Here is a 141,840-nt window from a genome sequence, read left to right as displayed (position 1 = left end):
AATTCTTCCTGAGCCTCCCCTCCGTGGAACTGGTTTTACAAGTGTCAATAAATATCCAAGCAGACTTGCCGAAAGGGTATCTTATGTACGTGAATGGGGACAGGTCTGTGTCAATGGATTCTGGAGTCAAGGTATTCATCATTTCAAAAGGAAGTCTCAGACAGGAAAGGCAATTATCAGGTACTGCCAGGCGTCTTGATGGATGGACTTGTAAATGCGTTGGAGAAACATGACAGTCTGAGCATTATCTATTGCACATGCCACAAGCACAACCCATTTTGTGGTATATCTGGGACATTTTTGGGGCCGGTCCTTCTGTCAAGGGGCAAGTGGATAATTTCTGAGGTTTTAAAAGATTTCACACACTTTTGTTCTGGGCACCTCCTTGCAAGGGGGCAAGGAGACTCTGTTGCAACAGATCAATAGACTCCATTTGTATCTCTGACTGACAGCGGACCTCAAGGGACACAAAGTCCCTTGATAGGGACTTGGGCTGTAAAAACCAACACCCCCCCCCCCGCCCCGTGTGTGTGTGTGTGTGTTGTGTGAACTGTGACCACAGCTGTGGCCTCAGAAATGGCTGAGGTGTGCAGCAGAGGTGAGAGTCCCCACAGGCCGTAGTTGCCATTCCTTGGCCTAGCTCCCCAGATACACATGTGGTAAGTGGGTCAGGATGTCTGTGCATTTAGGCTTACACAAGCACCCACCCACATGTGCAAACAAATGAGGATCTTGCAGAAAAGGAAGAGTAGCCACTGTTTGCTTTGCAAAAGAGTAAGCTGGTAATAATATATGGGCCAATCCCAGAGGGTGGCAACACTCTGGTTTGGAAGGAGCAATATATGAATCAGGCAGATAATAAACAAAGGTTGCTTGCCAAGATTTGGCGGGGTTTCACCGTTGACAGAGATTCTGATGTTAAACTAAGAGGCATAAACTGACTCACTGCCAACCCTAAGAATAGACATGGTGTGTGTGTGTGTGTGTGTGTGTGTGTGTGTGTGTGTGTGTGTATAAATGTTTGATGTTTTATTGTGTTTTAATATTCTGTTGGGAGCCGCCCAGAGTGGCTGGGGAAACCCAGTCAGATGGGCGACATATACCAAAAAAGGCTTCCAAAAAAAGAGAGAGGTTATGATTTGGTGAATATATTGGTGGTAAAACCATTCAACGTTAAACCAGATCCACACACTATCGCGATGCCCTGCTCTTCCTCGATAGAAGGAAGCCGCCTTGATATGAGGCAGACCATTGGTTCAGCATAGATGCTGTTTCAGGCCATGCCAATATCTGAGTGGTGAGAAACTCCAAGGCTTCCAGTACTTACACAGGGCTCGATTTCCTTGGAATGAAGACCAACGGAGATGGTGGTGTCTTTAGGAGATACGGTTTTATTTACACATAAATATAACCAGAGCGTAGGATGGAGGGGCTCACAACATTAACACCCACAAAAGATCTTGATTTTTCAGCAACCTCTTGATCCCCCTCCTGGGCTTCAGCCTCAGAGTCCGAACAGCTCCCTGTCACAGGCTCCTCCTGCTCACTAAACCCTGTTGCCCCTTCAGCATCCCAATCTCCTTCCTCCAGCCTCTCCTCTGTGTCCCATCATGAATCCCTGGCTCTGAGCCTTCCTCCTCTGGGGTTTCCTTGGCTGGTGCCCCCCCACCCCACTTCATCCAGCCAGTCCCTGACACTGTCAGGGTTGAGCCAGATGAGGAGGAGAGGTGGCAAGCCCCCCCTGGCGAGGCTGCACCCACGGAAGAACCTGGGGAAATGGAGGAGTTCATACCTGGAGAAGACTGGTGGCGGCACTCCTCGGAAGAGGAAGAGTCAGATGGAGAGGGGGAAAGACCAGAAAAGGAGGATGAAGAAGTTGAGCCAGAATCAGGCCCTTGTGAGGAGAGAAACAGGCAGGGCCCCTCCCCCCCTCCCTTCTCAGCTGTAGAGCGTAGAGCTGAGAGATGCAGGGAACAATTGGAGGCAGCTGCAACTCGTAAGAGATGTGGTTACAGGCCGGCTACTTAAGAAAGGCTGGCTGCTTCCTTCGCTAGCACCTGCAACTGCTGTGCTGAGTGCGTGGTTCTTAAGATTTAGTATCAGGAATATAACATAGTCCTGGACACAGCAGAGTTAACCGCAGGTTTTCTGGAAGCTTCTGGCTGTTGAGCATTAACTGGACAACACAATGCAGGAACTCAACAACTCACTTGGATAACTATATACAGTATTTATTGAAGCAACTAGTATCCATAAGTCACTATGTACAGACTTTACAAATAAAAGAAACAAAACATAAAACATCTCCTCTCTGTCTCTCTCTCTCAACCTTCAGTACACCACTAACAACCAACCACCAGCTCTCACACAGAGCTCATTCTTTAGGAACTCATTGACCAATCACAGATCGTTGCTAAGGGTCTGAAGAGAGAGCAGATATTGGCTTTCTGCCAACTGGTAATTGCTACAGAGGTGATAAGCTGACTTTCTGCACGTAGGCACTTTGAAATCTCTAACAGTGGTTGCTCTGGCTTGTTCTGTTCCTGTGTTCCTGACTCCTGGCTTGTTCCTGACCCTTGGCTTGTTCCTGGCTCCTGGCTTGTTCCTGACTGACTTGGCTGGTTCCTGACCTGGACTGTTCCTGACTTTGGCTTCTCCTCACCCCGTGCTGATACCTGACTTCAGCTGGCTTCTGACTCAGACTGTTTGACCTCGGCTTATCTGACTCTCTCCTGCACTTCAGCACGCCAACTTGTTGGCGCCCTAACAGACACATGGAAACATGAAGCAATTCTGTTGATGCGTTAATACACCGGTTTGCTGCTCGCTGCTTTTCACCGTTCTCACCTGTCGATTGGAAAAGAAGCTCCTTGGTCATTTCTTTTAATCGTTTATTTGTTAAATTAAGGGAAGCCCTCGTTTCTTCCAAACGTGGGCTGCAACAAATAATTACATTCAGTCACATTTAAATACATAAAAGCATACAATGTACAATCGGTCCAAATAACCTGGAGCAGAAACAATGTCAAAAGTTGCAAATGTATGGTAGAACAAAAAGGTCTTCCGTGATTTTTTTCAAAAATTAAGAGAGGGTTTTAATTTGATGAACTTCAGTGAGCATCGAACCACTCGGAGGACATGTCTGGCCCAGTTCTTTGAGGACAGCAATGGGGAACGGGGGAACGGGGCTGGCAGAAGAAGAGCAGAAGTTATAACTTCCTTCTCAAAAGGTATATTGTTAGGGCAGGAGGGAGGAACCCTTTTGAGTCCGAAGTCTGCCTTCCTTTTGTAGGCAACCTTTCTAGGGCCATACGCCAGTGGTGGCTGAGGCCCGAGGCAAATGTGGACCGAGCAACTAGTGTAAATTTTACCTTGGTACAGTAGTCTAGTTTCTACACACAACCACAAACAACCCATCCTCCATCTTGGAAAGAGTTCAAGGAGACATTCCAGCTAGGCAAAGACACTCAGGGTGCTAAGCAGAGCCGGAATGGGGAGGATTTGGAGGGCCAGAGAGGCCTCAAGGCCCCCCAGGCCTAAAGCTCCCCATCCCAGCATGGAAAGACCTGACCACTTAGAGGTTTTATTACAATCTAGCAGTACAGGGATTTTGTGAAATAAATAAAATCATTATGTCATTTGTCTCTGGCAGCTGTGCTTGAAATCCATTCACGGCACATACGGTAAATGCATCCAGCACACAGTTCAGGAATGTTCTGTTGGACCATCGGCTGCGGCAGTCTATACTAAAAGGCCATCTCTGCTCTTGGCTGGCACCATCACAGGAATGCCTCCATATTGCCCAGGGTGGCCTCGCCTGCCTTTCTCGGACGTGGTAGAGCAGCTTCCTCCATTATTTGGGTCAGCAGCTGATGGTGAAGATGTCGCCTGGGGCGAGGAAGGCACAGAAGGAGCGTAGTGAACCCTGGCCTTGGTCGTGACGGTGGTCGAGCAGCCGCCACGGGGCGCCTCGCTTTTCATGCCGCTGCAATCCACGGGCTGCGCCTCTTGTGCCGGGGAGACCATCTCGGTGCCTTCCTGCTCCCTGGGAGGGTCGTACTTGCGGCGCTGCATGAAGCTGATATTGTGGGGCATGAAATCCAGGAAGGATCGTATGCTGCTGTTTCGGCTTCCGCCTCTGGCCCTTGGGGGCGCCGTGTCAACCCTGCGAGGGGAAAGAGTTCTCCGTTTCACTATTGTAAGGTTCCCTGACGACTATTTAATTTCTTTATATATTTATCATTTCTAACAACAACAATAATTGCAGTTCAGGCCAGCTTACAAAGGAAACAAATGATTTTTTAAAAAAATAAAAAATAAATAAGTTGAAACATAATACAGTCATACCTTGGTTTTCGAACAGCTTAGTTCCCGAACGTTTTGGCTCCCGAACGCTGCAAACCCGGAAATTGACTTTCCGGTTTGCGAACTATTTTTGGAAGCAGAACGTTCGACGGGGCTTCCGCAGCTCCTGATCGGCTGCAGGAGCTTCCTACAGCCAATCAGAAGCCGCACTTTGGTTTCCGAAAATTTTGGAAGTCGAACGGACTTCCGGAACGGACGCTGTTCGACTTCCAAGGTAGGACTGTACAATAAACTGTGATGCGAGCATTAAAGCATTACGAGTCAGCATGGATGGACTACAGGAAAGTACAGTAGAGTGGTACCTCTGGTTAAGTACTTAATTCGTTCTGGAGGTCAGTTCTTAACCTGAAGCACCACTTCATTTATTTATTTATTTATTTATTTATTTATTTATTTATTTATACCCCGCCCACCTGGCTGGGTTTCGCCAGCCACTCTGGGCGGCTTCCAAAAGAATGTTAAAATACAATAATCTTTAGCTAATGGGGCCTCCCGCTGCCGCGGCGCCGCCAGAACACAATTTCTGTTCTTATCCTGAAGCAAAGTTCTTAACCTGAAGCGTTATTTCTGGGTTAGCGGAGTATGTAACCTGAAGCATATGTAACCTGAAGCGTATGTAACCCGAGGTACCACTGTATAGCACTTTCTAATGGTCCATTTCCCTGGCTAATTTTGGGTGCCTGTTCTAATGGGAAGGGCCACCTGTAGCTTCTGAGTCCCCTTTTTGGTTGGAAAATCTGCCTTCCAACCCTCCCCATTTTCCAGAGCAGGGGCAGGGATCTAAACAGTGAAATACTGTTTAAAGCACTTCCCCCACCCTCATGTGTTTCTCTGGCCCATCATGTTAACAACAGTATAGCCCGGGCAATCGACTAATCCTGCGCACAGTGCACAGTTACCTATTTTTAACTGTTGGGGCTGCATGTGGAAGTCAACTGCGCATGATTGAGCACAATATTCGGCTTCTGTCTAGAGTTGCGGTTCCCAATCGGTAGTCCGTGGACCCCAGGGGGGTCTTCATAACCCACTCTAGGGGGTCCGTGGCACCATTCATATAACAAACACTACCATGGAGATATCAAAAATTTCCACAGGTGGCTTGGCTTTTGAAAAAGTGGGAGTCAGCAGCACTTAGCTAATCGGGAATCAGGAGTCTGGAGCAACTGTCCTGGACGCTTAGATGAAGTCACCAGAGCCCCAAAGTTCTGAGAATGAACCCCCAAACTCAAGTCCCAGTGCCAAAGGTTGAGATTTGTGTCTACATGCACACCCCACTCTCTCCTTCATCTAGGCAAACCAGAAGAATTGTCAGAATTTAAGGACACCTTCCAAACAGGCATAAGCACTCAAAGAGGATGCCAAGCAGGGCTGTTGAAAGAGGATGTGGCTGGGTAAGGGAGCTTGGCCTTGGGAGAGTCTTGAGGGCCAGAAAGAGAGGCCTGGAGGGCCACATTTGGGCCCTGGACCTAAGGTTTCCTCCATGGAATGAGGACCCCCTTTCAATGTTCTGTAGCGGGAAGCGGCTTAATGACGGGAGTCTTACGAAGCAGGCCTCCCACCCCCACAAACCCCTTCCTCTCATATGTTCCTCCTGCTTCTAGTCACCTGATCTGGCTGGCCTCTTCCTTGTAACGCCTCTTCCTGCAGCAGCAGATCAGCCCCACGATGAGACACACGAGGAGGGTCAGAAAGAGGATTGAGCCAAGGACTACTCCCACGATGATGCTCACTCGGCTGGACTCTGCAAGGGAGGAGAAGACAATGGAGAACATTGAGCTGAGATGGAATGGCTAGGAGGTGCTAAGCTTGATGGCTTTTGATTGACAGGGTGTCATCTACCCTGATTACATTTCCCAAATTTGTCTCCGATTTCAAAAATTTTAAAAAAAGGCAGGGGGATATGGAGAATGAGTCCAGAAGCCAAGATGGAGGATACTTCCTTATGCTAAGATTTAATTCCACTGGAGTTGTCTGCAAGACCTGAAACTTCTGAAGATGATTATTTCTGAAGACCAGTTTCTGGAAACCGCAGGGGAGTAGAATTTACTGGTCCTGCTTGCAAGCTTTCCATGCATATAACTTGTGGGCTTTCTGTGCATAAAACTTGCTTTTCGGACTCTGCCAGACAAGCATGAGATTTGGTATTTGGACAAAATGAAAAATGCTACTCTCTTACCCTTTGAGAAGGAGATCTCCACAACACACCTGGCCGATCCGACTTTGTTGGCCACACTGCACTGGTAAACACCAGCGTGGTCATTGGAAAGGTTCGGAATGATCAGGTCACCGGGATTTGGGCCTTGAGAGAGAGAAAATCCAGGAAAAACCAGTTACTATAAGCTCACATAGATCTGGGATACGCTCCTCCACGATGACCTCAAGATGAGCCAGGCAAGCTTTGCACAAGACCAAATACAGTCGTACCTCAGTTTTCAAACAGCTTAGTTCCCGAATGTTTTGATTCCTGAACGCTGCAAACCCAGAAGTGGCTGTTCCGGTTTGCGAACTATTCTTGGAAGCTGAACGTCTGACGCAGCTTACACGGCTTCTGATTGGCTGCTGGAGCCTCATTCACAATGTTGACCTGCCGCCCCAGAGCAGCAAGCAAAATGCATCCCAGCATCTCTCTCCATTAGTTCCTGGTTCTTACCTTTAACGGTGGTAGCGGAGAGCCAGTTCGCAAAAGGGCGATCTGTGACTTTGGCCCACTGGTACATGAGTGGGGAAGTGCCAGAGTTTGAGGAGCAGCTCAAGGTGACTTTCTGGCCCACGGCTACCTTGCCTACAACTGAGCATTGTGGGTTGGATGGTCTCGCTGATGGAAAGGAGAGAAAACATCCTCAGTTAGTAAGTCTGAAGAAAAGGAGGTGGGGAGGGGAGGAATGAAGAGTGTTGGATGGCTCCCAGAGACTCTGGCACTGCCAGTACGTTAGCCATAGGAGCCAAGGCCCACCAACATGTGGGATGTAACACAACCAGTCAAGTATAACCCTGTTTGCCCACACAGGGAGATGTTACTCCAGCCAGGAGGACTTCCTATCACTCCTGGTCTGGAGCATCCTCCCCCTGCATGTGACCAGGTAAGATGGGCGTGACCCTGTGAGACCCTGTAAAAGGGCCAGTCACGCAGCCATCTTTCTCTTTTGACTCTTTGATGTCTTGGTGTATTTTGCTGTCTGCTGGCTCTCAGCCAGCAGCACATGAGCTCACTCCCCAAATGGGATGAACTCAACCTCTCTTCTGCAACTCCAAGCTAAAGCCTGCCTTCAGGGAACCTGCTGTGAACTGAATGTAAGTAAACTTCTTATCAATACTTTTAAAGAAGACTGTTGTGTATTTATTCTTTTTAAGAGGAGTTACCACGATCAAAACCAATCTGGGCAAGCCAGATTGGATTGCTTAAGTAAAGAGATTCAAACAAATCTACCAGCTAGCTTCCTGCTATATACTGGGGAATGTACTCTGCTACTGACTCACTAGTGTGAGCAAGGAAATATAATATTTAATCAATATATCCTCTCCTACTATCCACAACATTCCCACAAAACATACAAAAAGGGGGAGCATCTATTCCAACATCCTGCAGCCCCAGCCATATGACTCTACAAAGCAAGGAAAGTCCCTCAAAACCAGAGCAGTCCCGGATCTCCTGCTTTGCCATGGGGCCACAGTCCTTTTTTCTGCATCAGCAGGACTCACCTAGCACCATGACGGTCACCTTGCGGGTGGCCACTGTGGTTTTCTTCACCTTGCATTCGTAAGTTGCCGAGTCGGAAATCTGAACATCCTGCAGGTTGATGGAAGCATCGTACTGGCTGGGGTCTTGGATTGCAAAGGTCACCCGCTGCTGCAGGCCAGAGCAGCAGTCGTGGCCGGAGCCCCCGATCACCATGTTCTGTTGCAGGCCAGAGTTGCCAAAATGTCGTGAGTCGTGGGCTGCGGAACCCCCTCTCGTCTGCAGGTAATGGTAGCCGGGGTGGATTACCTGGTGATTGTTGTAGCTCAGGATCTGGTGGGCAGGAACCAGAGAACAACACCGCTGAATCAACAGAGGAAGATTTCCAAATTGCTTATGTGGTCACAGATCTTGCATCAGATCATTCACAGGCAAAACAACACCGTCCTCCTCATTCACAAAACTGTATTTGCTTTCCCCTTGGCATTCCACAGATTATTTTGCCTGAGGAGGTGGGAAAGCGATGCCGCCTCTCATGTTGGGCTGTAACAATTTCGCCAATTGCATAGAGGTAAACTCAGTGGGGTTACAGATGGGCGAACCTATCAATTTCATTTTCTCTCCATTTCTCATTTTGATCCATAGCTGTCAACTTTTCCCTTTTTCTAAGGGAAATTTCCTTATTGCGAATAGGATTCCTCTCAAGAAAAGGGGAAAGTTGACAGCTATGTTTTGATCTATTGTTTACTTCATAAAATTTATATACCTCTTGATTGCAAAAACAGTTTACAAAGGGGGGGAGGAATAAAATGATCAGTAATTCCAATCTTAAATTCAGTTTTCCACATTTCTGCATTGATTTGCATTTTTTAAAAAAAAGTCTTCATGGAAATTCGTTAGCTCTTTCACGAAGATTTCGCAATATTTACACAGGTGTTTTTTTGCAATTTCTATTCATATAATGCATTTTTTGGGCATGTTATTCCCATCATTGTATACATTTTCAGGCACGCTTCACCTGAGTATACGTGCATGTTTGTACACGTGTGTTTGGGCTGGAGAACAGCACTGCAAAATTCAGAGAAGTGTGAATTTCCAAAGGAAGGCTGTGCTTCGGTTCACGTATGGCTCCAGAAAGTATTACCTTTAAACGTGAACTGAATCAAATTCCTCTCCCTTCCCTGGTGCTGTGCTTAGGTAATTTTAGATTCTAGACACTGGGGTCTTACGGGGACTGCCCCTCTATTGAAGTAATAAACATTGCCATCTATTCAAATGATGTCATGAGGTAACTTATTTAGATAGATATTGGTTTCACTTCTCTTTCTTCAAAATATGGCAAGCTGCCAAACCCCGCTGCTCATTCTGCTGTGCTGAGTGGAGCCCAGGACATCTGCCCCAAAGTCCTACCTGATGGCACCCCTACTATTTTAAATAGACTAGTGCAGGAAGCTCAGGTCTGGGAGCCTAACATGACCTTCAAGGCCTCTGTTTGGCCCTCATAATTCTCCCCAGACCACCCCCCTCCCTGGTACTGCTCCCCCCCCTCCTCGAGTGTTTTTGGCTGGCTTGAATGTCTCCTTGACCTCCGATCAAACTGGTCTATTGTGCAAAAGAAAAATGTGCATTTGTTGCCCCATCCACCTTGGACTCTGGCCCCATGGCCCTCAGAAGTTTACCCAGGATGCAAAGCAAATAATGTTCCCCGGCCCCCGTTCTAGTGGTCTCTTGAGTTTCCTGTTTGATAGGGAACAAAGAGGTCGGGCTCCACCACGGTTGTGACAGGTCCCTGTAAGTTGGGTTCATCCTGGTTCAGTTCACTTCCGGCACCACACAAGAGGCCAGATGTTTTGAAACCAGCAGCTGAGCTCGGCCCACGTACTCACCACGTTGTCCAGGTTTGTGGGGTCAGAGTTCATCTGTGTCCATTCGATGTCCAGGTCGCTTGGGCCGTGGTCTTGCGGTTCCAACTCGTAGGGGCAGCCGAGCTTGATCGACTCGCCTTCTGCCAGGTAGACCACCTCCCGGCCCTTGGCATTGATCTTCACGGCAGGCAAAAGAGCTGGTGGACAAAAGAAAAGAGGTATATATAGCAGCCTGAGTGTCCGGAACTGGCTGCAACTGGTAGTTAAACTCACCCCACAAAGGAAGCCTTTATATAAGGCACCCAAGGGTGGAAAACGATTCAGGCAAAGCCTTTGACCCCACTCTTTAATCCCTGTAGCCCAATGGAGAAGTTCTGTCATCGGGGCAGGGGCATAGGAAGGGGGGGCATAGGGGGCGGACCGCCCCAGGTTCCACAATGGAGGGGGGTGACAAATTATCAAGGAACAATTACTGCCCTACTAAAATGCCTGCTCCAAAGGTCTTATCTTACTATACTAGGGATTCTATAGCTATATATGAAATTTCATGCATATCGGTTAATATCTTGACCCTCCTCCACCAAAATAGCTGTTTTCCTACGTCGTGAAGGCTGAAATTTCAGTTCAGTGGAGCACTTACTGTTCCCAACCCTAACCCTGTGGAAAGCCATCTAATTAGACTTTAATTTGATTTTGAGATGTTTTTAGGAGGTAATTTAATTATTGTTTGATTTTTATACCAATGTTATGTATCTGATGTTAGCCACCCTGAGCCCGACTTCGGCCGGGGAGGGCGGGATATAAATAAAAGCTTTTGATTATTATTGCTTGTTATTATTCCTTTGTAAGAAAATATGAAATAACGTAAAACCATTTTTGCAGGGGGGGGGGAATCAATGGGTGGGGGACAAGAAATTTTCCGCACCGGGTACCACCTGACCTTCCTACGCCTCTGCATCAGGGCCAACAGATGACCCATTGGTGGTCCACACATTCCATGGAAAAGTCATAAATATGCACACACTTAGAATCATGGAATTGTAGAATTGGAAGGGACCCCCGGGGGTCATCTAGTCCAACCCCCTGCAATGCACGAATGATTACTAATAGTCATAATTACTGTTGCTAAATATGTTTTTATTTGGTTTCTGTCTTGCCCTTTCTCCTGAAGGAGCCCAAAGTGGCAAATACATATTAAAAGAAGAATTCTAAAAGCAGTTAAAAGAATTATTTCTACCAGTGATCTCAGGGTTGCCAGGAACAGTGTCTTTCAGCCATCAAAGTGAACAGGAATGCTGTTAAAGTCTACCAAAAAGTGTGAGAGAGAGACACGCCTGACCGGGAAGGACATTCCATAAATAGGGAGCTGCCACTGAAAAGGCCCTGTCATAGGTGAATGGAACTGGGCACCACCAACAAGGCACCACCTGCTAATTGTAAGGTTCAGGGTGGCTGATGGTGCTGCTAACAACAACAACAACAACAACAACAACAACAACAACAACAACAACAACATACCGTAAAAACCACCAACCACTGATACAGGATTTAAGGATTGTATGTAATCCAGACAAATTCAAAGCACATACAGTGATATTTTGAAGGAAGGTGACAGCTGAAGCCCTGCATTTTATATTAGAATCATAGAATTGTAGATTTGGAAAGGGTACCCAAGAGTCATCTAGTCCAACTGCCTGCAATCTAGGAATCTTTTACGCAATGTGGGGATTGAGATCAAGAGTCTCATGCCCTATATTTTTTGTTTGCTTGTTTTCAAATAATCATTTGCACAGCGAAAAGCAGTAGATATAAGGGAGAAGGATCCTGGTCTAACTTTCTCCCTGACATGCTACAATCCTAAATTCTGGGATTCCCATCCCCATGAACAAGCTTCAAAACTCTTGACACTCCACCTGCCTCCCGCAGTCTCACTTCAGTTTTACTGCATTTTCACTTCTGTCCATGTCCCCCCTGGAAGATAACTGAAACTGGGAATTGGGGGGGGGGGGGCTATATGGAAGAAACAGGTTTTCACAAAACGTTCCTCTCCCTATTATTATTATTTTAGCTCAGTCCAAATCCTATTACACTCATCGCTTCTTATATTCACTATGTGCGCCTGTCTCTCTCTCTCTCTCTCTCTCACACACACACACACACACACACACACACACACACACACACGTTTGCAACAATAAGGACTAGAAACTTGGTGTGTGTGTTTTTAAAGCTATGCTTTGTGGCAGAACCGGGACAGTTTACACCAGGGGTCCCCAAACTAAGGCCCGGGGGCCGGATGCGGCCCAATCGCCTTCTAAATGCGGCCCGTGGACGGTCCAGGAATCAGCGTGTTTTTACATGAGTAGAATGTCTCCTTTTATTTAAAACGCATCTCTGGGTTATTTGTGGGGCATAGGAATTTGTTCATATTTTTTTTTTCAAAATACAGTCTGGCCCCCCACAAGGTCTGAGGGACAGTGGACCGGCCCACTGATGAAAAAGTTTGCTGACCCCTGGTTTACAGCATTACTTCCAGCCTCAGAAAATAAAATTTATGAGGGCTTCCAGACTGTCACTTTCTTGCAGGAGAGATTCAATCCCACAGCAGCAAATTCAGGCTGTTCAATGAAAGTTGCTTTGGTGCCCTTGGGCAACAAAAAAAACAAAAAACAAAACCCCAGCTTCCCTCACAAAAAGCAGACTTTTTATAATATGAAACAAATTAGAAGGAATGCTCAATAAATGCTCAACGTCGCCTGACCTCACAAATAAACGGTTTGCCTGGATGCAACCTGTGTGTGCTTGAATGCCAGCAGCCATGGAAGAAGAAGAAGAAGAAGAAGAAGAAGAAGAAGAAGAAGAAGAAGAAGAAGAAGAAGAAGAAGAAGAAGAAGAAGAAGAAGAAGAAGAAGAAGAAGAATCCACCATTACCCTCTGGCACTACCCAAAGGCTCTTACCTGGCATTAGACACAAAAGGAAGATCCGCAGGGCCCAAGTCCCAGCCATGATTCTGCGTTGTATTCCGGAGCAGCAAATATTTCTCAAGGGCTGGGTAGGTCTCAGGCAAGGTTTTGAGTGGAAGTCCTGGGGAGCTGAGGGTTTTTGATGTCCATGGCCTGGCCCCTCCCCTCCAGGTGCGAATGCCTTTGGGGTGAATTGAAGGCACACTGTGCAACTCCCAAAAGATGAGTGCTGCCTCTCCCCACCCGGTTTCCCTTCCAGAGGTGCTCTTACTCAGTCTTTAAATGACAACTGTGCATCCTTTCTCCTGAAGTGCCAGCAGAGCCTTATTCATACCAGTGAAATCATGTCTTGGGGGCTATTTGTCTTGGCATTTGGAAGGACAGCAATGGATGGTGACGTCCAGATAAGGGATTTGGGGGGGGGGACCTCCAAGGGACCCGTTTATTGAGCAGGCATCCAGATTTGCTTGCACAAAGTTTACATAATGGCGATACAATGGCTGGACTTTATGGCACACTTGTTCCAATTTATTATATTTTGTTTCGTTTGCAACCTGCTGCCCTTCCTCCCATAAGAGCCCAGGGAGAAAAACATCAGAATGTTAAAACAACAGTGTTTTAAATGAAATTAAAAAGTATTTAAAACAGCAATTCTAAAACATTTGGAACATCTAGAAACATACTGTATAAAAGCAATCACACGCCTTCACAGTTACTAATTTCAAAGTTGCCAGGGCCGGTAAAAGGTAAAGGACCCCTGGACAGTTACGTCCAGTCAAAGGCAACTATGGGGTTGCAGCGCTCATCTCGCTTTCATGTCGAGGGAGCTGCGTTTGTCCACACACAGCCTTCCGGGTCACGCGGCCAGCATGACTAAACTGCTTCTGGCGCAACGGGACACCGTGACGGAAACCAGAGCACACGGAAATGCCGTTTAACTTCCCGCCGCAGCAGTACCTATTTACCTACTTGCATTGGTGTGCTTTCGAACTGCTAGGTTGGGAGGAGCTGGGACAGAAGAACAGGAGCTCATCCTGTCGCCAGCAAATGCCTGGGTAAACAAGGAATGCATTTATGTTTCTGCTGAAAGTCAATAATAATGAGGGAGACAGGCGCACCCCATCAGGGACCATTTTCCACAAATGGGGAGCCACCACCAAGAAGGTCTCCTCCTGGGTCAATGCCAACTGGACCACAGCCAGAATCAGCAGCACCAAAGGGGTCTTCTTTGCTGGTTGTAGGGCCCAAGAGGGTTGATTAGGGGCGAGTCACTAATTTGTCTGCAGAGTGGCTATACAGCCATAACAATTCATCCTGATTTGCTTCTGGGGTGTTTATACGACTTCTCACTCATCATTCATTCACCCCATGCTTGCCAATGTGTTTCCCTGTCACTTTCCTAATCAAGCAAGGATACTGACAAGCTGGAACGTGTCTAGAAGAGGGCAACCAAAATGGTCAAAGGAACGGCTTAGGGAGCTGGGTATGTTTAGCCTGGAGAAGAGAAGGTTAAGGGGTGATATGATAGCCATGTTCAAATATATAAAAGGATGTCATATAGAGGAGGGAGAAAGGTTGTTTTCTGCTGCTCCAGAGAAGCAGACATGGGGCAATGGATTCAAACTACAAGAAGATTCCACCTAAACATTAGGAAGAACTTCCTGACAGTGAGAGCTGTTCGGCATTTGGAATTTGCTACTAAGGAGTGTGGTGGAGTCTCCTTCTTTGGAGGTCTTTAAGCAAAGGCTTGACAGCCATCTGTCAGGAATGCTTTGATGGTGTTTCCTGCTTGGCAGGGGGTTGGACTGGATGGCCCTTGTGGTCTCTTCCAACTCTATGATTCTATGTGTCATCTAGTTCGACTCTGATGTTTACATTGGGGCTGGGAAGCCCAGACCTGGGGGTGAATGTGGCCCTCCAGTCTTTGCCATCAGGCCCTGGAAACTCCCTCCAGGCCTGCTCTAGTACTCTCCTGGAGTGTTTGTGCCTGGCTGGAATGTGCCCTTAAATGCCTCTTGCTTGCCTTCATGGAGCACAGAGCAGAAAGTGTGTAGAAGCTTCTGGTTGGCCGCCATGAGAGGAGGATGTTTGGCTAGGTGGGTCACTGGCTCTGAATACCAGTTGCTGTAAATTGCAAATGGTGGGATACGCTGTGGCAGTCCATTTCTATTTGCAGGCTTCCCAAGGGCATCTGGTTGTCTGAAGATAAATTCAGACAAGGCTGCCCACTGCTGCAAGCCACAATGTTTTCTCTCCTATCGGCAGCAATAAGCCTCTGAATATTGTGTTGTTGTTGTTCAGTCGTTCAGTTGTGTCCGACTCTTCGTGACCCCATGGACCAGAGCACGCCAGGCACGCCTATATTTCACTGCCTCTTGCAGTTTGGCCAAACTCATGCTAGTCGCTTCGAGAACACTGTCCAACCATCTCATCTTCTGTCGTCCCCTTCTCCTTGTGCCCTCCATCTTTCCCAACATCAGGATCTTTTCTAGGGAGTCTTCTCTTCTCATGAGGTGGCCAAAATACTGTAGCCTCAACTTCAGGATCTGTCCTTCTAGTGAGCACGCAGGGCTGATTTTTTTAAGGATGGATAAGTTTTAATATTGAATATTGTAACAAACAAACAAACAATTTATTTATTTATTTATACCGTGCCCATCTGGCTGGGTTTCCCCAGACACTCTGGGCAGCTCACAACAGAATATTAAGAACACAGTAAAACATCAAACATTAAAAGCTTCCCTAAACAAAGCTGCCTTCAGATGTCTTCTAAAAGTCAGGTAGTTCTTAATTTCCTTGACATCTGGTGGGAGGGCGTTCCACAGGGCGGGCTCCACTACTGAGAAGGCCCTCTGCCTGGTTCCCTGTAACCTCATTTCTCGCAGTGAGGGAACCACCAGAAAGCCCTCGGAGCTGGACCTCAGTGTCCGGGATGAGCAATGCGGGTGGAGATGCTACTTCAGGTATACTTTTGGGAGTCACAAGTGGGGGAGAGCTGCTTTTGCACTCAGGTTCTGTTTGTGGGCTTTCAGAACCCACTGTGGTTGTCCACTGTTTGAACAGGATGGCCTCCCCTAGTTGGGCTCTCCTGATGTCCTTACCTTTTGCCTGCCAGAGAGGATGTGACTCTCTAGTGTCAAGAAAAAGGCAGGAAGTGAATACGAGAGTCAGCAGTATACCTGGCTGTTACTCATCCGTATAAGGCAACTCCCTCAGAGTGTGATTTGGGTTGGGATGTGTGGGAAAAGGGTGGAATATTCCACGTGCCGCTCCAAATCTAGCCATTTCCTTTCTTGCTTTGCATGTGGATGATAGTTCCTGGGTACAATGCTACAGACATAAAACAGGTTCGTTTTGTCATTGAAGTTCCTTTGTCACCGTTTTGTCACTGAAAATGAAAGCTCCTGGGGAACTCTGAGAACTGCAGCTTTTCAAAACAGGATGGTTAAATTTGTCAGTAAGCAACGACAGCTAAAAACAAAGCAAAAACTTTGAATGCTAACTCTGCAGCATTGAGATATCTTTTTTTTCCTTTACAAACTTACTGAATTTTAAAAAAATTCAATTACCAAAGCGTTCTCTTCCAAGACAAATACATATACAGATGTTGAATCTTGCATGCAGTCAACCACACGGCATCAAAACCAAAATGGAAAATCTTTTACATTACAAATTCAGCTCACATTCATATCAATCTAAAGTGTTAAGATATTTTCTCCATGGTGGCTGCTGCAACTGAGATGGAAGGGAATTATTGTACTATTGTTAATAAATGATACAAACAGAGACCATATGGAGTCAAACTCACTTTTCTTTGTTATCCCTTTGGTTTTGTTGAATGTGAGGGGTGAGAGACTGTGTTGGACACCCAGGGATGTAGGGTTGCCACCTGTCCTGTATTAATACCTTATCACCGCAAATTTCAATGTAAAATGCTACGTCCTGTATTGATACTGTTTTGTCCTATATTTCAGGTCCTCTCTCTCTCTCTCTCTCTCTCTCAAGTTAAAGGGACCCCTGACCATTAGGTCCATTCGTGGACGACTCTGAGGTTGCGGCGCTCATCTCGCTTTACTGGCCGAGGGAGCCGGCGTACAGCTTCTGGGTCATGTGGCCAGCATGACTAAGCCGCTTCTGGCGAACCAGAGCAGCGCACGGAAACGCCATTTACCTTCCCGCCGGAGTGGTACCTATTTATCTACTTGCACTTTGATGTGCTTTCGAACTGCTAGGTTGGCAGGAGCTGGGACTGAGCAACGGGAGCTCACCCCATCGCAGGGATTCGAACCACTGACCTTCTGATCAGCAAGCCCTAGGCTCTGTGGTTTAACCCACAGCGCCACCCACCAAGTTAGGGCCATCTTATTAGGCTGCAATAGATTGCAACGGATTGCTTTGAAGTCACTTCAGCACCAGACGAAAAACAAAACAGAATTGTCCCCCAAACCACCCACTCTGCCCTGCTCTGTATTTTGCCAGAACAAAGGTGGCAACCCTACAAATGGGGGGATTTTCCCATCTGCCTTGCCCCTTCCTCCCTTGGGAGGTTCCAGAAGTGAGCTGCTTGCCAGGACAGCGGTCCCTTAATTGGATATTTTGACTTGGATCGATCAGCAAGCTGTGTGTTTAGTTAAAATGTTTACTGTATATACTTGAGTATAAGCCTAGTTTTTCAGCACATTTTTTGTGCTGAAAAAGCTGCCCTCGGCTTATACTCGAGTGAGGCAGGCGATGGGGGGCGGCGAGAAAGAAGCCCTTTCTCTCCGCTCGTGCCACCGCTGTCGCCCGCTCACCCCAGTCAACCATTCCTTAAGAAGCGTACAAGAACGGCGGTTCTTTACTCTCCCCAGGCAGCTTGTTCCATTCCTGAACTGCTCACATAAATGCAAACTTAAGACCCCAGAAGGCAGAAAGCCTATCAGTTAAGGAAGTATTAAAACCCCACAGGTGCTCACTTTTACTGGCTCCTGCTTAAACAGGACAGGATCCCAGCCTTCTCTGTATAACACAAGGGAACATTGCGCTGTGGGTTAAACCACAGAGCACTAGGGCTTGCCGATCAGAAGAATGGCGGTTCGAATCCCTGCGACGGGGTGAGCTCCACAGCGGCAAAGGAGGAAGAGGCTGCTCGTTCCTCCTCCTCCTCCTACACAGCGGCAAAGGTGAACCGGCTTATACTCAAGTCAATAAGCTTTCCCAGGTTTTTGTAGGAAAATTAGGTGCCTCGGCTTATATTCAGGTCGGCTTATACTCGAGTATATACAGTATATACGTCAAACGTGTTATGTATTGAAGTTCTTACTCTGGTCACCAGGGGTGTCGTGTACGTAGTTTTCACTCAGGTCCACGTCACGTTGGCTATTTTTTTGTGTGCGTGTGTTATTCTGCAGCAATACTACATGGTGTATTATGGATTGTATTATTCTGTTCAGCACTTGGTTTTTTTTGGGTGAACTTCTTTTTGAGCATATTTAGCAGCAAAACACTGAGTTTGTAAATAAAATGCCCATCTACCCGGCTCTCTCTAGCTGAAGATCATCCTGCAATTTATTATACAATCCCCTGAAGCCATCAGAGCCTGGATCCTGCTGTCCTTTCCTCCTTATCTGGCCTTCTGTCCTTTCCTCCAGGAGACACCCCTCTCGCTTGTCCTGCTTTGCACCTTCCTTGAGGGTTTCCGGCTGCTTGCAAAGTGGTCTTGAACTCTTGCCCCTTGCCTGTTTGCAAGGAGTTTGTGTTGGGCGTGAATGTGTAAAAACAAGCCTCGTGTACAAAGGCAAATTTTTACATTCTTCAGTCCACTTTTGCCTCTGCACCCCCCCCCTGCCCCTGCCCCGAAAGCTGCCCAGAAGGGAACGTTGCCCTTGAGCTGAAGGAAGTTCCCCACTGCTGCCCTTGAAGTGTTTGCCGTCTCTCCTGGATTTATGGCTGGGTTGGCATCGGCAGTTAAGCCATATTCACAGGAAGGATGACTGTAAAGTATACATTTCCAGAGGTGTGACTGCTATGACGTACAACTCCGCACGAGGCAGCGTCTTCTACATCATAGGGTGAAAGACAGAATTTGAGAGTCTGGAAGTGTCCTGCAGTGGAAAGGTTTAAATCAGGAAATTGCATGACTGTGGAAGGCTTGGCACTCAAATAGTAACTGCTTTCTGGCTCTTCTTTAGACACGACTGAGTCACAAAGCAGGCCTTGAAAAGCCTGCTACTTATTGCTCTGTTATTAAAAATGTTACCCAGTGTCATTTTTTTTGGCAGCAATGAAGATCAGCTTAAATGAAAATGACATCTTTCTGCTAATGAATATTGCTGTGGCTGCAGAAACCAACACAGGAGCTGGAGCAAAGGAATAATTAGGCATGTTTTCAAGACAGAACATGAAAGACATCCAGGTACTAGCTTTCTCCAAAAACTTACTAAGGGCAGCGTATCAGGTAGAGTAGGGCTATTGTATCTTTTCCTCTTCTTGAGTGGGTGGATCCTGACCAAATGTAAGGTTATAAACGGTAAACCAAATCACGGAAAGTAACTTGAGAGAAGAAGAGTGCATTAAAACTGTAGCTAATCAGGTAAAATCTTTCTCTTTTCATTTAGATCATGGCAAAATATACTCATATTCCTTAGAAGCATGAATTTCAGTGAGCAATTACCCAGGGTTAAACCGTAAAACAAACACGGGAAACATTTTTTTTTAGCAAACTGAAGTTTAAGCAAGCAGCCACTAGGGGGAGGTATTATTTGATGGTGGTGCCCTGATTGAGAAATGTCCGTCCCAGGGAGGCCACCTTGCAATATTTCCTGCTAGGTCTTTTCCTTCCAGTTATTTTTTTTAGTGCATTTTGGATCAGAGCCCTTGTTCTCCTTCACTAGCTTCTAAGGTGCTTTTATACAATTCTGTTTTCTACTGGGGTTCTGAACATTTTTCTAAAGCCAGCACTCTGATCCTATGCTTTATTGAATTGTATGTGTGTTTTATTGGTTTTTTGCAAGCTTCCCAGAGCTCAATGGGCAGTTGTGAAATTTAAGTAGCACTGAATGAATATGACTGGAACAAGGAATCTCCTAAACTAGCCTTCCCCAATGTGGTGCTCTCCAAATGCTGGGCCTTTTGGGTTGTTGAATGCGAGGCTGGGGAAGGCAGCCCTAAAACCTCTCACCCTCTTTTCCTACTGTCGCTTTTCAATGGCCCTTCCCCCCCCCCACATTTCCAACTCCCCCAGCCCTCTTTAATATTCCTCCTCCTACTAAATCCAAATACAGTGGTACCTCTGGTTGCAAACGAGATCTGTTCCGGAGGTCTGGCTGCATCCTGAGGAATTCACAACCAGGGGTGCCAGTTCTGCGCATATGCACAGCATGTAGAGTGCTTCTGCGCATGCGGCGAAACCCGGAAAAACACTTCCTGGTTTGCCGTGTTCGCATCCTGAAAGATACGCAACCAGGGGTGTGCGTATCTAGAGGTACTACTGTACAGATTATTACAGTCTAACAGCACATGACAAAACAGAACCAAAACACCATAAAACAAAGCCCAATGTTTGTGGTGTGGTTTTTTTTTTTAAAGGGTTGGCTAAAATAAAATAAAATCTGGGAGCAAGACGAAGTTCTCTTGAAGAAAAGAGAATTTTATATGGTTCCCTACCCATCACCCCACTTGAGACTGATGAGCACTCAGGGAATGTATATAGACAATCTTTGGAAGTCAGTGGCTTGAAGAACCAGGAGATGCACATACAATCCTGTTGTAAGAAAAATCTGCCCTTATTCCCTGATGGGGTACACAAGAGCCCTTGCAAAGTCCTTTGCAGGTTCTCCATTGGTAGGAGTAAAAAACAGAGGCCAACCAGAGAAAATTGAGAAGCAAAGCAGCTAGTAAGCTTGATCTTTATTGAAGCTGTTGGTGTTTTCAGGGGAAAAGACCCAGAACAATGCAGGCATGCTCTTATAAAGACATTTCAAAATCCCTCCTGGAGTCTAGCCCACCCCCAGAAACAGCATCCAATCACAGAAGAGGTTATCCCAAGACCCCCACCACCCCAGATACATCAGAGCTACATCACAAATTGGGGGGGGGGGGCGTCAGAGGAGGTAACTTGTTTTCAGACATGTGGCCTTATTTGCTTGGTACATTACTAACTATTATTATATATACGTGAAAGACCTTAAAATTCTTATAACAATCCCTTTATAACAGGGATAGGGAACAACCCCCAATACCCAACCCCTCGGGCTAACCACAATGAGTGGACATTTCCCCCATGCAATGGAAGCGGTTTGGATTCAAAGCCCTTCATAGAAATGCCCCCCCCCCCAACCAGGCAGAGAATGCTTGGTTTGGTAGAAGCACTCTTGAATCCAAGCCTCCTCCACCCGCTCCCTCATCTGCACTAGGGAAGATCCAGGGCACAGCTAACTAATTAGGCCCATGGGCTGGAGCAGGGGTAGGTAACCTAAGGCCCGGGGGCCAGATGCGGCCCAATTTCCTTCTAAATCCGGCCCATGGACGGTCCGGGAATCAGCATGTTTTTACATGAGTAGAATGTGTGCTTTTATTTAAAATGCATCTCTGGGTTATTTGTGGGGCATAGGAATTCGTTCATTCCCCCCCCCCAATATATATATATATATAGTCCGGCCCCGCACAAGGTCTGAGGGACGGTGGACTGGCCCATGGCTGAAAAAGGTTGCTGACCCCTGGGCTGGAGGCTCCTCACCCTTGAGTTATAAGGGTAAGGTGCCTATCTCAGTCCAACCTCCCCCAAAGCTAATGTAGGAAACCTGTTGCAGCAGCATATGTAAACCAGAATTGAACGTTAAATTAATAAAAATAATCGGGAGGAAATGAGTTTTAAATGTAGATCTTGAAGCCTTCTCTGCAACCTTCCAGCTTTCTCAGATGTTCTTCCATCGTTGGAGTGATATCAGTCAAGTTTAAGCTAGAAAAAAAACACCACAACAAATGACTGTTACCACTCAGGTAGACTGCCAATAATTGCGGTTTTCAGGAAAGAAAAATGTACGTAGAACATGGCAAAGGGGAACGTTAGGTTTGCACATTTAAAGTGGATTGAAGAACTCTGTTGCTCTAGAAAAACATGTGTGTTCTTTTTAATGACTGCAGGTTGGAAAGTGATGGGGAAATGCACTCAAAAGTGTCGCATGAATGAATAAAGGGAAGATATAAAAATGCAGGATGAAACCTCATGGTCCTATAACCACCGCCAAATAAATCAGTACCGGTACATATGCTCAATAAAGACAGGAGAAAGAGGGCACTTCCTGACAACCTGTTCTTTGAAGATTCATCACAATTCATTTTGCAGGGAGGTTTCATGGTGGTGCCTCGAAGCAAGTGGTATCTCACACATCACAGTGATTTTTCCTATCGCTTTCCCCATCGCAAAAGGCCCAATCTTTTTGGGAAGGCAGGCGGTCGTTTTTATTGTTGTCACCATTATTAATTATTTGATTGTTTGTTACCCGCCCATCGGTCTAAGGTCCCAGTGCGGGTCACAACAATTTAAAACAAATTACAGCCACAAGAATATGGCGGGTTATCAAAATATGTATCTCAAGTGTTGGAGGCCAGATTAAACAGCAGCATCTTCAGAAAACAACAAACAATGCACAAATGAAGGGGGCCGCCACAGAAAACGCCCTCCCTCAGGCCGACCACCCCTCCAAACTTCCAAGGTTTAGAAGTTTAAATTCCCTTACGAGTGAATACACTTAGGGAGAGTGAGGCTTGATGGTACCTGATTTCTGTAAGAGCAGGACTGGTCAAAACGAGAGTGTGCACATCTTCAACACACTCATCCGTGAAAGGGTTGCCACTCACGTCCAGATACCTGAGGCTGGTGTTGTTGGCTAGAGCAGAGCAAAGCGCCCTGAAGGACATGTCGGACAAGGCGTTTTCCTGGATTCTGCAGCAGAGGAAGCAAATATGTCAAAAGGTGCTCCAACCTCTTCAGAGCCTCGCACTCATGTATAACATGACCCCTATTTTGGGGGGAATCAAAATAAAGAAAACGAGGGGAGATTGCCCAGAGTTGTTGAGCGTTTTGCCCAGAGCTGTTGTTTGGGGAAGGGGGGTTACCAAAAACTGCTCACCTGCCCGACCAACGGTGAAAATCGTGAGCGGCGCCGAAACCACCAATCGCATGCAGGCTCGCCGCCAGCAACCACCAATTGCCCACCCAATAATTGCCGCAGCAGCTGCCAATCGACTGCACCCACCAATCCCCCGTCCAATTGCCACTGACAATCTCCTGCTTGTGACAGCAACCAATCGCCAGTCCCCCATTTGCACTATCCGTGTATAAGATGGCCTCCAATTTTAAACTTCAAAAAATTGGGGGGGGGGGGGAAATACACAGTCTGATCCCCGCATGGTCACCTTCAGGCTTGATTATTGTAACTCACTCTACGTGGGTCTACCCTCGAGACTGACCCAGAGATTCCAGTGCGTGCAGAATGCCACGGCGAGACTCCTCATGGGGTCCTCGCCATGGGATCACATTCACCCGGTGCTATACCAGCTGCAGTGGCTCCCGGTGGAGTACAGCATCAGGTTTAAGGTGCTGGTTTTAACATTTAAAGCCCTATACGGCCTAGGACCCTCATACCTACAGGACCGCCTCTCCTGGTATGTCCCACGGAGGACCTTACAGTCTTCAAATAACAACATCTTGGAGATCCTGGGCCACAGGGAGGTTAGGCTGGCCTCGACCAGAGCCAGGGCCTTTTCAGTCATGGCCCCGATCTGGTGGAATGCTCTGTCACAAGAGACTAGGGCCCTGCGGGACTTGACATCTTTCCACTGGGCCTGCAAGATGGAGCTGTTCCGCCAGACCTTTGGCCAAGGCACAGTCTGACCCCCTCTCTCCTTCTGTGATCCTCATAGAACTCTAGCCCAATAGTTGCCATTAATTTGTTTTTTTTTTTTTAATAAGATTTTATTATTTTCCAATAAAAGAAAAAGAGAACAAAATACATCATCAACACATAACATAAACATCAATAAAAACACAATCAACATTAAACATAATCAACAATAAACATAATCAACATTCAAAACAATAACAACAATAAAAACATAAAAATAACATATACAAACCTTAACCAATATCTTTCTTTGAATATTTCTTGTTTCTAACTTCTCTGTTTGGGGACTTCCTTTAGTTGCCATTAATTTGATTCTGAATTGATTTTAGAATGTATTTTAATTAATTGACTGTGTGCTTTTATGTACACTGTGCTATTTTTACTTGTTAGCTGCCCTGAGCCTGGCTTTGGCCGGGGAGGGCGGGATACAAATAAAAAATTATTATTATTATTATTATACATGGGAAAATACGGTAAATGCAAGGGTGCTGCCCAAAATGTATAAGGGGGTAGAGAGGGAATTACGGTTGCCCACAGCAGGGCCAGCTCAGTAGCAGCATCCCAACTGTGGAAATGTTTTCTGCCAATCTCAGCTCTAAGCACCGCAGTGGTAAGATAGGAAATAAAAAAACAACAACCCTGCATGCTATTTAAGAGCTGCACTTTTTCTGAATGCTCCTTAAAAGCAGATGGAGACACTGCATTTTACTTTGCACAGCTCCTCCTGATCAGAGCAAAAGGTCGTTTTTCCAGCCACCGCAATGCTGGAGTGGGAAGCGCAGGAAGAGCTGGTATTGTGTCTGCGTGCACACGCAAGTTTTTGCGTGAGAGTGTATGTAGCAGTGTGTACATGTGAAAGCGAGAAAAGGGGGCTTTCTGAATGCATGCCTGATGAATGCCAACAGTGCCCTTTGTTTGTCTATATTGGACAAACAAAGACAAACTTTACGCCAAAGGATAAATGGGCATAAATCTGACATCAGGAACCATAAAACAGAGAAACCAATGGAGAACACTTCAGTCTCCCAGGACATTCTGTACAACAGTGTTTTTCAACCACTGTTCCGCGGCACACTAGTGTGCCGCGAGATGTTGCCTGGTGTTCCGTGGGGGGAAATTGAAAAATTCGAAAGATTTGTGTTTATTTGATTCCTATTCAAGAGAATTACCGTATATACTTGAGTATAAGCCTAGTTTTTCAGCACACTTTTTGTGCTTTAAAAGCTGCCCTCGGCTTATACTCAAGTCAGCCATTCCTTAAGAAGTGTACAAGAACGGTGGTTCTTTACTCTCCCCAGGCAGCTTGTTCCATTCCTGAACTGCTCACATAAATGCAAACTTTAGACCCCAGAAGGCAGAAAGCCTATCAGTTAAGGAAGTATTAAAACCCCACAGGTGCTCACTTTCCCTGGCTCCTGCTTAAACAGGACAGGATCCCAGCCTTCTCTGTATAACACAAGGGAACATTGCACTGTGGGTTAAACCACAGAGCCCTAGGGCTTGCTGATCAGAAGAATGGCGGTTCGAAACCCTGCGACGGGGTGAGCTCCATAGCAGCAAAGGAGGAAGAGGAAGGAGCAGCCCAAAGGGCTGCTTTGGGCTGCTCGTTCCTCCTCTACCACAGTGGCAAAGGTGAACCGGCTTATACTTGAGTCAATAAGCTTTCCCACATTTTTGTAGGGAAATTAGGTGCCTCGGCTTATATTTGGGTCGACTTATACTCGAGTATATACGGTACTTTATATATAGTCAATATAGGCACAGAGTTAATTTTTTTAACATTTTCTAATGGTGGTGTGCCTCGTGATTTTTTTTCATGAAACAAGTGTGCCTTTGCCCAAAAAAGGTTGAAAAACACTGCTGTACAAGATCTTAAAGTAGCTGTCTTGTTGCAAAAGAATTTTAGAAATGCACTTGAACGAGAAGTTGCTGAATTACAACTCATTACCAAACTAAAAAGTATGGAGAGACCTGGTCTGATTGGAGATACTGGATTCATGTCCCGTTATACATACTAAAGCTAATTTTGGTCATCCATCCCTTTAAAAATCCCTTGCCCTTCCCCGTGGAACCAACTGCCATAACAGTTGTCAACAGTTATAAGGTTGAACCAACCTCTGCTTCAGAGTATCTGACGAAGTGTGTATTACACATGAAAGCTCATAGCTTGAAAGGTTTTATTTACTTGATCTTAAAGGTGCCACTGGAATTATTAAAACATATTTTTTCATCTTTCATCTTGTTATTTATTATGTCTGATGAATGTGTGTGCTGTGAATATGCATGTATATTTGGTCTCCATGTAAGGTGTGCATGTGTGCATAATTTGGCCACATCCACTCCTGGTTTGCGGCCCCCAAACTGACCATCAATGCAACGCTTGAGGTGAAAAGGGTTAGCATTGGGATTTAGTTCCACATAGGTGTGTATGGGACTGTAACTTGAGCTAGTGACCGTCACCATATCCTGTAGCAGTAAGTTCCACAGGTTAGTGAAACGCTGCATGCAGAAGTGCTAATCCTTTGTCAGTCCTGAAACACCAACCACCAGTTTCATGGGTTAATGCCAAGTTCTAGCACTATGAGAATGACAAAACTATTTCTCTCATTTGCCTCTTACACACCCATCAACATATTATTTTCCCTGGTTTTTCCCCTTTAAAAAACAGGTGCGTCTTGTGGTCCGGAGCGCCTTATGGACCGAAAAAGACGGTACTCTGATTGATTTTTTAATCCTGTACAGTCTTCTCTATTTTAAAATGTATTTTCCTTTTAAAAATCAACTTGAGACTCAGCTACACAGCTGCAAATAAAACGTTTTAAACGTGTTGCAAAGTGCAATGTCCAAATGTGACACTAGATGGTGAAAGTGAGCTGCGCAAAATTCAATGTATTTTTCAAAACTTTTAAAAAAAAGCATTTCCACAGCATCTTTTTTAAAAAATATGTGTGTCGATTCCACCTTGGTAATTTAGTGGGGCTTTTTATTGTTTGGCTTAGGGGTTAGGAACATCACCTTCAGTACCCGACAGAAAGGCTGCTCATATATTTTCTTAATAAACATTTTAGAAAGGTTGAACCAAAGCCTCTGGTAATGTACAGGTGACCTGCAAATATTTTAAAATACTCTGCATACCTTGAGGTGGTTGCTTTGACACTTACACTAGTTTCTGTATCCTGCTCTGTGGACTGCTGAGCAGCTGCAGTAAGCCAGAGAGGCCCTGATCCCGCAGCTTGTTCTTGGACAGGTCAAGATTTAAAAGAGTCCGATTCTCCAAGAGGGCCAAACTCAGGTCTTTACAGCACTGTCCAGTAAGTGCATTATTTGCCAAGCTGGGAAGAGCAAAGGGAGGAAATTAAGAAGAGAAGGTGGAAAATATGTACACACACACAGAGTTAATATCTCTGAACAGCTCAATTTTCCTTCTTCTTTTTTTAAAGGCTGGACTCCTAAACCCATTTACTAGGGACCAAATACCTCTGGATTCTGCAAGGCTGGATCCTGAGTCCCCTCCTCCCACCCTGGTGACAGGTAGGCAGAAGTGACCTATACCCCCCCATACAGCTGCATCCTTACCTGCCCCTTATGTTATCAGGTGTGGGGCAGGAGGTTGTGGCTTGTGGGAAACAGTTCAGTGCCTGCCCAACGTTGCTGTTCCTTCTTTCTCTCTTTCATGCCTCCAAGAGTACCTGATCGCCTATACATTTGTTTCATGAAAATGTATTAAACAAGCAGTGAAGCATTGAGTGGCGAGTGTCAGGTCTTGATAACAGATAAATAAATGTGAGATTCTGCTGGGCTTTGACAAAGATGGTTGTAATGACGACTGCCAATCTGAACTTTTCCTATGGTTTATTCCTGTAGATCGTGACATCGATCCAGTTGGCATAACTTGCTATAAAGAACTTTCTATAAAATCAAGTCTTGCTGACTAGTGATTCAAATCGTGATTTAAATCAATTTGATTTAAATCAAATCCACCCTAAGAGAAACCGAAGCTTACACATTCACCCACCTCTGTTATCTAACAAAACCGCCCACAACTCGCAACAGAACAGATTGTGAAAGGAATCAGAATTCAAAGGGCACGAGAGCAAAATGTTTCCAATTTAGTTTTGAGTCAGGAACATTTGCTAGAGGGCGCCTTTCCCAAAAATACCTTCTGGCTCTTCCGGGGCAGACCCAGTGAGGATTTGGTAAGGAATAGCCCATTAGCTGCAACAAACATACCTCAGGCTTTCCAGTCGGCAATCTTGATGTTTCAAGATAGAAACAAGCTCTATTGCGGATGGATTGCTCAGATCGTTATTTCGAAGCCTGTGAAAGGAGAAAGAATTTATAGGAATGCAAAAAGCATTTAGTAGTCACTGTAGACCTTGGGTCACATCCTTTATATTGTGGGACTGAAGGAAGGGACTGTCCTCTCACTGATAATTTGGAAGCTGGTTTGGGAGGCTTTTTCATCAAAACTGGGACATGCTGTAGTTGGATGGTTCTCTCCCCCCCCCCCCACTTCCCCTGCCCCCAAGCTAACAGACATCATCTGCCTTGATGGGGAAAGGACAGAGGGGGAGGTAGGCAAGGGCCACATCCACACAATATATTTACATAACTATTAGTCCACTTTAAGAGTCATAGCTTCCCCTAACCACCTTTGACCTTCGCAACTGGCAGACTGTATGAAGCTTCTGTACTGGCAAGGCCTAATATGAACACTTGGAGCCTGCCTGTCTCTGCATCTGCAGCCTCTTCGAAAGGGCAAAAACTTTTGCCGATTTTGATCCTGATATTGTAAGGTTACCAGATTTTCCCCCCCAATGAATCCGGGGACACTTTTCAACTTCCTACTAATTAGATGGATTATGTCAGGGGACTGATTTGTAAATCTGGGGGCTGTCCCTGGAAAACGGGGACATCTGGTAACCTTATGATATTGGCTTCAGTCTCCTGCTCCTGTGCCAGTCCTCGGCTCTAGTCACTGAGCGCAGGGACCTTTGGTTAGGAAGACTCTTTCAGATGCCCAAGGCCTAACCTGGCTCTGTGGCAGATAAAGGTAAAGGGACCCCTGACCATTAGGTCCAGTCGTGTCCGACTCTGGGGTTGCGGCGCTCATCTCGTTTTATTGGCTGGCGTACAGCTTCCGGGTCATGTGGCCGGCGTGACTAAGCCCCTTCTGGTGAACCAGAGCAGCGCACGGAAACGCCGTTTACCTTCCCACCGGAGCGGTACCTATTTATCTACTTGCACTTTGACGTGCTTTTGAACTGCTAGGTTGGCAGGAGCAGGGACCGAGCAACGGGAGCTCACCCCGTTGCGGGGATTCGAACCACCGACTTCCTGATCAGCAAGCCCTAGGCTCTGTGGTTTAAACCACAGCGCCACCCACGTCCCTCTGTGGCAGATACCTGAAATAAATGGGTATTTAAAGTAGTTGGAACCATGGGCCCCAATCCATCTGCAGGTGCTGTTTCAGTTTGGGGGGGGGGGTGTCAGGTTGGGCAGATTTAGCAAGGTTGAAAGACAAAATTCAATGCGGAAGTACAGTTGTACCTCAGAAGCTGAGCAGAATCCATTCTGGAAGTTCGTTCGATGTCCGAAATGTTTGACTTCCAAAACACAGCTTCTGATTGGTTGCAGGAAGCTCCTGCAGCCAATCGGAAGCTGCAGAAGCCCCGTCGGACGTTCGGCTTCCAAAAGAACATTCAAAAACTGAAACTCACTTCCAGTTTTTGATTGTTTGGGAGCTGAAACTTTCGACTCCCAAGGCATTCGGGATCCGAGGCACGTCTGTATTTGTAATTTGACATCAGCCATGAATTGCATTTCAGCTGCTTACCTCAGTTCTCTGACTCTGTGCAGCTCAAGGCTGAGCCTCTGCAGTCCCTCGTTCTGAATGAAGCACGTATCAAGATTTAGGAAGTCAATCTTATCGCAGCAACTCATCGCATAAGCAAGGATGACACAGTCCACAGGCATCAGGTACTGTTCCGAAAAGTCCATGGAGACATCACTCCCCAGTGCCTGACGCACAAGTTGCTTGTTGTGTGCCTCGAAAAGCAAATTGAAGAAATTCAATGTCTTCTTTTCCCCATCAAGATGCCCTTCCATATGGAGGAAATCACTGCAGTCCGTCTTCATGATCCAGTCAAGGACTTGCCTAGTGGTCACTGGTGAGAACTTCCCCAGAATAGACTCCAACGGTGCCCTGGTTGCAAAATGAGACAAGCCAGAGAGGAAGCGAAGAAAAATTTCATACTCCCCACCTTGGTCATTTTGGACTGCTGCCATTATGTCTCCAAAATTGTCCTCCTTGAAGTCTAAGTAATGGACAAGGGCAGCAAAAAACTCTTGGACAGTGAGGTGGACAAAAGAATAGGTGACGACCGGGGGTGAAGTGGCACTTTGTATGTTTTCCACCAGGAAGGTTTTGACGAGGGGAGATGAATCCACATGAAACGCTTCCAATAGCGCCTGATCAAACAGAAGAGTGTGATGCTGGAGGCCGTACTCAGCCAGCCAGCCAAGTTGTATCATCATCTCCCGTGCCCTTTCACGCTCAGGGAGCTCCTTGGTGTGATTGACCATCACGTGCCTGATGTAGCTTACGAAAAGCTGAGTTACCGTTTTGGGAAGGGGATGTGGCTGTCCGGCCTCGGAGGTGAAGCAAGGCTGCAAGGCTGTGCAAGTAATCCAGCAGTAAGAAGGATTGTAACAGAGGGTGTAGAGAACCTGGCTCTCCCTCACATGGGCCAAAGCCTCCTTGGCCACCGCAGCTTCTCCAAAGAAGTTGTGGAAGTACTTTTCTCTTTCCTGGGAGAGGAAGCCCACAATACTGGCCACTCTGTGGAGGACCCCTCTCTCCAAACGGGCAAGGTTGCTTGGGCGGCTGGTCAGGAGGACGGAACATCCCTTCAGAAGCTTCTCTTTCAGCAAGCTGGCCACAATCACCCCGACCGGTTTCGCATCTCCTGGCTGGGCACAAAATTCTGCGTTCCTGCCAAAGTCAAGGTTACTGTTGCTCTCATCCAAACCGTCAAATATGAACAGCAATTTTTGGGGTTCCTGTAGAATTGCGTCAAGTTTAGAGCGTAAATTGGGGTACTCCTGTCGGATCAGGCTTTCTAGGCTGGTCTTCCCCCCCATCGCGTTGAGGTCTCGGAATTTGAAGAAGAAAACGAAAGTGAATTTCTGGTAGTGTTTCCCAGTGGCCCAGTCAAAGACAAACTTCTGAGCTAGGGTGCTCTTGCCAATCCCAGCCACGCCGCTCACCATCACAAAGTGGGGCGTGTGGCCGGATCGATAGCACCAACAGAAAAGCCGGTCCAGGGTGATCCGCTCCAGCTCCACCTGCATCTTGTGGCGGAGGCGATGTTCGTACAGCTCTCCAGCAACAGCCAGTGCCTCGTGTTCTTGAAACGTTTGTCTCCTGAAGTAGACATCAGAGACTATTTTTATATCCACATAGCGGTTGAGGATGGGGAAACTTTGCCCCTCGGGCCGTGTTCTTGGGCCGGTTTCTTTCAGCAACTTGGTCTGTTCACACAGAATACGCCTGTGTTCATCCTGACAAGCTGGACAGAAGAAAAAGATGGCAGGGTTCGCTGAATTAGGCCCAGCCTAGCAGAACAGGAGATCAAATGGGCGAACACTTCCTGGACTGTAGCATCTCCGGCTATTGGTAGACGACCCTTACAAGAAACACTGAGAGCCAGTGAGCTGGTTTGAAAATCGCCATAAACCTTCGTTCTGCTCCCTCAACTTGCTCTTTCACCAAATCCAAGAAACTGTGGTTAATCTTAACTATGGTTTGAAACAGGGCAACTTGAAAAGCGTGGGTTATTATGGAACTGGGCTATTTGCCACAAACACTAGTTACGATTAAACACAGCTCAGGGTACAGGCAAAACGTTAATCGAAAACATAAGCAAAACTGAGATCCTTGGGAGGAGGGGAAGGGAGAAAGAGGCATGAAAGGGCATGGCTTTCGGTAGGTCATTCCTGTCACGATAAGCCATGGTTCATCATTATTGGCCCAGTAAAGCAGAACCGACAGAACATCACATTTAGACCAAGGAGAGCCAGGTTCAAATCCCTACTTATCCATGTAGCTTCCTGGGTGTTTTGTGCTAATTGTGTTGTTGTTGTTGTTTGTTTATACCCCACCCATCTGGCTGGGTTTCCCCAGTCCCTCTGGGCAGCTCCTAACAGAATATTAAAAACATGATAAAACATCAAACATTAAAAACTTCTCTAAACAGGGCTGTCTTCAGATGTCTTCTAAAAGTCAGATGGTTGTTTATTTCCTTGACATCTGACGGGAGGGCGTTCCACAGGACGGGTGCCACTGTCGAGAAGGCCCTCTGCCTGGTTCCCTGTAACCTCACTTCTCGCAGTGAGGGAACTGCCAGAAGGCCCCCGGAGCTGGATGGTGGGGGTGGAGACGCTCCTTCAGGTATACAGGGCAGAGGCAGTTTGGGGTTTTAAAGGTCAGCACCAACACTTTGAATTGTGCTCGGAAAGGTACTGGGAGCCAATGTAGGTCTTTCAGGACCGGAGTTATAGGGTCTTGGCGGCCACTCGCGGTCACCAGTCTAGCTGCCGCATTCTGGATTAGATGTAGTTTCAGGTCACCTTCAAAGGTAGCCCCACATAAAGCACACTGCAGTAGTCCAAGCGGGAGATAACTAGAGCACGCACCACTCTGGTGAGACAGTCGGCAGGCAGGTAGGGTCTCAGCCGGTGTACCAGATGGCGCTGGTAGACATCTGTCCTGTGCTAGACTCTCTTTCTCTCACTTTCTCTCTTGCCATATTTACCACATATTATTACCGTGATGATAAAATGGGATGGAGGGCCACAAGCTTCACCCTGAGTTATGGCAAGCCTTGTTTTAAACTTATTTTACCTATGCAATCTCAAGCCATGATTGCATTGGAAACCTAGTCTCCATTTATTTCATCACCACCTGTGCAAAGCTGCGATTGATCTTGGGAAGGAGGCAGGAGGGCTCTGGGAGGGTTCTAGATTCCTCCCACCTCCTTTCCAAAGCTGGGGAAGCGTTTAGTGGGCTTTGGCAAGGTGGCCAAGCAGCCCCCCCCCCACCTTGCAGGGGGCCCTGGCTTTATGCATTTTTGTATTAACATGTGGCCACCCAAAACTAAACCTTTGTGTAAGAAAAGGGTTTGCTTTATTGAAAACAAGGGCAGAATTAAAGCAAATAAAAATATTTTCTCTCCATATGAATAGAGATCAATTATGGTAAATGAGTATTAAGAGGTAAATAACCTCCCCTTCTATGTGTGGACAGGTTTAAAAGCCAGTTACCATCTCACACGCAGACAGAAAAAGACAAGAGTTGCACATCCCATTTCAATGCTCCCTTATACAGTCGTACCTTGGTTTTCGAACAGCTTACTTCACAAACAACTCGGAACTTGAACGTCGCAGACCCAGAAGAAGGGTTCCGGTTTGCAAACTTTGCCTCGGAAGCTGGATGTCTGGCGCGGATTCCAATTAGCTTCAGGATGTTCCTGCAGCCAATCGGAAGCCGCGCCTTGGTTTCCGAAAGTTCCGGAAGTCGAACGGACTTCGAGAACGCATTCTGTCCGAAAACCAAGGTACGGCAGAGCTGTCAACCTTCCTTTTCTTTTTGCATTGGGAAACGGTGCTGGAATAAGGGAATTTCCCGCAAAAAAAGGGAAAGTTGGCAGCTATGAGCTCCGGCTGTATAAAGTAGGACCACAATGCAGAAAGGAATATTTGCTCTACCCTCAGATCTCAATTGTGTTTTGCGGTGCTGACTCCAAGGTAAGCAAGGCCCACCACTCTGCACAGAACATCCAGGATCAGATGCAGTTTAAGAAAACACTAAGTTGGCACGTCTCACTTCTTTCAGGTTGCAGGGGGAGCTGCTCACTGAGTGCCCCATGCCTGAGGGCCGCCACAATCCCGGAACCAAAATCTGATTCCCTTGCATGGGTTCAATGAAAAACAGTAAGTGTTGGTGAACAATTTTTATTTGCTATCCAGTACCTTTCATTTCCGGGGCAAGGTTGTGTCCGGTTTCATTTAGGAGAATCTCCTTGAGTAGTGCTTGATCTTCAAAAAAAGAGAAAAAGCAAAACAGTTGGAAATGGAATTTGGCATAGTCTAAGCCACCTGGCATGGGACGCGGGTGGCGCTGTGGGTTAAACCACAGGGCCTAGGGCTTGCCGATCAGAAGGTCGGTGGTTTGAATCCCCGTGACGGGGTGAGCTCCCGTTGCTCAGTCCCTGCTCCTGCCAACCTAGCAGTTTGAAAGCACAAAGTGCAAGTAGATAAATAGGTACCACTCTGGCGAGAAGGTAAACGGCGTATCCGTGCACTGCTCTGGTTTGCCAGAAGTGGCTTAGTCATGCTGGCCACATGACCCGGAAGCTGTACGCTGGCTCCCTCGGCCAGTAAAGCAAGATGAGCGCCGCAACCCCAGAGTCATCCGCGACTAGACCTAATGGTCAGGGGTCCCTTTACCTTTACCTAAGCCACCTAGCATATACAATGCTGACTGGACTGACAGTCGAATCTGACGCTGACACTGGTGATGGGACAGCAAGCTGATTTTGGGGACACTGGTCAGGCTGTCTTCCAGAACCTCACTGCTGCTCCCTCCAGCCCCATTCTCTAGCAGCTGCTGCCTGAGGTGGTTGACTCATTCTGCCCGACCGTAAGGCCGGCTGCAATATAAGGAGAACTGGATAAAAACAGAGTCGGCTCCGGACGTCAGCATCTTGTAGGGCGCTGGTAAGGTAGGTTTAGCTCAATTAAAGTGCATTTAAAAACTCTGGCACAACACATCCTCTTTTATATTGATAATAGTAATAAACTGTTTGCAGTTTACTTATTTTTATATCTTATTTAATAAAATTTAGACACTGCTTGATTGTAAAAACGAAACAAAAAACTCAAAGTTGTTTACAAAAAACACACAAACAGTGAAGTGCAAGGGGGTGGGATTCGAACTGCCGACCTTCTGATCGGTAAGCCCTAGGCTCAGTGGTTTAGACCACAGCGCCACCCATGTCGCTAATACTGATAGTAACACCTTAATAAAACCTTAATTAAAAACACAACAAAAAAAGAAAATTCTCACCACTCAGGGACCAGGGGACAATATATTACCTTTTCGGGTGATTTCCCCCACCATCACCTCAAGGTTGGGATGAGACCAGTCGCGCCTTAGAGCGTAGAGACTCTTCCAAAGCCCTATTGCCAAAGCCTTGTTACTGGTAAGGTCAGCAACTAGCTTCTCTGCTGCTGCGGTTGAATCCTGGCGCTTCTCTATTTTTTCATAGATCTAAACGACACACAGAAGACAGAGTTTAGCTAGGTGCTGATGGGGGGGGGGGAATTACAGCAATCTCCTCACTCAGATCAAGGGCCCAGCTAAGCCTGTTCCCCATAGGGCCAAGCTAGATGCTTCAGGGAAGCTTGCAGGCAGCGTATGAAGCTGGCAGCCCTCCTCCTCTGCTGTTCGTTCCTATCGACCGATATTCAGGTATACTGTCACTGAAATGGAGGTTCTATTAAGCTTCCATGGCCGACAGTTCTCCACCTCCATGAATTTGTCTGAACTTTAAAAGAAAAAAAAAAAAAACAGAATGCAACACTAACCCCAGCCTCCAGCCTCCCTCGCTGTTTGCAGAATGTGCCTTTCTCAATACGACTGTCTTCTATGGCCGACTGCCATTTAGAGGCTTCTGGGTAAGTATGACTATTTTGCCCCACAGCTCCCTCCTTAGGCCAGAGCAGAATGGGGGTTGCATTGCTCAAATTCCCCCACAAACACTCCTTACATTTGGGATTGTGTTCTTGAGGATCCACCGTTCCCTTAGAACTGCAGCCTCCGCCATACCTTTTTTTAAGGACCTACAAAGCATTGTTACCTGGGCTTGCTCAGGTGTAATGACCCTCCTGCTCCTCAGTTCCTGAACCACCGGGGCGATGTCGTTTTCGATGACGTAGATCATGTCCGGGTGGAAATACTCTGTGACTCTCCTTAGCTGGCCTTCTGCGAAAGCCTCTAAGTGTTCGCCGAAGCATTGTAGGTCCCCTGCAAAGAGACAGCACAGCAGCCATGAACGCAGCCAGGATTCAGAAGTTGCTTTCGTTGGGTTGGAATCCTCAGAGAAACATTCCTGAAAGCCTAGAAATGGGGTGCTTTGGCCACATAGACGCCAGTACATTTTATATACAGTGGTACCTGTACCTCGGTTCTTGAACATAATCCGTTTCGGAAGACCGTTTGACTTCCGAAACTTCCGAAACCCAAGGGGCAAAGGGCTGGCTGCATGTTAAACTTGAAAAATTGAAAAACACACAGCGGAAGCCGTTTGACTTCTGAGGAGCGTTCAAAAATAGAAGCAATTACTTCTGGGTTTTTGGCGTTTGAAAACTGAAACGTTCGGCTTCTGAGACGCTCAAAAACTGAGGTACCACTGTGTACACACACACACACACACACACACACACACACACACGGTTTTTCCCTCCACCATATCCTAAAATACCAGGGTAGTGAACAACAAGCAAACTTTTCTGCAACTTTTCAAGAGCTTTTTCACCTAAGTGCCCTTTCTTGAACAGATTAATCAGAACACCCGAACTATCTAGTTTCAAATAGTGGAATTGGTACTAGATTTCAACATACAGTCGTACCTCGGGTTACGTCCGCTTCGGGTTATGTTTTTTCGGGTTACGTACTCCCGTAACCCGGAAATGTTTTTCTCCGTGCATGCGCAGAAGCGGTCTGCGCATGCGCAAAGCGCGATATCGCCGTTCGGGTTACATACTTTTCAGGTTACGAACGGCACCCTGGAACCATTTAAGTACGTAACCCGAGGAACCACTGTAATTAAAATACAGTAATGCCTTTCGCAATTCATACGTTGGGTTGCTGAACCATGTATATATATCGGAGGAAAAGCCACAACTCAACGGTACAGCATCTACTTTGCATGCAAAAGGTCTCAGGTCTCTCTAGCAATCTCCAGGTTAGGGCTAGGACTGTCCCCTATCTGCCAGCCAGTGTACTGAGCTACATGGACCCTAGTGGTCCCTTCCAGCTCTACAGGGCTATGGTCTGATTCAGTGTAAGGCAGATTCCTTAATCCCAATTGCAAATCTGCTGCTGATGACAGCAGTCCACCTGTCACTCACTCACAGACACAAGCTTACCTTCGGTTATTACAACACCTCTGCAGTTTGCAGCCATTTTGGATTCCACCTTGCTACGATGCTAAGGACTGAAAGGGAGACAATGAAAAAGAAAAAGAAAATCAGTGCTGGAATAGTACTAATGGGGCTCCTTCTTCCTTTTCACGTTGCAAGCACATGGCACTCAACTTTTCACAGGTGAAAATGGGGGTCATGTTTGTTAACACTCGCAGTTTTTAAAACCAAGAATGACCGGCCAAGCATCTCATTGCATAGCATAGGAGCCAACTCCTGGGGGCCGAGGTCCCTTTGTCTCCCCCACCCCCATAAAATATTTGAGGGGGCTGGGCTGCCAAAAGTGAATGGACATTGACATTTAAATTGTGTGACTGCGCACTGGGCTTACCTGGGGCCCCCAATATTTTATTCAAGTTGGCTTGCCTGCTGCCTAGGCTCTATACTAGTGATTCCCACAGGGTGTGTGGAATGGCGCACTGGTGTGGCAAGAGAGAATGGCAAGTGCGCAGGGAATTTAGGACAATCGAAAAAAAACATTTCATTCTTTCCCACAGCACTTTCTTTGCGGCAAGGAATTTAACAACTCAGCTTTCCTTCATATAATTATATACATTAACCGTGGACGCGGGTGGCACTGTGGTCTAAACCACTGAGCCTAGGGCTTGTCGATCGGCGGGGTGAGCTCCCGTTGCTCGGTCCCTGCTCCTGCCAACCTAGCAGTTCGAAAGCACGTCAAAGTGCAAGTAGATAAATAGGTACCACTCCGGCGGGAAGGTAAACAGCGTTTCTGGTTCGCCAGAAGCGGCTTAGTCATGCTGGTCACATGACCCAGAAAAACTGTCTGCGGAAAAACGCCAGCTCCCTAGGCCAGTAAAGCGAGAGGAGCACTGCAACCCCAGAGTCGTTCGTGACTGGAACAGTGAACTAATGGTCTGGGGTCCCTTTACCTTTCCGTGGAAAATATAACTTCCTCAATTTGCTGATCTTAGAGGCCCTAAATGCGTATACTATTTCTTTTACATTTTACACTTCCCACCCCCATGTGCCTCTCAAAGTATTTATACTCATCGCCAGTGTTTTTTTCCCGCCTTCAGGGGGTACTCAAGGGCATGTAGTACCAGAACCTCTTTTTGTTGTTAAAAAGTGTGGCACTTACCGTAACAACTTCATGGTGAGTGCCGGGACCTATTTTTCTAGAAAAAAACCCCACTGCTCATGTTCCTGTAATTTCTTCTCCTTCTCCTTTCATACACAACTTGAACTTTATACCCCAGCCCCCCAGAACCAATTTCTTTCATCCTGCCTCCCTGGTTCTTTTCCATTCATTTATTCCTCCTACATGAATATTTTCCTCTAATCCTTTTTAATTCCACTTTATGCAGCAGTAGCAATTATTATAGCAATAAATATTATCTCACAGTTTCCTTAATAACTCCCCAGGCCCTTTCCCCTCATAGGAGGGAGACCTTCCTCCCCCGAAATCTTTCTGTGTCCCTGCCATCTTTACTCAGCATGTGAGGAGCTTCTGGAGCCGTGGGGACAGCTGCACCCCCCCCCCAATCAAGTAAATCAGGCTTCCTCAACCTCGGCCCTCCAGATGTTTTGAGACTACAATTCCCATCATCCCTGACCACTGGTCCTGCTAGCTAGGGATCATGGGAGTTGTAGGTCAAAAACACCTGGAGGGCCAAGTTTGAGGAAACCTGAAGTAAATAGATAAAAATACTTAACTAACTGACCAATCACAGATAGCTCAGTTCTGTCCCACCCCAAAATTAATCCTGGGTACACCCGTGTCTGGAACTGTACTGGATCAACCAAAAGGTAATAATAATAATAATAATAATAATAATAATAATAATAATAATAATAATTTATTATTATTTCTATCCTGCCCATCTGGCAGGGTTTTCATAGCCACCCTGAACAGCTTCCAACAGAATGTTAAAAATACTATAAAACATCAGTCATTAAGAACCTCCCTAAATAGGGCTGCCTTCAGATGTCTTCTAAATGTCATATAGTTGTTTGTTTCTTTGACATCTGATGGGAGGGCGTTCCACAGGGCTGACGCCACCACAGAGAAGGCCCTCTGCCTGGTTCCCTGTAACCTCACTTCTCGCAGTGAGGGAACCGCCAGAAGGCCGTCGGCGCTGGACCTCAGTGTCCGGGCTGAACGATGGGGGTGGAGACGTTCCTTCAGGTATATGGCACAGCAAGGGGGCAAGGCAGGCATGCAAGATAGACCTGGGTGCAGTCTGTGGTGCTCAGACCCACCTGGAAGTGAGTTGCAGCCCGCTGTTTGAAAAAAACACTGCCGAAATGGCAAAAATGACCAGGAAGATCAGAGATCAAGAAGATAATAAATTTAATAAAGAATGGGTAAAATCTGTATGTTACTTAAAAGAACACTGTAAACAATTAAAAACTTTGGCAGGATTCTAAGAAACACTTGCAATGTAGTGAGAACTACGGTGAGAACCGAATATTAAGAAAATATGGAGAACATTACAAGATGCAGTTGGAAAAGAATAATGATGGAAACCACGGAGGGGTGGAGGGAAGCCCGGGGATTCAGAGAATCCTATCTGTATATGATTATGATTTATTTGTGATGATAATTGTTAAAGATAAAAATGAATAAAAACATTTAAAAAGTAAAAAGAAAGGGGGAAAAAACACTGCTCTAAGCAGTAACGAAAGCAAGAAAACGGCATCATGGTAACAGTAAAAGATGCTTTAGAAAAAGAGAAAAACAGAGATCTGATGGTGGGCAAGCCGGTTCAAAAACATGACTTCTGAAGCAACAGGTGGAGGTTGCTTTTTTCACATGTGGGACGTTCCACAGAGCATGGACAACAGCAGAAAAGGCCTGTTTTCGGGACCCAGCACTGTGATATTCTGTAGGGTCCAGTGCCATGAGCAAAATATACCCCTAGGTGATCTAAGTCAAGTATGGGTCACCTTTGGCCTGCCAGGCACTGCGGAACTACAACTCCCATCAGCCCCAGCAAGCATAGCCAGCAGTCAGAATTGATGTGAATTGCAGTTCAGTAACACCATGGGTAGGCAAACTAAGGACCGGGGGCCGGATGCAGCCCAATCGCCTTCTCAATCCGGCCCACAGACGGTCCAGGAATCAGCGTGTTTTTACACGAGTAGAATGTGTCCTTTTATTTGAAATGCATCTCTGGGTTATTTGTGGGGCATAGGAATTTGTTCATATTTTTTTTCAAAATACAGTCTGGCCCCCCACAAGGTCTGAGGGACAGTGGACCGCCCCCCTGCTGAAAAAGTTTGCTGACCCCCGAGTAACACTATGCAGGGACAGGCAAGGGTGTAGCGGGGGGGGGCAGTCCCCCCCAAATCAAGCAAAACAATAGAAATACTTAACTAATGGACCAATCACGTAGGTTCTGCCCCCTCTAACAAAGGTCCTGCCCCCCCCCCAAACCAAGTCCTCCTACCCCCCCACAACAAAAATCCTGGCTGCGCTCTTGGGGACAGGCTGTCTCTCAAAGCACCTGGTCCCAGGCTGCTGATAATTGTACATTTTTGTGGGGCGGGAGAGAAGATTGAAGGAGGGACTAACGACGACGACGACAACCCTGGACAATGAACGCTCTGTGTTGGAGGGAGGGAGAATGCACTCTGTGCATGCTCGGTGTTGACCCTCATCTTTTATTTCCTTGCCAGATTCCAAATGTCAGGAAGTCCCCCCAGAGTCCTCAACTGGGACCATTAGCTCACCGGGCGGAGAGCACTCACCTGCCCGATTACAGTGGTGCTCAGCCTTGCTGGTCCTCTGGAAGCTGACTTTGATGGACGGCCAGAGAGAGCCGAGGCAAGTGGGGATCTGTGCATGCTCAGATCACCGCGGCCTGGGTCGCTGCTGCTGCTCCGTCTTCACAGCCGGCAGGGGGGGAAAGACGCCATTTCAGGAGAGAAACTTCTCGTTCTGCTTTCACTTTCAGTAGATCGCTGGGAGGTGGCTTTCAGACAGCAAACGCAGTCAGCTGTCGTGTAGTTCCTGGCTTCACCTTTCCTCTTATTTCATGCTGTAAATAACAGTCCTAGATTTCTTTTGGGGGGGGGGATTTTAATGCTGCAAACCCGTGCAAAAGTGAAGTGGATAATTGCTTCGAAGTAATCGTCACGCGGTAAGCCAGTGGGGAGGATTCCTCAGGCCCTGGGGGCATAATGAGACCCCCCCCCCATAGCTGTCAACCCTCCCTGCTGTTTCCCAATGCTATGATAAGGGAATTTCCCGCAAAAAGTTTGACAGCTATGCCCCCCCCCGTCTCTTTATCTTGCCCTTGCAAAGTTCCCCATTAGCACCCCCTCACTGACCCCACTGCAATATGCACTTGAATCCTTGATAATGCCTCTTTGCTTGTCTGAACGAAGAGGGTGGAAGAGAGTCTTTAGAAGCAAGCTTCCTGTACAGGAATAAACAAATCTGCTTTTGGCCCACCCCTGATATGTGGCCCTTGGGTGTTTGCCCAGAAGGGAATGTGGCCCTCAGACTTAAAATCATGGTGCCGCACCCACAAGTGTTTTGGGCAACTGCCCATTTAAATAACTGGCCAAAGTAGAACATAAAAAATAATCATGGTTTGTTTTTTAAACATGCTGCCAGAGGTGCTTTGATTGCAACCTCTTATGAGGTTGTTGTTGTTTTAACTATTTGTGCTTTTATTTTGTTGTTTTTTTATCTTGTGAACCGCCCAGAGATCTTTTGATGAAGGGCAGCGTATAAATCAAATAAATCCCAACGAAAATAAAAATAAACCTCCTGGATCAGGCGAAAGGCCTGTGGAATCCAACGTCTTTCAGTTGGTTCTTACTGTCAGACTGCAGGCAGGTCTTCTCCCTGGGCAGTTATCTTCCCACAAGGGCTGACATTGATGCCGAAATCCAGCATTGCCTAAGCTCTGCGAGTGCAGCTCTGCGATTGAAGTGCAGTGTGTTTGACATTCGCAGGGAAATCAAAATACTTGTTTACAAAGCTGTTGTACTACCAACCTTACTGTATGCTTGTGAAATGTGTACCACTTATAACCGCCATCTCCAACTCCTCAAAAGATTCCATCAACAGTGTCTCCGGGGGGGAAATTACACATTACTTGGGAAGACAGGCAACCTAATACCAGTGTACTGGAAGAAGCAAAGATCATACCAAGAACAAACTTAGTTGGTCTCTAAGGTACTACTGGAAGGATTTTTTTATTTTTTATTTTGTGTTGAAGCAATGATTCTTTAACATCAACTTTGTTGGACTGGTCATGTTGTGCGGATGCCTGATTATCATCTTCCAAATCAACTATTCTATTCCAAACTTAAAAATGGAAAGTGTAATGCTGGTGATCAACAAAAGGGGTTCAAAGACTCTCTTAAGGCAAATCTTTAAAAATGCAGTATAAACACCGATAATTGGGAAACACTGGCCTGCGAGTGCTCCAATTGGAGAACAGCCTTTACCAAAGGTGTCATGGGCTTTGAAGACGCTCAAACTAAGGACGAAAGGGAGAAATGTGCTAAGAGGAAGACACATTTGGCAAAACCCCACCATGATCAACTCCCGTCCCACTGTGGAAGGACGTGTGGATCCAGAACTGGCCTCCACAGTCACGGACTCACTGTTAAAACCGTGTTCATGGAAGACAATCTTACTCAGATAAGGAAGAAGCAGCCTCTGTCCGTGGAGGTAGAACACAGCCATTTTGGCTAGCAGCCACAGGGAACCTTATCCTTCATGAATTTGCCTAATGCTGTTTCAAAACCATGCAAGCCATGGGCTGACTTTCTTTTGTCTATCCCAAGTCTTCCAACCTTCAGCTCTTGGTATCAGGAGGTAGAGAAAAACCCTTTCTCAGCTACTTTCTCTGCACAACAGAATTACAGATAGCACACCATTTTTAATGCAAGTTTTTATTTGATGTATATACACGGTTCAAGCTATTAAAAATTATACAATATTTACAAAAAAATTAAATAATTATCCAAACCTCCTTCACCTCCATGTTAACACACAGCGTTCATATCAACTCCTAAAGGAGCCAAATTTGACAAAAATAGTAATTATTATTTGCGGCATTCAAAAGGACCCTGAGCCAACTGAACACCACTGATGTTAAAAATAAGAAACGAGAACAGAGGTATAGATTCTTCCCAAAGCAATTCCCTTCTCCCAGGTGACACAATTTGAAAACAGATTTTTCTTTTTCTTAAATGACGTATTGCAGGTTTAATCCAGGTCATACTCAGGCAGATCCATTCAAAGCTATGATGGGCATTGGATAAAACCCAATGAATTTGACATGTAAACAACAACAAAATGGCAATCGCTTTTACAAAATACCATTTCCCTCTCCCCCTCCCCCTATTTATGTAAAGGGGGAATCCAGCAGCTGTAGGATTTTCACTATCACTTTGACTAGCCATCTCATTTGGTTAAGACCCAGAATGCAGAAGTGAAACCTGGGAGGCTGCTTTGTCAAAATGCATGTAATTATCTGTTCCAAAACCCATGAAATGTTGCAGGAGAGGCTGTGAGGAAGGTAAACACCATCTGGCCACTTTCAAATGTGTTTTTTGGAGGTGTGGAAAAAAAAGGCCACGCGGCTCTCGAGAGAGAAAGTGAACACAAAATCAAAAGCTTTTTTTAAAAAAGGGAGGGGAGGGATATAGGTAATAATATGCTGAGCAGCTGCAAACAGGCCACAAAAACTCAAAGCCTCCTTGTAAGTAGGGGAGCTTGTGGTCCTCTGGGTGCTACTGGGCTCCACCTCCCATTGATCAGAGAGATGGGGAGTTGGAGTCCAGCAACATCACAAGTTCTGCATGCCTGTTGGTCTTCAGGGTGTGGAAACAACTCCATTTCAAATCACAGCCACCATGACGGGCTGTGTGCAGTGCCAGGAGCAAGGAAAATCCACTGGCAAGACACAGCAATCACGAGCACACCTCTCCCCCCTCCTTCTTCCCTTTCCGCCAACTTTTCTTCCGTTTACAGCAAGTATTGGGAGAATTTTGGCCTTCCAGATGTTGCTAAGAGTTTCCATCCTCTCAGTCACCACCTGCTTGCAGGGACTGATGGGACACCAGCAACATCCAGATCGGCGTTTTCCAAACTTGGGTTCTCCAGCTGTTTTTGAACTACAGTTCCCATCATCCCCAACCACTGGTCTTTGCTAGCTAGGGATGATGGGCCTTGCAGTCCAAAAACAGCTGGAGACCCAAGTTTGGGAAACACTGATCTTGAGCGAAATGTTCCCCACGCCTGAATTACAGGTGCTGTCACCGATGTGTGGGTCTTTTGGCTTTTTGCTCCTCCAAATTTTCCCTTCCCTGTTGCTTTGGGCAAAAGGGAACAACACATCCACTGCACATCTGAGCGATGGCATTCGCTCACTGAAAAAGCAGGTGGCCGAGCTTGCTTCAAAGTGCTATACAATGGCATATTTGATCTCAGGTTCATTCCTAGGCCTAGGCAAAACCTGCACAACAAATGGAAGGGAGAGCCACCAACTGCACCCCCTGGCAGAATCCAAACTGATGGGGTCAGGCCATCAACCCTGCCTGCCCCCCTAAGAGAAGAGGCTCTAGTATTTATACCCAGGTGAGGAACCTGCAACCCTCCCAAAGTTGGATTACAACTCACATCATCCCTGACCGCCGGCTGTGGCTGATGGGAGTTGGGAGTCCAACAAGACATGGAAGGTTGGCAGGTTCCCCATCTCTGGCTTACATGCAACGCACTTCCAAAGCAGTGTAATATGGGTTCCTTGAAAAGTAAAAGTACCAGGAAGGGTACTGGCAGAAAGGCCACAGCGCAATGTGGGAAATGGGGAAGGAATCTGAAGGTTGAGATTTCAACCCGGCTGTCTTATGCTACCCACAGCAAGCTCTCCCACCCCAAAAAAAACTCTCGCCAGGCATTAAGACAAGGTCACTGGACATTTTCCAAGACGGTGATGGGTACTTGATTCAGGATTTCTTTTCTTTTTTTGCACATGCAGAGTTTCCTGAAACAGAAAGGCTGTTCGAGGGTCCATGTGCAAAACCGCTCTACTACGGATAGTTTTTCCAGTGCTATAATTAAGAGCGTAATATTCTACCTCCTGGGGGATGTATGCATCTTTCTTAACATTAGCCACATACTGCCAATGCACATTCCAAAAGGAATGTTCTCCTCCTACGTTACAAAATTGGTTTCGCAGGGGAGGTGTGGACAGGAAAAAGTCACTTGTCATTGCTTCTTGCCTTCCTCATAGAGGCAGGTGGTTTGCAGAGATGTGCCCACTGTGTCAGATTTAGGACACCTTATTACAAAGCGTGGCACGTGCTAACTTTCTCCTGTCTGCCAATTCTGTAAATCCACCTCAATTTTACTGCTCAGAGAGGACAAAGGGAGAATCGCCCTCAGAAGCCTTTTCCAAAATTTGGAAAGATGAAGCTAACAGGAGCCGTGATCAAAGTCTTTTATTGAAATCAATACTTTAAGCCATCCTTCCCATGCACCCGTTCCCACAACCACCACCTCAAATCTAAACTGATTGGTTTCTTCCTCTTCTGCCGAGTAACAAACGTGAATACTGCATGTCACAATGCCCTAACCCGTCTCAAAGTGGGACAACTCAGACCCCAAAACAACTTGGAAGTTACAAGAAAGTGGCCCAGTTTCTCTAAAAAAAAAAAAAGAAATCTGAGGCGGTCTAGCATCAAATATAGATGTTCCTACAGGTGGTGTCCCAGGAATGAAAACAGAATTAAGCAGGCATCTTGCCAGGGGGTGGGATTTCATATTCCATGAGCTGAACAATGCAGCATTTTTCTGGGAGCATGGGATGTTTCAGTGAGAAGGGGCAGACACCCTTGGCACCACCTCAGGGACAGGACAGTGTTTTCCACCCTGCAGGGGAGCAGGGCCCCCCGAGGGAGCCTGACTTCAGACTGTTTACAGCATGGGGGTCCCAAGTGCAGGGAAAAAGCACACACTGCTGGATCCACCGGCTGGGGAATGTGTCCCAATTTGTTTCTGAAAACTGCCTGTTCTTTTAAAGCAAGGGAGAAAGCATCACACTCAAGAGTCTTGTCCCCACCAACCCCACTGCAAAGCTGGAGATGAGTGCACTGAGATGAGATGCAAAGGCAGGCAAACGCTTCCAGACCCCTAACCCCACTCTCAGAACAGTAACATGGGGGGCCTGCCTTTGGGAAGGGAAGTCCCATCACAGGCTCCGCTCCTCTCCCTGCTGCCTTTCAGACAGCTTGATCGGGTGGACATTATTGTGAAGACGCCAGAAAGGAGGCGCTGTTATTCCTAGAATGAAGCCAGACAGACACAGGCAGGAACGTCACAGGTAGGACTCGATGGCTGACGTTCTACTTAACCAACATGCTTTCAGATGCTCTCAGATGTCCTATGGTGCTTACATTCGTTCTGACTTTCTCAGGATTACACCCACAGCCTGCCACATATGGTGCGTGCTCAGAACTCGGGATTCTGGATTAGGCATTGCAAGGCCCACACAGGATGCAGCCAAGAGTCAACACCTGGTTCCAGCCCTTGAAGCAGCAGTGAGGCAAGACAGGCGGATGGCCACCTTGGAGGGCATCCCATCTCCCTCTGTAACCCTCTCGCAGCGAGACCCCAGGACCTCCTCTCCATCTACTGCTGCTTGGAGGAATCCATTTAAAAGTCAAGTAAGGGAGTACGAAATAGTTTTAAATCGCAAGCCGTATGCCGAGAGAGAGAGGGGAGAGCAAGCGCTACAGACTCGCACCCTCTGCTGCCAAGAATATGTCTCCTCTCAACCTCAGCTCAGAGAGATCCAGCAAAATTAAGCATTGAGGTGACTTGCCGTTTCCCCAGGGTGTTTGTTTGGGAGGGTAAAAAAAGACCTTGCGGTGGGAAGCTGTGGCCTTAAAACAGCTACTGTGAAAAAGCATCTACAAAAATGTCAAGCATATGTTCCATCCAGTTGGCCTCCACCCCCCCCTCCCCAAAATCGAAAAGGCTGCTTTGCTCAGAAATATCCAGCAAAGAACCCACCTAAAAATCCCGTCACAGAATCAGAAATGGAGAACTAAACAAACAAAAACAAACTGCCCGCAGGAGAAGCCACCCTCCAAAACTGTTGATGGGGAAACACTTTCAGCCAGGAGATGGTGTGCAAAAGGGAAGGGGGGCCTTCCTGAGGCTGCTCCCGTGGAGTAAGAGTCCGTCTGGCTGAGACGAGACAGACTTGGGAACTAGAGGCATTGCTGTCCTTCTGTGAGGGGGTCAGAGTAAGACTGGTCTATGTTGTAGGATGGGCAGTCGCTTTGTTTTAAGAGTTAGAAATCAAGGCAGAGTCAAGTTTTGGAGGCGCGTCCCCCTCCCACCCTCTCCGGTCCTGCAGAAAAGTGTGCGCCCCCCCCCTCCCCAGAGGCGGCCGTGTATCACATCAGCGCTCAGTAGCGCAAGTAAAAGGCATCCAGGTCTCCTTTCTCTCACCACATGTTGCTTTTCTTCGTCTTTTTTTCTTTTTTTTGGAAAAGGGAAAGAAATAGCACAGGCTGGGAGGGGGCAGCAGGGACATCAATGGGAGGAGGAAGAAGGAAATTCCAGTTTTTGAAGTCGGCGCCTGCGCAGCTCTGCAGTGTCTGGTTCCTCTGGGGAAGATTGAGCTCCATCCTGCTCCTGGCCAGATGGCTCTGTGTAGCCCTTGGCACTGGCTGCTGCTGCTGGGGACAGATCTGGGGGGTGGGGGGGGGAGGAGAGAAACACCACAATTTTGGGGGTCTGTGCCAGAACTGGCACAAACACACAAGGAGGTAGCGTTCCTCAGCATCAAGTTTCTAGTCCTTTTAGTTCAAAGTGTGGTGTGTGTATCTTATAAAATTTATATACTGCTTGAATGCAAAAAAAACAAACCCTCAAAGCGGTTAACAGAAAAAATTAAGTAAATCAAATACTTGTTGTTTCAACTTAGCTGGAAATTGTTTGAGTAAAATTTGTTTTTGGGGTTGTCTATTTCCACCCTCCTTCTACCTTTGTTGCTGTTTTTGTAGTCTGATTTTATAGTCTTATTCTTATTTATGGCAGGGCTGTAACATTTATTTTTTGTTATGTTCCCTGGGCTCTGTTGGAGGAATAGCAGGATACAAATGTTTTAAATAAGCAAATATTATTCCATTTTAAAATAAAAAACCATTCATTCTACACCCATACTTGCATCTGAAACAGGCTCCCCTGTCCACTGATCAGGGCAATTCTTTCCATCCTTACCCCCCTGGCCAAATCTTTTCTAAGTCACCCTTGGTGCACTTGAACTCAGTAACCACCGCATTCCCCAAGGCTGACCAAGTCTTGACTGTCAAACTGCAGAAAGTGGGGGCTATGTTACTTCTGCGATACCCCCACTAAACATTTCATTAGCATCAGCAGCATGCTAAGGAGAACCAGCAGCCAGTAATCCAAAACCCAGCAGCTTCAAAGAAGTAAAATGTGTTAGAATCATAGAATTGTAGAGTTGGAAGGGACCTTAGGGTCATCTAGTCCAACCCTCTGCAATGCGGAAATCTTTTGCCCAACGTGGGGATCGAACTCATGATTAGGAGTCTAATGCTCTGCTGACTTCAAGTTAATAAAGCTGAGAATCCTGGCATGCTGCCCGCAACTGTATCCCCCTTTCAAAAGCAACATCTCAGCATCAATTGACTCTGGCTACCTGCTTGACCTGCCGCGTCTGTTTCTTCTGCTGGTGAAGAGGTGCTGTCTGCAGACTGGAAAGTGGTGGTGGGTTCACTTGTGCCAGGTACAGGGCTGGGGGTCTCCGAAGGGGGAGCTGAAGCGGCTGGGGCACTTGGTGGCTGTGCAGTTCGGGGCGTCCTGCGAGAGAAGAGAGGTTTAAGAGATTCAGCAGGCAAAATGCAAGAACTGTGTTAAGATCATACACTCATGCACGTGCGCGCACACACACACACACAGGCAATCTGTGACTTACTAGCTGGGCTTGGACATGATACCACTTTCCCATTTCAATTCTCACTTTATAGATGTAGAAAACCAAATGGTGTATCCTTAAAAAAAAATCAACTAGGAACAACAGATTGCCATCAGATGCACGCAACACAGTCTGCACATCAGTGGCTGAAGAAAAGAATCAGAGGAAACTGTCAGCTTACTACCATAAGCCTGTGGGGTAGACCTAGAAAATTTATGCAACAAGAGCTAGAAAGTTTATGCAACAAGAGAAGTGAAAAGTTGAGGCCTGTATAAATAATCTGGTTCATCATAATAATATCGGAATACACATTATACTTCTATTACTAGCAATGTTTATACCCTGCCCTTTTAGTCAAAAAGGCTCTCAGATCGGAAAACAGAAATCGTCCCTGCCTTCAGGCTCACAATCTAAAAGACATGCTGCAAGAGGAAAAAGGAATGGAAGGGAGGGGGGAAAGCAAGCTTAAGCACAAATTCTTCAAAGCATAGCCAGAAGTCAGTGGTGGTTCCACTTCTACTTAAGTTGCACAATCTATTCTGCTATTGCTACTCATGGAGAAGGGGCAACACCCCCAAACCTTGGCTCTCATTTAGTCAGCCTTCTGGCTTTGTAGGAAGCTGAACTCTTGAAGTTAATCCAACACTCTTAAGACTTTCCCTTTCAAGCAGTCTAGCCCATGCAGGGATGGAAGAGAGAGAACATCCGAGTAGGAAATGAAGTTAGGGAGGTTTAGGGGCAGGTGAGTGGAAGCTCTGGCCTTCGAGATCTTGCTGAACTACAACTCCCATCAACTCAGTCCATATAAGCCCATATTTGTTGGGATGATGGGAATTGTAGCTCAGGAACATCTGCAGGGCCAAACTAGGCTTGTTCTAGTTTATGACCACTCACACACCAGGACACACAACCAGCCTGTGGACCTCTAAATACAGTAACTGCTCCAATCCCAAGCAACGCCCGCCTACTTTAAGGAAATGAAGGCATGTCTCGAGGCAGAATCAAGACCTGCTGCAGCAAAACGTTGTTGGGGAGCAGGGAGAGAACCAGGGAGATTACCCGATCGTTGCCAACACAGTGAGATACTGGTTGATCTGCAGCATGGCAGCGTCAAGGAGTGTGTGGATGTTCTGCAGGCACTGGAGACGGGCTTCCAAATGCTGCCGCTCATGGCCTTCCATGGCCCGCAGCTCTTCCTCTGTCAGCCCAGCAAACCCAGATGGTGGTACCGGCATCGGAGGGAAACCTTCAGGAGAAGAAAGAACACTGTGCGTATGAGACAAGACGCAGAGGGAAAGAGAGAGAGAACGGCAGGACAAGGAGCTAGTCCCTAGAGCGCACAGACTGCTAATACCATTCAGATCATCTGTGAAAATGATGATCGGTGTCCAATGTTATGCCCATTCATTTCAATAGGTCTTCTCTGAGTGGGACTAATGTTGGATACAACCAGGGCTTTTCTTTTTCCCCAGCCGGAACTCAATTCCGGCACCATTCCCATTGTAAGAGAACAAGGGAGGTGTTTGTGGCAAGTTCCAGCACCTCTTTTTCTAGAAAAATAGCACTAGACTCAACCCTTATTCATGGCACCACACCCTACACAGGATCACAGGTTAATGACCAGAAAAACACATTTTTTGCCATTGCCCCAGCACCACAGAATCCACTTCCCTCTGCCACAATGGAATCAGAATCAGGACAGACCGAGGTATTTCTTCCTGTTGATAACCCTTCCCTCTGCCATACGTGAAGCGGCTGCCTCCACCAAGTGCACCTTGTGGAGACATTTATTTTTGCCCAGGCTTTCCCTGATCCAAAAGATAGATAATCACGTATGTTTTTATTCAATTTTCATCTTTAAACTGTTTAACATGGTGGTACTGAGATATATCTTTGTTTCCATTAGAGCATACAATTACATAAATATATATAAATAAAAACAAAACGACAAACTGAATATAGTGACAAAATTGTGTCGACATATACCCAAATTATTACGATTACAGTTACAGCTCGGATCCTGTTATTACTAGAGCTTCTGTCCTCATGCTTTTCTACTGGTTTTTATTCTGCATTTCTGTATAGCACTTAACAGGCGTTTTTAATTAAATTTAAATTTAGCAATTACCCAAAATCCCACTGATATAAGCAAAAGGCGAGGCTAATGTTGCGCCACACAGAAGCAGCCACTGGTACGGCCTGCCTCCTCTGCCCAGCCAGGCTGCCATCCACAGAGATGCACACACACGAGGAGGGCCTGCGTTTGGGTTTCTGAGACTCACCAAAGAGAGGTGGGAACGGCATCCCCATCCAAGGCGGAGGGAAGGCGAAACCAGGCACCGTCCCTGCAGGGGCCGCGGTGTCTGATCCGGATGCTGAATCGCCGCTGGGCCTCGAGGCGCCTGCTGGGGAAGACAGCAACGTAAACCTCATGGTTGCCCCACAAAGCTTAAAGAAAGATCACACAAGTCTATTCCTCTTCCTGGGCTGCACTCAGTGGGAGCCAACATCCTTGACTCAGGGACCCCGGAAGCACAGTTCAAGGGATGCTCCCTATAGCAGGGACAAGCAACTTGTGGTCCTTCAGGGGACGCCTCACCCGACGTTTGTGTTCCTGAGGTGGAGGGAGCGGCTGCTGAAGCATTGTCTGCGTTGTTGGGTGGCTGGACGCCAGGCACTGGAGGGAAGGGGGCCATGGGCGGCCACAGCGGGAACATCCCTGGGGGGAAAGGGGCCAGGATGCCTTGGGGAACTGCAGGAAATAATAGTAAAAGAGAGATACAACTCAGAAAGATTAGGCGCCACCATGCAAAAGGAACACCAAGGGTCTTTCAGAACCCCGGTTGTGGGAGCTACAGTGCTGAGCTCCCCACATTACAGCGGCGCCTGTGGGAACCCCAGAGCACCACCTGTTCTCTAGTGTTCCTGAGGGGTCACTAAGTGCCAGGAGTATACTGGGGTTAATTCCTGGGGAACCAGATTGAGATGACTCGCCCAGCAGCTCAGACTTACAGTTTGGCGGCTGAGGGATCAGTGGAGTCTGATGCTGCTGCGGCTGCTGCTGCCCTCCCTCCTGTTGCTCAGGGGGCGTCTGCGACTGAGTGGGGAGGGAGGCTCGGAGGACGTCCATCCGGCACGTGGGACAGGTCTGCTGGCGCTGGAACCAGGACCGCAGGCAGCTGTGGAAAGAGAGAGGCAAGCTGGTTGGAGTGAGTGGCTGGGCCCCAACTACTGGCTTGGCACTCTACCTGCTGAAAGCTCTCCTTTGGGCAGGCCCAAGCTGCACCCTCCAATCAAGAGGCAGTGCGGGAGGGGGAAAGCATAAAAAACACAAAAAGTCCAACAGAGCGATTTTTAAAAAGAGGTCCCAGTTACAAGGCCCATAAGCTGCTTTCTGTGCCCCTGATCAGGGGTGGAGGGTTCACTGCACCAGGCCTGTCTGCTCCATTGCCCTAAGATACAGCACACAATGAATGGAGGATGCAGACATCACCCACTGATTTATTCAGGGTTTGCAAATGCACTCCCCAGAACACCACTGGAAAGCATTCCCCCATCCTCCTCCAGCAGAACGGCAAGGGTCCCCCTCCCCCACAGATGCTATCCGGTGCCCTCAAGGCTCAGCGCCAACAAGGTCAGGCCCTCCTCGCTTGTCTACCTTCTGTGCTCGGGACCCTGGACAGTGACCACCAGTCCTAGGCTTAACAGTACCGGCTGCTCAGTGCTGCATAAAACCCACCTCATACATTCAAGCTTCTTAAGTATCAGCCAGGCTCCTACCTGGTGTGGAATATATGGTTGCAAGGCAGGCGTTTTGCACCCATTACCATCTCCTCCCGGCAGATAATGCACACGTTGTCCATGGCCTGCAGTTCTTCTGGAGTGGCATCAGGGTACCTGGGGAGGAGGAAAAGGATTGCAGAAGGCCATGAACCTTCTTCCCTGTCTTTCGCAAGGTCCAGTTTATGGTGTTTTATTTAAGGCTCCCGCAAAATCTGAAAGCTCTGCCCTCCCCACTCACCTCAGCAACCCAAACTTGGAAAGGATAATCACTTTCTGCAGCCCCCACCCCCTTCCCAGTGAATACTCACAAGGTGTTCATGTTGCGAATAGCTCGGCGGGACATGATTGCATCTGTCACAGCTTTCTTGAACTGCCTAGATGGACATACATGAGAATCAAGTCTACCGCTGATTTGAAAAGTCTTACCAAAACATCTTAAGAAAATACTGGGCAGGACACCCTTGGGTTAACATCTTGCCTAGTTACTGAAAACCTATGTGTCCGACTCCGAATTCTGTCCAAGATAGCTGTTCTGAGTGTTATGTCTCTAAATCCTTTCCCCTGGGCTTCCCTTCTCCTGCTTCATTTGCTGATGCTGCTCCCTCATCCTCCTAGTCCCTATTATTTAAATGTAATTAAGCCGAAACACATGCAGACTGAAATCACTGTGTGTTCTTTCCGTACCTGCTTCCATCTCCATCCCCTTCCTCTTAACTGTTTCCCTGTGTCAGTTTCAGCCACGTGGGGCACAGGTCTGTCAAACCTGCTCAATATAAAATGCCACGTACATAGACTGCGCTATAGAAATCATAACCTAGCAGTAATAAACTACAGGTGGTTTGGGAACACACCAGCAAACAAGTGCTTTTGTTTTAACAGAATTCAGCCTTGCTTTAGCTGTTCCAGGCACATATGATGCCATACTCAAGAGAAACAAGCATCTTCCCCAGCTGATGAGAAAGGCCAGTTTCTTGATATTGGTTTATTCTCTAAATGTTTTTTTTTTAAAAAAATTGTAAAATGGTGCTTTAATAAGCCAGTATGGTGTAGTTAGAGTGTGGGACTAGGACCTGGGAGGTTAGGGATCAAACCATCTTCTTGGTTATGAAGCTCGCTTGAGTGACCTTGGGCCAGTCATTGCCTCCGAGGTCTAACCCCATATGAAATGGGGAGTTGGGGGGGGGGTTTGATGTTTGCTACCTTGAGCTCCTTGTATAAAAGGTGGGATATGAAAGAGGCAAAAAGCACTAGCAGGTGATCTAAGGGCACCACCCTCATTGCTTCCACAGATGCGACAGACAATAAGCATGAATGTTATCTCTCTTCAAACGGCATTGGCCCCAAGACTCTTTGGAAGCTATTTTCAAGCCAGAGGACTTATTTCCTGCACATGTGGATCCCTACAGGCAGACTGACGCATGCATTCACAAGCCCGCGCATACGCTGATGCCAACCGCGTCTCACCTCATAGCCAGGTACATGGGTCGGATGGCAAACAGTGGGAAGGTGTGCACTTTGATCATGATGGTCATGAAGGCCATGTACAAGAGGACCTTGATGAATCCTGCAGAAGAAGAGGCGGAGGAGGAAAGCAGGGGTCAAGACAGCAAGTAAACCTTCACGTTCCCAAGAGGCAAATCCTTCCCCGCAACCAAACCACAGATGCTCTGGTGTCCTCTTCTCACCAGGGAATTGGCTCAGCTGTCACAAATCAAACCCTCCCCCCCCCCAAATATTGGCTTGATTTCTCCATGAGGAGTTGCCACTAGGCCCAGGAGAAGGCAGATCTTTAAAGCCCTAAATGGCCTCAGCCCTAAAGGAGCGTCTCCACTCAGCATTGCTCAGCCCAGACACTGAGGTCCAGTTCTGAGGGCCTTCTGGAAGTTCCCTCACTGTGAGAAGTGAAGCTACAGGGAACAAGATGAGGGCCTTCTTGGTAGTGGCACCCACCCTGTGGAACACCCTCCCATGAGATGTCAAACAGATAACCAATTATACGACCCTCTGTAGACATCTGAAGGTAACCCCAAAGGCAGTTTTTAATGTTTGATATTTTATTGTGTTTTTATATTTTACTGGAAGCCAACCAGAGTGGCTACAGCATACAAATAATAAAATTATTACTACTTTTATGGCTGGAATGTGCAGGGAGGCTGCTTTAAGCCCCACCAAGAACCGCCACGGGCAGAAAAATAATTCCAAGGTAGGAGCCCATTGTCTGCTTTCTTCAGCCAGGAGGCCCCTGTTACCTAGGAAGCCACTTTACAGGGGTCGTTCCCATCCCTGTCTGGGGCCTCCTGCATGAAAAGCGGGTGTTCTGCCACTGACCCCAGGCCTTCCCCCATCACCTGTGAAGAGCTCTGTATAGAGCATGTAGACGGCCTTGTTGTCCCAAGGGTTCTCGCTCTGGAGGTCGATGGAGTGCAGGATGTATTTGATGAAGATGGTGAGCACCATCGTCATGAGGATAGCATACTGTGGGAAAGGAGCAGCAAGAGAAAGGACCAAGTCAACTGACAGAACAAGGCATGGATTGGCAAACATCTCCCTAATCCTGTCGTCACTTCCCAGATAAAACCAAAGCAGCTCATGGATCAGGAGTCCTCTTTCCTGCTCCCACCAGACATCTATGCTTCATAGTTCAATCCGCCCTGGGGGCAGCCATGTCAAGCCAGGAACACCATAACTAGACACCTACAAAGCTGGCAGTGTCAAGGAACTCACATCAAGCCAATAAGTTAAACCAACAAGCAATGGGATTCCAACCTATGACACATACCTCACCCTTCCTGCAGTTCTTTGTCTCTGGCTATGGGGATTAACTGGGATGCATTCATGAAGCAACAGCCTTCCACGAGACTTCGGTGAAGCAATAAAATTGCTAGCAGCTTTGCAAACCTAAGCAGGGTCCAGTGTGGTTTCAAATTGGATGGGGGACCACGTGTTGAGATTCCTGCATTGCAGGGGGTTGGACTAGATGGCCCTTAGGGTCCCTTCCAACTCTACAGTTCTATGATTCTCTCTGAAAGGATGGGCAGCGGCAGGGGTGGCTAATACCTTCCTGTGCTTCCAGCATAATAAAAGACACTCAACGCAGCAGGCAACAGCCAAAATATCAGCATGAAGAGGATCTACAACGCATCCCCTCCAGCAGTGGCTGATGTCCCTTGGGACTGGCAGGGAGCCCAAGAGGAGCTGGAGTCAGAGCTGCTGACAGGCTGGGGCAACTCATTCTAGCTTTGTCCCAATCCTCCTCATCCCCACCTGAGTTCCGCAAGGGCAACCCTGGGACTAAGGAGGAGGAATCCAACAGGCAGGGCCGCTCCCTGGACTGGCTGTAAGCAGGAAAGCAAGCAGGTGGGAGGTGGCTTAGGTTCATGGGCCACCACCCTATGGGAACTAATGGACCAGCCTCCACAGATCCCCCTCAAACTCTGACACAGGTCTATCTGGAAGCCAGCAAAGCTCCTTGCTTTGAATTTTAAATCCCTACTGGTTTAGAAATTACCTCCTTAAAAGCAATCTAAATCACTGTCCGTTTTCTTGTTTTTAATCTAAATTAGGTCTGTCTTTACTACAGCTCTAAAAACACTCTTTCGCTCAGAATGTATACGGTGGCAGCTGGTGTAGGGCAAGTGTGTCCTCCCCCTGAACATACACATCTCCATGACTGTAGATTCTTTCGTCTTCTTAGACTCACAGAATTGTAGAGTTGGAAGGGACCACGAGGGTCACCTAGTCCACGACCCTGAGATGGAATCTCACATGCTCTGCTGACTGAGCTATCCCAGCATAGTTCTTCACACCAGGCTATTGAACAAGAGCTGCTCTATTGACTTGCATGGAGAAAAGGAGTTTCTGAATTGCTGAAACCTATGGCTACATCTCCCCACCCGGTGCTCTGCTTCCCAGGGTCATTCACAGCTGCTGGTCTGCTCTCCTCTTTGCAATCTGTGGTCTGTGTCATCAAAGGCTGTCGGAAACCTCTGCTAGCTACTGTGACTTCCATGCAAAGCGCACTCCATTCACCTCAAAGCCAAAGACCAGCTGGACGGAGGCTCCCCGTGTGAGGATGCTGTGGTAGGCATGGCTGACAAACAGGAAATCCAGAATGCCCAGGAGCAGCATCAGAGCTAAAAAGAGGAAGAGAGATTTGCCATTTCTAGAAGGCCTGTTGCATCAAAAACCCCACAAGGACTAGCAAATGTACTACGGCATAAGCTTTCTGAAATGGTGATATTCAGAAGCCAGTAGGAGAACACTCAACCTGCTAGGACACAGTGATATTGACCTCATGGTGGCCCACCCTTGAAAACAAACTTTGAAGGCAAACTGTGGTGTCAAGCAGCTGAAATGTAGTTTACCAAAAAGTTCGGTTCATCAGACACTGAATGGAGAAATGGTTCCCTGACCCACTGTGGGTGTTGAATTACTCAGCCGTGCTAAGCCCATGCTTGTTTCAGCATCAATTACTTACAAACGGTCACTGTCCTTTATTATTTTATTTTATTTTATTTTATTTTATTTTATTTTATTTTATTTTATTTTATTTTATTTTATTTTATTTTATTTATTTATTTATTTTATTTTATTTTATTTTTTGGCAGGCACCTCAGCTTTAATTGAAGCATCACAGAATGTACTTCTTGCACTTTGCTGCCATTGATCTCCAAAATTTACAAAAGCCTGCCAAAGGGGGATTGCACTTGACAGCATCTTAAGAGAATACCCCAAGGCATTCCCAACAGAATCCCATCACAGCAATAACCAGCTGTGCACCAACGGCTCCAGCACAGGGATGGGGACACCTGTGACCTTCCAGACAGTGTTGGACTACAATTCCCATCATCCCTGGCCCCTGACCATGCTGGCTGTGGCTGGAGAGAGATGTCGGTCCAGCAACATCTGGAAGGCTGCAGGTTCCCCAAGCCCTTCTCCGGCAGCTCAAGCGTTCTCCCTTGGCTCCCTTGTTCTTTACTTATTTGCTTAAGGCCTTTATATATTCCGCTTAATCATTTGCATTTCAGCTTAAGCAGGTTGAGATAATGGGAAGTCCCACAGACAGTAGCCACGTAGGGCTTTGTGTCAGAGCACCCAAGTGATCTATATGCAAATGCCAGTATGAAATAACATTTCCTGCAGTCCCTGCATGCAAATGTCATCTGGAGTTGTCCTCCTTAACCAACCGCCTCCTTTGCAGAGCCCCCAGAAGGAAGTGCTTAAAGCTGTGCTGAATGCCAACCCGCCCTCACCCTCCACACCACAAAGCGTCTGTAGGGGAAGCTCCTTTTACTCAGGCTCACCTTCCGCCATCCTCCCTACTAATTATTCCACTCTTGTGCAAAGCCACAAAAGCCTTACAAGCAGGCCGGCTGCTGCTCTGCCAGAAGAAGTGGTGTGAAGCATTTTTAGCAAAGCCTTCACTGGGGCTAAGTTTTAGCCGAGGCTCAGCTGAGGAAGAGGGCCCATGCCAGCGGCTCAACCCTATTCCCATTAGGCCTAAGGATCTAACAGTTGGAAAATGCTCATCCCGCCAAACTCTTGACAGAGCACATGAATGAGAACAGGAGTTTGCTTAGGCAAGAACTCCTGTTTCAGCTCTGCAAATCAGCTATCGAACCTCCACATCCTGCTGCCACCTTAAGGTACTTCGCCTTAAGAATTTAGATTCTTTCTTTTTAAACATGCCTATTTGACTGCCTGGACCTGTCTAATTTGCATGTTAACTGTTTTGTGTGTTTTTAGTGCAAACTGCCCTGTTTATTGAACATTATAAAAGCATCTAAAAATAAAACCAAATAGATGAATAAAACACCATGGAAGACTTCCCATTTCTGAATGCAAGGCCTGAAATACGGTGTCTAGTTTGTACAAATTTGCCCGTTTGGAAGTCCTGGAGATATCCGCAGCTGGTCAGCCTTAAATCCCTATGCCTGCTTCCCACAGATTCCTGGATCCAGCACAAACTTTTTACCCTTCTCTTGCAGAGCTTGCTATGGCCTCGCTCCCCGCCAGTTATTTCCCTCCTCTTCTATTCCAATATATCGCCACCAGCTTCCCCCTCCAAAGGCCTGTTGCTCCCTGAAACAACCCTGCCCTCTCTTGTTGCCCCTTTCTGCCTGGCATGGCCTCCCAAAATGCCTCAGGGCAATATGCTCCCCACTTTAATGGAAGAAAACCACATCTTTTCCCAGGGCGCTTTTGGAACGCGCCCCACCCAAAAAACAAATCACACACAATGGAAATAATTGCCATATTCCTCTTCTGAAGTAACTGCATATTCATTCCTCCCTCTCTTCCTCAGGAAGCTGGATCATTAACCAATCCTACACCTGCGCTCAGCACAGGTGGGTGGGCAACAACCTTTGCCGCAAGCAAGAAAATGGGCTAGATTTGGGGCAACTGCAGGTATGTCCCTCTTTCATTGAAAAAGGACTTCAAGCAGCGGGGCAGTGGAACAAGAAAGCCTTGAAAGGAAGGCAGATACTTACAGACAATGCGAAAATGGAAGAGCCAGGAAATGTTTGGGCTCCTCTCCATCTAGAGAGACAGGGGAGAAAAGAGCAAGATTAAGTGGTTTTATCATCACCCAAGATAAGCAGCAACTTTTATTGACTGGCCAAACTGATGTATGCCTCTATATTGAACATGTGCTTTGCCGACACATCTTGGGACTCCACCCTGAGCATGGCTGTTCTGCATTCTGGGCAAATGTCCAGAGTTCACAAGGATCCCTGTAGAAAAGAAATGCCTGAAGGTGGAAGCACTTAAAGTAGAAATGGGGAACTTGTGGCCCTCCAGATCTTGTTGGGACTGCACCTGTCATCAACTGCACCTCACATAGCCAACAGTCAGGGATGTTGAGACTAACAGCATCTGGAGGACCAAAGGTTCCCCATCCCTGACTTAAAACTAGTGTTGGAATCTTACAAATTTTCCCCGTTCCAATCCCTGCTCAAGACTGGTTATTAACAAGAGATTCTAGTGCCAAGAATCCAATGCATTTGAATAGCCCTGCTATTAACATAGCTTAGCCTGGGTTGGTGTGTGAGGCTGATGGGAAGGAAAGAGCCACCATTTTGCCCAACTTCAGAAACCTCTGTGCAGAGTTACTTTGACAGGGGCCACACATTTGCAACAGCTGCTCTTCCTTTCACCCTTACTGCGTCACATGCCATGCTAAGCCATGATTCACAAGCTTTGCCAGCCTGGTGACCTCCAGAAGTTTTGGACTACAACTCCCATCAACCCAGCCGGCATACGTCCAAATCACCTGGAAGTCACCAGCTGGACTTAGGCTGACTTATTGTGTGGCATGCACCAGCAGGAACAAGGTACAGCAAGCCTTGAGTCGACGTGCTCCTCTCTTCCCCTCTCCTCGGATGCAGAGATAATGCAAGCCTTTTGGCCTCCACCATTGCCTTGCATGAACTGAGAAGTGGTTCACCAACCCTCTGGTGCGATTGGAAGACAACTAGTGGTAGGTAAACTGATAAGCTTCTCAGAAATCCTAGTCCAGAGGGTGGGGACAAAAGACTTGGGCCTTCTTTGCAGTAGCTCCATTTTTAAAGGAATGCTCTCCCCAAGGAGGCCCACCCGGTGCCCAATTTTGCCACTGTTTTGGCACTAGGCAAATATGTGACACCCCCCCCCTCCTAGGCATTTTGAGCAGCTCCAATGATATGACTGTACTATAAAATTTATTTTTAAATAATGTTTATGTGATTTTATTGTTTTTTTACTTTGATCGAAAAATGCTTTGAGATGTACAAGTGTAATATACCTAAAACTATCGAAGCCCCAGGTGTTCCTAGGAATGCACATCAGCCTTGCTTTTGAGCCACCATACAAGAACTGCCAAACTGGGCTGCTGCTTGAACTGTTCAGGAAACCGTTTTATTTCTCCCACTGCCACCATGCGTCTGAGCGGCAAGAACCGTTTCAGCCCACCCTACCCCTTCCTCCAGGTGGCGCACCATGGGGCCATCATACTCACAAAGTCCACACGGTCCTCAGCCAGCCAGTGGAAGCACTTGAGGAAGAGGAGGAGAGTGAAGAGGGCCACAAAACGGGGGCTGAAGTCATCCCTGAAGACTGTGAAGGCAAGGCAGGTCTCGGTCACTGCATACCATGACCGCTCAAGCAGATGCTGTGTGAGAGAGATTGATTTAAGGAGCTCTCTCTAATCCTGGGCCCATCTGTCCCCCACAAATGCAGCCGTCTCCAGAAGAAGCACCCTCCTTGCTATGCTTCCAAAGTAAGGGTGGGAACCCTCAGGCCCAGAAACATCCCTCCGGGGCCTCTCTTCCAACTGTCCCCAGGTCACACCCACCAGCCTGTTCTATGCCCTCCTCAAGTGTTTTTGCCTCACTGGAAATTGCTCTTGAATTGTGATAACATATCTTGCTTGCCTGGATGCCTAGCCAGCACTGCTGCCATTTTGGGGGTGGTGCATTACGAAATCCCATCACTGCTGCAACTGTGGAATTGAGATTGTGTCTCTCTGATCTTTTATTTTATCTGCTTTTATAAATTGGTTTTTATTTTAGTGTAACCCACCCTGGGATTATAAAATGATGGGCGGGCTAGAAATTCCCTTATAAAAAGGGCTTTTTAACTTTGATCCCTCCTTACACTAGTATGTGGCCCCCAGAAGGCTGCTAATGAGGGAATGCAGCCCTCGGGCTAAGAAATGTTCCCCAACTAGGCTTACTGACAGCGTTGACACCTGCATGTCTGTAGTTAAACAACACAGGTAGAAATCTAGCCAGCTAGCAGGGAAGCCAGGGGCTTGAACAGAGATCTGAAATTCTCCAGTTCCATGTGAACAAAATGGTGTTTCTAGGCCTTCCGGCTACCAAAATGTACAAAGGCACAGGAATTAAAGATCTATCATTCAGAACATTTGATGGCAATGTAACTGAACATCTCGTCTCTCTCTTCGTTATACTCAAAAATCCTCTCTGCTGTGCCACTACAGCCAAAACTTAAAGGAACTCAGGACACAGAATTTAACTCTAGGAAATGATGCCAAAATCCCTGCAAGCTTACAGCACCTTTTAGAGGTGATTGATACAGATCCCCCATTGTGAGCCAAACCTATTTTCTCCTCTGTGATCACAGGATGATGCCGATTGAGCAAAGGGGACTGCAGAGTTTCTGGCTCTTAATTTAAGCATTTCATGTGTGCCCTCCCACAAGGCCCACAACAAGCATGCACCCAACAGGGCTCACCTCCATTTCCGCTGCTCGGAGCTGTCCGAAAAACACTTTGCCCATGAATTTGCCTAACAGGAACACCAGGACAAAAGCTTGAATGTACAGCACCTGACATAGAAAGGAGGAGAGAGAAAATGGCAGAGTGGGAAATCATTTTTAGCAAACATCCCTGTGCAGGCCAGACAAAACTTAAAAGGTGTCATTCATTGCTGCCCACAATCCTCCGCTCAGAAGCTAACAGGATAGACTTGTGTTGCTGAGCTCTGTGGTGGGGAAATATCTTTTGATCTCTTTCTGGTTCCTCAGCATCTCCTCCTAAACTCCCAAACAAAATATTCTTTTATGCAAGTATGTAACAGGAAACCCCAACGAAGAAACCTACAACTGCAGATGGAAGCAGTCCAGGCTCCTGGTCAGCAAAGGACACATGAATTTGTTCTGGGGCACAAGCCCGGGATTCAAAACTGGTTAATTTTACAATGTGATGCAGAAATACTTTGTGAGCTCTATATTTCAGATGCCCTACACCTGGATCTCAGAAAACCTCTATTATATGCAGGTTATTTGGATTCTTCTATTCCTTACACATGTAGGTCTGAATAAGGCTTTACACTGAAGGCTTCCCCTGAAATGCAGACAGCAGCTTTGATGAGACCATTTTTGAGGGAACCCTGTCAGGGGAAGAAGAACACCTGGAATCTGAAGAAGTGTGCATGCACACGAAAGCTCATGCCAAGAACAAACTTAGTTGGTCTCAAAGGTGCTACTGGAAGGAATTTTTTATTTTATTTTGTTTTGACTATGGCAGACCAACACGGCTACCTACCTGTAACTGGAATCAACATGTTACTTTGGTGCAAACTTAACAGTAAAAGGGTTTGAACTGTCATTGTTGCTTTTATACCACAGTTCCATTGCCACAAGCTTAGTCTGCAGATTTTACTCTGCCAAACTCCACTGAGGGCTGGGATGGGGCCAACAGTGCAGTAATTTACAAAACTTTATTGTGAACTCAGTGACCACAGAATACCACCACAGAAAGAAAAAGCAGCCTTTCCTCTTCATTCACAGTTCCTGTACTGGGTGTTGCTTTAGCCTGGGTCATATAACCTCAGTCAGTCTAGGCCAGGGGTGCAGAACCTCTAGCCCGGATCACATTTTCCCTGCCAGGCCTCTCCATTTGGTTCACTAGGCCATTCGCCCAAACCACACTCATCTGCTCTATACCCAATGTCATATGTGACATCAGAAAGCAGGAACAAACTCCCAACATGTCAGCTGATGAGCAAGGAAAGGAGTTCAATCCTGCTCAGTATCTCTTCAATCCCAAACCCCCAAACATACCTGTGAGCAAACTTTGATAGGTGGGTGGGAGCAACCACCTGACTATATTATGACATCAAATGACTGACAGGTGGGTGGGACAAAGCTGGGTCACAGGGGGCAGGGCAGAGGGTAAGAAAGATCTGGCCCACTGAACCAAATGGGTTCCCTGCACCTGACCTAAGCATCCAAGTTGACAATCCTGGACAGCTGGAGTTCCAGAGACTCGGGCAGCAGAGCCCTGAAGTTGAGGAAGGAACTCTTGTGAGGTCATCTGGATCAACACTTTGCTTGATGCCAGAAGTTCACAAACCTACTACATCCTCAATTGTTCTAAGTGCCGTCTAGCCTCTGCTTGAATATGTCCAGTAAAGGAGAATCCCTTGACGTAACTTATTTATTCAGAGAATCTGCTTCTTGCTCTTCTGCCGAAAAGACTCCAAGAGCTGCTTACATACAATCAAAACAAGACAGTCCCTACCCACAAGCTTACAATCTAAAATAAAAAAATAAAAATTACACACAATGGAAAAGGGACAAACTGCATATCAAACTGCTCTCCTCACCACAAAGTTTCTCCTATGTTCAACTGTAATTACTCCCTTATAGCTTAAGCCCCTTCCAGCTAGTCCTGCATTTGCTGAGCAGCAGAGAACAGGACAGCATTCACATGGCGCAAGAACCCTGGGCTGCTGTGCACTGCCTCAACTGCTTTTTGAAATTATTTTCTGGGTTCTGGTGCGCTGCACAGAGGGAGCAGGTTCACATATTATATGAACCAAAGTTTGGTTTCAGAAAGCCACAATGATCATATGCCAGAGGCCCAGGGTTTGAAGAGATGCTGGCTAAGCATCCTTGAATGCTTGGTTATTCCTCCCACCGTACAAACTTCAAATATTTAACTCAGCAATGCTATCTGCTTTCATGTCTTCTCCGCCTTTCTCCTCAGGTTGAACATATCCAATTCATTCCACTTTTCCTCAAAGGACCTTTCCTTTTTCAAATGGAGACCCTTTAAAGCCACAGCCCTGTGGTCAAACCTGATATTATGCCCACCTCCCTGCAGCAATAGGGATAGGCACTCACCGCCATGCTGGGACTGGACTTCGTCAGGTACACCACCGTCGGGTAGAACTGGTGCTTAAGATAATAGGCGTGTGCCACCACTGCAGAGGTCAAGGCCAGGCTGGCAGCCATCATGATGGCTGTTCGGAACATCTCCCCAGCCCAGCACCCAGCAGCCTGTGTAAGAGGAGAAAAACGTGGTTGAAGAGACAAAAGACTGGGCCGTTGTTTGCCTCGGCTTGTGAATAAGACAAAACAGGACAAGCCACCCAATTTGCATTGTAACGGCCTGGCGCATCCATGTTGCTATTCTCAGAAGCCTTATGAGAAATGCCGTTACTGTGCTCAAACCCTCTGCTGACACGTACTACACTATGGCACTGCAAGTAGCCAATCACCCAGGGCTTGCAAGAGCTGCCTCATGACAACTGGACCATAGCTGTCAACTTTCCCCCTTTTTTAAGGGAAATCCCCTTATTCCGAATAGGATTCCTCGCAAGGAAAGGGAGAAGTTGACAGCTACTGGTATGAACTGGACAGAAACACTTTTTTATATACCAAAGAGTCACCAATTAGCAATATGGGCATGGGGTTGGCTAGGTGGCTTATAAATAAAATGCTTCCAAACTTGGAACACATGTGGATGAATGTGCAAGGCTAGAATTAAACTCTTAACTTTGACAGCAGGAAACCCCCACCCTGAAGGTAGCAGGGTTAAGCAAAGGGACGCGAGTTGCGCGTTTTGCTTCTACTACCTATTCAAACCCACTGATACGCAGAGCACAAGAACATCTATATCCTCTCCCCAAGACCAAGTCCTGCACCCCACTGTCTCCTCCAACTTCTATGACTTTAACAAACACTGCCCAGATGGGTGGGGTATAAATAACCCAGCCAGATGGGCGGGGGTATAAATAATAATAATATATTATTATTATTATTATTATTATTCCAAGTCATGAGGGTTGGAAACCTGGTTGTCTGGCGGTTACACATCTCTAACTGTGGCTGTCCCGATAGCTCCATGCGCCCAAAGCTGCTGGAGTGAAGATCAGAAATCTGGGAAAGGATAACCCTAAAGGAGCAGATTGGTTTAGCACATTCAAGAACATGAGCCTTTTGGAATCAAAACCCCTTCCGTATCAGAATGTGCTGCTTCTAAGAAAGAAAGCAGCACATTCTGATACGGAAGGGGTTTTGGTTTTCAGCACATGCACACGCACACGCCACTCCCCAATCTCACAACAACCCTGAGAGTCAAGCTAAGACGTGATTGCTGACTCAGTGAGCTGAGTGAGCTGCATGGCTGTGTGAGAATTTAAACCCCCCGTCTCCCTGCTCTGTGTTAACTCCAGCTATTACACCACTCTGGCTATCTTCTGCCATAAATCTAAAGCACTCCCCCTCACACCCTTTCACAAAGTAATGAAAACCTGTTGCGTTCTTCATTTCCCCCGTCATCTGGCCTGACCAGTTGGAAAACACTCGGCTGAAGAGAGGGAAGGCAAGAGCTATCAGTATAAAGAGTCTTACTAGGGTAGATAGTCTATCAGTATCTTAGGAATTTTTGATTTTTCTCTCAGGAGATACCAATACCTGCCTCTCATTTCACGCACCTGGTAACTGTGTCGAAGACAAAGTTTTGTCACCCTCCAATAGACTGGGGATGAGCAATGGGATAATTTGCTCTACGGGTCATCACAGCAAGAGGCAAAGGTAGCTGAGCTACGGTAACCTGTGTTTACATCACAGAAGCAAGGGGAAGCTTAAAGGTTGGCACCTGCAGATGCAGAGGCAAAAGAGGATACTGTGCTGCAATTTGAAATGAAGACCAAGCCTGGAAGCAGAATTAATAATCTATGTAAGATGGTTCTTGGAAGAAGGAAACTCAACCCATACATATCAACCCCCACTCACTTCAGATTATTTATATATTTGAAGCAGGGCTGGAGGAACCTGTGGCCCTCCAGGTGCTAGACTCACACCCACTTTAACAGATATCAGTAACTGGTTGGTGATTCCTTCTGTAAAGTTGTGCCCCACTGTGCTTAAATATTCTTGGTTTTCTTTTTCTTTTTTTCAAAGGGAACTGTCACAGATGGTTTCAATGTATGCAGTAGACACAAACAATGAGCTCAGACGGTGATCTTTGCTGAGAGAATAGGCAGTTCGATAGGAGAACACAGGCATGGATCAAGGGTTCACCTGGTGAAATACCCTGTTTTCAAGGTGGTTTCGCCAGATGCCTCCACCCAACAAGCAGGGCATGAAGGCAACAGGCCTCCCATGTCTGTCCCCAGCATACAGAACTCAAAGGTATCCTCATTCACTCAGGCAACATCAAGTCATCAAAGTCATGGACAGACACTGCCTGCTCCCTTCTAAGAATTTTCCTAATCACTTAAAAAAGCCAACATTGCCTATTGCAGGCACAGGCAAACTCTGGCCCTCCGGATGTTTGGGACTACAACTCCCATCATCCCTAGCTAACAGGACCAGTGGTCAGGGATGATGGGAATTGTAGTCCCAAACATCTGGAGGGCCGGAGTTTGCCTGCGCCTGGCCTATTGTGACAACAACTACCACAAGCTGATTATATGTAAAGGGTAGGTCTTGACTTTCCACCTGGCCTGGAACTTTTGTCAATCCACTTCACCATATAATCCTCAACAAATTCTAACATGATGAGAGGGACAAAAATGTCTACCTATTTTCTCCACACCTTTCATGATTTTTTTGTCTACTCAGAAATACACCCCATCAAGTTTAATGGGGCTTTTCTCAAATACATGGGCATAGGATTGCAGCCAAAAGCATGAATTAGGAAAACCTTAGCATAAATCGCACTCCTATCACAGAACACCTAGACCAAGATTACTGTCTCAGATGACCACTCTGTTCCTTAGAGTGCAGGTTGTGTGTTTTTTTATTGAAAAAAACCCAAATACTGAATTACCTTACAGAGTTGTTGTAAGGAGTACATAAAGATAATATACACCCTAAAACACTATATAATGATCACCCCAATATGTACTCATCCTGCTGAATCAGACCAGCGCTCAGATCGCTGCCAGACAGGAAGCTACTGTTTTGGAATCCTAACATCAGAATCCTCCTTTGACCAATTTTCCTTTTCCAACTGTGCTGTGAGGCTGATAAGCTGCGGAGGAACTGCCACCTCCACTTGCTGTTTTCACCAGCTGCGCTGCTGCTCCCCACCCACCCTGATGCTTTCAGAACTTGCTGCACTGTAAGGGCTGCTTGCTCTGGGGTTGACAGTATCAACAGGTCTCCCTTTATCTACTTACCATGATGGGAATGATAAGAAGCTGGCAAATCCCAGCTAAGCCCCAGAAGGCCATGGCCCCACCTTGCAAGGCCATTCCACTTACATTGCAGCCACTTCCAGAAAAGTCTAGTTGCCATACTATTTCTAAGAGGCCCACCAAAGCTTATAAACAGTCTGTTTACATTTCAACATTATGGTTATTATTAAGAACTGTACAACATTAAGAATTTGAGCTTGCTTCCTTGCCTCTTTTTTCTCTATTCCTTTTTTGTATTGCCTTTTTTTAGTGCAAGCCTGAGAGCAGGAACTGTGCTGTATCTTTTAAGAAGGCCTTTGGGGTCAGTGCTCATTTATAGTCTGTGCATATGTTAGATAGTTTTCTTTTTCTAGCTGGACTGCACTGGTTCTTCTCATTTGTTTTAGGATGATTATCGGCTGTTTTGAACCTTCTTCAGAATAGATATATGCAGCAAAAATGTTTAAACAGGTAAGCACAGTCCACTTGCTTCTTGTCCACTCGCAGATTCTGCACAAGCTTCTCGTCCTTACTTTCAAAGTCCTCCAAGACCTTACCCACCTAATCTGCCTGGTCTTATATCCCAACAAGCCCCTTTCTATAACTGTCCTTCCACTGGATCCACCAACCTCAACCATCGGAAGGTGTCTTGCTCCCTCAAATGACTTGTTTCTTTCTCCCTTTCTCCCTCTTTCTCTGCATCCCAGAACACCTCCATGCATGGCCACCTCTCTTACTTCCTTCAAACATCACTTCAAAGCCCACCTTTTCAATGAAACCTTTGGAGACTCCTTTGTCACCATACTCTACTGTAACTAAACTGAAATACAAGAAACAGAAACAACTGCAGATTCCACTCCTGCTTGTCCTGCCTCAGTTCCTCTCTCCTTTCTGCTGTTACTGTTTTTATGATTATATTAGTAAAGTACATCAACTGAAAACTTATGTACTGTACATTGGTTCTCAAACGGAATCTGTTCCAGAAGTTTGTTCGACTTCCAAAAATGTTTGAAAACCAAGGCACAGCATCGAATATTCGAGTTCCAAAGAACGTTCACAAACCTCAACACTCACTTCCGGGGGTGCGGTGTTCGGGAGCTAAAACGTTTGAGTCGCAAGGCATTCAACCATCAAGGTACGACTGTACTTTATCAGCTGAGAGACCAAGCTACAAATCAAAATGTCCTTAGTTCAAATTTTACATCTGCCATGAGCTCCTCATTGCTTCTTGCAAAAACACTTTATTTCAGCCACAATGTGTACCCATACTAATACTGGCTTACTTTATAAAGTTGTTGTAAAACTTACAGCTAGAAAATCCTATATTAGTCTTAAGTATTACCACATGCTGTATGTCACCTTGAGAGTATTAAAAAAAGTTTAAATCAAAATACTATTTTTGGTTTATACCTGCATTTATGTACACACAAGGTTTTAAACATTACATAAGCAAATGACAGCAAGGTAAAGTCACACCAATTACTTCTGAAGCAAACTAAGCTGGTGTGAGCCAGATTACAGTTTAGCAGAAACCAAAGGGAAGTTGTCAGCATGCTCAGAAGTACTCCAAGATTTCATTCTGCAAAACAAAAAACTTCATTGGAAAGAAACCAAAACAGCTAAATGTCTGAAGAAGTGTGCATGCACACGAAAGCTCATACCAGGAACAAACTCAGTTGGTCTCTAAGGTGCTACTAGAAAGAATTTTCGATTTTGTTTTGACTATGGCAGACCAACACGGCTACCCACCTGTAGCTAAATGTCTGTTTGGGTAGGAGGCAGTATCTTGGAAGAGGGAAGAGGGCACACCTAGTGGGGTGGCAGAAAGGATAAACCACAGAACTTTGTTGTTTTACAATGGAAACCTGCAACAAACAGTAGCAGGCAAATTCAATCCACCATGTCTTACTTCTCCCCAACTCATGTGGCAGTACACGTATACAATACGTACTTGACTATGTAGTTAACAAGCCACATCCACAATAAGTTAAAACTGTCTACCATGTGTGTCCCTTAACTTGCCCACCCCCTTGAAGCATCCAGGAAGCTGCCTGTTTATCAGGCCCTTCTGTCTAACTATCTAGCTTAGTAATGTCTGGATTTTGCAGCAGCTCTCAAAGGTTTCAGGCAGAGGAGTGAATCAGGGTCCTCCCACATGCTGGGAACAGTGTTCGAAACTCGCATTGTTCTAGGTGCATTTTGTGACAGGGAATTTCATTAGCGCAAGCAACTTCCAAGCTCTGGGTGCAGTACTGCGCCTAAGATTTCAGATTAAAACTGCAGAGTGGAAGGAAAGGAGGACCTTTTTCTGCCTCTCCACTTCCTGCTATTCTCTGAAGACTGGAGAAGAGACCCTCTTAAAAATATCAGGGGTGGGCGGGCAAGGGAAGGACCAGAGCACGTGAAAAATGAACATAATATTTTAACTGCAGTTCACTCATTTCCAGCTTTGTATTCTTGTGATAAAAAAGAGTGCGCCTAGACATTCCATTGTCCCGCCCATAAACCTAGGTTTAAGGTGCCATTCAGCTCCTAGCTTTCGTTATCTCAGTTTCTAACACTGGCTGGGAATACTCTTAGCAGCAGGGATTGGGGAAGAGGGGGCTGTGGCCTTTCAGACCCTGCTGGGCTGCAACCCCCAACAGCCCCAGCTAGTAGGACCAATGGCCAGGGATGCTGGCAGCTGCAGGAGTCCAGCCACGTCAGCAAGGCCAGATCTCCCCGTTCCTGGTTTAGGCTGTTGAACTGCAGCCTTTCCACGTAGCTTCACCTGCAGGCTGGTGCCAGGGCTGGAGGGGAGGGGGAAGGCCTCGCCTGCGTACGAGAACCATGACAGTTGTCTCCCAGCCCTGTCTGGGCCTAGGCCCACCTCCCTCCACTCTCTACTGACAGCCACCCGCGACCTTCTCCCGCTACCCTAACGACTCACCTAAACCCGGCAGCCCCGGAAGCCTCTGCGCCCACCTCAACCAGCACCAACTCCTCTCTTCTCTGCCTAACCGGAAGCCCCGACGCTCAGCTGATACCTCACTTCCGCTCGGGACCTACCAAACGCTTTCCTCAGCCATCTACTTTCTCCCCGACCCCGTTCTGTTTCACAGCCTCCCGACCGGAGAGTCGTAGATTCATTCTCGTGGAGTGATTAAAACTTGTATTTCGAGAGAGGTTCAAATCGAAGAGGGTAGTCCTTTAATTCCTCGCAGTCTCCCCCCCCTTCAAATGGTACAATCTAAACAGATCCGCTCGGCGTTGTCCTCCAGCACCGGACAGGCGAAAGAGAGTCCCGTGGCTCCCGGTGATTGGTCCAAAGTCTGGAGTCTCCTCCAATCAAATAAATGTTCCCAGCGGGGCCAATTGGGGTGGAACAGCCGTTGCTAAGCGGGAAGGCGATCTAAGAAAAAGTGGGGGGGGGGAGTAGTTAGAACTTAAGTCATGGGTTCAAATCATACCTTAGCCACGTCGCTTTAACTCTTCTGCCTCAGGCTGCTCTTACATAAGCTTGTTAGAGAAAATGAATGATTTTGAGGGGGCTGGTAATCAAGTTAAATCTCTGCCACAAATATAACACCTGGACTCCAGTCTTCATTGATTTTGATCCTCCATTTTTAGGAGGTTGCAACTAGTGCATTTTATTACACATATATCCCTCCTCTACCAAGGAGCACAAGGCAATATGTGTGATACTTCCACCCTGTTTGACCCTCACAATAGTCCTGTGACATAGGTTAGGCTGAGAGTGGCAGCTTCCAGACCAACTGTTATCTGATATGCACTGGAGACTATGTACAATATCTGATATGTTCAAGGCTGTACAATTTTGCCAGCTAGTGGTTGCTATCCTTCACTTTCCGGTGCAATTTTCTGTCACTTTTTAAATGGGGCTGCTTTTTGCGATTAGTACAACGATCCCATCAATCAATGTTATAAAATGATCATGCAGAATAATCTAGTGAGTTAGGCCATTGGCCCATCTGGCACAGTACTGTTTACACTAGCAGGCAGTGGCTCCCCAAAGTTTGAGGCAGGGGTCTCTCCAAGACCTACCTGTAATTGAAAATAGCCTGCCTCAACTCTTTGTGTATTTCAGAAGGTGGTCTGTCTGTGAATATTGTTGCAAGCCACCCCAACCTCCAAGCAGTGCGAGATCCGAGGGGTTCCAGGCACTTGCCCAAAGGGAATGAGGTTTGCTGCTAGGATAATGTGGGTATGCCTGGGATAGCTCAGTTGTTGGTGGTCCCTTCCAATCTTTGCAATTCTATGATGTGCAAGGAGGGCAGCTGATCTCTGCTTAGTCTACCTTACAAAGTTTTTCAAATAAAATTGAGGGGGCCCTTGAGCCAGTCACTCTTTTCCTACCTATCTCCACAGGGTTGCTTTATAAAATGGGCGGAGGGGGCTTGAGTCAGCCACGCTCTGCCCAGCCTATCTTACAGGTATGTTGTGTTGGCACAGCATTGGAAACCATGGCTGGATCTAGACGCAGCGAAGAAGCGTTTCAGGGAAAAGGCGTTGTAAACTTTTATGAGATAACCGCGTTGGCAAAAACGGAGCTCCACAGCGCCATCTTGGTGTCGCCGTGTGTTACAATGCATATACTGTACAACACACATAAAATGCTTTTTCTTTACCAGTCTAGCTGAGTAGGCAACACACATCAAAGCAATTCAGTTAAACGAGTTGTAAGCTTCCTACAGGGGCATCCCTTTGGCCAAAGACGGGACTCCACATTGCCATCTGGTGTCACAGTGTTATAACGCAGATACAGCGCTTTATCTTTACCAATGTAGCTGATTACAGGTAGGTAGCCATGTTGGTCTGCCACAGTCAAAACAAAATAAAATAAAAAATTCCTTCTAGTAGCACCTTAGAGACCAACTAAGTTTGTTCTTGGTATGAGCACACGAAAGCTCATACCAAGAACAAACTTAGTTGGTCTCTAAGGTGCTACTAGAAGGATTTTTTTATTTTACAATGTAGCTGAGTTAGTGCATGTTTACTGCCTTGAGCAATATACCGGTATGTGTGTGTGTGTGTTTTGTTTAACAAAATTAAAATAAACATATATACCTTTAAAAAAAAATATAACACACACATACAAAATACACATTTTTGAATGTTTTTTTTTAAAAGGTATACAGTATATTTTTTAAAAAATCAAAACGTGGGAGTGCAACCCCATTATTAGCCGCAGCCCCCAGTGATTTCTAGGAAGGGTTCGCCGCCACCTGTGCTACTAGAAAGGCTCCAACCCCCGTTACCCAGCGGAGTCCTGCAGGGTGATGTAGAAGCATGCGGCAGGCGTTTGATCTCAGTGGGGCCTACGCAAGGCAAGCGTGCGCAAGATCGCAGCCTTATTTATGCCTGTTTACTCAGAAGTAAACCCTGCCGCGTTCCATCCGGCTCGCAAACCCACCCCCCACCCCCAATAAGCGCGCCCCCGCGCGCACAGAACCCTCGCAAAGTGATTTACTGTCCGTCAAGGAGGCTCGAACCTTTGACGGACAGCTTCGCGAAAGGGCACGAGGGGACTGGATGTTCAATAGCCTTTGTTCCTCCCTCCGTCCGTCCCGCGGGCGGCGATTGGGTTAGCAGGCGGAGCCTATAAAAAAAAGCCTCGCGCGGGCGGTGGGGTGAGGTGAAACGGCGTTTAGCGTGGTGCTCCGCCCACCTGTGGCTTTTTGCGAGCTGGGTGGTTTGCTCTGTTCAGGTGCAAGGGTTGGGGGAAGGGAGGCGAGGCAGAGAAAAAGGCGGGAAAATGTTTTTTGAGGGAAGGGGCCTTTTGGAGAGAAGGGAGGGTGTCTCCACTTTATTTTTCTTTGGTGTGTTTCCCTCAAATTCAACTCGCCTTTGAGTTCCCCAGAAGAGAAGTTGATCGTTCCTCCTCTTTTTGGCCGCAAAAATAAGCCGCAAAAATAAGCCGCAAAATTAAACCATGGAAGCTCTTGGTGGTTTAATTAGAGTGGGAAGGAAATCCACTACTAAGGCGAAATATGTCTTGTTTTGGGTTGTTTTCAATTGGGGACAAACTTAAAAGGTCCACAAAATAGAGAGCATTTTGTCTTTGGGCAGGAGGTTGAGCTAAAGGAAGGATTTGGGTGGGGAGAGGAAAATGGAGGTAGTGAAGGAGCTGCTCCCCCTCACCCCAATCTGCAGTTCGAAATGTGTAATATAATTGTGTGTAGCAGGGTAGTGTATTCCCATAGGAAGCTGTGTTAGTCTCTTGCTGCAAAAACAGTAGATAGGCTTGTGGTACCTTGAAGGCCTAACCATTTTTTTTAATGCTTTGCGGACTAGAGTCTGCTTGAATTTTTTAACATTTGGAAGTGCTAGATATATGTGTTTGTGTACAATGTATGTATTGCTCTGAACTATTTACTATTCCTTTGATTCCCCCAGTTTTAAATCACAATATATATATATATATATATATATATATACACACACACACACAAGTTCAGCAAAATCCTTGCTTCCCTACTAATAGACTTTGCCACCCATTTAATTTTGGGTGGTGCACCTTTTTTAAATTTTAAGCCCATTACTTAAATTTGTGGCTGATTCAGAGCTTACAAGAATGAAGTGCTTCTTCACTGTGTTTCAAGTCAGCAGGTTATGTGCACCAGTACTTGACCCATCAGAAATTGGGGCTATATCATTTTATTCACCACCAATGTATGCTACCTGTTTTTTCATTGGTAGGTCTTGTTTGCTCCTCTTAAGAAAGTACTTGCAAAACTCCAAGCACCTGTGTGACAAACTTCAGTGAAAGAACATGACAATGGTAATCTGGAAGGATTTCGATTTTTGTTTTGCAATGTTGCCTTTCTTTTTCTCTCTCTCCACTTACCCCATCTTCAAATGGGAAGAAAATGTGATGAAAGTGGTTGAAATCTGGTTTATTTCCCCAATAATAGTCCCAATGGAGTTCAATAATGTGTTGGTCACACGTTTTTTAGAAGCTGTGCTATTCCCCCCCTCCCTACCATTGGCAATATGGCTTGTTTATCACTCCCACAAATTGGGGGGTAATAGATGGATAAGAAGTCACTCTAGCAGGATAGCCATGCCAGTCTGTTATAGCTAAAGAAATCCTTCAAGCCCCTTAAAACATAATAAACAGTGTGTGTCATGCAGGAAGTCTGGTAACCTGGGACCAAAAGTGCTGTGGCACCTACAGGTGTTACTAAAAGGTTTGGTGCAGTCAGAGATTAAACCCTGAGCTGCTTCTCCTCCTAATTACTTGTAAAAACTGGAGTGCCCTTCCAGAAGCATTTGGTGGTAGTAGCAACAGGAGTACCTCTGAGTATGTATGGAGAACACTTTAGGCAACTAGGTAACTGTGGTTATCCTCCGGACAGTGGCTTCTATATATGCCTGTGGCCCAGCAGCACCACTGCTGCCAACTTCTAAATGTTGCCTGGTCCAGTGCAGTGAGGTACGTTAGATAATGGCTTTGTACATTGTTAGATTTTGCTTCCTCCAGTTTGACGGAGCTGGACTAGAAAGGGTTGGTTTACCAATCACTACTCCTAATATCAAAGTTGTGTTGAGTCCTTGAGTCCCTGTATTCATAATAAATTCCAGAATTAAGTGCATATGTTGGCCCACTACCTGGGGCTCAGGTTAAATCTCTGGGTATGTGAGTGATAAAGCAGGAGTGTTACTTTAGACAGGATAGAGTGTGGCTGGCAGCAGTTGCTTCTGCCCTGTGCTACAGACCATGGCTGAGCACATATCTTCTTCCAAAGAACCCTGGAACTGTAGTTTACCCCTTACAGAGCTAAAATTCCTAGTGCCCATGTCACATGTGTGGTCTAAGCTCCAGGAGTGATAAAAACCGGGCTCAAAGCTTGCATTGGAAAAAGTTGCACAGGGTACTCCTAATGTATGTAATACTGTAAATACTGTTTTGGGATGCAATTTTGGGAAATGATTTACATTGAAATAAATAAAAATAATACAGCCTATTCTGTGATACAACCTGCTAGTATCTCGGGGAATTAGCCACTGTGTTTTAATGACTTCAGTCTTCCTGGTGCTTGCTTGTATATGTATTCTCAGCCCAAAGCATTGGGGAGACAGCCTAAATGGGAACACATGTCCTCTGCAGCCTCTGGTTTTTCCAGTTCCCTTAAACTATTTGCAAGCTCTTAACAGGAATTTACGACTTGTATAAAGTTTATACAGAAAAGGGTGTGTGCCATCCCTACTGGGAAGGCTTGCAGTCCTCGTGCCTATTATAAGAATTCTAAGGTCTCAAATATAAAATAAATGTTCATAAATGTACAAGGCGAACACATACATAAGTATTCATCATTCATTTTATTATGGTCGAGGACCAGCTCTTATACATAAGTATAAATAGTACATGAAAGCAATCCTGAAGCCATCTTGACTCCCAAATGGACCTTAAATATATCCCCTGCAGTAAGGGAGGCAAGTGGGGAAAGCCTTCCCATTATCTTTTTGCTTACAAATCCTGTCTTAAGGGCATATTTACAGGTGAAACTCGAAAAATTAGAATATAGTGGAAAGGTTCATTTCTTTCAGTAATTCAACTTAAAAGGTGAAACTAATATATGAGATAGACTCATGACATGCAAAGCGAGATATGTCAAGCCTTTATTTGTTGTAATTGTGATGATTATGGCGTACAGCTGATGAGAACCCCAAATTAACAATTTCAACTTTGGGGTTTTCATCAGCCGTATGCCATAATCATCATAATTGTAACAAAGGCTTGACATATCTCACTTTGCATGTCATGAGTCTATCTCATATATTAAACTCCAGTAGCTAATGAAAACAATTGCTTACATAAATGGACTTTTTCATGATATTCTAATTTTTCGAGTTTCACCTGCATGTATGAATAGGGTGAGCCTGTGACCTGGATTCGGGAACTAAAGTATTTACCATCACAAAAGAATGGCCAGGCTGCCCAGGTAATGCAATCAGTGACCATTATCAGGTATCTTGACAGACAGATTTTCTGCAGGAGACCGCCTCCTTCTGTGATGTATGTATGATGTTTTGGGGGGTTGGTCTTGGGCTACAGGGTGGGCAATTTCAAAAGTCTATATAAGGGCTTGCGCACCATTGGTCTGGGTTCTCCTCCCTCCTGAGTGTGGTGAGTGGGGACCCTGTTGCAACAGTTTATTATTATTTTTTGCAGTAAAGATCAGGCTTACTAGCAGCTTTGCTTCTCAATATACTCTGGTTGGTCTCTGTTATTTTCTCCTACCGATAGGGAACCCACTTAAGGACTGTATACGGGCTCCAGAATACCCCATAAGGGAAAGGAAGCAGTTTTTTTTTCTTATAACATGCCCCATAATGCATAGTTGTCCCAGATTCTTAGTGGAGGGAAGATAGCATTTTATGTTCATTGGTAACTTGGAATCTAAACTGTTTCCTCCCCAGAAAGGTTCTTTTTGAGCCTCCGTTGTTACAACTTGAGAAGAAAAATGCGGGACAACCAGAGCACTTGTGTCCCTCCTGAGGTCACCACAGGGGTGAAGCTAGGGAGCACAAGACGACGACAGCGCATCACACATGGTGTTGGGGTACTCAGCAGTGATGCACAGGGGCCTGAGAGAGAGAATACCACAGCAGCCTTGAAAACTTCACAGCAACCACCCTCGCTTCTACACAGAGAAGAACAAGAGGCCTTCTTCAATCTCCTGGGTGAGATACCTGACCCCACAGTCCTGTTCAGAGATTGGTAGCATGCAGACTTTCTCGTCCCTAGCAGCTCAGCCAAACTTTAAATGGGTATAGTAAAAATGTTGCCCAGTTCTTAGTCAATAGCCTGATTTGCAGAAAATGCTAAGTCATTACTTGTTTAGGCAAAGTGGTGTGCATTTGACTGTCTCCCAGTAGGATATCCATGGTCTCTTCCAGGTGAGCTGCTGCTTGGACATGCATACCAATTTATTTGCACAAAGCTTTTACAATGAGGTTAAATTCTGTCTACTCTTTACTGAACATTCATCCTGATTTGCTTGTGTTTATACATCTTGTTAATAATTTGCTTGCCTCAATATGTTTCTCTCTCACTTTCCTAACTGCAAAAAATCATTCTCTTTTTAAAAGTGGATTTGTTGTACTAGGGTGATGGAGTTGTTTGTTTGTTTTTACTTTGTTCATTTTAATTTTAATTTCATACAACACAAAAGAATAAAAACCATACAAACATTCAATCACAAAAAATACATTCTCCCATCTTTTTACCCCCTCCCCCTCCCTCCCCACTCCCCCTCGCCTATGTATGATCTCCCTCATTCTTCCTTTACTTTCCTATCTTTCGCTGTTTTATTTATTTCAATACTGCCATTCTATTTTGTTTATTTCACCTTGCTTACCGCCACCCGTTTCAATCTATATTTATCAAAATGTCAAATCCTGAGCACTGCAATATCATATAGTTCTTCACTCCTTGCCATTCTTTTATTACTTCTTGATTTGAATGGCCTCTTATATTTGCTGTTAATTTTGCCAATTCTACCAGCTCACACATTTTACTTCTCCACTCAGTTATTGTTCGGGTTTTCTCCCCTTTCCAGTTTTTCGCTATTAATAATCTGGCCGCCGTTGTCGCATATAAGAATACATTTATATATTTTGGGATCTCATCCGTAATTATTCCTAATAAAATAGATTCTGGCTTTTTTGTCAACGTAATTTTAAATAATTTCTTTAACTCCTCATAGACTTCATTTCAAAATCTGCTTATAACCTTACAGCCCCACCATAAATGAAAAAAGTGCCCACTTCGCTTTTACATTTCCAGCACTGATTGGATTGGTTTTTGTACATTTTTGATAGTATCTCTGGAGTGATATACCACCGGTAGAACATTTTAAACATATTTTCTTTAATTGTTATGCAGGCTGTGAAATGCATTTCCCTCTTCCAAAGTCTTTCCCATTTTTCAAACTCAATTGAATGTCCCACATCTTTTGCCCATTTAATCATTACCTCTTTTGTTGTTTCATCTTTAAGCTTCCATTCTAACAATAACCTGTATAATTTAGAGATAGTCTTTTTCTTTGATTGGATTAATTCACTTTGTAATTTTGTCTTCTGGTGTCACACTGTGCTGAGAAACCCTGGTTGTTTTAACTTTGGTTTGGTGTTATGTCTGAAATCAGATGTTATGGCTCAGCCATCCCACCCCAAGCTACAAAGATGAAAGGCCAGAGCAGATGGAAAACAAAAAAGCATTGGAGAATCAGTTTGCAGCATGCTTGTCTGTGCAAGACAGCTCATGGTTTGTTCAACAAACCATGCTTAAACAAAACCATAGCTTTCTGTTAATGTGCAAATGCAGCCAGTGGGGAAAATGACATCAGCTTTCCCCCAAAACTTTACAAAGACTCCTACAAATGGTACTGTACATGAGCTTCATTAGATACTTCTTGCCCTTTGATGCAGTTCTCAGCAAGATGAAAACTCTACTTTTAGTCTATAATGTAGTTAAGCTTGGAAAGTGGATTGCTCAGAATGACTGCTTGGTTGAATGTAACAATAAACAGTGCTTCTCAGGTACCATAAATATACATTGAAGCTGCATGAGACAGTTGGTTATAAAAGCTTTAGATAGCCCACAAATAATGAATGGTATGGATTAAAACATGTTTTGTTGTTTTCTCATCAGAGGATAGTTTGATACAAGAATTCCTTTCAATGGATGCATGCTATAGGATTTCAGATAAGGTAGGTCCCCCCCCCAAGTCCTCCACCCTACACTTTCAGTATTACAGCATGGCATTCAAATTTTTAATTATATGAATGCCAAAGCAAAGAGGGAAATTTCACGACAACATTTCTGGTTTGCTTCTTTCAGTGAGAGTGCTGGAGAGGAGGAATCAATGCAGTTACTAGAAGAACACTGTTAAGTTAATAGCATTTTTGTAGTAATTGCTTTATTTACATATATTCAAGCAGGAGTGCAGTGGAAGTAAATGAGCTGCCATACAGCAGGCAGCAGATCTACTCACCTCTGAAACAAATATTCAAGCAATCAGCTCCACGTGGCTTGCATCCCAGTTTCCACCAAAAGCAACTCTTTGTTGGGGTAGTGCCTTGGTTGCGGAACAGCCTCCCCCAACCCCAAGGTCATGCAGGCGTTGTCACTATTTAATTTTTGCTGCCAGCAGAAGACACTACATTAGTAGTAGTAACCATTTTAATGGTGTGACAGATGGAACAATTTACATGTTTAATTGCAGACAGTAATGGTAGTTGGGTTTTTTTAAAAAATCTGATTACTTTATCTGTGTTTTAGTATGTCATCTGCCCTGAGATTGTTTTGATGCTAAAGTGTAGGATATAGGAATTCAATAAATATATTCTTTTCAAAACTGCCTGCTTCACTTTCTGTAGCCTCCCCCCCCAAAAAAAAAACAACAACTGGTGCCTCCAAGTGTTTTCAACTGCAATTCCTATTAGCACCAACCAATCATGGCTGGCTGGGGCTGGTGGAAGTTGTGGTCTAAAGCATCCAGTGGATACCAGGTTGTGGGAGGCTGTATAAAGGACTGCTTTTTAACTCAGGAGTTAAATTTCATTCAGACAATACCATAGTTATAGGCCCATTTGCAATCAAGATTGGTAAAATTAAAAAAAACAACTCACAAACCTCTGACTGAACTCTGGATAAAACCTTCCTGTGTATTAACCAACAAACAAAGCAGGGCATAATGTTGATTCTTTGCTTCTCATTGGAGGAATGTCTTGTAGCTGACTTTTCTGCCCTCTTAATGCTTTTGCCTTCCTTTCACATCTCTTAAATTATTATTGTGGTCTGCTATACACTTTATTAAAGCTAAGCTGTCTTATTTAGTATCTTATAGCTATGACTATGATGTACTTCAAACGTGCTGGCCTGCATACAGAGGAATACACACGGACTAATCTCTTCATAGCTCTGTAAGTTTATTTTGGTGCTCTTCTACTGGTTCAGTCGTGTGGGGAGGTGACCTGTAATGTTCATTAGGCTAGGAGTTTAGTCCATGTCACCAAATACTAGCTATTCTTCATATTTATTAGTGCAGCAGAAGACCTCTTACGAAGTGGGGGGAAAGGTTACTATATTAACTCGCTGTAAATTAACAACATGTGAAACTAATTGCGTTTCTCCCAGTCACAATTCAGTTACAGGTGCAGAGGACCCCTGTTTCTAACTGGAAACTGTAACAATGGGGAGAGGGGAGATAAACTTTCCTCTTCACCCAAATTCCATCAGTACAATTGCAGCAAAAATTACCTGTCCCCAAAGTACAAATAGGTTTAGAGAAAACTCCTGTTGTAAGGTGATTATGGCAGGTGTGTTGGTTGTTGTTGTTGAAGAACATGATCAGGGGCGGCCCACTTAGTGTCATATGCATCTAGGCCCCAAGACTGCAATTTTAACCTATTAGCCAGGTGCTAATTGTTAAGGGGCAACTTCAGGGTTCCTTGTACTCTTTTCTTGGGCTTCTTTGTGAGTTGAACCAGACAACGCTTCAAATAGAGGGCTGTTATTTGTAGAACACATAGACACCCTTGATGGTGGAAAGGAAAGATAATGGCAATGGTGAGCAACTTTTGATCCCTTAGTTTTTGAAACTTTATTATAAGCTGGAACATAGCTTCTCTGGTGAACTCCTACTGCTTGAAGACCACCCATTGCTTTGTGAAGGAATTCTGGAGAGTTTCCACTGTCCCCCACACCACTTTGTCCTGATTACAGGTACCTAGCAAATGACATGGAAGAAGACACAGAGGACTACAAATATGAGATCTTCCCCTGGGCACTTGGTGACAACTGGAGGAAGCTTTTCCCACAGTTCCTGAAAATGCGGGATGGCTTTTGGGCCAAAATGAAGTACAGAGCATTTGTTAGCAGACGCTGCTGTGACGAGGTTAGCTGCAGATCGCTTGACTTGCCATGTTCTTGGCGTTGGTGTGTTAAGATAAATGAAGCTGGGGGCACTAGTGGTTGCAGGGATCTACTGGAATGTGTTTCCTTGGGCTGGAGGGAAAAACAATATGGCTGAAGGAAATTCAAAAGTCTCAAGGTTCAGTCCTTGGCATCTCAGGTATGAATGGGAAAGTTTCCTGTATTTTTATTTAATTTAGCAAACTTCTGTACCACCTTTCAAGGACAAAATTCTCCCCAAGGCAGTTCCCATGAAATACAACAATAAGATTTTAAAACAACTCAATAAAAGAATCTCATATAATTAAAAGTAGCAATCAGACATCAAAATTGCAGCATAATGTATTTACCAAGACTGGGCAACATAGGCTGTGTATGCACACTACCTTTAAAGCACATTCAAAGAACAAACTTTCTCCTCATATAATTGTGGGCGCTGTAGTTTGCTGAGAATTGTAGCTCCGTGGGGGTAAACTATAATGCCCAGACCTTTTTTTATTTTAAAAAGTGCTTTAAAGTTGTAATCGATAAGCAGCTACAATCAGATCCCTAGCTGCAATTAGGCTTTGCAGTCAAGACAAAAAAAAAACCTTGTTAATAAAGTCTGTATAAAACTATCCAGGCATAAGGCGTGCCTAACATTGTATGGAACATTATTTCACAATTGCAGGATGACCACCAAAAAATCAGCAGGCTAATGTCCTTTTCTGGTGATCATGTTAATAGGTCTTCAGAAATGAAGGTACGGGCAGGTGTGTGTCCATTTAGACAATACTTCTAAGCAGTGTTATATTTCTAGAAAAAGAGGTGCCGGAACTCACCATGAACGCCTCCCTCTTTATCTTAGAATGGCAATGGTACCCACCTGAGGTGCCGGAACAGAGTTCCGGCGAGTTTCCCCTGGAAAAAAAGCCCTGCTTCTAAGAATAAAACCCTGGAGAGTTGTTAACAGTCAGCGTACACCTCAGGTTTGAGGACTGAATTTGACCCTCCAGGCCATACTGAGTTAAATGAACCAGAGATTTGACTCTATGCTATATGGCAGGTTATGTGGCACAAAATGTTCTGTTCTCTTTCCCCAAAGTTTTCCGAACATAGTTCTCTTTTGGGATGATTCAGGCTTCCTCTTTTCTAGATAATGTTAAAGGAGCCCACACACTGGGTCTGGTCCCGTGAACGAGCCATTCACCACAGTGGGGCGCTGAGGAGTTACCTGAAAAACGAAGAAGACTTATTCCCTAGAGGGCCTGGCATTACGCCCCCGGTCTGCCTTCTCTGTGTGTTTGATCTGGAAAAAGAAGATGCTGGAATAATGACACCTCTTGCTAGCAGTATTCCTGCCAGTGACTTGCTGCCCTCCACAGCACCGAAGCAGAGTTTGAGTGGCTTCCCTTTGCTGATGACTGATTACAGCATGCAGAGTAAGTACTAACGGTGCCCAACTTTCAGCTTTTTGGAGTCTCTTAATATACGGCATTCATTCCTGCTTGGGAAAGTGTTGTCAAATTGTCCCACCTCCCCTTGTGGTTGTGGGGTGCAGGGTGAGATTTGAATCTGAAAAAGCAAATATTAAATTCATAGAAAGCCATGAGTTTGGTAAGATTACAGAAAGATGGTGCAACTTCCTCTGTTTACAATGTGGGTTTGACAAAAGGCTTGTAGATCTGATATCTTCCAACTGTCCCGGTCCCAGAGGACATGCGTAGTAGAGCCTTAAAGCAGTCTTCACCAACACCCACCCATCAACCCCAGCAAGTCCAGGAGTTGTAATCCGAAACACCCAAGCTGGGGGAAGGCTGCTTTAAGACACGTTTACCACTGAAAATGTATTGGAATAACTTTGGAGATGCAGCTGCTCCTGAGCTGGCTCTTCTCATCATCCCCTATATAAAATTATCCTTGCTTGCTTTTTTTGAAACTAGAAACATTGCCCCAAGAGAACAATGTTTCTGGTATACTGGAAACAAAACCTAGGGAGAGCATCCTTTGAAAATATATATACATTTTGGAAGTGCTGAAGCAGTGCGTGTAAGTCCTTCTGGTATGTGGCTAGGGGAGACTGTGAATTTATCCTAGAACACTGTGTGGAAGAAACAAAAGTTTAGTTTTGCTTGATGGCCATTTACCAGTGTTATGGTGGGTAGGTGGGTGGGTGTAACTTCTTGGTAAGCCAGGTGCTAAAGAAAGTTTAACCACACCCCTGTTTCCCCAGACATATGGGTGCAGGTGTGGCAAAATTATCCCAACACGTGGTGAGCTGATCACTGGTACCTTCAGTTAAGAGTGAATGCATACCACACTGTGGCAAGCTACTGCTTGGTAAATGAGCACCCCAGTTGTGTCCTGTTGACAAATCTCTCTCCCCTGCCTCCTCCCATTAAAGAATGAGTGTGTTAAACAGTGAAAATATGCACGCTTACAGACTTGGTAGATAATAATTATTTACTTCCGTTCAGGCCCAACTACCAACTGGGAGTAAGGAAAGAATGTTTCTCTTTAGGGGTTATCTTGCAACATTCTCACGCAGAAGTAATCTGGAACTGCTGATATCCTCAGCACTCTGCTTGGTGTACATGCACTCGGTACGGCACCAGAATTTAGTGTGGATTGGCTGACATAGTGTTGTTGGGAAGATGGCTATCCCTTCAAATGGGGATTTAATAACTTTGTGAACCCTTTTAAAGCACTTGATTTATAGTTTGCTTTATTCTATGGGATCTGCAGTCTGGCCCTACCCCTGAGAGAAGGCTTCTGTCCTTCAGGGATTCATAACTTTCTAATCAATATTTATAAAATATAGCTGCTTAGCTCCCAAAGGCATAGTTTCAGTCTGAATCTTTTTTGGGGCAGGCCTACAGGAACCTGTGATGGAGGCAGAAGGAACACCCAAAGACTGCCAATTTCTGATAGCGTCCGAAGGCTGAAGACAACCCTCTCTGCAATGTTTTCCTCCTTGGAGTGGCATTATTTGGATGTTCTTATTCTACATCTGAAGTGATCTATTTATTAAGCACTTTATCTTCATGTTCATAAATACACAGCAATGCCTGCTTGTGTATTAAAAAAAGCTTATTCAGTATGACTTGTATTATTATTAAGATTTATATACCTCCCTTCATTTGAAGACCACAGGGCAGTTTACAACATAAAAATACAAAATAAGGACACCAAATACATAACATAACAAAAACCAATAAACCCCCTTCCCAAAAAACACATTTAAAAGGCCATAGATTGTTTAATCAGCCAAACATCTGGTTATTGAGGAACATTTTCACCTGGCACCTAAAAATGTGCCATGAGGTGTCAGGTGAGCTTCCTTCCCTGAGGAGAGGACACAAGAAGAGTCTCAGATGATGATCCAGGTCAGTTCATGTGAGGAGAGGTGGTCCTTGAGGTGTTGGGGTTCTGAGCCATTTAAGGCTTTGTATGTCAAAACCAGCACTTCGGATTGGGCCCAGAGCACTTGGGCCAGGACTGGTGTTACGTGCTTAGACCATCTTGCCCTGGTAAGCAACCTTGCCACTGAATTCTGCACCAGCGGAAGTTTCTGAATTGCGTTCAAAGGCAGCCCCAAGTATAATGCATTCCAGCAGTTTTAACCTAGAGGTTACCGATCCCAGCTGAGCAGACTCTTCATAAAGATGTCTGGGAGAAAAGGCTGCAATTTAATTTCTGGAACATTTAATGGAAAGTTTACCAATTGTGAGCCATTAGAAATGACTTTTTGAAGGTTTACATCCTTGCCTTTTGCTAGCAAGGAATAGAGTGGTCAAGGGTGACCTGCTTAGTTTATTCTTGATTCTCTTTCTACCCCCACCCCCTTTCATGGCTTGACTTACTTAAGGTACCAGTTCTGCTGAAATAATTTTTATTATAAATATTTGGTTCCCACCCCCCCTTTAAAAAAAGGTATGGTGTAATTTAACTAGATAGATAGCATGCTACCCCAATATATTAAGTGGTGTGAGATTGCAGGGGGTTCCAGGCACCTTACCCAGGGTTTGGTTTCCTTGGAACAGGCTTCCTCAAACTCTGCCCTCCAGATGTTTTGAGACTACAATTCCCATCATCCCTGACCACTGGTCCTGCTAGCTAGGGATCATGGGAGTTGTAGGCCAAAAACATCTGGAGGGCCAAGTTTGAGGAAGCCTGCCTTGGCATGAGGAACAGCGGAGACTCTGGTGGTTTTATGATATATGATTTATTTACACCTATATGCAACGTGATATGGAGAGGCTCACAGCATTAACACCCCAAGAAGGTCTGCTCCCATAGCCACAGCATTGGATCCTAGCAGAAGTCAGGCATTCTCTCCCTCACAGGCTTTCTGCCTGCCGCTAGCTTCTAGTTCGCACACACAACTATGGCCTTTGCCCTTCTAACCACCAGCCAGTTGAGGGAGGGGGAGCACCTATTTGCTGTCTGGCACAGAGCCACTTCCTTTGTTACCTTAAGGACCCATACTTAGGCCATTGCCTCACCAACAAGCTGCCCTGACTATCCCCAGCAACTGAATCTTTGCCAGATCCAGGAATTAGAAAGGGACTCATGGAATACAACCTAAATACCCCCAACTCACAACACATTCTACACTTAGGCTGGTCTGTACCTTTAAAAAAGAGCAGCCCATTAACCTTCCCTAGTTGATAAGATCTGATTCTGTACCATTTTTAAAAGGTCCATTGTCCTCACTTGTCTAGTACAAACTGTATCCTCCCTAGTTACAGGTAGGTAGCCGTGTTGGTCTGCCGTGGCTGAAACCAAATTTTTTTTTTCCTTCCAGTAGCACCTTAGAGACCAACTAAGTTTGTTATTGGTAAGAGCTTTCGTGTGTATCTGAAGAAGTGGGCATGCACACGAAAGCCCATACCAATAACTACTTAGTTGGTCTCTAAGGTGCTACTGGAAGGAATTTTTATTTTTATTTTGTATCCTCCCTGTTGTGCCGTGTTCGCCTTTTTAATTTCTGCCAACCTCAGAAAACCTGACTAAAAAATAAAATAAAGACCCACTAATAACCCAAACTCCACAATTTTTAAATCATCCTTGCCACAGATTTCTGTCTTTAAGAGATGGAGTGAGCCTTTCTCTAGCTTGCTACACATCAGCACATGCTCTACTATTAGGAACAGCCTTCTGCTCATCTGTGTCTGCCCATCTAATTCAATGTTGTCTACACTGACTGGCTTTGGCTCTCCAGAGTTTCAGGCCGGGGTCCCTCCAAGAGCCCTCCCGCAGGTTTGGGGAACCGTTGGCCCCCCAAATGTTGTTGAGCTGCAGCTCCCACCATCCCTTGCCATTGGCCAAGCCCGTTGGCTTTCACGGGTTCTTGGTCCTGAGACATCTTGAGGAACAAAGGGTCCCCACACCTGTCTTAACGGGAGATGCTGCTGCAGGGAGTGCGCCTGGGACCTTTTGCGCGGAACTGCACGCGATCTCCCACTGGTCCGAAACGCCTCCTCCCCCCCCCCCCCCGCCAATGGCCAATGCCTTTCAGCACCGTGTCCGCCTGGTTGTTCCTCCAGGTGTTCTGGAACTACGCTCCCTGGTCAAATGGGCCATGCTAGCTGGGAGCTGATGGGAGAGATGGATTCCCCAAACACCCGGAAGAGCCACCTGGATGGGTGTACCCTGAATCTCAGCTGCAGAGGGAAGACGCTCCGGAGTCACCCTAAGAGGGGCGCGTCTCTTTGCGCTCCCTTCGGCCCCGCCGTTGCAATGCAGAGAGGATGCAGCCAGCGAGCCGAGGAAGCCGCCGCCCTGTTTTGCTGGAAGCCAAGCGGCTGCAAGAGAGAAGAAGAGCAGGCCGGCCCGCTCAAAACTTCCTTCCCAAGCTGGCATGGCCCCTCCTTTCCCCGAATCGGGCCTCCTCCTTCCCCCAATCTCTCCTGCCCGCCTCCAGGCTTCCCTTTGCTGGCCTGTGTGTTTGTGCGTCTTGCTTCACGCTCCTGGCCCTGGGCAAACGCCCATTTTTATGGAAGGAGGAGTTTGGCAGGGAGGAGTCGCTGCTCTGCGAATTGGCAGCGATAGCGGGACTCTGGGCGGGGGGTGGTGAAGCTACGCTCGTCTGCCTGCCTGGGCTTCCCCCCACCCCACCCCCTGGTTCCTGTCTGTGCTGCTTCGGTTTGCAAAAGGTTGCCTTGAAGCGGAGCCAGGCCGAGGCAACGATCTAGGCACAGGTAAAATGGAACGAAAAGCTTTGGGGAGCTGCAGTGGGTTTGGGAGGGGGGCTATTTTAAGTGTGGAGGCTTGGAAGCAGCTGAGAGCGCGGGTCGGGTGGGGGCGAAGGGGAAGGAGTTGCATTTCTGCTATTATTTAATAAAGCGCCTCCGCCTCTTGCACAACTCCAGCCCTTCTGCGGGACGGAGTTTCCGCCGCCCTGGCGGATCAGGTCCTTTTCTGCACCGCTTCCAATGGACCCGAATTGTTGCGGGGGTGGGGTGTGATAAGGAATACAGAGCCCCAGTTTCGTTTCTCCGAAAGGAAGGAGGTGCGCAAGTTTAGCACCCTCTTTCCGCCGCCACCCCAAAAAGGAAGGGCTTAATCGCGGTCAAGAGTCTCTGCCAAGGAAACTCTTCGGCGAGATCCAGTGTGACGTTAAGAGTGGGGAAGGCGTCACCTCTGAGCATGTGTAGAGAGATTTCCTTTCCTCGTCTCTTAGGAAAGAGCGCCAGACCCTGCAACACATGCAGAATTCCAGAGGAGAGATCAGATTCTTACAAATTGCAGACATTTCCAACGTGGGTAGAAAAATATATATGCAGCTTCACTTAACACATTCAAAAGGGTGGCAGGACTAGTCTGTCGCTACAGGAACAAGAGTTTTGCAGGCACAAATCTCTTGGCTGTGGCTGAGCTAGGAAATGCTTACCTTGAAAAGAGGGCTAATGGCTATATTCCAGGCTCCCTTGTCTAAAATGTTTTGGAAATAATTACTGCTATAAAAACCAATAAAACCTGGTGCTGCCTTCAAAAACGGCCTTCTACTGCCATATGTGCTCTTAAGTTACAAAGCTGAGCTTGGTTTTGCATGGGGGGGGGGGCAGGCTCCCCAGGTAGGGAGCTGCTGCCAGACAGTGCAGACAAGATGGAGCTAGATGGACAACTGGTCTTACTCAGTACGAAGCTAGTTTCCTTTTTTGCTTATGCCCAACTCGGTTAGGAAGGTCTGCGTTAATTCCCATTGTAGATGGAGCTGAGAGCAGTACAGCAAAGAACAGATAAAGTGATATTGCATTTGGGGCGGGGAGAGGGGGTAGTTGAGCAAGGTGACACACTCAAAGCCTAGCAACAGTTGGAGAAGCACTGCAGTCAGGAGTGTGACGAAATTAAGTACTTTCCACACCACATGGGATTTACCTTGGAGAATTTACCGGCAGAAGGATGTAATAGTGGTTGCCAGTTGTTTAAAAAAGAGGTATTACATAATTCCAGTGGAACTCCCAGTTCCAGAGGCAGTGTTTCTGAACACCAGTTGCTGGGGATTGCAAGTGGGGAGAGTCGCTATAGCGATCAGGTCCTGCTTTGAGGCTTCCCTTGGGCATCTAACTTCCTGCATTGCAGGGGGTTGGACTAGATGAGCCTCGGGTCTCTTCCAACTCTGCAATTCTATTCTATGATCTGGTTGGCTGCTCTGCGAACAAGACGCTGGACCCTGAAGGGCCATTGGACGCATCTGACAGCCAGGCGTTTCTGGTGTTCTTAGTTGGTGGATGTTGCCATCCTGCTTGGCATGTGGGCTTCTGAGAACCCCCTGGCCACTTCCGCCAATGGAAGAGAGGATTTTTGATTGGAGTTTTATTTCCCCACTACTATTTACAGGGAGCATGGATTCCTCACTAGTGTTCGAAATTAGCCAGGCGCCAGGCGCATTTTGCACCTGGCTTTCAACCACTTGCGACCAAGAGAAGATGCCAGGGTGCCTGACATCTCCAACAACTGGGGAATCGTTGAATCTGGATTGCTTTCACACACTAATACCCCATGCTCTAATATTCTATCAGTTATATTTTATCTGCGCAATCGGAATGAATTTCAGGAACCCAAATGCTTTTTTCTGTGCAGCCGGAGCAGGAGCAGTCGCTATTAAGAAACAGAGGTCAATAGATGGGCCGACACACTGGCTCAGTAAAGTCAGGAAGCTTTCCTGACTTCTGCACCAGCAGCCTTCCAGCGAAAGAACTTTCGATTTAAGATCTCCACTTTAACCCTCGCCAGGCAGCAACCCTGTAGATAAGCCCGTGATTAGTATTGAGTCTGTTTGTTTGTTTTGCTAGCCTGGTTTCCATGCTAGCTGTGTAGGAAGGGAAGAGCCTTGACTTTTACAGCCAGCAGGGAAAGCATTCCCAAGTAAGTTGTTGAAGGAGGGATGGTTGGCTCCCTCACTCTTCCACCAGCCAAGCCAAACACAAGACAGCCCCTTTCTCAGCAGCACAATAAAGAAACACAGTGGGCTGGCTTCCCTTTCTTCTTGTTACTTTTGGAAGGGGCCATAGTTAAGTGGAAGAGCACCTGCTTTGCATTCAGAAGGTGCCAGGTTCGATCCTCAGCAGTGGCATCTCTCCTGCCTCCAGCCCCAGAGAGCAGCTGCCAGTCATGTTTAGACCAGGAGTATGCAACCTAAGGCCCAGGGGCCGGATGTGGCCCAATTGCCTTCTCAATCTGGCCCACAGATGGTCCAGGAATCAGCGTGTTTTTACATGAGTAGAATGTGTCCTTTTATTTAAAATGCATCTCTGGGTTATTTGTGGGACATAGGAATTCGTTCATTCCCCCCCAAAAAAATATAGTCCGGCCCCCCACAAGGTCTGAGAGACGGTGGACTGGCCCACGGCTGAAAAAGGTTGCTGACGCCTGGTGTAGACAGTATTGAGCTAGACAGACCCAATGGTTCTCACTTGGCATAAGGCAGTGTTTGAATGCTGCAGAGCATGAGACTCTGGGTCATGGGTTTGAGTGCCAGATTGGGCAAAAGATTCCTGCATTGCAGGGGGTTGGACTGGATGACCCTCGTGGTCCCTTCCAACTCTTAAGATTTTACAATTCTATGATAATAAGAGGAAATGCAGGTTGTAGCAGGTGGGAAAAGTAGACCAGGATCTTGCACCTTGCATAGTGGTGTAGAAGATGGAACTTCTGCTGACAGAGCCTTTTTTTAGGCCATAGTGGAATGTGCAATTGATATGGGCAGGCCGAATGAGGATTTGAACCCCGGTCTTCTTTCTGCTGGTCACATGAGGTTTTGACGGCTGCATTTCTTCACTTCATCTTACTAGCAAGTCTTAGTGGCCCTCTTGTAGCCAGGAGACTCACCTGTGGAACTTAGAAAGCAAGTGAATGGGAAGGAAGGGCCATAGGTAGCTCAGTTGGAAGAGCATGAGACTGTTAATCTCCAGGTCGTGGGTTTGAGCCCCACCTTGGGCAAAAGATTCCTGCATTGCAGGGGGTTGGACTGGATGACCCTCGTGGTGCCTTCCAACTCTACAATTCTGTGATTCTGAGAACTCAGTGGCAAAGCACCTGTCTTGCACCCAGGAGGCCCCTTGTTCAATCCCCAGGCATGACTAGTGGTGCCCTCTGCCCAAAACGCTGGAGAGCTGCTGCTGCCAGTCTGTGTAGACAACACTCGACTAGATGCACCAAGTGGTACAAGGCAACTTTCTGAATATGGAAGGATGACTCTTCTGTGCACTCATAAAGGCAGTGTTTTGCCTCCAGCTAGCAAAGCTAGAAAGAGCATGAATTCCCCCCCCCCCGCTTGTAGCAGGAGAGTCTCGCCCTTCATTTGAGTCTCCTGTTCTATTAGGTTTTTGATGGTGAGAGAGAGAAAGTGAGAACTGTATCAAGGCTCAAAGAAGGAGGAAACTTAGTAGGCTCTAAACAACAGAGTTATATCATCAAGCTCCTTTCCTCTGTCACTTACCACCACAGAGTACATTGAACTCGTCCCCCTGTGAAAGAGTAGCGGAATGCATGCTGTGGTAATTTTATTGTGTCATTGTTTGGGGGAAAAAACACACAACCATGTTTGCCTCTTTTCCTGAGTATCCACAGTGGTTTTTCTTTCTGCTCACAGATGACTAAGCAGGGTGGGGGGAATTGGGTAGGTGCAGAAACTTTTCGTAGACTTACTCGCAATGCTTAGTCTTCTTGAACTCTGACATTTGTTGCAATGACGTACAAAAGGCGAAGAATCTTTGTTTCTGTTCAGCTTTGTTGCAAACTGCCCTGTTTCCATCTCTCTTTCTCCTTCACCCAATTAATCAATTAAAAACCATAAAACTAGTGCGGAGCTCAGATCGCTGCTTCCTCTGTCGACGCCATCTTCTCCCTCCCATCCCTTTGGTGGTTCTTAATTTCATTCAGATAGTTTCATATTATAGGGCTTTACCTCCGGTTGTCAGAAGCGCTATGCCTCTGAAGAACAGTTGGTGGGCATTGCAGGTGGGGGAGCTGCTGTTGCGTTGAGGTTCTCTTTGCAGGATTTCCATGGGCACCTGGGCCTTAGGCTTGACCTGACGGAGCTCTTTTGATGTTAACCCACACAGCTGAAGGCCCACCATTAGCCTACATAGTAGCCTTGTCAAGTGTCTGAAGCAAGCAGTCAAAACAAGATTGATCTCCTGGTGGACCACCACGAAGGCCTGCTGATGCCTTGCAAGTTGGGCAGGCCTCTGCTGTGCCTGTGGTTAAGAGTTGTTTGGAAACCAGGAAGAGAAGTTTGCATTAATTATAGTTAAGCATTATATCCGCATCAAGGAAACAGTAGCGTGGTGTTCTGCTTTTCTCATACCTCGCCAGGAATACGAGGCGTTGTTCTGGGCACACGGCAGTTTAAGGAGGGTATTGTCGAACTGGAATGTGTCCAGACTGTCACTGGCCTTCCATATGTCTTTGATCACAACTCTCACCAGCCCCAGTTAGCTTGGCTATAGTCGCGTCCACTCCGGCATCATACAGGCGCGCTGTCTGGGGCTGGTGGGAGCTGTAATCCAAAACATTGGCTTGGCAAAGGCTGGTCCAGAAGAAGGTGGGAAAGATGGTGTGATCAGGGCTGACAGTGCAGGGTTGCTTTAGCCTGGAGAAGGCATCCTGTACAGGCAGCCCCGCCACCTTCGCCTGTTGCCCTGGCATAACAAATCTACTTCAGAAACAAAATTGGGATTTTCTGAAGTTAGAAAAGTTCAGTGCTTTTTTCCCCCTGGGGGGGTCACAGGGGTACTTGTTGTTGTTGTTCAGTCGTTCAGTCGTGTCCGACTCTTCGTGACCCCATGGACCAGAGCACGCCAGGCACGCCTATCCTTCACTGCCTCTCGCAGTTTGGCCAAACTCATGTTAGTAGCTTCAAGAACACTGTCCAACCATCTCATCCTCTGTCGTCCCCTTCTCCTTGTGCCCTCCATCTTTCCCAGCATCAGGGTCTTTTCTAGGGATTCTTCTCTTCTCATGAGGTGGCCAAAGTACTGGAGCCTCAACTTCAGGATCTGTCCTTCTAGTGAGTACTCAGGGCTGATTTCTTTGAGAATGGATAGGTTTGATCTTCTTGCAGTCCATGGGACTCTCAAGAGTCTCCTCTTGAGTACACATGCTCCTAAACATTTTGTGAATCTAAGTTTGGCCTCATTGAGGGACAGTATTTCAATGTGAGTAGGAAAATGAGAGTACCCCTAAACATTTTTATATAGAAAAAAAGCACTGGAAAAGTTGATGAGGAATTGAATTGACAAATGTGGGATTTGTTGGTACCCATCTTTCTCGAGAGGGACCCAGGTGGCGCTGTGGGTTAAACCACAGAGCCTAGGGCTTGCTGGTCAGAAGGTTGGCGGTTCTAATCCCTGCCCCTCTCCCATTGCTCGGTCCCAGCTCCTGCCCACCTAGCAGTTCCCAGCTCCTGCCCACCTAGCACTCGGTCCCAGCTCCTGCCCACCTAGCAGTTCGAAAGCACGTCAAAGTGCAAGTAGATAAATAGGGATCGCTCCAGCGGGAAGGTAAACGGCATTTCCGTGCGCTGCTCTGGTTCACCAGAAGTGGCTTAGTCATGCTGGCCACATGACCCGGAAGCTGTCTGCGGACAAATGCCGGCTCCCTCGGCCTATAGAGCAAGATGAGCGCCGCAACCCCAGAGTCGTACACAACTGGACCTGATGGTCAGGGGTCCCTTTACCTTTCTCGAGAGACAATGGAGTGCTCCTCCAGGGGTGAAGTCAAACCACTGCATTAGCAGCAATGAAGCAGCCTTCACAATTTTGCCAGGCGCATTTTGCACCTGGCTATTGGCCACTTGCAACACACCCTGTAGAATTCTATCTGATTTGCACAATCAGAATGAATTTCAGGAATTAAAAGTCTTGGGGTTTTGGGTGTCTGCTGGAAAACGGGCAGTGATGGAGCAGCTGGATCTCTCTAGGCTAGGAGAATATTCTGTCATTGTTGTGTCAGAGTGAGTGTGTCAGAGTCCCTTGCTGCCACCAATCCTTTGCCTGATGGGGGGGGGGGGAAAGGACGCAAAGGGCCTTCAGAGGTGAGCAACCTTCTTGAGCCCCCTGAAACACAGCCTCAGGCTAACCTTGGATGTCATCAAGGCACAATAAACCCAGTGAACTACGGTTATATCTACCCCAGGCCAGTCTTAAGAAGGAGGTTCCCAGTTTAGTGGGGGGTGGAAATTAACAAGCTTTTTTCTTCCCGGTAATCTGTTGGTGGTAATGTATATAAAGCCATGCATAATCTTATTTGTGGGGGAAAGGAGAGGATCTCTTTCCATATGTCTCTAGGCTTAAAGCAAATGAGGGCAAGTTTGCGTTTTGTCTTGATGGTGGTTAGAAACATGGCCTTGATATGAATAGTGATATCTGGATAATTTGTGTGAAAGTGATTTCCATATACTACCCTTCATCCAAACATAACAGGACAGTTTACAATATAAAAATATAAAAATACATACCATATTTTTAAAGAAAGAAAGAAACTCTCCCATTGGTGCCAATAGGAGCTTCCCTCATAAGCTGCAGGGATGGTGGGATGGACTTTTGTCAGTGTCACAACTAGGGAAGTGCGAAGCCCGCAGTCCTCTTGCTGTACTGTGATTTAATTTATTCATTTTATTTCATTTAACACTACTGCTTCCCCTGCCAACCTAGCAGTTTGAAAGCACGTCAAAGTGCAAGTAGATAAATAGGTATCGCTTCGGCGGGAAGGTAAACGGCGTTTCCGTGCGCTGCTCTGGTTCACCAGAAGCGGCTTAGTCATGCTGGCCACATGACCCGGAAGCTGTCTGTGGACAAATGCCGGCTCCCTCGGCCTACAGAGCGAGATGAGCGCACAACCCCAGAGTTGTCCGCGACTGGACCTAATGGTCAGGGGTCCCTTTACCTTTACCCTTATATACTGCTCGGTTGTAAAAAACCTCTAAGCACTTTGCAAACAGAAAAGAAAAACATTGAAATCGTCAATAAAAGAAAAAGTTAATAACAGGGTTGTTGTTTTTTTATAAAAAAGTTCAAAAAATGTAATTAATATCAACAGTTCAGTTAAGAGCAGATTAAATGACATGCTGGCTTCTATGCACCGGGGTAGGTTTCCCTGAACAAAAGTATTTTAGCAGGTGCCTAAAAGATTGCAGCGAAGGCAGCTTGTTTGGTTGCCAATAGGCAGGGAATTCCAAAGAAAGAGTGCTGCTACGCTAAAAGATCAATTTCTTACAAGTGTAAAAGCAAAACTACTATATCTGCTTTCGCCCTAAGAAGCAAAAAGTGGTGGCCTCTGTATCTGCTGTGCATGCAGAATCTCTGCACGGTTTCAAGCAGGAAGTCTCTCCCAGCTCCACTTGGAGATGCCAGAGATAGAGACTGGGGTCTTTTGCATACAAGGCTGATGCTCTACAGCCCTCGCCCTCCATAGATGTGTGACACACTCATGGTTGGTCCCCAGTCTGGGATGGTTGCCAGTTCACAGCCAGCCTTCACTTGCCAAATTATTAATTTCACTTGCAAATTGCCACTATTTACTCAGCTGTGGGGTGCTTTTTTTTTTTTTTTGGGATTGCTGCTCCCTGGCCCAAGGTGTCTGTGGGACTTTATGTTCCCAGCTTTGGCACTTCTCCCTTGACTTACGAGAGAGGAGGATCCCAGAGCAGGATGTGCTCTGTTTTTTTTTGGAGACTACAAAGCCCATCATCCCTAGCTAGCAAGTCCAGTGGTCAGGGATGATGGGAATTGTAGTCCAAAATCACCTGGAGACCCAGGTTTTAGAAACCCTGCTTTGCAACATGGATGTGGGGCCCATGGCCCTCATATTGTTGCTAGACTATAACTCCCATCATCCCTGACCAACGGCCATGGTTGGCTGGTGCTGATGGGAGCTGAGAGTCCAATAGTGTCTTGGAGGACACCAGATCCCCCAGCCCTTGTTGAATAAAGGAAGCAGCTGCCCCTCCTCATCCTTTTGTACTTGAGATCCTTCTAAGGCTGCGGTCCTGTATGCCTTTACTTGGAAGCAAGTCCCATCGAACCGAAGACTTTCTTCTGAGTAAACAGGCATATAAGTTTTTAACATTTTACCCCCTGAGAACCTAGAGGCAGATTTACTAAAGTTCCCTTCAGGGATAGGTACTGCCCATGCAATTATTTAGAGGAGGTGTGATATAGCTTTGACTCTCGAGGTGTTGCTGAACTCGTAACTCCCATCTGCCCCAGCAAACAACATGGCCAACATCTCCAGCAACACCCAATTTATTAATTAAATAGGTCTGATGTTCTGTTCTGTGTCTGACCTGAGATCCATTGCTATACAGCTTCAAATCCTCAGAGTGGAACGTTTGATAAACAAATAACATGCCCCCCCCCATGGAGAAGGGGAGGTGCCAAATTGGGGAGCTGGTGTGTTTTTCTGGAGCAACCAGTGGTTTTACAATATTGACAAGATCAGGGATGGCTGGTGCCCATTGAGGACTGGTGGGGTGATTGCAAGGAGCCCAGTAGAAGTCAGAGCCAATGGACAAACCTTTGAACTATACAGAGCTCTTTGACTGGCAAACCAAAGGATTATATCTGATGCTAATCTTACTCAGATTAATTTACACAAATGGCTCTACATTAGTCATTTCCGTTATTTTCAGTGGGTCTACTTTGAGCAGGACTAGCACTGAATGCAACTGGAAGCATATCCACTGCCCATCACAACTTCAGTAGTTGTGATCTTTGAAGCCAAAGTTTTCAAAAACCTCCCCAGGGTTTTCTCCTGTTTTTGATGGGGGGGGGGGGGAAGGAAAAACAAAAGATCTCAGATTCTGAGCAAACGGGTCTTGTTGGTTCATGTGTTTTGCTCACCTTTTCTCCCCCTGATAATACCTTTCGCAAGTCCAAACACATTAATTTCTTGCTCGGGTGCGGCTTTTGAGCACAGTTTGCCAGGCGCAAAATTACGTACAAAGGAGAGGGTTGCGGCGAGGGTGACTCACTCGGAGCAGGGTTATCTCCATGCCTGGCTTTACCTGAAAGACCTGTCATGATATTAATGCAAATAGAAGGGGAAGGTATCAAAGGTGACAGGTTTATAGGATTCCCTTTCTCTGAAATCTCTTCCACCTAACCCATTCTTGCCTTGGTCCTCTGGCTTGAAAAATAATGGCAGCCCTAGTAGCATTTGTTGGGTGCTGCCCATTGGGACTGGGGTGGGTGGGCAGGAGGAGGGGAGCCCCACAGGAGGCGGAGTCAGAGGCGGAGCCAAAGCCAACGAGAGGCAGAGACAATTAATTCTAGTTTTGTCTCCATTTCCCTCCCTGTCTGCAAAGCGGAGACAGAAGAGGAGGGAGGTGACAGGCCTCAGCCACCCCTGTGGACTGCCTGTAAGTACGAAGGCCGGCAGGTGGATGCTGGCTGAACACCTATTAGCCTTGCCAGGAATCGTCTATCTATCTGTTCATTAATTCACTCAGTCACTGTCCCACTCACCTAAGTGTAGAAATGGTGTTGTCAGATCAGATCATCAGAAAGAGACTGATTCTAAAGAAGATTGGAAAACGTTTGCAGAATACTTAAAAACGCAGTGTAATAAAAATGTTACAACGCAAATAGGATTTGAGTAAGGACAGCAGCGGAGGCGAACTTTTTGTGTTTTATTGTGAGGTAACATGAAGGTATGGATTAACGATAATCCGCAGCATAAATTGGAATTTTGAGGGAACCATGGAGGGGAGGGAAGTCGTAGGTGTAGTGGTGTAGAGCCAGTGTGGTGTAGTGGTTAAGAGCGGTAGACTCGTAATCTGGTGAACCGGGTTCGCGTCTCCGCTCCTCCACATGCAGCTGCTGGGTGACCTTGGGCTAGTCACACTTCTCTGATGTCTCTCAGCCCCACTCACCTTACAGAGTGTTTGTTGTGGGGGAGGAAGAGAAAGGAGAATGTTAGCCGCTTTGAGACTCCTTCGGGTAGTGATAAAGCGGGATATCAAATCCAAACTCTTCTTCTTCTTCTAGGTGGAATGACTGCTAAATCTGAAATGTTCTTGGATTGTTTATTTGTTGAAAAGTTATAGAAAGAAAATTATAAATAATAGAAGGGGGGAGAGACCACCTCTCTGGTCTGGGATTCCTTTCTCAAGAGTGGACAGCCTCATGGCTCCTGGAAGCTCATGAGATGTGACAATCTTGCTGTTTATTCCAAGCCTCTGGTTTTCGGCAGTGCGCTTGCCTCTGAACTTGGAGGCTCCATTTGTCCAGCCCTCTTTTAAAGCCAAGTACTGTAAATTGGTGGCCCCGTTGCCTCCTGCGGAAGTGAGTTCCATAGTTTCAACTAGGTGTTGTGTGAAGAAGGACTTTCCTTTTGTCTGTCCTCCTGAATCGGTTTCCGTGCATGTCCTGGGGTTTCCAGCATTATGAGAAACGTAGAGAACTTTTTCTCTGTCCACTTTCTGCACGCCTCGGGTCATAAATGTGGCTGGAGGGTATGGTGCTCCCAGGCTCTCCTTGCCAAGGGTGGGGTGGGTGGATGTCTTTAAATGCATGCCAAACGTCTCATCTAATTGACTCGTGTTGGGTTAATCTTCTGCACATGCACAAACTCTATAAACTTCCCCAGACATAACGAAAGCCAGCCCTCCACACTGTTTTACCCAACTCACACACACCCTGCATTCAAGAGTGCAACAAATAAAATCTTTTAAAAATCCAGTTTCTATGAATTTGGAACTGCAGTCGTAACTTGGCTCCCGAACACCTTGGGAGTCAAATGTTCCAGCTCCTGAATGATCGAAAACTGGAATTGAGTGTTCCAGTTTTTGAACGTTCTTTTGGAAGCCAAATGTCCGACGGGGCTTCTGATGAGAAGCCGCGCTTTGGAAGTCGAATGTTTCAGAAGTCGAACGGACTTCCGGAAGGGATTCTGTTTGACTTCCGAAGAACGACTGTACCAGCAAAGCAGAAGAAGGAGGATATTTTACTAGACTCCAGAGTAGGGATTGGGAAAGAAATTGGATCTTGTTTCCATTTTAAGAAGAAACAACCTAATTCACACTTGTTGAACCAATGCATGAGCCCAGAGATTGCTATCCTTCAAAAATGTGCATTTCTCTGAAATTTGCAGTGCAGCTCTCCCACCAACCATTGTGTACAAAAATGCGCTTATTAGAGGAAAGTGTGCATGAGAATGCATATATTAGTGAAACTGAGAAAATTGCTAGAAAAATAAATGTGTATATTAGTCAAAACTGCACACAAAAAATTGGGTTGTATCCAACAAAGAATAGATACAGTGAAATACAATTGCACTGTATCTACTCTTTGCTGGATACAACCCAAATTTTTCAGTGGGTCTAGATACAGCCATCTGTTCATTAGGGAAAATTGGCATTGAAACCCTGACAAATTTTCATAAGAATTTTAAAAAGCACAACTAGAGAAATATGGAGAACTAAATTTGAGATTTGAAAAATGAGAAACAAGAAATGAGAGATTCATTCATCCATAGTCTGAAGAGACGGTTTTGCTGGTATAAAGTACTAGTAAATCAGTGAAGAAAATGGATTTCTTTGGAGGGGCCTTTCCTGAGGAACAGCATTCACCAAATATCTGTTCTTTTTGCAATAGATCTATCATCACATTTGCTTTAAACTTTGTTTTCATCCCTCACCCCACACACCTTTTTCTGCAAACGTGTGCTAAACCTTCCCCAAAGCTGGGCTGAACTCCAGAACCTGTCTTCCAGGGACAGCCCAAAATATTTACATTCCTGAGGTAGAAATTCCTAAATGACATCTGCCCTCTACAGCGTTGTTGTTGTTGTTTTATTTAAAAAATAATAGCAGCAGCAGCAGTAGTAGTAGTAGTAATAATAATAATAGAATAATAATATTTTGGGATACTTCATTTTTATCTGTCTGTCTGTCAACTTACTGTACTAGCAGTAAGGACTAAATACTTTTTTTTAAAGGCCTAAGTTCGTCATGTCCATTAATTTCAATGGATCTCCCCAGAGTAGGATTAATTTTGGATACCAATCCGGGGCTTCCAGGTCTGAGAGTCCCCATTCCAGGCAAGGATATGTACATAAACCCTGACATTCCTCTCTACAAATGAACAGCCAGCAGAACTGGTGCAAGGGAAGGTGATCTGTCTTGCTATTCAGCATATGTAGCTGTGCAGAAAGAGACAGAGAGAGAGAGAGAGAGAGAGGCTCTGATACAGTTGCTGATACCATTTTGGGCTTCTGACTGCTCGGAGCTGGAATGCCATGGGTAGGACAGATGGCATTTTGCAAGCGTTGGCATTCTGTAGGGGTGAGAGTGGATCCCTCAGTTTTGGTTTCTCATTTTTTTACAACCTTACAGTTCTCCACATTTCTATATCGGTTTGCTATTATTATTATTATTATTATTATTATTAATAATAATATTTGAAAGACCCTCACGGAAATTCATCAGCATTTTAGAGCACTAACAGAAACTTTTTTTTTTTGCAAAGGAGTTTCTTCAACTATTTATGCATTGTTTATGTTATCTCCGTTGGTATGTGCAGTTCAATACACGAATGCATCTTTGTAACATGCTTTTGCATTGCAAAATTTAGATAAATGCAAAATTCACAGGATAGCTTGAGTTTTATTTAACAAACAAACAAACAAACAAACATGTGAATTGAGTCGTTTGGTCTTGAAATGCAACCTGGACCAATTTTCTCCTCTTTCCTTATCTGCACTCCATGTTTTATATATATATATATATATATATATATATATATATATATATATATATATATATATATATATATATATAGCACCCGTCTATGTCTACCTAAGCCAAATTCTGCTCCTAGAGAAGCTGGGTTCCACAACTCGCATAGACAATGCAAATGCAACAGATTTGTATAATTGCAGTTCCTTTGCATGATTTCAAAGCCTCCTTCCCCAACCCCTGGCTTCTGAGATGACACGAGACATTGCCGGCATGCCTCTTTCAAGGAAAGTGTGCCGCATTTGGGACTTCTTAGCATACAGAAGAGGAAAGTGACCATTTACTGTATTTATTTTTCCTGATTCAATCTATAAAATGGTGATTTTCTTGAGTCAAAATGAGAGTACCCCTAAACATTTTTTTTTAGGGAAAAAAGCACTGGGTAGGGGATTTTCTCTGTCACTGTCTTATAACACTAGAACTCATGGGTGAAGCTGAGCATTGAAAGAATCAGGAAAGGCAAACAACAAACAAACAAATGGGGGGAGAGACTTCACACAGCGCATAGTTGAAATTTGTTCCCCCAGTGGTTCCCTCAGTGGTCAGAGAAAAAATAAAAAAGGTGGAGGAAAAATTGGATAACTTAGATTTGGAGCAGATAGAGAATATTGGAACACGACAGAGAACTGTTGAAGAGTCTCTTGCTTTTCTGCAACTCCATCAGAGAGAGGGAAACATCCGTCTAAGGGGTCTTCCAGAACTGGAAGGGGAAGACCTAAAAGCCTATATTGTGGAGCAATTTTCAACATACTGGGAGTTAGAAGAAGTAAACGTCTCAGCACGCATAGTGAAGGCCTTCAGATTCGGACCAAGAGGTTCCAGAGGAAAGAAAAGTAATAAAACAGTCAGCGACTGTTTGATTGTGCTACACGATAGACACGATAGAGACTTCTTTCTGGACTTACATTACAGAAACAACCTGGTGGTACAGCAGAATAAAGTAATTTTTTATAAGGACATCCCCAGATTTTTCCTGGACAAAAGAGCTCCTTACAACGACTTGGTGACTGAGCTAAGAAGAAGAAAAGTCTCCTTCAGTTGGGAATTTCCAGAAGGTCTTGCATTTACGTTTGAAGGGAAAAAGATAAGAATAAGGTCCTTGGCGGAAAAGCAAAAGTTTTTGGACAAACACCTGGAACAATTCAAAGATACCCCATTTGATCCAGCACAGTTTTACAAGTTTCCAGAAGTATTTCCACCACCGCCGGGACTACCAGGACCAAGTCAGGATCCAGAGAAAGACAAGAAAGGAGAAGCAACTGGAGGAGAAGAATAAAGAAAGGAAAATGGCGCTCAAGTTAATGACCTGGAATGTCCGGGGATTGAATCAGAGACCAAAGAGACGCAGAGTATTTTATAGCATAGAAAAGAAGAATTTGGATATAATATGTTTACAGGAAACCCACATAGTCCGACGTCACAGAAGACTACTACAGAACAAAAAACTAGGCCAAGAGTTTATATCATCGGATAAGGTCAAGAAGAGAGGAGTAGTGATATACGCAAAGGAGAAATATAGCCCAAGACAGCTATTTAAAGATGAAGAAGGGAGATACATCGCAATTGAAATCAACGTGCAAGGCGAAAAATTTTTGATTCTGGGACTTTATGCACCAAATGATGGAAAGTCGATTTTTTACAAAAAAATACATGACTTGCTGTTGGATTATTTGGGCTATAAGGTAGTGTGCCTTGGAGATTTTAATGGTGCAGTTTCCACATTAATGGATAGATCTCAAAGAACTAAATTAACGAATGATGGGAAACTCCCAAAGACTTTCTTTGAAATGGTGGATAATTTAAATTTGGTGGACTCTTGGAGATTAAAAAACCCCACAGAAACAGAGGCAACGTATTTCAGTGAACCTCAGCAGTCATGGTCGAGGATAGACTACATCTGGATCTCGAATGAATTGGCTCCAAAAATACAAAAGGCAGAAATTGGTCCCAAAACGCTTTCAGACCACAATCCGGTACAGCTAAATTTAAAAATGATTTCCAAGGACTCTTTTAGATGGAGAATGGATGACGCATTGATGAGAGATACCAAGCTAGTAGAAAGAGCGGTGAAAAAGATGAAAGAATATTTTCAAATCAATTGGAGTTCAGAAGTGGAGAAAAGGATTGCCTGGGATGCAAGTAAAGCGGTAATGAGAGGATTCCTCATAAGTGAAAAAGCAAAAAAAAAGAAACAACAAAATGCAGAAATGGAGAGACTGTTGAAATTAATCAAAGAAAAGGAAAAAGAATTAAGAGGACACCCCAGATGTGTTAAAATTCAAAAAGAAATTAAATACTTGCAATCCCAATATGCGAATATTATGAACCAGGACATCGAATGGAAAGTGAAAATGATGAAACAAAGAACATTTGAATCTGCTAATAAATGTGGAAAACTACTGGCTTGGCAATTAAAGAAAAGACAAAAGGCAAATGTCATCAGCAATTTGGTAGTAAACGGGAAAAATGTAGAGAAACCGGAGGAAATCAGATGGTGTTTTCAGAGATTTTACAAGCAACTGTACAAGGAGGAGAAGATAGATGAAGCAGAGATAGACCGATTTCTGGAAAAGAATGGATTGCAAAAAGTCCCAGAGGAAAAACTAATAACCCTCAACCACCCAATATCAACACAAGAGATAGAAGATGCAATAAACAACATGCAATTGGGGAAGGCCCCAGGACCGGATGGACTAACAGCAAAATATTTTAAGACATTGAAAGATTGGCTATCGCAGCCGTTAAGAGAAATTTGCAACAAAATATTAGAAGGAGACAGGGCACCAGAGACGTGGAAAGAAGCCTTTATCACACTGATTCCAAAACCAGATACAGATAAGACTCTAATGAAAAATTATCGTCCAATATCCCTTTTGAATGTGGATTACAAAATTTTTGCAAATGTTTTGGCTACAAGGTTGAAAAGAGTGTTGAAAGACTATATACATAGAGACCAAGCAGGTTTCTTGCCAGGAAGACAAATAAGTAATAATACGAGAATTATTGTGGACATTTTCGAAAAACTGGAAAGAGACATAAACACAGATGCGGCACTATTGTTTGTTGATGCAGAGAAAGCATTTGATAAAGTATCTTGGACATTTATGAAAAAGAATCTGGAAAAGATGGGAGTTGGAGAAAAATTCTTAAATGGCATTAAGGCCATTTATACAGAACAAAGAGCAAAAGTAATAGTAAACAGTGTGATATCGGAGGAGATTGAAGTTGAGAAAGGAACAAGACAAGGGTGCCCTATCTCCCCTTTACTTTTTATTACGGTCCTGGAAGTCCTCCTAAATATGATACGAAAAGATAAACAGACAAAAGGAATTAGAGTGGGAGAGAAAGAATATAAATTACGCGCCTTCGCAGACGATTTGATGCTATCCCTGCAGGAACCGGAAAGCAGTGTCCCCAGAGCTTTGGAATTAATTGAACAATTTGGACTTGTAGCTGGCTTCAAATTAAATAAGCAGAAAACCAAAGTTTTAGGTAAAAATTTGAGTGCAGAACAGATTCAAAGAATACAAGAAGCCACTGGCCTCAATTTTGTTAAAACTGTAAAATATCTAGGTATCAATCTCACAACCAAGAATTTGAACCTGTACAAGGACAATTACGAAAAACTGTGGATGGAGGTAAAAAAAGATATGGAAATATGGACAAGACTAAAATTGTCGTTAATGGGAAGAATAGCAGTGGTAAAAATGAATGTCCTACCAAGGATGCTGTTTTTATTCCAAGCCATACCAATTTTGGATAAATTGGATTGTTTTAAGAAATGGCAAAAGGACCTATCGAAGTTTATATGGCAGGGCAAAAAGCCTAGAATCAAGTTTAAGATTTTAACAGACTCTAAAGAGAGAGGAGGCTTTGCCCTGCCGGACTTAAGACTCTACTTTGAAGCAGCGGCCTTTTGCTGGTTAAAGGACTGGTTTAAACTAGAGAATGTTGATGTGCTGGACTTGGAAGGACACGATAATATGTTTGGTTGGCATGCATACCTTTGGTATGACAAGGCTAAAATTCACAGAACTTTTAAGACTCATATAGTTAGAAAATCCTTGTATCAGGTTTGGACTAGATATAAAGACTTGTTGGAGAGAAAGACTCCTAGATGGATTTCTCCGGTGGAGGCCAAGGCCTATAAGAGACCGAACATGTCTGCAAATTGGTTAAGATATATGGACATATTGCAGCTGGAAGGGGACTCATTTAAGCTAAAAAGCTACGATCAAGTGAAAAGTCAGGTCCCCGATTGGCTGCAATATCATCAGGTGTATGAAACATTTAAAATGGACAAAAAACTTGGTTTTCAAGTAGAAAAATCAAAACTGGAAACGGAACTGATAGAATCGAACTTTAAGAACCTTTCCAAAATGTATAATCTTTTGCTAGAGTGGCATACGAAAGATGAACTGGTTAAATCGTCAATGATCGACTGGGCGAAAGATGTAGGACATAATATTATGATGGATGACTGGGAGAGATTGTGGCAGAAAGGTATCAAATTTACTGCTTGTCATAGTTTAAGAGAAAACATAATGAAAATGGTTTATAGATGGTATTTGACACCAGTTAAGATAGCTAAGATGAATACCAAAATGTCAGATGTATGTTGGAAATGTAAACATGCGAAAGGTACCTTTTTTCATATGTGGTGGTTGTGCCCAGCGGTAAATGCTTTCTGGGATAAGATTTATAATGAACTTAAGAAGGTAATGAAAGTTACCTTTTGTAAGAAACCAGAGGCATTTCTTCTGAGCATAACCAACGAAGAGATACCCAGTCAGGATAGAGTGTTTTTTATGTATGCCACAACAGCGGCTAGAATCTTATTGGCAAGAACATGGAAAGGTGAAGAGATACCAACGGTGGAAGAATGGCAGATGAAGATGATGGAATACATGGAACTCGCAGAACTGACTGCCAGAATCCGGGACCAGAGGGAGGAGAAGGTGTCACAGGATTGGAAAAAATTTAAAGATTATTTAGTTAAATCAGTTAAATTGAACATTTGAGCAGAACTAAATAGAATCGGCTTTAGTAGATTTATGTTAGATAAAATTGTTAAGAGGAAATTTTTTATGCGAATGATGTATTTGTTAAAATGTGTTAAGATTTGATGCTAAGATAAGGTTTATAGTTGATCAGGTATTTGATTAAGTAAAGTTAAGCATATTAAAAACTTGGGCAAATGTTAACGGAATAAGATATAAAGCTACCTAGAAGATATATATGATTTTGAAGACAGTGGAGGGAATGGGGGAAGTCCCCAAATAGAGAAGATAGAAACAAGGAAAGTATGAAGATTAGTGTTATTTTAAGGTTTGTATAAGTTTCTTTTTCTTTTTAATGTTATGGTTTGATGTGTTTATGTAGTGTGTTTTTATGGTGTTAATGTTGATGTTTATGTTATGTTTTTCTTTTGTCTTAATGGAAAATAATAAAAATCTTATAAAAAAAGAAAAAAAAGAAATTTGTTCCCCCAGGAGGCAGCGATGGCCACAACTTACATGCCTTTAAAAGAGGATTGGTGGTACAGCAATAGATTGGCTCGCACATTTGCAAAGCTAAGCAGGCTCCGGTATGGTTTCAAATTGGATGAGGCACCATGTATGTGTTGAGATGCTTGCATTGCCGGGGGTTGGACTAGATGGCCCTCGGTGTCCCTTCCAACTCTGCAGTTCAATGATTCATGAAAGATAAGGCTATCAGTGTCTATTACAGTGTTTTTCAACCACTGTTCCGCGGCACACTAGTGTGCCGCGAGATGTTGCCTGGTGTGCCGTGGGAAAAATTGAAAAATTACTTTATATATAGTCAATATAGGCACAGAGGTTTTTTTTAAAACATTTTCTAATGGTGGTGTGCCTCGTGATTTTTTTCATGAAACAAGTGTGCCTTTGCCCAAAAAAGGTTGAAAAACACTGGTCTATTAACCCTGTTGGTGATGCCCTGCTTCCATCGCTGGAGGCAGTATGCTTCTGAATGATAGTTGCTGGAAACTGCGAAGAGTGTTCTTCTGCTTGGGGGTCATGCTTGGGGGCTTCCTGCAGGCATCTTTTGGGCCGCTGTGACAACAGGATGCAGGATTAGCTTGGCCTTGGGCCTGATCCAGCAGGGCTGTTCTTGTGTTCAAGCTTGTCTTCACAGCCATAAGAGCTAGGAAGCTGAAACTTGCTTTAAAAAAAAAAAAAAAAGCAAGATGGGAGTCTCGGGGAAATTGGTCTCCAGGCTGCTGCCTTCTGCATCCCCTCCCTTGCATTCCTTCTGCAACCGCTGTGCTCCAGATGAGTGCAACTTGGGAGGAAGGCCTATGACTCAGCGGCAAAGCTCGTAACTTTTTGCACAAAAAGGCTCCATCTGCAGACAAGGGCGTCCGACTGGCAACAGCCCTCCAAAGTTCGGACAAGGGTCTTCCCAGCTATGCTACAGATTTGACCTGTGCTCCTTCTACCACTAAGTTACAAGTTACAACCCTTCCTCTAAAAAAGGAAGTCAGGTGACGTCCAAACCTGATACACCTGAAGCACTCTTATACTAGGTGAGCAGACATGGACAAACGTAGAAATAAGGTATAGGTAAAGGTACCCCTGACAGTCACGGACGACTCTGGGGTTGCAGCGCTCATATTGCTTTATTGGCCGAGGGAGCCGGTGTACAGCTCCTGGGTCATGTGGCCACCATGACTAAGCCGCTTCTGGCGAACCAGAGCAGCGCACGGAAACGCCGTTTACCTTCCCACCGGAGTGGTACCTATTTATCTACTTGCACTTTGACATGCTTTCGAACTGCTAGGTTGGCAGGAGCTGGGACCGAACAACGGGAGCTCACACCGTTGCGGGGATTTGAACCACTGACCTTCCGATCGGCAAGCCCTAGGCTCTGTGGTTTAACCCACAGCGCCACCCGTAGTTCGTTAAAGGTGCTGGAAGGGAGATGCTGAATAATAATAATAATAATAATAATAATAATAATAATAATAATGGATACGCTGAATTAATACGGCCCATCGTTCAGCCCGGACACTGAGGTCCAGCTCTGAGGGCCTTCTGGTGGTTCCCTCACTGCGAGAAGCGAGGTTACAGGGAAACATCTGAAGGCAGACCTGTTCAGGGAAGTTTTTAATGTTTGATGTTTTATCGTGTTTTTAATATTCTGTTGGGAGCCTCCCAGAGTGGCTGGGGAAACCCAGACAGATGGGCAGGGTATAAATAATGTTGTTGTTGTTGTGGTGGTGGTGGTGGTGTCATGATGCTTAAAGTAGCATAAGAGTGCATTAAATGTGTGATGTAAGATTCTGGTTTTCTTGGGACATAGGAAGCAGTCTTAGATAAGATCAGACTATTTGTCCACCAAACCCAATATTGTCTGCACTAACTGGCAGCAGCTCTTCAGGGTCTGCAGGTGTTTGGATTGCTCAGCCAAGCAGAAAATGGTCTTCCCCAACACCTGCTCCCTGATCCTTTTTTGAACTGGAGATGCCGAGAATTGAACTTGGGACCTTCTGCAAGCAAAGCAGGTGCTCTGCCACTGTGTTGCAGTCCTTCTGTGGGGCTTGTAGAAGTAATTAAAAGAACAAATTTCAGCCGGTTTTGGACCATTTTCTTCAAAAGGAAGGATATTTTGGCAGACAGCGCTCCAATCCAAACGATTCCAGAAGGATGTCCCCTTCCATCCAAATAACGTAATCATATTGTGCAGTGTTTCGTTTTCTTAATTTGGCTTTTGGTGTACTTTGTATTTCACTTTATTCTTAAGTCATTTTGAGGCATTTTGAGTAACTAACAAATATAATAAATAGTGATAATTATAGTAAAGCTTCCCTTTTCTAGGGTTGCCGTATTTCAAAAAGTAAAAACCAGGGCAGCCCCCCAAATTATTGAGCTCTCTAAAGGAAAACCCGAAAGTTGTTGCGCTTTCTTGTTTATGGAAACACCAAAAACACACACACTATTTTCCCATTTACTTGCTGAAGATCCAGGACAAACCACCGCCTTCCGGAAATCCCACCCCACCCCACCCCACCCTGGACGTCACTTCCACCTTTGAAATCCCGGTAATGTCTGGGAAATCCCGGACGTATGACAGCCCTACCCATAGCTGTCAAGTTTCGGATTTGAAAATAAGGGATCAGCAGCCTCACCTATCCCGGGGACAGTCACATGGCAGTGGTGGGCGGAGCCAGAAGCAAAAGTGGGCGGCACTGGTGTGAATGCGCGCAGTAGGCTTACTGTATTTTGGAAACGCTGCCCGTGGGCTACGATGCCTGTAAGCACGGGAAATGGCTCCCGCTTGCTTTGAGGCTGCAAGGAGGCGAGGTCTTCCCAGTCCCTTGCCAGCAGGGGGAGGGAGAGGAGCTGCTTCCTTTGAAAAAACGGGAAATTAAAGGGATATAAAAAATAAGGGATAGCAGCGGGAAACTGCTTGAAATAAGGGAGATTCCCGGGGGAAACGGGATACTTGACAGCATTCTTAAAGAGCCAGGAGAGGCGGGAGGAGATCTGAAAGGTTGCAGGGGGGTGGGCTATACTGATGGTGCTCCCTTTTAGTTTTGCCTGACCTGTTCCATTGGCAATTTTCCATACTGCTCTGAGAAATATCCTCGTTTCTGTCTAGGAACCTAGGAATATGCTTTACACTGATTCAGACCTTGTGTCTATCTAGATTGGCACTGTCTGAACGAACTGGCAGTGAATGTCCAGAGTTTCAGGCAGGGACTTTTCCCCCAGCCTTACCTGTAGATGCTGAATATTGAGCCTTCTACATGCCAAGCAGATGCTCTACCACTGAGCCAAAGCTCTGTGTGTTTAATGCCGTCTTTATCTGTTTCAGGAGGGCTTCACCCCATTACCCGAGATGTCGGAAGAGGTCATTGTGCCTATCTATTGCACGGGGGTCTCCGCTCAGGTCCAGAAGCAGCGGGCCAAAGATCTAGGCTTGGGCAAACACGAGAATGCAGTCAAGTACCTGAACCAGGATTACGAGAGGCTTCGCAACGAGTGCTTGCAGAGTGGAGCCCTTTTCAGGGATGACACCTTCCCCGCCACGGCCTCTTCCCTGGGTTTCAAGGAGCTTGGGCCAAACTCCTCCAAGACGTACGGAGTCAAGTGGAAACGGCCTACGGTGAGACTCGAGAAATGGCGCAGGTTGCAACCCAGAATATCTTTGACCTCGAGTTACGTCTTGCTATTGGCATCAGTTTAGCCCAGGCATAGGCAAACTTGGCCCTCCAAATGTTTTGGGACTACAGTTCCCATAATCCCTGACCGCTGGCCCTGTTAGCTAGGGATCATGGGAGTTGTAGTCCCAAAACATCTGGAGGGCCGAATGCCTGGGTTAGCCCATCTAGAAAAAATGGGCGTATTAGTTCTGTGCAGGTAAGCTTCAGTTCTTTGGGAACACAGGAAAGCCACAGAGTTGTGTTACGGGTCTGAAAAGTCAGCTTCCCAAGAACCTCCTTTTTACACTCAAGTTTCTAGCTCTTATGGGGCATGAAGATTGCCCATTAGAGAGTGCGGATTCAATAGTGAAGCATTGGCTGGCTGGCTCTGCCACAGAGCTGCTGCCTTTACTCAGCATCTCCAAGTAAAGCAAGGAAAGACGCCCACCTGCAAATCTGGAGAGCTACTGCCGGTCAGTGCAGACAACACTGAGCTTGATTAGGCTGACTCAGTACCTGTGTTCGCATAGTAATGTCTGCTGATGTCCCCGAAGCCAAATAGGATTCCCAGTAGTCAAGGCTCCATGCCAGAATGAATTAAGCAAAGTGGTAAAAGCAAAACAGTGGAATTAATTATGGAGAACGTAAGAGAATATGCATATAGGTTTAACCTGCATTTTAAAGGCAGGCTACAGAGCTGAGCTTTCCTCGGGGAAAAGAGTTTCACTATTTACTTAACGTGTGGAGCACACGCAGCCCCGATGATCAAAGACCCTCCCTGCCTGATAGTTGTCTAAAAGGTATACAAGATAAAGGGCTGGTACAACTTCGGGATTAGGCAGCTGGCCCGCCGGCCCCTCACCCTGCAATTCCTTTCCCCCTCTCCCGGGCAGAGGCAAATCATAATGCAATGCTTCTGAATACCAGTTGCAGGAGAAGAAGGTGCTATTTGAGCTTAGGTCCTGCTTGCAGGTTTCCCAGAGGAATCTGGGTGCCCACTGTGAGAACAAGATGCTGGACTAAATTTGGGGGCCCCCTTTGGGCCTGATCCAGCAGGCTCTTCCTCTTAGGCATTTAACAGCAACAGCAGCAACAAAACAGCCCGCCTGCCTCTTGTGTATTTCAGGAGCTGTGCCGCAACCCTCTCTTCATTGTGGACGGGGCAACCCGCACAGACGTCTGTCAAGGAGCTCTGGGTAAGGAGGGTTCACCCGAGGCTGTGAGGGTGTCTGCCAGAGATGGGCGCTAAGCACCCCAAAAAGCAGGGAGAGGTTGGGGATCACTGCAGCCAGGTCTCCTCTCTCACACACCCCTGGTTCTTTCCCACCTCCCTCCCCTGCTTCTTGCAGGAAAAGGCTGTGGTCTTTGTTGTATAGGAGATCCTAGGAAGAACTTGGCTGCCCTTCCAGTTTTTTGCAGCCAGGTGCCCATGGGAATCCCTTAGCCATGTCCGTTGATTTCAGCGGGTGTGTTCTGGGGTGGGAGTTAGTTGGACAACCACCCATGGGCGTAGCCGGGGGAGCAGGTGGGGCAGCTGCCCCCACCCATAATCAAGTAAACAAATAAAAACACTGAACTGAAAGTAGAAATTTGTAGAAAGGTTGTGGCAGATTTTTATGACCACTTGGGATCAAAAGAAAGTAATTTAAAATGACGGTTGTTGAGACATTTCATTCCAAATCTGCTAGTCAGAGTCAGACAGAGGATGGTGACAGGTGTGTGTCCTCCCCCCCACTAGAAATCTTTGCTACGCCCAAGGTACCACCCAAAGAAAAAAAGTTGCTCAGATTTATATGCTGGAAACGGGGGGGGGGGGTGTGGACGGATGGACGGACAGCTTTTCTATTTTCTTCAGGTAGACAAAACCTACTGATAACTTGGAAGGCAAAGGTTTTGATGCAATTTCTGGTTGTTGTTTTCCTGCTGGCCCTTTGTTTATTTTTCTGTGTTTTATCAGCATGATTCGTTTTCTGTTACGACAAGAAGTACAGTTTTGAAAGGACCCTGGAGCCTTTCCGGGTGTGTCCTCCTGATTGTGCAACAGCAGCTGCAGACACCCCATAGCATATGATGCACGTGACCCCCTCACTCTCTCTGGCCTTCCTACCATTCCTGCCTAGCTGTTTTCTTTTTGGCTTGGCTGTTTTGAAACTGTCAGGTCACGGTCATCGAGGGAAACGTCCCGACAGCTGCAGGAAACACACCCACCTCGGCGTTTCTTCTCCTTCTCCCTCCCTCCCTCCCTCTCTCACACCACACACCATTTATCTGATCAGAGCCCTGCAGGCAGGCGTGGTCTCCTCTGCGCGGCCTTCACCCCTCCCCGGGGCAGAGCGCCGGATTCAGGGCTCAAAGGCAGCGGACTGCTGTCTGCGCTTACTCCGAAACAAATTTTCATTTCCGAGAAACAACTAAGTTTGTGGGGTGGGGGAAACAGTGTCTGTCAGAAACTCAGATATATAAAGCTAGGTGCCAAATTGCTCCTGAAACCAAGGTTGCAGTCGGCAAAGCGGAATGTTTCATTGCCATTTTGGGGCAAGACAGTTCTAAAGTCTTGTTTTTTTCAAATGATGGGCTGACTGCGATGGTTTCTTAGTTAAACGTCTAGTTCAGATGACAACCTTGAGCCTAGGTTAAGAGCTTTGAGAACTTAAAGAGGAAAAGTCCCTTGAAAAGTCCACATATCTATTGACCTCTTTTTCTTAACGGCAACTTCTCATGTTCTGGCTGCACAGACAAAGCAACTTCGTTCCTGGAATTCATTCCGATTGTGCAGATTAAATATAGAATTCTACAGGATGAGGTATTAGTGTGTGAAAACACTCCAGATCCAAGGATCCCCAGATGGTGGAGATGTCATGCACCATCCTGGCACCCAGGCATCTTCACTTGGTCGCAAGTGGTCGGAAGCTAGGTGCAAAATGCGCCCGGCACCTGACTAATTTCAAACACTGCAGAAAGCACCCCACACAGAGATCAGGAACCGGGAAAGCAGCTGGTAGTCCACTTGGGCTAAGGCAGTGTTTCTCAAACCAGTTTCAGGTGGCCCTAGCTGTGCCATAGCACCAGAAGCTCCTGGTCTGCTGAGTGAAGATGGCTGGCAGACTGGAACGTTCCGGGGAGGATGAGGGAAGGGAGGCCTCCATCCCCTGAGGGGAAAGGGCCAGAGGAGGTGCTGAGGGGAATTAGCAGGTGAAATACTGAAAGGTGAATATTTGTTCAGATAAATAGAAGGGGGACAGAAAGGAAGGGAATAAGACAGGAGGACTGTTAGAAGTCCGGAGAGGAGGGATAAAAGGAACTGGCAGTTTTGGGGAGGGTGCGAGTGGGGGGGGGGAAGGTACAAGTTGGTTGTGAAAGGAGAATATAAAAGAAAAAGCTCTCTCCGCTCGGAGCTTCTGGGGCAGCAGATTCTCCCTGAAATGAGGGGGCTCTCAGGATGCATCCAAAACAAAGTCTCCTCGCAACTTTCAGCATCCTTTATGAAACTACACTTCCCAGGATGCTCTGGGGGAAGCCACATCTGCTCAGAGTGGCATGATGCATAGTGCAGATGGGGCCTTAGTCATGTCCGTTAATGTTAACAGGCCTACCCAGTATCCCTAATGTTGTATATGTGTGTGTGTGTGTGTGTGTGTGTGTGTATAATATCACAGTTGTTTTTGTTTTAACTGGCTGGCTTTCCCTTTGCCTCTCCATCCAGGTGACTGCTGGCTCCTGGCGGCCATTGCCTCCCTCACCCTGAACGACCCTCTTCTGCATCGTGTTGTCCCCCATGGGCAGAGCTTCCAGAATGGGTACGCTGGCATCTTCCACTTCCAGGTGAGCACCTGCCTTGCTGCCAACCTTGTTACTCAAAGCACTGCATCTCTCTCTGTGTGTTTTTAAATTGGATGTCTTCTGTAGGAACATAGACTAGCCCTGCTTGCGAAGCAACAGAGAAATTCTTTGTGTCCTGCAGTTCTCTCTGGTGTTTATTTTAGCATTCGTCCCTGTTTTGCTAGCAGAAAGCTTATATGGAGGTTAGATCGTATCCAGTCTTTATGAGCATTCATTCTGATTTATTTATTTTGCAAGTTGTTTGTACGACAGTAAGCATTTGTCCTCCGGTCACTCTGTTTTTCCTTGTGGGGTGATTACACCTTTCCAGTTCATCCCACCCTTTTCTGTGAACTTTCCTCTCACTTTCCAAACTGCAAAACTGTGTGTGTGTGTAAAATTGATTTAACAAAAAATATATGCAAACATAACAAAAAGGGGGGAGGGAAGCCCCAACGAATCCAAAATGTAAACCATTGCCTGGAAGGACAAAGATAAAGTATAGCTCCAAAGGGATAATAAGGTATTAACTCATACAGAAATTCCCTTTACAAATAATAATAATCTCTGGTTTTCTGCTAACTGAGGGAGCCCGGTGAACAGTTTAAAAATGGACTTTTTATTCTAGGAGAGTGAGAATAAAAAGTCTGTTTTTACAATTATCTCCAGGCTCCCTCACTTAGCCCAAAGCCAGCTCCTTAAACGCACGAACGCCATTCAAGGCGTTGATCTTCTGCCCAGCTCCACCCCATCCAACGCATGGCTTGGTCTGTTGCCAGCCGAGGTGGCTTTGCTGCTTATTTTAAGTCTTCCATACCTGAGGACTCCACCCTGGTGCGGAATCCGACCTCGCAGGTGATGATTTGCCTTGGTATTTCAAGGTTCTTTGTTTGTGGGGCTGGCAAGGGTGTGGTGCTTAGTGGGGAAGAAAGCTGCCCGGCGCCTCCCATTCAGAGCACAGCCTGGTGTTTGCTCAGCCTGCTGATCTGTGCCTGCAGGTAGACAGCTGCAGCTTTCCTAATGAATCGCGCTTGCAGAATCTCTCTCCCCTCCTGCCCTTTAGCGGAACTGGGTTCGTTAGGCCGCGGAAAGAAAGCTAGACTAGGTGGGCCTGCAAGGAATAATGTAATTTGAGCAAGGTGTCAGGCCCAGAACTCGTGCAGAGTGCTGGACCTTGACCTTGGAACATGTAGACTAATGATGGCTTTCTCTGAGCATGTGCAGAGCGTAACCGCTAAGGGGGGAAAAAACCCAGATCTGTCAGTTTCAGTTTCTTGTTTTTCCAGTTTTAAATTCAGTTCTCCCATCTGTAGCCTGGAATTTTTTTAAAAAAAGTATTGTGAAAATTCATCAGCATTTCAATGTAAATTTCTTCTGAAATCCACGTTTTTGTATGCCATTTTGTCTGTTTTGCAAGCAATTCCCCCCTTATAGAATACTTTTTTTTGTATGATGTTTTCACTAAAGTATGTGGTTTTTTTCTGAACACTACTCCCTAACATATGTATATTTGTAAATGGGATGTTCAGTTGCATAACTACCGTTGTAAAATTCAGAGAAATGTAAATCTCAGCGGATCCTTGTGCTTGGGCTCACATAATGGTTTGATGAGAAGTACAGATTAGGTACGTTCTCATCTAAACTGCAAACAACATCAACCTTCTCTCCTCCCTGCCTCCATTCTTAACCACTGCTGAGTCATCAAGGGCACATGCCGGAGGGACCAGGTTCAATTCCTGGCATCTCCAGGTTAAAAAGTTTTCACCTTTGTCTCACCTTTGTCTTACCTGTTTTGCGCTTGGTGCAGATCTGGCAATTTGGCGAGTGGGTCGACGTGGTGGTGGATGACCTCCTCCCAACCAAAGATGGCAAGCTTGTGTTTGTCCACTCCGCAGAAGGCAACGAATTCTGGAGCGCTCTGCTTGAGAAAGCTTATGCCAAGTAAGCATCTAAATCTCTTGGTTTGGGGTCAATGGAGGGGAGGGAGGCTAAAGATTTGGCCTAGCTGGTACAAAAGACTTGTGTTTGTCCCACCTCTGCCAAGGGCACACTCTGTGACCTGGGGGTGAGTCAGCCTCAGTTTTTCCAGCTGTGAAATGGGAACAAACAGGATATTCCTTCCCCCTTATTTTAGATTTCTTACTGACCCCTTACCAGAAAGTCCCAGGGCAGGTTACAACAGTGAAATACACAAAGAACTAAATCATTTGAACCGTAAAAGAAAAGTGCAAAAGCAGTTTAGAACAGTTCCTCATGTATAACAATTAAAACAGGTCCATGTATAAGTTGGCCTTGCCCAGCTTAGGTTCAGAGATTTGGGGAGCTCAGTGGTAGAGCGGCTACTTTGCTTGCAGATGGTCCTGGGTTTAATCTGAGTGGGGTGGACTAGATGAGTCCTGGGGGTCCCTACCAGCTCTGTGATCCTATGATTCCCAGCAACTCCAGGTAATAATGATGGTAATAATAATAAATTTTCATTTATACCCCGCCCTTCCCAGCCAAAAACCGGGCTCAGGGCGGCTAACACTAATTAAAATCACAGCAAAAACATAAACACAATCAATTTAAAATAACAGATTAAAATACAATTTAAAAATTCAATATTAAAACTGCAGTCTCATTTTCAAATAACCCACCAATAAAAGAATGAAGCATAAATATCAAACAGAAACAGGTAGGGTTGGGAGAGACTCACTGCCTGGGACCCTGGAGAGCTGCTGCCAGTCAGTGCAGACAATACTGAGCTAGATCGATGCAGCAATGTTCCGATTCACTACGAAGTGCCTTCTTGATGCCCCGCTGCTTCCACCGTAGGGTGAACGGCTGCTACGAGGCTCTTTCGGGAGGGAGCACCTCAGAAGGGTTCGAAGACTTCACGGGAGGCGTTACTGAGTGGTACGACCTACGAAAGCCGCCCAGCGACCTCTTCCAGATCATCTTAAAGGCCCTGGAGAGGGGGTCTCTCATGGGTTGCTCCATTGATGTGAGTACCTTGGGGCTGCATCCACCACTCTTGTCCACTAGTGCAAGGGCTGTTGCACTAGTGGGCAGGTGAGCTTTCCTGTTGTGCAACAGAATGCTCCAGTGCAACAACCGTGCTAGCGGAAACTTGTTGTGCAGCAGATTGCACAATTACTAGCAGCCTGCTTGTGCATTTTTTTTTGCACAGCAGTTTACCTGCGGCATGAAACATTTTGCCAGAGGAACAGGTATACTGCTAAGTGGCTGGTGAACTACAATCACATATTTTGTGATGTATACGAGGTTTTTTCTTTGGGGGGGGGGAGTTGGTTCTGGGGTTTTTTTCTACATGGATGCTATTTTTCTCTCTCTACATCTCATCTTACCCTGTGCACTTGCAATTAAGTACTTTTTTATCTTTCAACAAAGGATATATATATATTTATATAAAACACTGTATTGGATACAGTGCTGTGTGTTGGCAGTTCCACCCCCTTCCAGCAAAGTCTTACGTCCTTGGAGGCCCTTTGAAGGTTGTAACTTAGATTCTTACTCTTCTTCGACCCTCGTTTTTCCAGATCACCAGTGCTTTTGACATGGAGGCTGTCACCTTTAAGAAGCTGGTGAAAGGCCATGCCTATTCCGTCACTGGAGCTGAGCAGGTGATAGTTGCATTTCTACTTTTTGGGCTCGTTTGTTTTCCTTTTTATTTACGGCATTTGTGTCCAGGCCCCTTTTAGCCGAAAAAAGACTCTCAGAGCACCTTACACAAATCAGTTCTAAGATGGTCCCTGCCCTCAGCCTCACAATCTTAAGAAGTCAAGAGAGAAGTCCAGATGCAAGGGCTGGGGCCCTTCTTCATTCTGAGGGCCGCATTGCCTTCTTGGCAACTTTCTGAGGGCCACATGCCTGAGGCAAAAGTGGGTGGGGCAACAATGGCAGATTTTACCTTTGTACAAGTAGGCTGGTTTCTACACAGGCACTCACACACCCCTTTCAACCCTCCATGGAGGAAAGCAAGAGGCATTATCACAGTCCAAGGGCCTGTACCCACCTGGGTGTGAAACAAGGCCAGACAGAGAGGCCCCGAGGGCTGCATTTGGCCCCTAGGCCTGAAATTCCCTATTTCTGACATAAGGAGGAACTCTATTCCTGCAGAGGGGAATCAGATAAAAGAACTGAGGATCATCTATGTAGGAAAGTTTAATAACAGAGAGGTTGCCAGAAAAGAATCCTTTCAACAACAACAAAAGTCGATCAATCAATCAATCAGATCTTTATTACAGTCAGACACCAGCATAAGTAGGGTGGGGGACAATCATTTAAAATCTGTAAAACGTTTTGGAGAACTAAAATTATTAAAACAGAAGGTATATATAAAAGACCACAAGAATCTAAAAGAGGCTAAAAGAAGGGTTAGGAGCATTAAACGGATGTGGAAGAGCATAAAAGGTTATTGTATAAAAGGCTATGGCTGTCGATTTACAGAGCACTCTGATATGGGTGTTCATTAAATCTAGTTTGTGGCACAGGTCATCATCCGACGAATTTTGAACGCTGCTATGCGGAACCTGGCAACATCGTATGTTGTAGCAGGGTTGGTATCTTGAAAGCAGCAGGGAGGTAGGGCTATAGAATTGTCCTGTGCGCCCTGGGTACTTACGGAGTAATGGGGAGATGAGGCTAATATGAATGTCTCTATAATATAGGCACTGGAGAAGCACATGCTCTGTTGTTTCTATTTGTCCAGAGTCACAGGGGCGTTGTCATTTTCCCACAGAAGCCATCTGGAACTCATTGCCACTGGGAAGCTATTCGGACTGTTTGAAAACAGGGCTGGGTCAATAATGTGGTCAAGTCAAGTGCGCAGTCTTGTTCTTTCCTTCCTCTGTGACAATCTCTAACGGGCATCTCTCATTATCTCTCTGCTCCCACAGATCAACTACCGAGGGCAGAGAGTTAGCCTGATACGTATGCGAAACCCGTGGGGGGAGGTGGAGTGGACTGGAGCTTGGAGTGACAAGTAAGAAGGAAACCCTGGAGGAGTTTTCCATACATGCTTTAGAAAGGGCTGGTGAAAGGGCGAGAAAGTCACCAGGGTGGCCATAGCAAGTTCCCTCCTTCTGTCGACGAGCTTCCTTTGTTTTCATGAGGATCAGAATATCTGGGTGCCACTTCCCCTCCTCCTGGGCCATAGAGCTGTGGGGACAGAAGGCCTGTCTTCTCTATATACCCACTGCAAACAGCTCAGAGTGGCATGCACGATCTTCCCGGCGTCGCATCAGGACACCTCTGCAAAGTAAGGTTAGGTTGAGAGACAGGAACCATCCTAGGGTCTTCTAGTAAGCTTTGTAGCTGGGCCAGGATTTGAATCCAGGACTCTCCAGTCCAGCATTCTAACCATCACAGAGAGAAATGAAGGAGGCGCGAGGTTTAGGCGCTTGAAAAAGAAGAGTCCCCTATGCCCCAAAGTTGGTGTGTGCAGGAAGCGAGTTTGCCAAGCAAAGTGGAAACGGGAACAAGAGTGCGTGTTGTGTTTGGAATCCAGAGTGAATTTTTTGGTGACAAATCTATGAGAGTTACTAGGGCTACGGCAGGTGTGAAGAAAATTGGCCCTCCAGATATTGCTGAACTCCCATCATCCTTGGCTGTTGTCCATTCCTGCTAGGGTTGATCAGAGCAACATCTGTAGGGCCAAGACTCCTCACCCCTGGGCTTTGAGAGACACTCCGGTTCTTGGTTCATCACAGAAGATCAAATACAATTAGTGTTTTTGAAGTGGTGCCTACAGAATAAACGGCTCCACGTAGCTTTGCAAGTTTTATCAGTTAGCATGCTATAGAGTAGAGTAGACCAGGTGTCAGCAACCTTTTTCAGCTGTGGGCCGGTCCACCGTCCCTCAGACCATGTGGTGGGCCGGACCATATTTTGGGTGGGGGATGAACGAATTCCTATGCCCCACAAATAACCCAGAGATGCATTTTAAATAAAAGGACACATTCTCATGTAAAAACAGACTGATTCCCGGACTGTCCACGGGCCGGATTGAGAAGACGATTGGGCTGCATTTGGCCCACGGGCCTTAGGTTGCCTACCCCTGGAGTAGACGAAGGCAGCTTACCCATCCTTTGTCAGAGATGTCCAAGAAAAAGAAAAGTTCTTGTTTCAAAAACTCCCATTTGTTTGATTGCCCCCCATTCATTTCAATTTCCTTCACTGGGTTTCCTCCCACTGAATTCAGTAGGAGATCCAGCTTCTTTTCTACAGCCTGTAACTCTTGTGCTTCTCATCCACAAGGCAAGGTGAACATTTTAGACGTTCTGTTACCCTTGCAAATAACTGGCTGTCTCAGATTTCAGAAAACCTGAAATCTGCCCATTTTACAGGCAACCCATTAAAGCACATATTGTTTAAACTTTCCATTGATTTCAATAAGAGACCCAGCCAATATTATTATTATTATTATTATTATTATTGTTATTATTATTATTATTATTATTATTATTTTCTGTCCAGATAACAATACATTTTAGACCTTCCATTGAAACTGAGTCATGGGAGATTCGGGACAGAAATAAAGAAGCAGTTGACACAGGATTAGGCAAATTTTTGGAGGATAAGGCTGTCACTGGCTATAATTGTGAGGGACATCAGAGGAAGCATTCCTCTGGAAATCAGTTGCTGGAGAGTGAAAGTGAGCTGTGCCATTCAAGTCTTCCTTGTGGGCTTCTAGTAGACCTCTGGCTTGCCACTTGATTTAAGTATGCCTTCCAACAGACCCAGCAGCACTCTTATGAGCTGGTTGAGAAGACAGCATTTTCTCCAGAAATGCAACGAGACTGAGGGTAAAAGAGTATTGGGAAATAATTCATAATGAATTGGGCGGGGGGAGAATGTACTTTCCCCCCAAAACCAGCATCCTTTTTTGTTGGGGATAATTCAGATGGAAATTCGCAGGTGTCAAAAAAGGTTATTTATGCATACAACAACTGCAGCCTGTGTTTTGTTAGCCCAAAATTGGAAAACGAGTGAAGTCCCAACTAAAGAAGAATGGCAACTTAAACTGATGGAATATGCCCAGCTTGCGGACCTAACGTACAGTAGAATAAGGGAACAAGAAGAACATATGTTTAAAGAAGATTGGGAAATGTTTATTGAATATATTGGGGGGAAATTGTGTATATTTGAAAACATGGGCAGCATTAAGATAAATTCAGCAGTGTAAATAAGATTGGATGGATGTAATAATGGAATACTGAATGGTTTAGTTTATATAAAATATGCAGGGATTTATGTTATGCAAAATGAACCATGGAAAGGGAAGAAGGGAAGTCACTGATATTTTAAGGTTGTTTAAATGAGTATTCTAAAATGTAAAAGAAAATTTAATAAAAAATATGAAAGGGAGGAAAAGAGAAGACTCTGCATTTTATACTTCTTTTGGAATCTCTCTCTGTAACAGGCAGCACCTTTTCTTCTCTTTTTCTTTACAGCTCTGGGGAATGGAACGCCGTGGATCCATCTATAGGGCAGCAGCTGAGAATTAAAATGGAAGATGGAGAATTCTGGTAGGTGCCCTTTTCATTTGTCTCAGGGATTGCATTTCTGACGCTTTTCCTGTTGTTGCTGCTTCTTGTTGTTGCTGTTAAAACATATCACTCGACAGTTTGCTATTTTGCCATAACCAATGGTTGTTAGCAAATTTGACTGGATGACTGACTCAACCGGTTGGCTTATATTTACGATTCTAATTTTTACCATCTGTTGCCATTTTATGGGAAGGCACCATGGATACACTTTGGTGTAGAAAGGTACCTTGGAAATTATTTAAATAAACTTTTTTTAAAAAAAGCTTGGTACTACTTGAAAGATCATCCAAAGCAGGGTCCAGGCCTGGGGCGGCAAAGCATGCCTCCAAACTTAGGGCGAAAACGCATAGATAGAACTTCATGGTGAAACCTCTCTATAGGGCAAGAAAAAGATCTGATTAGACAGGAATCTCCACTTACAGTGAGGAAACAATAGACAGAAACAGTTTAATCGCAACTGATGTGGCCATTCAAACTATACAGAAATGAAATTCATTGAAGTGAGAATAAATTACTTGTTTAAAGTTTTGGTATAAATGCACCAGTGCTACCACAGAAGGCACCTAGTCTGTATATACAACATGTTTCTGGTAGTGGTTCCGTGTCAAGTGTCATGCACGCCACCAGCGAACGAGGCGCGTGATCTGAATTCGCAACCTTTCTCCTCCTCCTAGGATGTCCTTCCAAGACTTCCTCCGGGAATTCACCCGCCTTGAGATTTGCAACCTCACGCCAGACGCGCTGAAGTCGCGCAAGTTCCGGAAGTGGAACACGACGCTCTACGACGGGACCTGGAGGCGGGGGAGCACAGCTGGCGGCTGCAGGAACTACCCAGGTAGCTCACGTGACACATGACGTGAGTCGTGTGGGATGGGTTTTAGTAGGTAGGAGAGGATATCTTAATTACAATTTGCCCCTCTAGTCTCCTGGGGGGGGGGGGTTAAAAAGAGTTTTAAAATTCCATCCTTTGCAGCGAAAACAGAAGCTTTGGAAATTAGTCTGCAAAGCCTTCCCTTTTGAGCAATGCCAGCTTATGAAATAAGCTGGCTTCCCCTTTGTTAGCCCGCATAACAGAGAATCAGGCAACAACTTGTAAAGTAAACTTTAAAATAGTGTTTACTTGCTCAATAGTCTTGGATTGGTTCATAGCAAAGGCAACAGTAGAACTATGCAATGGAAGGAGTAAGGATTGGTTACAGTATCATCAAATATATGATATGTTTAAATTAGATTTTAAAAATGGGTTTCCAGATTGAAGCTCACAGTTTGAAAGAGAATTATTGTGGAACAATGATAAATTATTGTCAGAAATGTATAACTTATTATTAGACTGGGAAATGAAAGATGAGTTAGTCAAAACTTCAATGACACACTGGGCAAGGGATATAGGGCATAACATAGACCTAAACTTCTGGGAGAAACTCTGGAAGACGGATTAGAAATTTACCGCATGTTATACTTTGAAAGAGAATTACCGTACTTTTCTGTGTATAAGACACAGGTGAGCAATTTTCAGCAATCCCCCCCAAAAGAAAGCTCAGTAACTCTGGGCAATTTCCCCCCATTTCCTTAATTTGGAGTCCCAAAAAATAGGGGTCTTCTTATACGCGGGGGCGTGTTATACACGGAAAAATACGGTATATAAAAATAATGCATAGATAGTATTTAACTCCAAGTAGGTTGCTCAAGATGTAAAAAGTTGGATCACATCTGTGTTGGAAATGCAGAGAAATGGAAGGAACATTTTTTCACATGTGGTGGACACGTAAAAAGGTTAAAGGCTATTGGGAAATGATCTGCAATGAGTTAAAAAAAATGTTTAAAACAACATTCCCAAAAAAACCTTAGGCCTTTTAGTTAGGAATACTTCAGTCTGAGAGCTGGACCATAAAGAAGGCTGATCGCCGAAGAATTGATGCTTTTGAATTATGGTGCTGGAGGAGACTCTTGAGAGTCCCATGGACTGCAAGAAGATCAAACCTATCCATTCTCAAAGAAATCAGCCCTGAGTGCTCACTAGAAGGACAGATCCTGAAGTTGAGGCTCCAGTACTTTGGCCACCTCATGAGAAGAGAAGACTCCCTAGAAAAGACCCTGATGTTGGGAAAGATGGAGGGCACAAGGAGAAGGGGACGACAGAGGATGAAATGGTTGGACAGTGTTCTCGAAGCGACTAACATGAGTTTGGCCAAACTGCGAGAGGCAGTGAAGGATAGGCGTGCCTGGCGTGCTCTGGTCCATGGGGTCACGAAGAGTCGGACACGACTGAACGACTGAACAACAACACTTCAGTCTGAAGTTCCCAGTTGTCAGGAAAAAAAATATTTATGTATGCAACCACAGCGGCTCAAATTTTGCTAGCCCATAGATGGAAAGTGAGCGAGATCTCTAGTAAGGAAGATTGGCAACTTAACATGATAGAATTTGCGGAAGCAGCAGGTTTAACTTATAGAATAAGAGAGCAAGAAGAATCTTTATTCAAAGAGGAGTGGAATTTTTTTGCTGAATATTTAGAAAATTAATAATAATAATAATAATAATATTTATTATTTGTACCCCGCCCATCTGGCTGGATTTCCCCAGCCACTCTGGGCGGCTTCCAACAAAGATTAAAAAGACATTAAAATGTCACACATTAAAAACTTCCCTAAAATAATTGTGTGCAATTGAAAATGCTACCAGCATTTAGATAAATTCAACAGTATGGTAAATACTTAAAGGATGTAAAATGGAGAAACAATTACATTGACTATAATAAAATATGCAGGAATGATAGATAAGTAAAATGAACCATGAAAAGGGAAGGAGGGAAGTCAATTGTTGTTACATGGTATTATGTAAAATGTTTATTTTGAGATGTATAAACTGAACAATTAATAAGAATTGTTATTTTTTTAAAAAACCTATGCAGGTAAAATACTTACATTTTACAGCATAACCAGCTTCAGGTGTGAGCCTGAGCTGGAGCAAGGACAGCCATATGTGTCTCGTGTCTTCCTGCTACTGGAAACGGGAAATGACATCACAGAGAACTCTCTCTACCATTTACATTGCTATGCTCTGAGTCTGCCTATCTAGCAATACAGCTCTGTGTCCGTTTGCCCATAAACTTACTAACTCACGAGAATATGCATTTGTTGAATTCGGCTGCCATCTCCCCAAAACCCTTGCACCCCACACTCTCCTCTTTCTTTATTTCTTTCTTCCTTTCTTTCTCCTTCAGCAACGTTCTGGATTAACCCCCAGTTCAAAATCCGCTTGGAAGAGGTGGACCACGACGACGACGAGGACAGGAGGGAGCCGGGCTGCAGTTTCCTCCTGTCTCTGATGCAGAAGCACCGGCGCCGGGAGAGGCGGTTTGGCAAGGACATGGAAACCATTGGCTTTGCCGTCTACGAGGTACCGCCCAAGGGCTTGGGAGAGCTGCTCCTCGGGGTGTGGAGCCCTTCCTCTGCCTTCTTTCGGAATTCACTGCCCCTCTTCCTTTTGTCTCCTGTAGGTGCCTCCTGAGGTATGTATGCCAAAGAGCAACTCCTGTAAGTATGGGAAGCCCCTGCAAGAGCGTCTCCTGTCCTGTAAGAACATAGGACCAGGAGCCAGGCCATGGGGGTCTGTATTGTCTGCCGGTGGTTCTCCTGGGTTCCAGTCTTTCCCACTGCTGCCTGTAGTTGCCAGGGATTGAACCTCAGGCCTCCTGCATGCAAAGCTTGCACTCCACTGCTTTGCTGTGGACCTTCTGCTTAAAAGGGGTGGGGGTGGGGACTAAGATTCTAGTCCTCAACATAAGGAACAAAATAAGTAGGGGTGTAGCAAATTGCTTTATCCCAAGTCAGGCCAACTGAGTCCATCTAGCTCAATGTTCTCTACACTGACCAGCAGCGGCTGTCCAGGATTTCAGGCCAGGAGTCTTTCCCACCCTGTCTGGAAATGGCAGGGATTGAAGCAGGCACCCTTTGCAGTCAAGGCAAGTGCTTGGAAGAAGGATTCCAGTCCTCATTATTTCTGAATAAAGGGATAATTTAAGTAGGTATAGAGGACTTCTACCGGTACTATGTTAGAGCACTGATCCCTCTAGCTAAGCATTGTCTACACTGACTGGCAGCTGCTCTCTGGGTTTTCAGACAAGCTTATCAGGAGCTGCTGAGGGTTGAAATTGGGACCTTTGGTGTGAGAAGCAGGTGCTACGGCTGCTGAGCCACAGTCCTTCCTCCAAAAAGAAAGTAAGGTTCCAGTCCTCTTGATTTAAAGAAAGGGCCAATTTAAAAAAGGACATAGAAAGCTGCCGTCTACCAGAGCTGCCGTGGTTTGAACCTGGGACCTTTGTGTCTGCAAGGCAGGAGCTCTTCCATTGAGCTATCCAGTGCCGGATTTACATATAAGCTAAACAAGCTATAGCTTATGGCCCCACTCTCTTGGGGCCCCCCAAAAAAATTAAAAGAAAAAAACTGGATGTACGTTTCCAAAATATAAGATTAAAAAACAAAAAAAAAGAGAAAACCTACATACAGCAACAGCGTTTTGTGTTGTGTAGGCTCCTATGATGGGCCCCGCCCGCTAGCCTGCTCCCTGAAATATCACTGGTTTGCTCATTTCTAACAGCGACAATTTGTTGTTGACAAAGGGCAGCTGGACATATAAAGGGCCCCATTACCTTCAGTAGCTTAGGGCCTCATCCAGCCTAAATCTGGCCCCAGCTACGCCCGTTCCCTATTCCAAGAAGAAGGTTTGACAGGTGAAGTGCTTGCTCAACTCATGTCTTCTCCTCTCTGGCAGTTCAGGGGGCAGACCTCCGTACACCTGAAGCGCGACTTCTTCCTGTCGAACTCCTCGCGGGCGCGATCCGAGCAGTTCATCAACCTGCGCGAGGTCAGCACCCGCTTCAAGCTGCCGCCGGGGGAGTATATCGTGGTGCCTTCCACCTTTGAGCCCAACAAGGAAGGGGACTTCGTGCTCCGGGTCTTCGCAGAGAACAAAGCCGGGACAGTGTATGTCTTGCTGATGATCTTTGTCATTTGTTGGGCAGAGGGTGGGCAATTGTTCAGCTGTTCGAAATGGGTTTCGGAGTGTTGTACAGTGTCCTCTTGTGGCACTGTCTAACTACTAAGACCCACTGAAATCGATATTTAGGTTTGAGTGATTATGATTATGATTATTATTTCTTTCATTTCTATTCCGCTTTATATTTTCAAGAAAAACCTCAAAGCGGTTTACGGAATATTGAAACTTCAATAAAACATCAATAAAACAATCTGAAGAAAGTCAAATGTGGAGTATATAGTCAAAGCTACATAATTAACAGAAAACTAAAATATTATCTTAAAGACTTCAAAACAAAACATTACAAAGGAGGTCAGCTACAGAATACATATTTAACACAACCAAAGTTAACAAAAAAACTTAAACATTTTTTGAAAAAAAACAACACATTGCTAAGTGAAGTCAAATATAAAATGCACATTTAAAACAGCATAATTAACAAGAGAATAAAATATTATCATAAACATAAGACAGCTGTTTGGCAGGGACAAAAAGATGGGGCAAAAGAATCCAATAGTTAGAGTTTGTTGTCAGACATAAAAGATGGTGAGAACGCTCTGGTTTCCCTGGCACAACAAATCAGTTACAGGTGGGTAGCCGTGTTGGTCTGTTTCGACTATTTTCTATTTTGTTACAACAAATCAGGTTCTTCTTTTTAAGCAGATTTATTGTAGTTGGGAAATTGACTGGCAATTCCACATTTAAGTGCATTAGAGCCATGTGTGATCAGTGCTGGATTTACGTATAAGCTAAACAAGCTATAGCTTAGGGCCCCACTCTCTTGGGGGCCCCAAAAATTTAATTGTATTTCAGTTCAACAATTACGTTGATAAAATACATATTTTGTTATGTGCAAATGGCTTTAGATACCCATTAGGTCCATAAATTACCATATAGAATATATTCAAGACAAAAAAACAGTGACATTTTGTTGTTGACAAAGGACAGCTGCTCTGGTTCGCCAGAAGCGGCTTAGTCATGCTGGCCACATGACCCAGAAGCTGTCTGCGGACAAACGCTGGCTTCCTCAGCCAGTACAGTGAGATGAGTGCTGCAACCTCAGTCGTCCGCAACTGGACCTAACGGTCAGGGGTACCTTTACCTTTACCTAATGTTAACTTATTTGCCCATAATGGAAATCAACCCAGTGAAAATGACTGATGTATAAATAATAAACAAAACCCGATGTAAACCCTTGACTTTAACTCTCCCCTGGCTCTTACTTGGCTTCAGAATGCTTCTCACCAACCTGGTTTCATAATGCTTGTTCTGCTATGTTTACTAGTGTCTGGATAATTTCCTTGAGCCTCTGTTTTCCCTGAGTTCTCATTTTTATTTTTATTGCCTTTCTGCAGGGAAATGGACGATGAGATCCAGGCTAATCTCCCAGATGAGGTAAGAATCCTCCAGTGACAAATACGGACCCCTTTCATTTTTTTATTTTTTTTATAAAGAATTTATTGGTTTTTCCATAACAAAGAACAATCCAACACCTTCACCAACATTAACCCAAACACCCACCCACTACAACTAAAGCTAAACAAATACAAACATACCAACGATTCTTCTTCTTGTTTAAATACAAAAAAAAAAAAAATTCTTGGTCGAATCATTACAGTTGACTTCCCCTGCCTTCTCTCTTTCGGCTCCAATTCCAAATTCTACTTTAATAACTTCATATCACTAAAAATTAAATTCATTTAAAGAATTCAAAACTAAACATTCTTCTTAAAATCTTGTTTTTTAGTTTACAATAATATTTCACTTCTTAACTTAAATACAATCAAATCGTATTATAACTTCATATTAATTAATATCAAAACTCCATATCTTAACATATTATTCTTAAATCAAATCATAACAGACATCTTCTTTCCCTTAAACTGCTGCTAATAAAAAAGAAATCAAAATATCCCTTTTCTAGTTCAAAAAACTTAAAATCTTGACACACCGGCTTCAGGGTACCATAATATACCGTTTTTACTTTACCCTTAATACAATTCACCCTATCCCCCTTCTAACCATTTTCCTTCTCCGTCTTACTCCGGAACCACTCCTCAAATTGTCCTTTTTCCTTGTAAGTCCACAGATCCAGACAAAGTCCACAACAGTCCTTGCATAGAGCATCAGGGTACGCAGTTCATCTTCTTCCAGCTTCTCCGGTTCAATGTTCCATTCTTCTTTTATTTGTAGACATATTAATTTTTTCCCCATCACTTCCGAGCTCTCACCCCGAAAGTTGGATATAGAAATCTTCCCCATCCTGGGTCTGCCACCCCCAAAGGACGTTTCTTTTTTCCGGAGTCGCCAAGCCATTTCGCTCTGTTCTTCAATCATCCCCTTCAGCTCTTTGCCAAGGCTCTCTTCCATTGCAGCAATGTCCTGAAAAGTCTCCTCTGTGGGAAATACCTTTTCTGCCATATCCCGGTTCAACACCACCAATTTCTGGTTAAGCAGTTCCAGTCTCAAAAAAATAATCCTTTGTTCATCAGTCAATCGAGGGTTCAGAACCAACTCAAAAACGAAACCCAGCATGGCAGAAGCGGGCATAGGTATCAAATTTCAGTTTCAATTTCAATGTCTTTCCATCTTAGTACCAGTAGTTTTCCACTCAATCTCAAGCTTTCGCAGCCATTTTCCCTGGAGCCAGGGCGCAAAGACTGTAATTTTAAAAAGAGATATTCTCCACCGTCTTGCTCCCTCAAAGGGAGATCTAAATAGTCTCACTTGTCAAAAAATCAGAACATTGTAACCATCGCTGTAACAGCAGTCTCTCGAAACAGTTATTTTCTTTCCACCGAAGGGAGGGAGGCAGGCTTCCTTTCCACAATATCTCCCGGATCGTTAAATATCAAAAATAAGTTCAATCATGTACTCACAACCACCGGGCTTCCTTGTTTTTTTTTTCCTCTGCAGGGAGAACGATGTCGCTCACCGCGGGCGGTGGCCGCCGCTTCGCCGACCCGGTTGGGGCATGTCCCCTAATGGCCCGGCTCCGTTGTCCCTTCACCCCCACTCCCCCTTTACAGGGGGAGCGAGGGAAGGGTTCGGAGCCTTAGCGGGCCCGCCGGGAAGCCCAAGGCGTGGGACGCTCTTCCCGCGCCTCACCGGAGCCCCGCTTAGCGGTAGCGGGGCTCCAACCGCCGGGCCGGCCTGGGTCGCCTCGCTGCCGAGGCAACCCACGACCGCCCGCGATGGCGTCCTCGCCGGAAGTCTGGACCCCTTTCAAAGGGTGACTTAGAGGAAATTCCTGCTTGTATTTCAGAGCAGGACTTCCCAGGCTTGTCTCTGGACCTCTGACGGTCTACCAGCTTTGTTCAAGTGATCCGCAGCATGTCTGGAAAAATTCAGTTGAAAACCATGCAGCACCTAGCACAATTGCTCCAAGAGGTAGAAGAATAGCTAAGTGGTCCTCCGAGATCCTCAGTAATTTTCAAGCAGTCCTTGGAGAAAAGAAAAAGTTAGGGAACCACTGGTGTAGAGGAATTATGTAATGACTGCCACCAGTTTTTTTACATTCAAGAAGGATCCCCTCTTCTGTCATGGGCACGTTTCTCTCTCTGAATTCAGTATGTGCCCACTGGTGGAAGTCATGAGTGGGGAGAGTTTGTGGTTGCACTCAGAGCTTCCCATGGACATCTGTTTGGCCACTGTGAGAAGTGGATGCTGGACCAGATTGTCCCCTTTTGGCCAGAGCCAGCCAAGGCTCATCTTATATTCTTAGCTAGTGCTGGGGCACAGTAATTTGTCCAGCAGTTTTCCATTTTTTACGAGGTGGTGGTGGAAATCTCCCCACAGATACTGGCCAGTACATGCAGCCCTTAGAATGGACTCATCACATAAGGCCTTCAGCTACAGATTTCAGAGGGGTAGCCAAGATAATTCTTGAAGTGATGGTGAAGCTTTTTGTGAGTGGTTTTTTTTAAAAATAAAAAGAGCAGCCTGTCACTTTTCCGCACTGCCAGTCCCAAATAACTTGGCATATTTAGACTTTCTAACCCTGATAGGCGTGCCTGGCGTGCTCTGGTCTATGGGGTCACGAAGAGTCGGACACGACTGAACAACAACAAACCCTGACCTGCCTGTCTGACTATTCCTCTCTCTCTCCCTTCCACAGAAAGTGCTTTCAGAAAGCGAGATTGATGATAGCTTCAAGCAACTCTTTAAGCAGCTGGCGGGGGCGGTAAGTGTCAAGTGCATGTGTGTGTGTGTGTGTGTGTGAAAAATTAGATCCATTCCCCATTTAAAGGGGAACTTTCCCAACGTGCACCATCCAAAACAATACATGAACCGAAATTCAGGCAGCCTTTGAATCAGCCCTTCTCAGAATTTTGCAATGCAGTTCTCCAGCCTGGTAAAGTGTTTCCTTACTGTTTTGACCAAGCTGTGCAGGTGTGGAGCAGGTGAAACGTGGCTTCTTGCCAGATGGAGGATTGGCAGGCCCTGGTGATCAGCTGATGCTCGGAGCTCACCCCACCCACCTGTCAAAGTTGGCCAGTGGTAGGAGGAGGAGGGGGCTAAGGATCATTAAGTTCCCCACCTTTATCCTAGTTGAGCAGCAGAGCACCTAGCTTGCATATGCAAAGGTGCCTTGAGCTGTGATGGGGAAACAGCTTCTAGTTCTGAGCAGGTTTTGAGCAAAGGGCTTGACTTCATGCCTCTCCAGGAATCGCCTCTTTTAAGAGTGGCTCAGAGGTGGGCTTAAAATAACATTGAATCTTTTTTTCTTCTTTTCTGCCCTTCCTTGCAGGATATGGAAATCAGCGTTCGCGAACTGCAGACTATCCTCAACAGAATCATAGGGAAACGTAAGCACTGAGCCTAACTCGTTCCCTCATCTTCTTTTTTTTCAGGAAATTAAAATAGCAGAACATTTGTCGTGCAGAAAGTCGGGGAATGTGTGCATGTGCGTACAACAAATGCTGAGTGTTGTATGCAACAGAGAATAAAACTAATTTGGCAAAGCTTTGTGTTGCCAGGGCCCTTCGGCAACAAAAGCGTTGCCAGATTTCACCATTTAAAATGTTCAAACACCAGCAACCCACCATTGTCCTGCACTTGGACTTGTAATAAACCTGTCATATAGTTCCAGGGTTTGTGGCTTTCTTGTGCCACTGCTGAGTGTACCTTTGAATGATTTCCGACATCTTTTTGCTGCGTGCATTCGTGGGGTGTAAATGGAAAAGCTCTAATTGTCCCTTCTTTGCTTTTCACTGCAGATAAAGACCTTCGGACGAAAGGGTTCACTTTGGAGTCCTGTCGGAGTATGGTGAACCTCATGGATGTATCCTTCCTTTTTGGTTTTGGGGACTGTGTTTTTTAAGGCAGCTCCAGGCTCTCAGTATTTTGCAGGAGAGGAGCATGTGCCATCAATTTAGGTTTGCGCTTAATTAAAGTAGATTATAATGCTCTTTTGCGCTAATGCAATAAATCCACTTTTAAAAAACCAAAACAAAACAGACTTTTAAAATTATTTAAAGATGTTTACATATTACTTATTACGCAAAATTTATATACAGCTTGTTTGTAGAAGAAGAAGAAGAAAACTTCAAAGTGATTGACAAAAAAGATACAACAATAAAATTATCACTAACAAAAGTTACAACCATAATTTAAAACAAACAGAAAATTAAAACCACAATAAAATAGACTAAAATGAATTAAAAACTCACCCAAACTTTCTATACATATAGTGAGGCATGTCTAAATACAAATGTCTGTACAAGGCACAGTGAGGGGACCTGCCTGTTATCAATTGGCAGGGAGTTCCAAAGTGTCAGCACTGCCACACTAAATGATTGAGTTCTTCCAGATGCAGAGTGGTATTATGGGGCACCTGCAAAAGTTGCAATTTCATCAGTCGAAGAGGTCAAGTGGGCACATAACCATTAGTGTTTCTAAGTGGTGCATGTAAAAATGAACCTAACAGAGAATAAAGCAATAAAAATTAACCATAAAACCAAACGCTGCCTTAAAATGCCTACTGGAATAAGTCTTTGTCATGCACTGGAAGTTCAGCAAAGAGGGGGCCCATCTAATCTCAGTCAGGAAGGACTTCTGCAGGCTTGAACCCACAACACTCCATGCGAGCCACGCATCTGAGCCCTCGTGTGGGGGACCAGCAGCAGAGACTCCCCCAAAGATCTCAGTGATCAGACAAGGACAGGTCAGGCAACCGTTAAATTATCCTGCACCCAAGTTACTCAAGGCCTTGTAAATTAACGCAAAAACCTTGAATGTGGCCCAGTAATGTATTGGCAACCACTGGAGCACCTGACTGAAAAGTGTGGCATGAATGAATGACTTGTGGGAAGACAGACACAGTGCCTTGCAAGTGAATCGGGACACATGTCGATTGTCTTATAACCTTCCTGCAAACAAATCAGAATGAATGCTATGTGAAGGCTGGACGTAGTTTAACCTCTGCCTAAACTACAGTATATGCCTGCAAGCACTCAACAAACTAATCTTTTGGGAGTATGGCATTGGAGGGGAAGGGGAGGTGATGGTGGAAGACCACAGAAGGAGGCGATGGTAGCATTTTGACAACAGTGTCTCCTTAACGTCCGCTTCCTTCATCAGAGAGATGGAAATGGGAAACTTGGATTGGTGGAGTTTAACATCCTTTGGACCAAAATCAGGAGCTATTTGGTAAGCTCACAGTGTCATCAAAGCCATTTATGTGTTAAAAAAAACAACCCCACACAAACGTGACTACAGTGGGGTGGGTAAGTGGTGGGGACTTCTGCCCATCCAGATATTGTGGAGTCCAGCTCCCATCAGTCTCAGACTGCATAAACAGTGGTCAGGAATGATGGGAGCCGTAGTCCAACAACAGCTAGAGGTCCACTGATTCCCTGTGGTTTAAAATTTGGTGCACAAAACTCTCCTGTCCAAATAGTTCACAAATATTCTCTTGGTTACATGATTCCCCCCCCCCCCCCCGCAAACCAAGATAGCTAAATGGAATTATAATTATTTTTGTTATTTGCAGGGAAAAGCTGGGGAATTCTGCTTAATAGTTTTCTGATATGCAAACAATATTTTGCAGATACGTATCTGATAGCTTGACATGCATCAGAACTAGTAAATTTTGCACAGAAACTGCATTGATTCAAAAAATTGGAACATATATATGGAGTGGGCTGAAAATGAGAGAGCCCAAACAATCAAACTTTGTAATTTGACACCCATTCGATTCTGAAATGTCAATGTTGATGTCCAATATCATGATATGAGCATGTTAAGGAATTTTGAATCTGGATCTGAAATTTCATTTCCCTCTAGATTGGATTTACTGGTAAGTCTGGAGAGTTTGCAGTTTAGTGATCCTTTCTGGATCTCCCTCTAGTGGTTAGACTATGAATTGATGGATTCCTACTGGAGCCTTGGAACTTACAATTTATTTTTTCCTCTGGGCACCTTAGATTCTTGGAGCTCAGCTGCTGGGTTCACTGTTGACACCTTTTGGGGGGGCATCTTATCTCCTTTTCTCTTCATTATCTTTTAAGGCAGTCTTTAGGAAGTTCGATTTGGACAAGTCGGGGAGCATGAGTGCCTACGAGATGCGGATGGCTCTGGAGGCTGCAGGTGATTTGCCCCCTTTTATAATTGCATTCAGTTTTCTAGGCAGCCTCTCAACTGAACTAGTCCTCAAGGTGGAATTAAAACCAAGTCATCATTCAGAATCAAGAAGCCCAGCTAACAGCCGGGGATCCTGGGTGGTTGGCCACTGTGGGATCACAGGATGTTGGACTAAGATGAGCCTTTGGCCTGATCTAGCAGGACCCTTCTTGTCTTTTTTGACATATCCAGTTCCTTTGCCCTTTCCTCATTAATTGTAACTGGAAGCTGTGCATGAATGATGTGGACAAATGGGCAGTTCAGGTCCTGTGAGAAAGACTCTCATCTTTCGTGCTCAGCACCCAGCCAGGTGGAATAGTGGAGATACAGCTGCCATATAAGTTTTGTATTACAAGTGTCTCAGGACTGGGAAATCAGATGCCCGCCAGATGTTGTTCAACTCTCAACTCCCATCAACCCCAGCCAGTATGGCCGTAGTTTAGTGGTGATGGGAGTTGGAATCCTGAAAAGTCTGGAGGACCACAGGTTCCCCACCAAGGTCTAACCTAAACTGTTGGATTTCAAATCACGCAGCTGTCTGAATTGCTCGCATTCCCTCGGTGTGACTCAAAAGCGGGAGACTCTGTTGTGTTTTTAAGAAAGCCGCCCAGCTTCTGAATGAAATGTGTTTGCTCTTTCTTTCTCTCGCCCAGGCTTCAAGCTGAACAAGAAACTGTACGAGCTAATCATCACCCGCTACGCTGAACCTGATCTGGCCATCGACTTTGACAATTTTGTCTGCTGCTTAGTGCGACTTGAAACCATGTTCCGTGAGTGCCCTTTTCGTAGGGTGGCCGTTTCGTTTTTCGACGTGTGACCAGGTTGTTTTAGTTTATCGACGTGTGACCAGGTTGTTTTAGTCTGCCTATGGAGGGCATGGGCAAAGCCCCCTTGCACCACCCCCAGTACCCCATAGCTATTGAGGAATGGTGGAGGCTGCATGGTCTGCATAGCTTCTTCCCTCTTTGGGGTTCTCCTAGAAGTCAAAGGAGGCAAAGGAGTAGCAAGGGACTGCAGTGTTGGCCTTGGAGTTTAGAAAGCTGTTGGCTCTGCATGCCCAGGGCAAGAGGGTTTCTTTAGGCGTGCCTTGAAGGCTTTGCAAACCACCAGCAACATTTTTAATTCCCATGCAATGTTGCAATACGTTCCCCATGCTGCTCTTAAATTCTTTCCAAAGCAGCTTGAAATGGGTACAGAGGAAGCAGGCCAGCAGCCTGGTGCATATTTGGACATGCCAACCTCCTGGCGCAGTTCTTTGGACCTTGTCCCTGCAGTCAACAGGGTTGATCTGGGTTTGTTTCCCACCCAGAGAAGTCCTGCAGTGAAATAACTTGATTTAATTCCCACCTTCAACTTTGCCACTCACCCCACAATCTTTCTTCAGGGTTTTTCCAAGCACTGGACTCGGACAAGGATGGAATCGTCACCTTTGACTTGGTTAAGGTAATGCCTCTCTGATCATTGAAAATAAACTGCCAGTGTCATAATGCTGTGACACAACTGTCTGGTGAGATCACACTCGGGATACCGTGTGCCGTTCTGGTTCTGGAACTTCAAAAAGGATATTGTAAATCTGGAAAAGGTGCAGTGAATGGCAACAAAAATGATCAAGCGGGTGGAACACATTTTCCTATGAAGAACGATTATGACATTTTGGGTTTCTGAATTACTATGTTTTTAATCCTCCTGAAAACCCATCAGCATTTTTGCGATAATTTATCCTAATATACACATTTACTTGCATGCAGTGTTCCTCAATGTGACTGTGCATTGTATTGCAGCCTACGTATGAATTTTTGTACGCATTACCTGCAAAATTTGGAGAGGTGCAGATTTTGAAGGATGGGTCTATGTTTCAGTTTATGCGTTTTCTGAAAGTGTGAATTGGGTAATTTATTTTTGACTGTGAACTGAACTGAATTTCTTCTCTATCCCTCTTTTTATCTCTTCTCCTGCACTGCAGTGGATACAACTAACCATGTTTGCCTGAAGAAGAAATGGCACCATCCCTGCACGGCTCTCTGGCCCTTCTCCTCGGACATCTTTTGTGCTTTAGTTCTTTTTACCTGCAAGTGCCTTGCATCACAATGTGGTCGCTTCTTGCTTTTTCGCTGCTTCCACCTCAAATAAAGGAACAGACGTGCTTACACACACACACACACACACAGCACTTCACATTTGCCTCACGTGCCAAGGTGGACTCTCTTGGCTCCCTGCCGCCGTGCCTGGTCATCACCTGTGACCTCGGAAGCTGTTCAGATCCTGCGCTGCCTCCAAAGCTGCTGCTTGCTTTGAATAACGATCCATAGCGAGACTCTTGCCGCACAGCTTGGCACAAAAGAGGCCTTCCTGACTTGACCTCAGACTCCTTGTCTTTAAAATGGCACCATTTTACAGCACCAACATGAGCAGCAACGACGGCTCTGTGGAAAAGCCATGAGTGGGCAGTGCGTTCTGGGAAAACTCTTGCCTCTTGATGGCCAGTATTTCAATGGCTGTTGGATTTTGATCGTTTTTAGGGCTTTGTCCTGATGTTGGCCTCCTCTCATGTTTTTGGTTGTTGTTTTTTTGTCTTAAGATGTATGTGCAGGATAAGGGGGGGGGGGGCGGCCAGAGAGTTGGCCCCACAGAAGCATTGTTTTTAAACAGATAATTAGTGAGCAGACATCCTGAGGCACATGGCGGGGGCGGGGGGGGAGCCCTGATGCCTTAATTTTAAAAAAGAGATGTATTGCCTTCTTTGTCCCTATTGCTGGATGTCTGCTCAATCCTCCCAGTTTGCTTCTATAGCCGTCTGGTTGATGCCCGCTCTGCAACATAGCACTGCTTGCTGGGAAATCTCAGCCCTCCTTTGGCCACACTTCCTTCGACTCATTTGCCATATTTCTTACACTCAGGCTGTATTTGCACTATATGTTTAAAGCACTCTTGAAACACATTCAACAGCCATGGCTTCCCCCAAAGAATCCTGGGAGCTGTAGTTTGTTGAGGGTGCTGTTATGAGAGCCCTCTCCCACTCACAGAGCTACCGTTCCCAAAGTAGTTTTACAATCAGTCCCTCTTTCCAGGGAATTCTGGCAACTATAGTACTCTCAGCACTCTCGACTAACTACAGTTCCCAGGATTATTTGGGGGAAGTTTGATAAAGAGCACTTTAAATGTACAGTGTGCATTTGGCCTCAGATTTGCCCACTGGCATTTCACTATTTGCCAATAAGATGCCTTCTATGTTTTTAAAACATATTTGCATCAGTGCCAAAGAAATATTCCCACTTCTGTAACTGTTTTGGCCTCTTGTTTTTTTTGTGTTTTTTTTGACAAATACAAAGTTTGGCAAGTATGGACTGAGACCTGACAGGGGATTTTGCAGGGTTCCTTCTTCAGATGGGCAAAGGCCTGTGTCTACATAGGAGAGAACACAATCTGGAATCCTGGAGAGCAGATGCCAGTCAGTGTAGACAACACAGAGCTAGCTAAACCAAATGTCTTATTTGGTGTAAAGCCGCTTCTGATCTCCCTGCTTATACCAGCCCTTTATTCAGAAGCAATTGGATTGAAATCTTATTTTTAAGGGGAGGACTGCCTTTCAGTGGCATGTTCTGCAGTTCAGTCCCCAGCATCTCCAGGTAGAGAGAGGAAAGAGAACTACATGGTTCAATGGTCTGGCTCCGCCTTAGGGTGCCTTCCTGTCTTCCAATCTGTATCTGGCTGCAAGGACTTCACCCCTTTTCTCCAGCCCCATATTTTCCACTCGCCCGAGGGGCCCCCTTTCCCTCACTGATGCCTGCCTTTTGGCACCCACAGATTCACATCACTGACATCTCGAGAAGTTGCCTGCGCCAGCCTTGCTCCTCTCTGACAGTTGCCCTGTCTAGAGGGTGCCTTTCTCAAATGGGAAATTGATAACCCTGCAAGGCCTGGAAGGCTATGGGTCCGCCACCCCCGGGATAAGGAACTGACCCTTGGAAATCAAATAGGGTCAGGCACAAAATGATCGGCCATCCTGTTTGGCCAACAGTTGGGCAGGCTGCTTCCTGTCTCTGGAAGCTTCTATGAGCATTCCAATGCCTGACCTCAAGGCCTGAGGGGCAGAATTCTCCTTAACCAGAGGCCGGTTTGGGGTGAATTGGGGCCTCCAGGCTGCAGCAGCTAAATGCCCCTTACCTGTCTCCCCCACCCACTTCACACTTGCTCCCAGAAAGCCTTCTGAGGTGCTGCAGAAGCCCCCTCACTCCGCCCCCCCCCCCCAGGCTCTTTCACGTCTCCCTTGAGGTGCCCAAATGGGAGACTTCTGAGGTGATGTTTGCTTCTGTAACGGTGCCAGAAGATTCCGTTATCAGGGATTATTTTACACTCCTGTGATGCAACTGGGTACTACTGTTTAATCTTTTTGTTTTGTATTGTAGAAACAGACTTGTTTTATTGCCAAAAATAAGGAAAAAAGAAGTGCTATTATTAAAGCAAGATGCTTGAGTCCCCTTTGGTTTTGGCTGTTTTTTTGTTAAGTTTCTTTCCTTCACCACACGATCCGGGGGGAGGTTACAACAATATGAAAATGCAACCTTGAAATAAGTTGGAACAATTTACAGTCGGAAAGCCACAACCTTCTCCTGGCTGTGAGGCGTGAAGGCCGCCCCTGCAAGGCCCTTTCTACCTGGCCTAGGGGGCAGGGCCCAGACTCACCAGCCCTAGAAAGAGGCTCCTCATAAGGCCGGAGGAACATCGATGGGCTATTTTATTTATTTAATATGCTGTAAACCGCTTAGAGATTTTCATTAGTAATATAAAACGGTATAGAAATTTAAAATTTTAAAATAAAATAAAATATTTAGCATCTGGTTCCTCCAGCCTATCAGGAGAGGGACGTTCACCTGCAGATTGGGAATCAGTGGAATTGGAGAAAGCACACAGTGACCGGATACTGAGTCTATGTAGCTAGCTGAAGATGGATCCAAAACTCCTGCCCAATTCATCATCTCCCATGAACCAGGTGAGTGTGACGGCGGAAAAATGGCCTTGTGGGCCAATGTTAAACAGACCGCTGGCGGAGTTTACTTTGACCCTCAAACTAGAGAATCCCCATTTGGTTGCCTGGGATTTGCAGCCATTTGTGTCACAATTCCTGGGTTCCAGTGTCCCTGGAGACGCCAGAGAATTCCAAAGCAGTTATGGCAGTTAAACAGAAGCAGGTTCAGGAGGAGAACTAGGACGATGGTATGCATCACCATCATATAATTTATTTATTATTTATACCCCGCCCATCTGATCCAACATTGGGGAGATATGAAAAGAAGAGAGAGCCAAAAGAATAATAATCGCTGAATGTGCGTTTCTCCTCCAAGGAGGTTCCAGGGACTGACCCTGTCTCTCTCTCTCTCCCCCCCCCCCAATTGCTAAGGAAGGACTTACTGTAGCTCTTTTCTAGCATCGTTTGGCTCTAGATCCTGCCTTCCTTGGCAAGTTTATCACTTCTTTTACTCCTTTTTCTCCTGCTGCCTCCACCTTCCCTCTTTGTGGTTCTTTGCAGGTGTCAGTGTTTCACCAGCGGGCACAGAAGACAACACCGCCCCCTGTGGCTCCTCTGGTGAGAGAATAGCCTTGTTGAAAACTGCTGACTCTGACCTGCTCTTGGGCTGCCCATTCCTCCTTGGCCACTATTGTGCCTCCAGGCCACCAGCTCTGACAAACACAGTTTATTTTGGCCAACCGACATCTCTCCTTTGGTCTTCTCCCAGTTTGAGACCATCCACGGGGCAGAGCCCCCAAGAAGAGGAGCTGCAGGTGAGCTGATCCTTGGGCTGCAGGTGAGCTGATCCTGAGTGGTACAAGGAGGGGAGAGAAGTTACTGGTTTCCATAGAAACACATCACCTGTCGTTTCCCTAGAAAAAAGATGTTCCTAAGAGATTTGCCCTGCACAACAAACAGGGTGCTTGGGGTTTATTGACACCAAAGGCTCTCACTGGCCCCTTTTGATATATGTAGGCATCCGTCTGTCTCGGGAGACAATTGAGGAGTGAGGTCCTTTTGGGGTGAGGTCAAACTGCTAGAAGGTGGCCCACTGTGGCCATAGAGGCTGATAGGGAAGAGATGTGTTTTGTTGCATCTGGAGCAGAGGAAGGCATCCGGTTGTGCTGCTGCAAATGCACCAGTGCATTTCTTCTCTCTGCACTCCTCCTAGCAGTCGTTCCTCCTCCAGTCACTGCTATGAATACACGAGTGTTAGGCTTTTATGCACTGCAACCCAGTTCATCTCAGGGCTCTCCATAGCCAATTGGTGAGTGATACAGAGTCACAAAGCCTTAATCGGATTAGGAACAGGGGGCAAGACATCCCTTTCTCCATTGTAAGAGAGGGCATCAGTGGGAGCTGCAAAAGCATTTCCTCCTCCTCGCATTCTAGATGTTGACTTTGATGTTTCCCAGTCACCATCCCACATTTGCATCCGGGCGAGGGACACGTAGAACACCAGTTCAGCTCAGCTTTTGAGAAGATAACAATTATGGGGGTTGTTATAAGTAGCCATTATTTCTCGTTTGGTACCATAGTTTGGCAGGCGTGCCGGCTGGCTGGCTGTCCTAGCAAAGGTAGCCACTTGTGGGTGTCAATGGGTAAGAGAGCAATCCCAAGGTCTCTTAGGAGGGCATCACTGGGGCTGGTGGGTGCTCTGGAACTCCCCCTCCATGGACCAAGAGGTAGATGCACCTGCAGGCCACAGAGAGGGATGTCTGAAGAAGTGGGGATCCTCTCTTGACAGGCAGCAGGAGGTTCTGCTGCTCTTGCTGCCCCACCAGCAGCCAAGGCATAAAGAAGGCTGGAGAAACCCAGCCAGATGGGCAGGGAATAGATCAGGGGTAGGCAACCTAAGGCCTGTGGGCCAGATGTGGCCCAATCCCCTTCTCAATCTGGCCCGCGGACGGTCTGGGAATCGGCGTGTTTTTACATGAGTAGAATGTGTGCTTTTATTTAAAATGCATCTCTGGGTTATTTGTGGGGCATAGGAATTCGTCCATTCCCCCCCCCCCCAAATATAATCCAGCCCACCACATGGTCTGGACTGGCCCATGGCTGGAAAAGGTTGCTGACCCCTGGGGTATAGATAATAAAAATAAAATTCCAGGAGACTGTCAGGGGTGGATTTGGGAAGCCAGATGCAGACAGAGGCAAAGTTAGAATTCAGGCATGCTTCTAGCTCCAGAGATTTTAGCCACAGAAATACTCAAAAGGTGTTGTTTTTTTCCTTTGTTCCTTCTGCTATACACAGGAAATCGCACCAAGGAGCGAAGTGCCTTGCAGGATCCTATCAGCACCCTCTTTCTCCCCATTCTGCTCATACCCACACCGAAAAACAAAAGCATCCTTCCATCCTACGCCCAATAACACCTGCCCCCACCTCTCGGGTACCTGCCCCCCCCATCCTGAAAACATTCCTCCCCATCCCACAAACCAGACTATATCCCCCTCCCTGCTCGTCTCCCCCGAAAACATCCCCCTCCCCCCAGAGTCCTCCTAAGAAATTGCTCCACTCTTCTGCTCCCTCTCCTTTCAGCTTGCCCCGGAATATGCCCCCTTACCCCCTGAAACCTTCCCAGAATATGCCCCCTTCTCTCAAACTGGAGGATCCCCGCTTGGTTGCCTGGGATTTGCAGCCATTTGTGTCACAATGCCTGGGTTCCAGTGTCGCTGGAGACGCCAGATAATTCCAAAGTGATGCTCCAGAAGCAAAGCAGTTAAGGCAGTTAAGCAGATGCAGGCAGAGAACTAGGACGATGGTATGTATCATAACAATATAATTTATCCTAATAATTTATTATTTATACCCTGCCCATCTGCTGGCTACATCAC

At 45.7% G+C, this 141,840-nt stretch overlaps 5 protein-coding genes and 1 non-coding gene across 8 annotated transcripts; 3 read left to right on the top strand and 3 right to left on the bottom strand.

Annotated features, from left to right (window-relative positions):
* Positions 1 to 3,741: 3,741 nt before the first annotated feature.
* Positions 3,742 to 10,287, bottom strand: LOC117039141 (V-set and immunoglobulin domain-containing protein 8-like). The gene is made up of 6 exons (XM_033136210.1): positions 9,928 to 10,287; positions 8,065 to 8,374; positions 7,016 to 7,180; positions 6,446 to 6,664; positions 5,971 to 6,106; positions 3,742 to 4,165 (listed from the first exon to the last, which is right to left on the bottom strand). Exons 1-6 carry the CDS (start codon positions 10,285 to 10,287, stop codon positions 3,742 to 3,744), a joined length of 1,614 nt encoding a protein of 537 aa, XP_032992101.1.
* Positions 10,288 to 21,552: 11,265 nt separating this feature from the next.
* Positions 21,553 to 37,025, bottom strand: LOC117038997 (NACHT, LRR and PYD domains-containing protein 4C-like). The gene is made up of 9 exons (XM_033136022.1): positions 36,969 to 37,025; positions 35,678 to 35,844; positions 34,914 to 35,088; positions 33,789 to 33,854; positions 29,593 to 31,327; positions 27,987 to 28,073; positions 26,918 to 27,088; positions 22,628 to 22,795; positions 21,553 to 21,808 (listed from the first exon to the last, which is right to left on the bottom strand). Exons 1-9 carry the CDS (start codon positions 37,003 to 37,005, stop codon positions 21,721 to 21,723), a joined length of 2,694 nt encoding a protein of 897 aa, XP_032991913.1. The 5' UTR covers positions 37,006 to 37,025; the 3' UTR covers positions 21,553 to 21,720.
* Positions 37,026 to 46,844: 9,819 nt separating this feature from the next.
* SYVN1 (synoviolin 1) lies at positions 46,845 to 70,860 on the bottom strand. 3 transcript variants are annotated; one of them, XM_033174136.1, is made up of 16 exons: positions 70,702 to 70,860; positions 64,370 to 64,525; positions 61,976 to 62,068; positions 60,738 to 60,890; positions 59,233 to 59,281; positions 56,771 to 56,874; positions 55,090 to 55,216; positions 54,206 to 54,305; positions 53,050 to 53,115; positions 52,739 to 52,855; positions 51,971 to 52,137; positions 51,558 to 51,710; positions 51,241 to 51,363; positions 50,018 to 50,204; positions 48,683 to 48,843; positions 46,845 to 47,708 (listed from the first exon to the last, which is right to left on the bottom strand). In XM_033174136.1, the coding sequence occupies exons 2-16, from the start codon at positions 64,499 to 64,501 to the stop codon at positions 47,551 to 47,553; spliced, it is 1,890 nt and encodes a 629-aa protein (XP_033030027.1). In that variant the 5' UTR covers positions 64,502 to 64,525; positions 70,702 to 70,860; the 3' UTR covers positions 46,845 to 47,550. The 3 variants fall into 3 exon arrangements, with proteins under 3 accessions (XP_033030027.1, XP_033030026.1, XP_033030028.1); XM_033174135.1 differs by lacking the exon at positions 70,702 to 70,860 and adding an exon at positions 70,583 to 70,682; XM_033174137.1 differs by lacking the exon at positions 70,702 to 70,860 and having other exon boundaries at positions 51,241 to 51,360; positions 64,370 to 64,501.
* Positions 70,861 to 73,250: 2,390 nt separating this feature from the next.
* Positions 73,251 to 84,656, top strand: LOC117061376 (speedy protein 1-A-like). Its single transcript, XM_033174138.1, has 8 exons — positions 73,251 to 73,360; positions 74,353 to 74,434; positions 77,077 to 77,340; positions 79,313 to 79,371; positions 80,501 to 80,586; positions 81,389 to 81,560; positions 82,713 to 82,998; positions 84,428 to 84,656. The coding sequence occupies exons 3-8, from the start codon at positions 77,121 to 77,123 to the stop codon at positions 84,499 to 84,501; spliced, it is 897 nt and encodes a 298-aa protein (XP_033030029.1). The 5' UTR covers positions 73,251 to 73,360; positions 74,353 to 74,434; positions 77,077 to 77,120; the 3' UTR covers positions 84,502 to 84,656.
* A 2,996-nt stretch (positions 84,657 to 87,652) lies between these two features.
* CAPN1 (calpain 1) lies at positions 87,653 to 136,144 on the top strand. The gene is made up of 22 exons (XM_033174435.1): positions 87,653 to 87,759; positions 109,641 to 109,931; positions 111,095 to 111,164; positions 113,672 to 113,790; positions 115,595 to 115,728; positions 116,602 to 116,770; positions 117,327 to 117,410; positions 118,686 to 118,771; positions 121,242 to 121,316; positions 122,012 to 122,172; positions 124,561 to 124,736; positions 124,837 to 124,848; positions 126,111 to 126,322; positions 127,730 to 127,769; positions 130,492 to 130,557; positions 131,125 to 131,182; positions 131,594 to 131,658; positions 132,957 to 133,025; positions 133,886 to 133,964; positions 134,651 to 134,767; positions 135,382 to 135,440; positions 135,961 to 136,144. Exons 2-22 carry the CDS (start codon positions 109,665 to 109,667, stop codon positions 135,985 to 135,987), a joined length of 2,145 nt encoding a protein of 714 aa, XP_033030326.1. The 5' UTR covers positions 87,653 to 87,759; positions 109,641 to 109,664; the 3' UTR covers positions 135,988 to 136,144.
* On the top strand, positions 90,930 to 91,003 carry TRNAN-GUU. The gene has a single exon. It is a non-coding gene; the product is annotated as a tRNA-Asn (tRNA).
* Positions 136,145 to 141,840: the final 5,696 nt, after the last annotated feature.

This window comes from Lacerta agilis, chromosome 17 (genome assembly GCF_009819535.1).
Source record: "Lacerta agilis isolate rLacAgi1 chromosome 17, rLacAgi1.pri, whole genome shotgun sequence".
Lineage (NCBI taxonomy): Eukaryota > Metazoa > Chordata > Lepidosauria > Squamata > Lacertidae > Lacerta > Lacerta agilis.
Note: the sequence above shows the minus strand (reverse complement) of the source record. Positions and strands in the feature narration are given on the sequence as shown.

Coding starts and splice junctions, on each gene's coding strand:
- LOC117061376 (XM_033174138.1), top strand. CDS start 77,121: ATGCGGGACAACCAGAGCACTTGTGTCCCTCCTGAGGTCACCACAGGG. Junction 80,587..81,388: donor ACTAATCTCTTCATAGCTCT/GTAAGTTTATTT, acceptor TCCTGATTACAG/GTACCTAGCAAATGACATGG. Junction 82,999..84,427: donor GACTGATTACAGCATGCAGA/GTAAGTACTAAC, acceptor TTTTTGGGGCAG/GCCTACAGGAACCTGTGATG.
- LOC117038997 (XM_033136022.1), bottom strand. CDS start 37,005: ATGGCTGCAAACTGCAGAGGTGTTGTAATAACCGAAG. Junction 35,845..36,968: donor AGGTGTTGTAATAACCGAAG/GTAAGCTTGTGT, acceptor GTCTCTTTGCAG/GGGACCTACAATGCTTCGGC. Junction 28,074..29,592: donor CACAGAGTCAGAGAACTGAG/GTAAGCAGCTGA, acceptor CTCCTTTCACAG/GCTTCGAAATAACGATCTGA.
- LOC117039141 (XM_033136210.1), bottom strand. CDS start 10,287: ATGACAGAACTTCTCCATTGGGCTACAGGGATTAAAGAGTGGGGTCAA. Junction 6,665..7,015: donor CTCCGCTACCACCGTTAAAG/GTAAGAACCAGG, acceptor CTCTCTCTCAAG/GCCCAAATCCCGGTGACCTG. Junction 4,166..5,970: donor GAAGAGGCCAGCCAGATCAG/GTGACTAGAAGC, acceptor TTCCCCTCGCAG/GGTTGACACGGCGCCCCCAA.
- CAPN1 (XM_033174435.1), top strand. CDS start 109,665: ATGTCGGAAGAGGTCATTGTGCCTATCTATTGCACGGGGGTCTCCGCT. Junction 116,771..117,326: donor TCATGGGTTGCTCCATTGAT/GTGAGTACCTTG, acceptor TCGTTTTTCCAG/ATCACCAGTGCTTTTGACAT. Junction 134,768..135,381: donor GCGACTTGAAACCATGTTCC/GTGAGTGCCCTT, acceptor ATCTTTCTTCAG/GGTTTTTCCAAGCACTGGAC.
- SYVN1 (XM_033174136.1), bottom strand. CDS start 64,501: ATGTTCCGAACAGCCATCATGATGGCTGCCAGCCTGGCCTTGACCTCT. Junction 55,217..56,770: donor AGCTGGTCTTTGGCTTTGAG/GTGAATGGAGTG, acceptor CCTTTCCCACAG/TATGCTATCCTCATGACGAT. Junction 52,138..52,738: donor AACCATATATTCCACACCAG/GTAGGAGCCTGG, acceptor CTCTTTCCACAG/CTGCCTGCGGTCCTGGTTCC.